The 144,179-nt window shown below is 41.5% G+C and overlaps 5 protein-coding genes and 3 non-coding genes across 24 annotated transcripts in view; 4 read left to right on the forward strand and 4 right to left on the reverse strand.

Annotated features, from left to right (window-relative positions):
* Window positions 1–22,273: 22,273 nt before the first annotated feature.
* TRNAT-GGU (transfer RNA threonine (anticodon GGU)) lies at window positions 22,274–22,349 on the forward strand. The gene has a single exon. It is a non-coding gene; the product is annotated as a tRNA-Thr (tRNA).
* A 6,801-nt stretch (window positions 22,350–29,150) lies between these two features.
* On the reverse strand, window positions 29,151–74,422 carry TMEM65 (transmembrane protein 65). 2 transcript variants are annotated; one of them, XM_066379450.1, is made up of 8 exons: window positions 73,606–74,422; window positions 57,798–57,878; window positions 49,368–49,412; window positions 45,585–45,652; window positions 40,745–40,799; window positions 39,405–39,447; window positions 37,503–37,608; window positions 29,151–32,176 (listed from the first exon to the last, which is right to left on the reverse strand). In XM_066379450.1, the coding sequence occupies exons 1-8, from the start codon at window positions 73,907–73,909 to the stop codon at window positions 32,075–32,077; spliced, it is 804 nt and encodes a 267-aa protein (XP_066235547.1). In that variant the 5' UTR covers window positions 73,910–74,422; the 3' UTR covers window positions 29,151–32,074. The 2 variants fall into 2 exon arrangements, with proteins under 2 accessions (XP_066235547.1, XP_066235548.1); XM_066379451.1 differs by lacking the exon at window positions 57,798–57,878 and having other exon boundaries at window positions 73,606–74,418.
* TRNAA-AGC (transfer RNA alanine (anticodon AGC)) lies at window positions 40,292–40,367 on the forward strand. The gene has a single exon. It is a non-coding gene; the product is annotated as a tRNA-Ala (tRNA).
* Window positions 44,321–44,456, reverse strand: LOC136401843 (U4 spliceosomal RNA). The gene has a single exon (XR_010750775.1). It is a non-coding gene; the product is annotated as a U4 spliceosomal RNA (small nuclear RNA).
* Window positions 74,423–93,836: 19,414 nt separating the features above from the next.
* LOC136401357 (tigger transposable element-derived protein 1-like) lies at window positions 93,837–100,012 on the reverse strand. 5 transcript variants are annotated; one of them, XM_066379458.1, is made up of 2 exons: window positions 98,792–100,012; window positions 93,837–94,043 (listed from the first exon to the last, which is right to left on the reverse strand). In XM_066379458.1, exons 1-2 carry the CDS (start codon window positions 99,722–99,724, stop codon window positions 94,014–94,016), a joined length of 963 nt encoding a protein of 320 aa, XP_066235555.1. In that variant the 5' UTR covers window positions 99,725–100,012; the 3' UTR covers window positions 93,837–94,013. The 5 variants fall into 5 exon arrangements, 3 of the variants coding, with proteins under 3 accessions (XP_066235555.1, XP_066235553.1, XP_066235554.1); XR_010750501.1 differs by lacking the exon at window positions 93,837–94,043 and adding an exon at window positions 97,978–98,113 and having other exon boundaries at window positions 98,543–100,012; XM_066379456.1 differs by lacking the exon at window positions 93,837–94,043 and adding an exon at window positions 97,985–98,113.
* TRMT12 (tRNA methyltransferase 12 homolog) lies at window positions 98,120–102,216 on the forward strand. Its single transcript, XM_066379455.1, has 2 exons — window positions 98,120–98,222; window positions 100,024–102,216. The coding sequence occupies exon 2, from the start codon at window positions 100,263–100,265 to the stop codon at window positions 101,580–101,582; it is 1,320 nt and encodes a 439-aa protein (XP_066235552.1). The 5' UTR covers window positions 98,120–98,222; window positions 100,024–100,262; the 3' UTR covers window positions 101,583–102,216.
* On the forward strand, window positions 101,479–130,378 carry RNF139 (ring finger protein 139). 2 transcript variants are annotated; one of them, XM_066379453.1, is made up of 2 exons: window positions 101,479–101,615; window positions 127,843–130,378. In XM_066379453.1, the coding sequence occupies exons 1-2, from the start codon at window positions 101,612–101,614 to the stop codon at window positions 129,654–129,656; spliced, it is 1,818 nt and encodes a 605-aa protein (XP_066235550.1). In that variant the 5' UTR covers window positions 101,479–101,611; the 3' UTR covers window positions 129,657–130,378. The 2 variants fall into 2 exon arrangements, with proteins under 2 accessions (XP_066235550.1, XP_066235549.1); XM_066379452.1 differs by lacking the exon at window positions 101,479–101,615 and adding an exon at window positions 113,076–113,469.
* A 42-nt stretch (window positions 130,379–130,420) lies between these two features.
* The window catches only part of TATDN1 (TatD DNase domain containing 1), a 39,204-nt gene continuing 25,445 nt past the window's right edge, over window positions 130,421–144,179 (reverse strand). For 9 of the 11 annotated variants that reach the window (XM_066379460.1, XM_066379461.1, XM_066379459.1 and 6 more), the window contains 3 exons: window positions 136,272–136,342; window positions 134,939–135,065; window positions 130,421–130,679 (listed from right to left, as the gene is read on the reverse strand). In XM_066379460.1, coding sequence (XP_066235557.1) covers window positions 130,577–130,679; window positions 134,939–135,065; window positions 136,272–136,342 — 301 coding nt within the window. In that variant the 3' untranslated portion in view covers window positions 130,421–130,576. Of the gene's footprint in view, window positions 130,680–134,938; window positions 135,066–136,271; window positions 136,343–144,179 lie in introns of those variants that run through there. The other 2 variants (XR_010750502.1, XM_066379465.1) reach the window with 2 other exon arrangements.

Here is a 144,179-nt window from a genome sequence, read left to right on the forward strand (position 1 = left end):
AAGGGTGGAGACAGACTCTTCCAGAAAGCCTTGGCCGCCTCACCCAGCAGGAGGGAAGCAACTGCCACCTCCATCTTCCTGCCTGTGCGTGCGCGGTTGCGGTGGGTGATCAGTGACTCATCGCAAAGGGCTCGCCTCTTGATGAGGATAGGACACATCTGCATTAGGCTGATTAAAAAGGGTGTCTTGTCAACTTAACAAGTGTGATAGCCGAGAGCCTGGAGAACAAATGCGGAAAGGGCTTCGGAGTCCAGCGTCCCTGTGTCCTAACCCTGGCCCTGTAACTTACCAGCTCTGTGACCTTGAGTTGCTTAGCTTCTCTGGTTCTGTGACCTTGTCATAAAATGGGGATAGTAATTTTCACTCACAGGGCTATCGCTGAGTGGCAGAAGAGCCAGGCTATGTGACACGCTGTGCGCATGCTGTGCCGGGCTCAGAGGAACTGAACAGACAACGACCATATGTCTCCCTTTCCCTTCCTAAGTGAATCAGTACACCTAAGGCCACGTAGGTGCAGCACACAGTTACTTGCCAACCTTTCCACCCGTGGTGTCCCGGGTGTCTCCAGACTTCCTAGAACTGAACCACAATGGCTTAGAAGACAACAGAACTCTGAGTTTATAAGGTTCACAGTCCTTTTGCCTTCTCTACTCCATTCATTTTGAACGTACTGACTCAGCCATGGAAGGGATGTTTATTACTTTAAAAAATGTAGACCTAGGTATGCTGTCACCAGATGGCAGCAGGGACTTCGCCTAGAGCTATTTAAGTAATTTCCTAAATTTATAACCTTTAAAAAAAAACAAAAACAAGTTACCATGTTTTGTATATATTTTCTTTTTTCTTTTTATTTTTGTTGAACTTATCGGAGTGACATTGGTTAGTAAAATTATATCGGTTTCAGATGTACAATCCACAGTACATCATCTGTATATTGTACTGTGTGTCCACCACCCCAAGTCAGGTCTTTCCATCACCATTTATCCCCTTTACCCTGTGTTTATTTTCATGTCGAAGTTCCCTACTCGGCGGGAACCGTGATCCCCTGATATTTATATGGTCACTGCTTAATTTAGTATTTGTCACACAGGCAGTGCTCGGTAAATCTTTTTTAAGTGAGCTTGGGGTTGAGCTGTTCTTTCTACTTAAAGCATATAATTTTAAAAAATCAAATTCAATATGACTCGCCTCACGATGGTTAACTATGACTCAAGACTAGTGGTGTTATGTTCTTTACTCACCAAACATAAATGATCTGTTCACATGAACAGCTCATTAACAAAAGATGCTCACCAGAGGTCAGAAGATCCCCAATATTTCCAAATTATATTTCATCAATTTTTCTTACACGTTTCAACGTAACCTTTCATGGAGTCTGTCTAATAACAGCAAAAATAACAGTATCACTGTCACCAGGTATTGAGCGCATACTGTGTGCCTGTGTGAAGTGCTTCACGTGGATTACCTGAACTCGTGTTGTAGCTTCAGGATGTGCTCTGATGCCCAGTGGGGCGGCAGCCCAAGGCCTCCCAGCTAGCAAGACAGATTTCAAACCCAGAAGCTTAGACTCCAAATCCAGGACTTTCCCCTGCATGCAAAGACCTTGGGCTTCCCAGGATCTACCCCACAGACCCTGCCTCACACCTCAGTTTTTCCCTTCTGTGACTTTCCGCTTCAGCCAGAGGATCTGTCTAACATACACATTGGGCAGCGTCACAAACTCTGCAGTAGCTTAGAAGACACCTGCTTCCCGGAGGGCTTTTCCTGCCTTCCCTGCACAGCCGATCCTATGACCTTTCAAGACCCAGGTCTCTGTCTCTTCCAGAAAGCCTTCCCTGGTCCCCCTGCCCCCCATCACCACACACAGACACCAGGAGTTTGTCCTTTCTCTAAACCATCACAGCAGGGTTTTCGGCACACACCTCACCCCTGTAATTTCAGCCTTGGGTGCAGAGGCCTCAATCCTGTCTCTGCAGTATGCTGCTCGCCTCAGAGACAGAATCCACACAGGACACATGTAGCACCCAGCACAGTGGAGGGGTGCCATGACCGGAGTGGCTTTGTCTGACAAGTTAAGCCACACAGATTCTCCTCTTTTCCCTCCTGGCTTCTCTCACAGCTCCCCACCCCCACTTAATTGATTTAATGAGACTTTGTAGGACTTGCCAATGAAACACCAAATGGACCCATATGCTGCTTGGAGCTGCCCGATTAATCAAAGGGCTAGAGAAAAACAAAAACGCTGGATAAAATCAAAATAAATAATTGCCAAATAGTCTCCATCTGTGTCTTGTTGTCAACAAACAGAACTCCATCTTCCTGCCTGCTCCGATTACACAATGAGGTTTCAACCAAAAGGCAAGAAGAGTAAGGGAACTGAAAGCTTTCAGGAGATAGGCTGTGCCCCGGAATTTACTTGGGGGAAATTCCATTGGCTCAACTGGCGTGTTTTAGGCACCAGCCTGCTGGACCCCGGAAATGTAATGGCACAGCTTTCTGTCCAAGAGCTGAACACGCGAGCGAGCTCGTGAAGGGAAGGGGGAGAGGGAAGATGAGCAGGTTTGTCTGGGTCATGTGGCCTGGGGAGTTTCTGTCACTGCTTCCAGGCCTGGCAACTTGACCTGTGAGAGGGGGTGATAACCAGGTGGGTGAGGGAGAAGTGAGACATTTACATCGAGGACTGGCTCACGCTACGCACTCAGCATTGTTCACTGCCTTCCACCTCTGCCTGGTTATCACCCACGGGTGTAATTCCTCGCTCAACACAGATGCTAAGGATTAAAAATACAGTTCAGGGAAACAAGTCCATGAATGGTGACCTCGTGTAAAAGCCTTCTGTAAGCAATAATTTATCTTTATATCTCTTGCTGAAATCCATCATTTCCTTCACTATGAGCCTCAGAGGGTGCCCCCTCCCTAGTTAAAATACCTTCAAAAGTACCTAAGATCCAAGTCTTGTTCCCCTGTGTCACTGTAAGAAATGTGTCCAAACTTGTAGGGAATTTTTATAAAAGTTTATTTGAGCCAAACTGATGACATTGCCCAGACAGGAGGTCTCAAGGGCTCCCGAGAGTAGTAGTTTTGCAGTTTCTTTTATACACGTGACACTAAGTGGGGAGCTCAGGGAAGATCACACAGAGGTGGGAGGAAGCAAGGTGCAGGATGGGTAAGAAAATGATGTGCTCTCTTGGGTGCGGTTACGCTTCTCAGGGGCCTGAAAATGAGGCATCCCAAAGGTGTGTTAACCAGATGCACAGAAACAGGGAACAGGGCTCACTTACGGTGAAGATAACTTTTTACGAGGAAAGTTATGGGCCTGAGGCATGGCGACCCACCACAACCTGCCCCGTTAGGAAGCGATGATCAGAGCACTCCGCAAGGTTACTTTTGGGTAGATTTACGACAGAGCTCACTTTTCGTCTACACCTGTGTGTGAAGTGGAAAGGACAGTATTCACCTCACGGGGTCCTTGTGAAGACTAGATGGGACGACTCATGTATTTATTCAATCAGTGTTTGCTGAGTGCCGCTGATGTGGCAGCACTGTTCTAGCTTTTGGGGTTACTGCAGTGAACAAAACAGATGAAAAAAAACAAGAACTCCATCCCTCTAGTGGGCAAGGAAAGGTAACAAATATTGATGTAAAAACAGGGGTGGGCAAAAGTAGATTTACAGTTCTGGGTACATGAAACAGTTTATTCTTGTATTATTACTTATTAATTTTTGTATTATTTGAATTATTATTATTGTTATTATTTCATATTCTTACTTATGATGTATCTTTTAGGTAATGATGGCCGGTAATTTAATCTACTTTTGCCCACCCCTGTCTATAGTGTGTCAGGTGGTGAAATACTTACGAAGCATTTAGTACAAGTCATGCCTTGTAATAAATGCCCAGCATTTATGGTGAGGGATATAATGACAAGGACCAAGAGTACTTCACCAAAAAATGTCATCTTCTTCAAGGTCAGGCTCAAAGGCATGTTGTAGGCGAGATGTTGGGAAGGGTCTCAGTGCCCACAATCACTCAATACAATATCACCCATTTGAAGAAAGGAAGGTCATCCCTGGAGGCATCAGTGCCATGGCCAAGTCAACAGTGTTTTTCCTGTATCCTTGAGACAGGCCCTGGAAACAATTTTCACACTCAGTCACCCCCATCTCTAATGATTTTCTCACTTGACTCAGTGATCCAAATATCCCCAAAGACATTCTCCTATGAAAAATGAAACTATGTTGGCAAGATATATATAGTCTGTGGCCCTTTGCTTCCTGATATACGAAGAAATAAATCAACTTGGGTGTTTGTTCTCTGTCATCGGGACAGGGTTCAATGTTGTAAACACTCAGAGGCTACTGACCGAAACCAGAAGCTCTACCCTTGGAGAAGGTAACTGACTTTAAGTCTGCATCTGAAAATGCCAAGAGCTGCTTAGAATTGGCATAGACATTTTCCAGTTTAAAAAAAAAAAAAAAAGCCTCACCCAGGGAAATAAGGCTGCTTGATTATGAGCCCCTTGGTAAGAGGAAAAGCGTGCTTGGTGTTGAGTTCCAATAGTATGATGGGAAGTATGAGGAAGCGGACATGCTATATTCCTCCTCTCTCCTAGGATAGCTTCCCAGGAACAATAGGTCCCTTCTGGCGATTACACAGCAAATCTCTGGGTTTTCTAGGGCTGAGAACTTTCTTCTTACTCCTTGGAGACCTAACACTGAGTGGAGTGTCAGGTCCATTGTTGATGAGCTGGTGAGTGTTCATTGCCTCTCCTGACCCATCCTACACCCTGTCCCACCCAGCTCTGTTCCCCGTGAGGTTGACCGGTGTGCTGTACATCAACGTGCTCCCCTTGCCCCCTGGGTGAGTTTGGTCAATAGTGATGTTGGGGTATTTATTTCCTAACTCTCTCCTTGTTGGCTGGCTGCGAGCTGATGGTGTCCCAATGAAGCCATTTCTCCTGTTGGGGCATCTTCTTTACATACCTCCCTCTCTCTGGGTTCTAAGAATTGCCTCCCCCCTTGCATTTCAGGCTTAGAAGGAGTAACAGCTTCCGTGAGTACTCAGCCCAAGCCACTGCACTACCTTTTTGTCGGTTTTCTTAAACCCTACCCTAAATTTCAAAAACAGCTCATTTATTGAATGCTCTTCAAATATCCAGTAGGAACTTCCCATTACTTCCCTTCCATGACCTTGACTTACAGAGAACATGATTAATGAATGTTTGCAAAATGAATTAACTGATTAATGGGCTCAAATACAATTATGCTATTTGCATATCTATCTGCCATTATATTCCAGACCAGAGATTCCAAACCCATCGAATAACTAAGTCATCTGGAGAACTTTTAAAAACAAACATTCTCAGGCATATCTCAGAAAAATCTAGAGATCAGGTCTAGGAAATGTCTGTGCATAGCTTTAAAGCTCACTAGGTAAACCTGATGATCAGGAGGGCATGAGTACCTCTGTTCTAAATGGCTCCCTTAGAATCACTAGTCATCACAGCCTAAACAGAGTAAGAAGGAACCAAAAGTCAAATGAGAGCAGCAGAAGGAAAGAGAGAATGAATACTAGCAGGCAGTCCTGAAAAAACAGGTGAGAAGTCCCTCCACCTCCACCCTCGATGACCTTGACTTTCTTCATAATCATTTTCTCACCTGGCTTTGTATGGAGGGAATCTTCCAGACCAGCCTGCACCAGAGGCAGGGGTCTGGAGCCCTGGGAAAGGGATGGGACCCCTCAATGCTTCCTCATCCTACCTTCTACTTCCCTTCTTCAAAGGGGCACAGAACTCCTGTCCCCAAGCACTGGAGACGCCCCACTTCGGGGAGAAGGAGCTCAGGGATGCAGGTTCCCACCCGGCTGGACATGGCCACCAGAGAGCATTTCCTGATACGTAGCTGTGCAAGGAAGGGGCCTCTCTGCTTTGTAAGTTTGACCGCTTTAGATACTTTCCACTCTCTGAGGCTCATCTCCTGAGTCACCTCTCCGTTCTTCCAAGTCAAAGGCTGCCATTCTTGGTCCTTGCTTTTTTTTTTTTTTTTTTTTTTTGGCATTTGAGAAATTTATCATGAATTCCTTTTCTTCTGTATATGAATCTCAACCTCCCCCTGCTCCAACTTTATTGTAAATACGAAAAGGGTAGAATCCCGTTTATGTAGTACTAGCCATGTAGTTTCTTAGTGTTTGTATAGTAATTGTGGCTTGGGTTGTCAGAACACCCAGCTCTACAGGGGCCTATATTAGATTATCATTAACAAGCAGGTGATATGGAAAGTCATGCTGTTTTGGAGTTCTGCAAGGTTCTTATGTCTACCTTAGTAGATCAGAAATACATTGGTGAGGCCCTGGCCGGTTGGCTCAGCGGTAGAGCGTCGGTCTGGCCTCTACCACTGAGGCCAGGTTCGATTCCCGGCCAGGGCACATAGGAGAAGCGCCCATTTGCTTCTCCACCCCCCCCCCCCACCTCCTTCCTCTCTGTCTCTCTCTTCCCCTCCCGCAGCCAAGGCTCCATTGGAGCAAAGATGGCCCGGGCGCTGGGGATGGCTCCTTGGCCTCTGCCCCAGGCGCTAGAGTGGCTCTGGTCACGGCAGAGCAACTCCCCGGAGGGGCAGAGCATCGCCCCCTGGTGGGCAGAGCGTCACCCCTGGTGGGCATGCCGGGTGGATCCCGGTCGGGTGCATGCGGGAGTCTGTCTGACTGTCTCTCCCCGTTTCCAGCTTCAGAAAAAAAAAAAAAAAGAAAGAAAGAAAGAAAGAAATACATTGGTGAAATTTGAATATCTTGTCCTCTTAAAGTCAAGCAATTAAGCAATTGAGGTCAACTGAGTCAAACTGAAAGGACCTTAGGAATCATCCAGGTCAGTGTCCCCATTTTACAGACAAGGTTGTATAGTTTCAACTCAGCCACCCCTCCAGTTAGGATAGGACTGTTACTAAGCTACAAATATAGGGACAGTTCTGGGCTCCCTCTCCTCCCATTTCCCTGACGGGTCAGTCAGTAGACCCCGGGGCACAGCTGGCCAGGGCAGGACACCAGCTTCTCATCAAACCTATGGGATGGTGGCAACTTCCCCCTCCGGGAAAAAGACCAGGCCAGTGTGCTTTCAATTCTTACAGATTTGGATTTTTTTAATCTTCTCTATCCAAATTAGTCATTTTAAGAAAAAGGAAAGGAAACCACTCGTCACTTCTGGGATTAGTCATACACACACGAGTTCAGTGTCAACCCCAATCACAAGCAACACCCAGCGTAAGACTTCTTTCTTTGTAAGATGGATGGGAAGGGGGGGTGCATAAGTGTCCATCCTAGAAGAGTCAGCAGGCAAGCTGTCAGGGAGAGAGGAGTGCTGCCCAACCAGCAAGTCACCTTGAAGCACTGAGTGACTATTCTGCAAGGTTACAACCAATGACAGGCATATGGTAGCTGCCATTCCCTCAGCTTACCTATCCCGCCCCACCTGTCACCACTGTTTGTTCCAAAAAGAGTGGTTGAGGCAACTCGATGAGTAATTGGTCCTATGGATTTTTGTCTAGAATTTTCTGTTTAGAAAAGTTACCCATATAGGGGCGAACCCCTATGACCACTATTTAATCAACCAACTACTGATTGAACTTCACCACACACCAAACACAGGGACTATGGGAAGATATTTTCTAAGACACTTCAGACAGTTGTACAAAGGGGTTGAGTCGGAGAGACACAAATAACATCCTTAAGAACAAACAGATATAATTAGAAGACAGTATTTAATTATTTGCCATTCCAAATCCTGTGATGTCGTCAGTGCCAGACCACATCCATTTGCATGTCCTCATTACTGACAAAACATTCACTGACAATAGATTTGTGTGTCAGAAATTGCCAGACATCCTCCAGAGCCAAAGCGGGGAAATAAAGACTTCACAGAAATCTAAAGAATCCAATTTTGATCAAAGAACAAGGCAATGATTAAATATATAATCACAGGAGCTTTTTTCAATGACAGGCATACCTCGTTTTATTGCCCTTCACAGATACTGTGGGGGTTTTTTGTTGTTGTTGTTTTTACAAATGGAAGGCAAGATCCTCCACCAGCCAAAAGATGAGTTTGCTTTATTGCCTTACTCACTTTATTGCGGTGGTCTGCCACCAAACCTGCGGTGTTTCTGAGGTGTGCCTGTGATGCAGTTCTGATCAACTCTAAAAGAAGAAGTCTCACCCAGTCTGGAGCAATGATAACATCACTAAATCAGGGGCTTTTTTTTTTTTTCAAATATATTTACTAGAAGAGAGAAATACTTGGATTTGTCAGCTCTGGGGTATTTGTTTAAAAAATAATAATAATAAAAGAATCCTACTTTATTACTGAATCAGGATAACTTTTAACCTTAATACATAAGAAGTTCTGTGGAGAACAGGCTTGATGTGTTTGGAAATGTGTTCTTTCTGTGTTTGAAGCGGGGAGGACACTGGTCAAATTGTGCTCCACAAAATCAGGTAATCTTTTCTGAACGTGGCAAAAGGTTTCTTCTCCCGGAAGGCTTCTAGAAATGCCAGCTCCCGTGTGGGTGGAGAGCTTTGGGGACTGGATGAGGTTTCTTTTTTATTTGTTTGTCTATAGAAGATTGCATTTTGAAGGGCCTGAAAATCAAGGTCGAATCTCCCTCGACGAAGGGCAGCCCCCTCCATCTGCACATGCGCAGATGCCTAACTGCCTCCGAAGCCTCCTGCGGGTCTACAGCACTTGCTAGATTTGGGCGGGTACTGGAATCACTACAGGAGCTGTCAAAACTACCAGTGCCCAGCCCGGTGCAATTACACCAGATTCTCTCGTGCGGATCCAGGTACAAGGATTTGTTCAAAGCTTCCCGGGCAATTCCCGTGTGCAACCCAGGTTGAGACCTCAGCAGCGTGTGTTGTTCCCAATGCCCAGGTGGTACCAGGATGTTGGCCCATCAGAACTCAACACCAGCCAGCATCACAGCGTAGCCTGTGGAAGGGGGGGGGCAGCATCCCAGATCTGCGGTTGGACCCCAGCATGTGAATCCTGACTCCTTTACACGTCTAGTTATGGACCCAAAGGCATGGCCTGAATGATGACTATTTCTGTGCCTCCATGTCCTCATCTGTAAAATGGGGATTAATCCTTCTTTGGGGGCCACTGCAAAGATTAAACAAGGTGCTGTATATAAAGCACTTAGCGTACTGTCTGCCATATGCCGAGTGTGCCCTAGTCATGACTTCTGAAAGCTCAGTGTCCCATCCGGAGTAAGAGGTGACAGGTGAACGGTGCTTGGTGATCAGGGAAGTACTAGCTAGAATTTCTCTTTCTTTTCTCTCCAATAATCTTCACACAAGGTGGGGCATGAAAAAAGCTTTTAGACCTGTCTTAGCTGCAGATTGGCCTTTATAGCGACTGCCCCACAGGGCAGAGGGTAGAGTCTCTGGGGATGGAGAAGGAGCAGCTGTCCCTGGAGATGTGCCCTGGGTCCTGGGCTCCTTGGGAGCTTCTGTCAGTCTCCCGAGGTGGGGGCAGGGCAGATGGAGCATCTGACTGGCCCCAAAAGTTCTCTGAACCTGAGGGGCTGTGAGGAAGGGGACAGCCTCTCCATCGTCACACCCCAATATGTGCACAAGTCACCACAAGCCGAGCTGAGATGACAGCAGGGGCAGATACTCACAACCCAGCTTCCTCTCTTCTAAGAACTGCAGGTTCTGAATCACAGTGCAAGCTCTGTAATTCTGATGTTATATTGAGATAAGAAAGGCCACACTACAACAGTAATCCTTAAGTTTAACAGAAGTCACTTCTTTTTGAACAAATATTTCAACTCTAGCTGCCTGCTAATGAACTGTAGGACAGTGGGGGGGGGGGGGGAATGGGTGTTATTGGAAGCGAATCAATTCAGCATCCCTGGTCCCTGGCCAGGTGTCTCAATAGATAGAGCATTGGCCTGGCATATGTATGTCCCAGGTTCGATCCCTGGTCAGGGTACAAATAAGAAGCAACCATCTGCTTCTCTCCTCCTCCCTCACCCCCTTCTCTCCCTCTTCCCCTCTTACAGCCAGTGGCTTGATTGGTTCAAGCTTCGGCCTCAGGTGCTACAAATAGCTTGGCTGATTCGAGTATTGGCCCAAGATGGGGTTGCTGGGTGGATCCCGGTCGGGGTGCATGCGGGAGTCTGCCTCACTATCTCCCCTCCTCTCACTTAAAAAAAGGGGGGGGGGGATTCCTGGCATATGCCAGATGTTAAACTGACGTTTGCAGATGAAAAATAACCTGTTCAAGGTCACTCTGCTAATCAATGCTGGATTCCAGAAATAGGTTCCCTGGGGCTCTCAAACCTGAGTGCTTGTTGTTGACTATATTCCCTGTGCTGTACATCCTGGTGATTAGCGACTATTTCTATAACCGACAATTTGTACTTCTTAATCTCTTTAACCAAAAATACTGTCATAATTCTGTATGGTGCCAGATGGGTACTAGACTATCGGGGTGACCATGTTGTAAGCTATATAAATGCCTCATTACTATGTAGTACACCTGAAATTAATATACTCTAATATTGTATGTCAACTATAACTGAAAAATAAATTTTAAAACTATATTTTTAAAAATATTTAAAAAAATTCCCGAGCACTTTCAGAATTGCTTGGAGGGCTTGCTAAAGAGACCACAGGCCCTCACACCTGCAGAGTTTCTGACCCGGGAAGTCTGAAATGGGGCCCAAGAGTCTGTTAGATATGATCAATGCTGTCGCTGTAAACTGTGTGTTCCCAATGGTGGTCCCCGGATGGACCGGCAGCATCCACACCACCATTGGGAACACACGGTTTACAGCGATAGCATTGATCATGTAAACCTCGGCCATGAGAAAGAGGGGAAGGGAGCCCTTCAGAATAACTCCTACAGGGGTTGTTGGGTTTCCCCTGTTGCCCACACAGCCACGACACAATCATTTGTCAAGAGGATGCAATCTCCAGTGACCTCGCAGAACATCTAAGGACCCAGGCTTGACTAGCTAGCCCCCTGGAGCCGGTGACTGGGGCCCGGGGGGCCTTCCTCATGCCAGGTAAGGGAAAGTCCAGAACACAGAGACAGACTACACCCCTGGAAATGCAGCTGCAACAATCTCCACGACCTCTTCAGGAGACCTTGGCAACCACTGAAGCCTGAAGGCAATTTGTGGCCATTAACAGGAGCTGGGCCTCGGGTGACCTCACAAGGCTCTTTCTCTAATGTTTACCTGGTTTCCTACAACCTCAGCATTAAGGATCAGAGGTGAAAACAAATGGTTTTAAGAAATCATCCCCTGCTGGCAGCCCCATCCAGGTACTGGAAAGGCTTTCTGCAGAATTAGAAGAGTTTCTCGGCTGCCAGCATCCATGAGCTCTGTGATCGCAATCCACAGGCGCAACATAAAACCACAGGCTCATTACCGCAGTGCCACATCCCAATTAAAGCCACACGAGCACACAGCTGCAAAGGATGCGGCAAAATGGAGCTGCCAGCAGAAAGACCAGCTCGATGCATGATCGGCTGAAACGAAACCAGTGCTTTGAAGCTTACGGCTTTGAGAAATACGCCATGGCATCTTTCAGAAGACACAGTGTGAAGTGATTGCCACCTGCCCAATAGCATGAGCTAGACCAAAACGGCAAGAAATGCTGGCCCTGTGAGCTTCTAGTTCATTAGATAATGTTGCAAGGTGTGGATGTTTGGAAAGAAGGCGAGAGTGTGAGCTTCGGAGTCAGCCCCGTGATCCAGTTCCTGCTCTGCCATTTTTAACAGCTGTGACTCTAAGCTGTTGTAGTTGTTTTCTTCATTTAGTTTTCACCATTTGAAACTATATTGTTTTTTGTTGTTGTTGTTCATTTATTACCTATGGAATAAAAAATTATTTGTCAGCCAAATCAAGACATTGCAAAAGTGAAAGAGCATGCTAAAAATCGTAAACAGGTGTTAATGACCGGAGACAAGCAGGGCCTTCTGGTCAACCTGATCACTGGTCCCTTGGACCAGAATGTGCACTCTGCAGAAATAGGTCTGTTTCGTCCATAGTGGGTCCCCAGCACCTACAACAGTACCTCACACACAGTCAGTGCTCAGTAAGGACTGTTGAATGAATGTGAACACTTTCCGACCTCCATTACTTCAGCCATGAAAATGGGTGCTGACAGCCATGAGTGCTGATTGTTATGAGAAACAAATGATATTGCTAATGTGCTCTCAGATCTTCAATAAAATGCTTATTTCCTTTGGTGCTATTTCCATAGAAAAAGTAAAGTTTTAGAACTAAAGAGACCTTCGCCCCTGGAAGTGGAACCCCAGAACTGGAAGTGATGGTCTTTAGTCCAGTGTTTCGCAAACCGGGTCGAAAGTGAGAACCCCAGCTGGGGTTTCAGACCTCTGTCCACAACGGCACTTGGACAGCTGCATGCTCCCAGTAGGAGGCGGCCAGGCTGGGCTGCTCGGGGTCGACTCGGCAGTGGTGTGTGTTGTTGGACACGTCATTGAATCTCATCATGCCTCAGTTCACCCAGGTGTAAAATTGGACCAGTGACCATGTTTACTGGGAAGACCAGTGGTGGCTAGTGAACTCGGACTCGGGTTTCTGGCCCTGAGGGAACCCTGAGGAAGGGAGGGAATTTGTGAGGATTGGCGTAATGAATGTCAGGTTCTTGGCACATAGTATGTGATCAGTAAATAGCAGTTATTGTCACTCCATCGGGTTCTGTGAGTGGCGAATGTCCTGATGTATAAAAATGACCAATTCATGCTAGGCACATACTAAAGGCTCAAAAAATGTTATAGCATATTGGGGAACAGTCTTAGAATAACTGTGAAGAAAGCTTAAAAGTAACACACTCCACCGTGCACTTGACTTAGATTATTCTAATGTCTCTGTTGCTCTCGGACATTACTCTCTGGAATCAGCTTCTCCTACTTAGAAAGAATAGCTGGGCCCCTGGCAGACATGTCTCGAGTGATGGCAATGAGACCTGTTATGAAAGTTCAACTTTTTCATTAGCTATAGAAAACGTGACGCTCCAGGCACGCTTCAAGCCTTATTTTAAATTCCAAATTAGTTGAAAGTTGGAGTACAAACTTGAAAGCGAAGTTCTGTAGCCTCGCTTTCTAGATCATTCTGGTCTTTGTATTATTCCCTGTAGGAGATGTTGCTATCTGGAGCGATGGGCGGGGCGAGAGGGTGGAGGCTTAGTCCCGGCCTCACCATAAGCTAGCTGTGTGGCCTTGGGGTCCTGGTTTCTCACCTGTCAAGTGGGGGTTGGGGGTGGGCTAGAATTGTAAAAGCACCACTTTCCATTTTCCCAAAACTTTGACATGGTTGGATGGCGGGGTGCTATTACTTTCAAAGAAGTCTGAGCGTTAAGTGAGGTGGGATGGGGCTTAAGCTCTGCCCCCCACAGACCCAGGGAAGGGACCCCACTGTCTGCTGCAAGGTCTTTCTTACTGAGAATGGAGCACCCTGAAAACCAGAGGCTGGGGCTGGTAGTTGTGGGGTATGGGAGAGACATGGGGTTGTGGTGGCAGCACGGGCTCCAGGGGGTGACCGACTGGAGCAAATTCTGGAGAGGAAGGTGGGAAAGTGAGTGCAGACTGGCAGTGGTGAGGGGCAGTTGTTGGTGACTTTGAGCCTTTCTGGTGGAGGGATGGGGACGAAAGCCCAACTGGAAGGGGTTTCAACGAGACTGAAACAAGAGGAATTACAATTAATTAGACATACTCTGGAGTTTTGCTGTAGATCTAGAAAACCGCTTTTAGAAATAAAAAAGATGAGATCGGTAATCACTTAGCACAGGGCCCGTCACATTGTAAGTGCTGAAACACATGAGGCAATTACTATTTTTTCCTTTATTTCTTCTTTATTTTCTCATATGATCTTCACTACATTCCTGAGAGGCCCAGAGGTCTTTCTGAAAGTTTGAAATAAGAAAATGGAGGCCAATGAATATGTTGACTTCGCATCTCGCATCTAGTTCATCGGTTTATCCATTCAAACCACACGTCTGCTGAGTGCCTGCTGTGTACTGGGGTGAGCAGGTCACTAAAGAGTGGAGACAAGAGCCAGGTCTCCCTGTTCACAGCTCCATACTCTTTCCTATTTATTAGGGGAAAGTTCTTAAAATGTTTAAACTGATTTCTGCTATCAAATGTGTGAATAGCCCTGACTCCTCAAAGAGCTATCTGTATAGTGACTGGATACATTTATTTGATCTTCTCCATTTCTTTAAATGTGTACTAGCGGCTTCTAGTAGAGCCGGGAAATCACCCTTCCTGCGATACCCCAGAGCCTCTGTGAACTGGGTATCAGTGTCGTAAGGGCTGACTTTTCTCATGGACAACCACCAGCAGCCTCTCCATAGTAGGCTTTTTTGGGCTCTAGAAAGCCATCTAAAGTTGGCCTCCTGGCAGAGGCTCCAGAGAAAGGTTAATGAGTGATCATCCTGGGTTCGTTTAGATACAAGAAAAGGCATTTTTGGGGAACGGGGCGGCAATTCTCAGTTCCTCCGCCATCCATCACTGTCAAGCATGCAGGCTTTAATCAATTGTTTAGCACTGAAAAGGTTGAATGTTCAAGTGCAATCTATCTTTTTTAACTTAATTACAAATGTTCCTGTTTTCAACCTCTCAAATACCCCAATTCCTCCAACCAAGGAAACTGAATGCAGAGTCAGAGAAGAGGTACCTGGTAACCTTCCCATCCCCACCGTGATCGCCAGGATGCTGTCTGCAGGCAGATCCACTTAAACCACTTCCAGGGCAATCCTTGCTTATTGAGCCTAGAGAGCTTCTAGCCCTCTGTGGGATCCATCGTCACCAACAGTCCTTTTCCAACATGGAAGGGAACAGCCAGAGACAGGATAGGTTCCAGTCACCAGGCCCTTCTAGAACTTTCTGCACTAGACCATAGCCCAGTGGTTATATGTGTGGGCTATGGAGTGCGCCAGGCTAGACTGCAAATTCTAGAGCCCACACCTACTTTCAGTTTGACTTTGGATTGGGTCCCAGCGCTCATTAAAAACCTCAAATTGTTGTACAGATTCAAAAAGGTAATATGTATGTGCATAGTTTTATCACTCTTTGCATCACTCAATAAATCAAAATAAGAATTATCCATGACTAACACTGCTTTTACACAGATGACAGGGACCGCAGAGAAGAAGGGTTAATACAACAAAATCAGTTTGAACGTATATCACTGGTTAAACATGTCACCTCAACATAGGTGACGAGGATTTGTATTCAGTACTGCCGTGTATAGTCAGATAATGCCATGTGTGGGCCCCCTGTGACTGGTCCTGTCCTAGAAGGACAGCTCTCTGGGGCCAGCAGCCTCGCAAATTCAATATGGAATGGTCTGTTCTCCTGCTCTTTTCCTTTGTGCATCTTTGGTTTGATGGCCTCAAAGTGGAGGTATCCTTCTGCCTTGCAGTGCTATTTGCAAACTCCTCAGACTCCTGTCCCATCACATCATTCAGACAGCTTTGCCTTAGATCCGAGGGCCCAGACTAGAGGATGGGGAGCTGCAGTTCTTGGCGAGCTTCTGCTGTGTCCCTGGTTAGGTTTCTGTCTGGCATGTAGCCGTCCACCTCCGGTGATCATTCATCCTCAGAGGTCAATCTCCCTCCCCCCTACAATGCTTCAGATGGCTTATGATGTGAGCTGAATCGTGTCCCTCCGCCCCCCAAGTCATATGTTGAAACCCTAACCTCCAAGACCTCAAAATATAACTATATTTTGTAAAGAGGTAATTAAGTTAAAGTGAGGCCATCAGCGTGAGCTCTGATCCAATCTGACTGGTGTCCATATAAGAAGAGAATATCAGAGCCCACGGAGTCACCTGGGACGTGTGCAAACAGAGAAAGGACCATGTGAGGACACAAGGAGCAGATGGAAATTCAGAAGCCGAGGAGAGAGGCCTCAGAAGAAGTCAACCCTACCGACACCTAGATCTCAGACATCTAGCCTTTAGAACGGCAAGAAAACAAGTTTCTGCTGTCTAAGGAACATCGTTATGGCAGACTGTTTCCCAACATCCAGAAACTTCTATAATAACATCAACTCACGAGTTAAGATATACCTTGCTGACTCATTTATATGATGGCTTCGGGAAATTCTATTTCCAGCCAATGGTTTTTATGATGTCACCTGACAGAGAGTAGGAGGGGAGCCATAGGGCTTGAGAGCGTTCTTCCTGAAGAGACTGGCTCCCATCTGGCTTCTTCCCGCAGCCAGGATTCTCCCATTCATTTGTTTCCAGTCACGTCACTGAAACGCTCTTTTCATGAATAAGCACCAAATCGCTCACAAAATGGAATTCGCAGTTTCTGGTCTCAGTTCTGACACTCAGTGGGATGTTTCACATCTGAGGCACTGTGGAGAGCTCCACGATGCAGCCGTGACCTTCAAATGCAAACTACGGATGTGCCAGAGTCCCCCACATGCACGAACATCCTGGGGGCGAGGGGCCTGCATAGGCTACAGTGTGAAGAGCACAGCCTGGCAGAAGCCACGCCTCATACCATTCATCTCCCTCCCAGCCCCAGGCTTGCTGAGTGATTAAAATTCCCTTTACAAATGTGAATGTGCAGACATTTCTAAGTGAACTATTTTCCTCCAAGGAGAAAAAGAGTCAAAGCACCAAGGAAAGAAAGAGGCTCTGGGGAATGTTCAGAGGGTAGGTAGCTCCTGGGATCACACCGTGTCTACTCAGGCCACTGGGAATTAACGCGTGGAGGAAAAAATGAGCTGATGGACAGTCGTCGCCGAGAAGGGAAGGGGGGTGATTCTACGTGAGAGTCTGCTCTTCCTGTATTCCTCATGCTTGAGCGTCACCTTGTAATAATCCCGTCATTTTTTACACTTGACAACTTGGTTCTCCTTGGCTTGCTATCTTTGTTAGGAACCGCTAAGGACACCCATGTTCATGGATTGATTTAGGAACGATTCTCATTCCTTCGAGTCGGTGTGGATGAGCCCTTGCAAGAACGCGCTGCCGAGGGTTCTGGTCAGTGGGGTCTCAGACAGAAGCACCTCCCTCGGGGCTTACAGAGGCTGACACTCAAGTCGGAATGCCTGTTTGTCGAGATGAAAAGTACAACTGTCAACAGAGCCCAGCTGCCCACCTTAGCGCTGCTCAACTGTCTTTCCCTATAAACCAAACACCTGGACGTCCAAATTACAGGCAATGTCTGTCTGTAATGAGTGCAACGCTGAGTCAGGTGGGATGCATGTTCGGTTGCCACATGATAGGACACACCCACCCAAGAATAAGTATGGTGAACCCCTGGGGAAGCAGACCCTCTCCACCACACAGTGTTTGAAAGGCTCAGCCTACGCCTGACTCGTGGAGGGTTTTCTTACTACTCTTCTTCAGCCCGACTCTCACCTTGGTTCACAGGGTCTTTCCCAAACCATAAACTCCACGTGAACAGGTTTCTGCCAAGAGGACGCCAAGGACTCCTGCTTGGTCCCCTTGGGATCAGGTCACTTTGATTAGTTTCCCATCATCCCATACTCCTTGTTTATTCCCACCCTCCATCTGTGGGATCTCCTGGCTTAACTCCCAAACAGAAACTTTTTTCATCTGAGTTCCTAGGGAAACAACAGGTTGTCTGCCCCCTTTTTAGTCTCTCTTTTTTGCTTTTAAAGAGTTATTGAGAATACAGAGAACAAACTGATAGTTTCCAGATGAGGGTAGGAACTGGGTGAAAAAAAAGAAGATTAAGAAGTACAGATTGGTAGCTACAGAATAGTCTCAGGGATGTAAAGGACAGCATAGGGAATAGAGTCAGTAACACTGCAATAATGAGATATGGTGTCAGATTGGTACTAGATTTATTGGGGAGATCACTTCATAAGTTATATGAATGTTTAACCACTGTGCTGTGCACCTGAAACTAAAACAATATTGCATGTCAACTGTAATTAAGAATAAAAATTATTTTGGAACAAAACGAGCTATTGATAGAATAAGACAATGCATCACACCATCATAGGGAAAGGGGGCAGATGTGATCCCCAAGAGAGCTGCTTAGTGATTGTGGCAATCCATACCCTAACCCAACCCCAAACCCCAAATGGGACTCAAAGCGTAAGAATGCCCCAAGGGGGACTGTAGGAGCAACAGGCCCACCATGGACGTGGATCTTCGGAGGAGGGCGATGCTGTCACCCTGTGGCCTGACCAGTGCCACCCTGATGGGGACAGTGACCGACTGCCCCAGCTGACAATGAAGCTCTGAACAGATTGCTCACTGAGAAAGCCTCTGACTTGGAGTTGCAAGGTGCTCAAGGACCCGACAGGTACTCAGCTTTGATGCGAAGCACATTCCAAGGTGGTGAATGTGGTTGGATATACCTGCCTCCTGACCTTGGGAGCAATGATGAGGCCTCCTTGGAAGTGGAGGAGAGAGTGTGAAAGGGAAACAGAACAGTTGGCTTTTCCTTTTTAGTGAGAAAGAATTACAAGGCACTCCTCTCAGGGGACATTTTATTCATACGTGTGTAGGGCCCCAAGGAGGGTGCCAACCGCATCCTGTGTCCTCCAAACTACAAGTCACTCACCACAGACAGCGAGGCAGCTGGAGAGACTGGTCGATGCCCACGTTTCTACATATTTGTCCACAGCCTATATGCTTGAAAAGTGGTCTTTATGGAGAAAGGGATGACTCTCACTTTCAGGAATGAAGGAAAGCTGGAGTCTAAGGGTCTTTCCAATGACCATCTTCAGCAAAAACAGTTGTTTGTGGAGCACCTGTTAACTACTGACCATCAGGCAGGCACTGTGAATGTATTCCCCTACTATCTCTAGAATACCTCTCATAGCTGCTTCTGCCCTAGATGAACAGCCATATCTACTGGTTCACATCTTGTCCATCTTTTCAGTCCTAGATTAACTGATGATACCGCTTCCAGGAAGCAGTCCCTGATTTCCAAGTCAAATAAACCATCACACATGGAAATATGATCATGTCCTTCCCTTACTCAAATCCACTGGGCGATGGTCCGTTGCCTAGAGACAAAATCCTGTCTCTTTAGGGAGAACAAGAAGGTTCTTCATGATTTAACCTTTGTCCCAGTCCTTCCCCAAACTCCGTCACTTGACATCCCAGCCATATGCATCTACTGAGTTTCCTGAACACAGCAAGCTCCCTTCGTGGTTCCCTACTGCGGGGGCTGCACCATCAGTCAGGTAGCTGAATCAACTGGCATTTGAATTTCTGGGATGTGAGGCATGCAAAACCTGGCGCCCAGTTCTAAAAGGGCTTTTTAAAAGGTTCTTTCCTTGAAGCACATCGAGAATTATGCCCACGGTCCTTGAGGGTCTTTGCATCTGCGTCTTGCAAACAGAGCACTCCTGAGGTCCTCAGGATGACCACGGAAGATGTGTTTGTGCCCTCTCCCCAAACTAACCCGTCCTGCCTGCCTGTCAGCACCCTGGCGTCACGGAGGAAGGCATCCCTCCCGTGGGTGGACAGAAACCCAGGGCTCTGCCACTGCTCTGTCCAGGGTACAGGAGAGTGTGGCCCCATGCAGAAACAGTCCTGTCCCAGCCCTGACTTCTTACTTACCAGCTATGGGGCCTTGGACACGTCTCTGAACCCCATTTCTTCATCTGGGGAAGGGAAGTGATAACACCCCAAAATGTTATGGGGAGGACCGCCTGGCACACAGCAGGTGTTCAGTAAATGTTTACTGTTTTTAGAATTTCTGGAAGCAGTAGGCAATTGTTCTTCTGGACCACAACAAGCATTTGGACCAGGTTTTACACACTGACTGAAGAGATCGACCCAATCATCTTGGATGTACCTATAGTTCAACATTAAAGGGTCAAGGTCATGTCCTCCATTCTCATCCTCCCTTCCAGGCCTCCCTGTGGAGACCAGTCAGCAGTCTGGTAAGTCACTTCTCTGGAGGGAAGCATCTCTGTGCTCCGGGAGCATGGTCAAGAATCCGACCTCTGTGACTCTGCCTCTTCAGGACTGACTGTGTGCTGTGCTGGTTATGGGGTGGAAAGATCTAAGAAGGTGGAGGCAGAGGTAACTCACTTGGTTACCTGTTGAGTCGTGTGATCCTGGCTGAGTTGCTTAGGCTCTCTGAACCCCAGACGGCTCTTCTGTAGTACCTGGGTGTCTGCCTCACAGATAAGACAATGAGCGGGAAAGCATTTTGTAAACTCTGAAGTATGGCTCGGGTCTAAGCTTCTTGGGTTTGCTTCTTTTTCTCTAGGCCTGTTTTACTATAGGTTAAAAATCTCTTAGCGCCCTGGCCGGTTGGCTCAGCGGTAGAGCGTCGGCCTAGCGTGCGGAGGACCCGGGTTCGATTCCCGGCCAGGGCACACAGGAGAAGCGCCCATTTGCTTCTCCACCCCTCCGCCGCGCTTTCCTCTCTGTCTCTCTCTTCCCCTCCCGCAGCCAAGGCTCCATTGGAGCAAAGATGGCCCGGGCGCTGGGGATGGCTCTGTGGCCTCTGCCTCAGGCGCTAGAGTGGCTCTGGTCGCAACATGGTGACGCCCAGGATGGGCAGAGCATCGCCCCCTGGTGGGCAGAGCGTCGCCCCTGGTGGGCGTGCCGGGTGGATCCTGGTCGGGCGCATGCAGGAGTCTGTCTGACTGTCTCTCCCTGTTTCCAGCTTCAGAAAAAAAAGAAAAAAAAAATCTCTTAGCCACAATTCCAAAATGCAAAAACATCTGAACAACAATATTTTTTTGTGGCTGCAATACTTGACCTGAAGTAATGTGAGTCTATTTAAAGATTTGATTTATCCCACTTATGCTGAGTATTCAGGTTTTACGACAGATATAATAATGTATTTGGTTTGAGAGTGCTGTTTCAGTTACCTCTGGGGTAAAAAAGTAAAGCAAGAGATATTCTGAATTCCGAAACACATCTGTCCCCGAGTTTTGCTTATGCAGTTACAGGTTTATATTCTAGATGCAGATCCTAAATTGTAATCTGCTGGTTGCCTTCCTGCTGTGAGCATGAGTCTTGAAAAGCGACAAAACGGCCAGCAGAGACGGCAGGTGAATCTTAGCTTCCTAACAGCTAACATGTGGCAACTTCTTTCACTGACTTTGTCATCGGTTCTTACCTCCACCCACAGCAGAGAAAGTATTTGTACAATTGACAACAAAAATCCCTGGCCCGCCAGGTTGACAGCTTGGCCTAAGATCTCACAAGTCCCAGGCAGAGCTGAGAGCACATTCAGGGGCCCGCTGCCGACACAGGGGGTCACATGAAGGCACTGCTTATGCTACTTTCCACCTCCGATCTATATGTTAATATTCACAGAAGCCACCAGCCTCCTCTCAGCCTGAAATATCCCCTCGTGGCTCAGCTACGCCTGTCGGCCAGCTCTCCGTGAAAAGGCTTCACAGGGGTTGAATGGCTCCAAGGTTTTGAGCATCTTCAGGATGGACCGACAGTTATGTGCCTGTCTTGGCATTTGCCACAAAGTTAGAGGAGCAGCAGTCTGTGAAAATGGGGCAGAGCCCAAAAAGTCTGTTTCAAGGCTGCATATGACAGCATGTTAGCCTTTTGGTAGATGTCTTTTAAAAAAACCATGATTTCTGGAGGAAATAAGAATTTCCCTGTGGAAGACAGGCTGTAAACTGACCAAGTCCTTATAGTAGGGCTTAGCCTAAGGCTAAACTCTTCCCCACACCCTTGGCTGCTGCATGGGGGCGGGGGGGTGCACTCTTATGAGGATTCCTGTTTATACCTTAGATATGTGACTTTGTATCAGAAACTTTCTTGTTTTACAAATGGCTTTGTTCTCTGCACTATATTATAAAGCTAGCCGGGGGGGCCCCCTCCCCTGCCCCACCCAGTTCCATTCTTGTATGCCATCAGCCTACAGGAGGCCTCTTGATCCCACCCTTTTTCTCTGTGTTTATTTCCTACTCCCACACCATTCCCACTTGAGACCAGCACAATGACGAGTCGCGCTGGTTCGCAGCATTTTCCAAATGACCCAAAGGAGCATAGGAAAACTGGAGGTCTCTTTCTCTTTTTCCTTTTTACCAGAATCAATCACTAACGTTCCCAGCTTCCCTCTTTTTTCCCATGTACAAGGTCACGAAGAGAGAATTATGCTGGGGGTCAGGAGGCCTGGTGCCTGCGCTCAGGCCTGACACTACCCAGCCCTGTGTGGACTGCAGAGGCGTGCTCTCCGGAGCTGGCCCACAGTGCAGCATGGAAATCAAGCAGATACATGTTTTAATCCTTGTTCTGCCCCTTGGACAAGTTAGTGTATTTAAATTTCGGCCCTGGCCAGTTGGCTCAGTGGTAGAGCGTCGGCCTGGTGTGCGGAAGTCCCGGGTTCGATTCCCGGCCAGGGCACACAGGAGAGGCGCCCATCTTCTTCTCCACCCCTCCCTCTCTCCTTCCTCTCTGTCTCTCTCTTCCCCTCCCGCAGCCGAGGCTCCATTGGAGCAAAGATGGCCCGGGCGCTGGGGATGGCTCCTTGGCCTCTGCCCCAGGCGCTAGAGTGGCTCTGGTCGCAACGGAGCAATGCCCCGGATGGGCAGAGCATCCCCCCCTGGTGGGCGTGCTGGGTGGATCCTGGTTGGGCGCATGCGGGAGTCTGTCTGACTGCCTCCCCGTTTCCAGCTTCAGAAAAATACAAAAAAAAAAAAAAATTTCTCTGCTGCCCCTCCCCCATCTATAACACCTATCTCAAAGATGTTAGAGAGAATTAGAGAACGCAGTGGATGTAAAATACTGAGCACAGCCTCGGAACACCGTAAACGCTAAATAGATGCTGTTTCTGTTGCTGGCTCTATGGATAACCTGGGCCTCCGAACTGAGCAACACGAACGTGTGTAATGAACAGCTCTTGCCTTCAGTGATTATGGATTTATTGCCCAGAATAGGACTGAGGAAACATCGTGCATTTGACAGATAAGCTCATTGCAATTCAATTTCCAAATGCATGACTTCTTCGAGCTTTGGAAAAGCTACTCACAAGCTGCCTTAAAAAAAAAGAAAAAAATCAACCAGCATAGCTTTAACTCGGGCCAGTCACTGACTGCCAGTGGAAAAGGAAGTCAGGGAGAAAGGAAGTAAATAACACTGACAAGTAAGTGCTACGACAGATAGTCTTGCACTTTCAGGAGAGCACACTGTACCCAGGTGTGTCCCCCTGATTTGAGTTCCACCACTGCCCAGAGTGAAGAAGCAAGAGGCTGGAGGAGGCGTGAGGATTTTGTAAAATAGAGTCACCTGACCCAACTGCACCAGGGTTGTTGTTACAATGCCGATTGCCCCAGACCCAAATGAATGAGATTATCTGGGTTTGGGGGTTTGAAAATATGCATCTTCAACAAGTACCCCCGATGCAACCAACACTTTGAAAATCACTGATTCAGGCCGTGTTATATCAGGCAATAAATGCCACGTATTATTCAAGTGCCATCTCAGTAGATTGCTCCTCGTCTCTGGAAGAAACTCATGGTCTAGAAAGGAGCAAAAGACAAGCAAACAGACCATCCTAGGAACTGCGTCACCAAATAACAGGGGAAGACAAAGTGCAGTGGTGCCGCAAGGTGGGGGGGGAGGGGCTTGGGGACTCAGAGGGACAGTGGTGATGGTCTTCCCCAGTGGAAGCTCCGCCTGCACATTTTCCAACTGGACAGAATGGTGGAGTGCGGAGGTTAATGGACGGATGGTGAGAGGGCACACAGAAAAATAACACAAGCAAAGCAGAGAGCTGGGACAGCCCCTGGTACGTCTGAGGGGCTGCAAGGATTCTTTCTATGGCTGAAAGGCAGGGGATAAGTTGGGAAGAATCGTGGAAACATGTCTTTGTAACTGCAAAATTACAAATTATACTTTCCTTCCTCAGAGCAGCAAATTTTCTGGCATTAAAAAGCATACACAAATCTCTAGGCTCTACTCTAACTTTTTCTCCTTTTCCCAATTTTAAAATACACTTGCATCCTACACCAAACCCTAAGCAGATGCTAACTATAGTTGGCTCTTTGAGCCTGCTCCATTCATTCTGCTGAGTCAGCCTTTCCAATTTTGTCTTACACTCAGACTGTGATAGAGTCAATTCAGTCAATTAGCTTTAGTCCAACCCAAGATTTACTTCCCATAAAAATCTCCAGTCTTGCCCTAGCTGGTTGGCTCAGTGGAAGAGCGTCGGCCTGGCGTGTGGAGGTCCCGGGTTCGATTCCCAGCCAGGGCACACAGGAGAAGCGCCCATCTGCTTCTCCACACCTCCCCCTCTCCTTCCTCTCTGTCTCTCTCTTCCCCTCCCGCAGCCAAGGCTCCATTGGAGTAAAGATGGCCCGGGCGCTGGGGATGGCTCCGTGGCCTCTGCCTCAGGCGCTGGAATGGCTGATTGTGGCAGAGCGACCCCCCAAGATGGGCAGAGCATCGCCCCCTGGTGGGCGTGCCAGGTGGATCCTGGTCGGGCGCATGCGGGAGTCTGTCTGACTGCCTCCCCATTTCCAGCTTCAGAAAAATACAAAAAAAAACAAAAAAACAAAAAAAAAACCTCGTCTTATTCTTATGCGGTATTGTTATGCTCTAACTATTTTAGTTATAAGCTCATGAATTGACGTTTCAAGTCGGGCCTATTTCATGTATCTATTGGTATGGAACATACCATCCCAAAACTTCATGGCTTAATAACCTGGGTGTTTGCTCACTGTTCTGGAATCCAGACCAGGCTTAGCTGGACGAGGCTTCTGATTATTCTGACAGTGGTCATTCATTGGCTGAATTCAGCTGCGGGCTAGGTGGGGCCTGGGCCCAGCTTATAGGCTGGGATGCCAGGACTTTTCTCAGGCCTCTTCAGTCCCGTTTGGAAAGTCATTGAATTTGGAGGCTGCAAAAAAATCTTTGAGGCCATTCAGGATAACTTTCTTTGACTCACCTATACTATTTTTTATTGAAAATATTTCTTAAGCTCATGCAGACATTGCCAAATCCTTCATAGTGATTCTCTAGCCCTATCTCCAACCTTGTGAGGCAGGGATTATTATGCTTTCTTTACAGATTAGAAAGTCAAAGCTCAGAGAGGCTACATAACTTGTCCAGTATTACCTAAGCGATAGAGCCAAGATTCAGACTCAGGTCTGCTGGCCTCAAATTCAATGCCCCTTCCATTCATCTATATTCCCACCTGAAAACTGCTCAAAGGTAGGCTCACCATTAGTATGGGAAATACAACCATGATATCGCCCTGGAGGGTCCGGGGTGTGGTCTTCTACAACATTTAAAGTTTTCAAGACCCCAAACTTAGCATTGTGTGTCCTTTATCTATGTCTGTATCCCTAACAAAACTATTTGAAATCACTCATGAATTACTTTTGGAAAAGAATAATATTTTTGAGGGACCCAGATGTCATTATTTTCTACCCTCATCTGTACAGTGGGGCCTCCAGCAGGTGGGCTGTGAAAAGAAAATCAGTCCCCTAGAGTAAAGGTGCTTTGAAACTGCATGGGACTCAGTGCGTGTGGGGCACAACCACGGTCCTAAGCCCCGTTCCTTGCTGGTCTCGGGAGTGTGCAAAGTGGCCCGCCGGCCCGGCACACCCAGAAAGTTCCCTGGGACTGAGCGGTGGAAGCTGCCATCAACATTCCATTTCAAGCTTGTAACCACATCATTTACTGCTGGGCAGAGCCACAGTTTTAAGTTTTCTTCTAACACCTCCTCCTTTCTGATGTTTCCCTTTCCTTTGCTATTACCTAGTCTCCCCGTGGGCTCGGAAGAGAGGACTTCCGTTTGCCCAGGCCCACCCCAACCCGGTGTTCTCGTTCTCCCCTGTGCCCCCACTTCCTAACCATCCCAGCATCTGCAGGCTCTGATCCAGTATCTGCTCTTTTCCCAGCCGTGTTGTATTTTTTAAAAGCCTACTGAAAGAAATAGGCTCCACAGCAGAGAGAGGGCTGTTCTTATTTAAAGCAAAATCCATCCCTGGAACGTTTGGTTTAATTTTCATCAAAGATGTGTATGATGAACAGACATTTCAAAAGTTAACACAAGATAAAATCCACTATAAATGTCCAGAGAGAGCAAGTGGAATGTTCTCTTTCCCATTATTCCTCAGCTCAAAAATATTTGTCAGGTTCCATTTTCTTTCAATTTTTTTTTTCTTTCAAATATTTAACCACCGAATGGAAAACAGAGGGAGTCCTAAAAACTCGCTGCATTACAACCACTGACTGAGCACCTTCCATAAACCCAGCACCTTCTATATTTACCAGGCATTACACGAAAATAATCTCAACTCTTAAAACTTTGTAAGAGATGTCAGTCTCAATTCTATAAATGGGGACAGTCTGGAAGACATTGATCCTCATGGGTAAGTTCGCACAGGAGGAACTGATTGACTTAGAACTGTTGGACTCCAAATGACAAACACTATTAACAGTTTGGGAAAAGCCAAAGCCTTCAGCAGTGAATGGAGGTGTTTCCATGTGACCTGCTGCCAGGTCTGTGTGTGGCCACCACCCCAGCCCCACCCCAGAGGTGCAGAGCTGAAGCCTAACGAGTCCTGATGAGCAAGTAGCTCAATCTATCCATGGATATTTAATGAGTTTACGACCTCTTATCAAGCATTCAGAAGTTCAAAATTGATACTGGTGCTAATATAAAAATAAAACATGAAGAGGGGTACCTGTAATATGGAATTGTTATACACAAGGAAATAGATACAGCCTTTGCCTCAGTGCTGAGATACCACATAAGAAATGTGAAACAATGTGCTAATGGTATCAACAGGGAGTCTCGAGATCATGGAGAACTGAACTCACAAATCAAACTGATTTGATGTTCTGGTATATATCTCATTTATATTTTTCCTAATTGGTATAATTCATTATGTTTATTTAAAAGGTTACTTGTGCCTGACCAGGAAGTGGTGCAGTGAATAGAGCATTGGACTGGGAGGCAAAGGTACCAGGTTTGAAACCCCGAGGTCGCCAGCTTGAGCGCAGGCTCATCCAGCTTGAGCGTGGAATCAGAGACATGACTCCATAGTCACTGGCTTGAGTCCAAGGTCGCTGGCTTGAGCAAGGGGTCACTCTGCTGTAGCTCCCCCCCCCCCCCCCGGTCAAGGCACATAAGAGAAAGCAATCATTGAACAACTAAGGTGCCGCAACAAAGAACTGATGCTTCTCATCTCTCTCCCTTCCTCTCTGTCTGTCCCTATTTGACCCTCTCTCTGACTCTGTCAATAAATAAATAAAAGGTTACTTGCATTAAGTCTTCCTGTAAAAATGAACTAATATGAATATGTCAAAATGACTTTATTGCTCAATAGGTTGAATTACAGTATATAAGAAAAAACGGTAATATAATTCATTGCAAGACCTTCTTAGCACCACTGTGAACCATGTGGGTCACTCAGAATCACAGAATTCTGGAGTTTGCATAATACTCAAAGACTGTCCATCTCTCTGGTACTAGAAGATCAAAAGAAGGAATAGAATCTCATGATTCTGTTGACCCATATCCCTCATAATCTGGTTCATCACCGACACCAAACACAGAATGGCAGCAGTGATTGCAGAAAATACCTTTTCAGCACTGCATTTTGAATGTCTACATTTTGCAAAGACAAAATACAAAGATGAATTTTTAAATTACTTAAACTATTTATTAGCTGCCTGAGTGGGAAGACTATTGCAGGCAGATATAATTATAAAACCTAAATATAGCTGGGATCCAGCCTACAGTTTTCAGCCTGTTTATAAAACATGCCAAATATCAGATGGCATGCAAAGGGGGATGTGTTAATAGCAGATAGCTGAAACACTGGGTGTAATTTCTAGAAAAGACTAAAGGGTTTGACTAAGCTTTTGGCAGAGCTGTTTTACAACATACTATTTCTCTTCAATTCTAACTGCTTGGAAATAGAAATGACTTGAAATAAAGGAGGAAAGTTTATGTAAGTACCTCAAGCATTGTTCTTCTAAAAACATTTGTTTTCTATGCAGGGAATATAAATATGGAAAGCATGGTACCAAACACCAGAATGTTTATATTGTGAATATAAAATCCCTAAGTTATCTACCCCCTCCACTCCATAATGTAATCTTATAAAATTTGAAGGAAAAATAAATGAGTCTTGAATTTGGAATCAGAAAAGTTGTATTTAAAGGTCTCGCTGTTTATACAGCTTTGCAACTTTTCTTGTTTACAAAATTGGGAAATGTATTGCCCTTACCTATTCTGCTATAAAAATGCAATAATTAAGATATTCTGATGGCTCGTTGATAGTTACTATTTGCTTTTGCCTGCTTTGGAGACTGCCTTTAAATGTTTTAGATATATCTTTTCTACCATTTACAATGATGCATTTTCTTTCTATTTCTTTTTATTTTTTAAAATTTAAGTGAGAGGACAGGAGATGGGGAGACAGAATCCCGCATGCGCCCTGACTGGGATCCACCAGGCAACCCCCATCTGGGGCCGATGCTCACAAGCGAGCTATTTTAAGCACCCAGGGCCAATGTGCTTGAACCTATCGAGCCATGGCTGTGGGAGGAGAAGAGAGAGAGAGAGAGAGAGGGAGAGAGAGAGAAAAGGAGGAAGGGGAGGAGAGAAGCAGATGGTCACTTCTCCTTTGTGCCCTGACTGGGAATCAAACCCAGGACTTCCACACACCAGGTTGACACTCTATCACTGAGCCAACCAGCCAGGGTCTATAAGAATGAATTTTCAACGTTCACTTTTTCCCATTTATCTATTACTTCTCTTATCACCCAAGAAAAAAATCAACACTTTTCACACAGTATGCAAGGTCATCATCATCATCATCATCATGTCACTCAGGCTCCATAACCAATTTATTAATACTTCCCAAATAATTGATGATAAAACTGGCTATCTAGTTCCTAAGTCTATACAGCCAAGAAGCAGAAAATGAGAGACAAAGCAGTTGCCAGAAGTGAGAGCGGCCAAAAAGTGGGAGGAAAATGAGAGAAAAGACCAGATTCCCAAGGTACCACTGCTTTACAACACAGTATCTGTGTCCATGAAAATGATGCTTAGTCACTAAGAAAAAGGTGACAGTGCATTTCATACACTCTTTTAAGATGACAGGAAAATATAACTCTAAAATTAGAAAGATTTACTTCAAAATGGTTCAGACTTTTGCTATAAAAAGATAAATTTTCATTACACTCAAAGTTTACCTTCTAGAAACGGAGCAAAGTAAATGAGGTGTTATAATGTAGAAGGCTTGGGTGTCTCTGCCGTAAATGCCCATCGGTGTCATTTATGCCAATCTCTCTAAAGCTTTTTGTGACATCTTCTTAAAAATAAATTATCTCCATATGGGATCATTCTTCTTTCATAATCTGTTGTGTTGTATCAGAAGTGTGGATTTTGGTAAGGTGATAAAAAGTTCCATTTTACTGTCTCGGTAACATTACTGCAACTCTGTAACAAATCTGAGTCTAGTAATCCTATTTCCTTTAGTGACACAATAACTGGGACCTTCTGAGATTAGGAAGAAAATCAAATTTCAAAATCAAAACCACATTCCAAATTTCTTAAAAGATGTTTTTTTGTTGTTGTTCAATTCTTTTGTAAAAACATTGGTCACAATTTAACATACAATGGCAACAAAATGCACCCAATTTACATGCATCAAGAAGTCAATATATCATAATACATGGACAATGTAAATTTTAAACAAACAGTACTAAAAAGAAGCTCACGTTGCATTTAACCATAGTTATAGTGCTCCCAATAAAGAAATAACTATTGTGAAAAAGAATTCCAGTTTCAATCTGAAATAAGGTTCCTTGTGACAAGCAACAAATTAACAGTTACATAAGGTAATTTTTTTCAGAAATCAATTTACCATATTAATGTAGAATAAGATCTTGAAAAAAAGCTGTATCTTAGGTTAAAGGACAAAAGGGTGCCATTTTTTGAAAAGTAATTTCCTCAATGATGCAAATTTTTTATTGTGTCCATAATTTAAAATATTTTTCAAAATGAAGATTTTATGTTACATGATTTCACATCTTAAATAATTCTGTTGAGGTTCAACTAAAGTGAAAGATTCTGTAGGACTGGGTTATTTTCAACGGAAAAACACACAAACAAAAAACAAATAATCACAAGCCCTTTCTAAATTCACAGGCAAGGTTTCTGGATATGGGATTTAATAAGAAAAAAATGTAAGCACCACAATAAATGCTTTTTTCAGAAAACAGAAAAAACTGAAATATACAAGTTAGGGACAAAAGCGCGTAAACATTTACAAAACACTTTTTTGAACAGCACTTGAATACTCTCGTCTGGAATAATAAAAATAATTGTTTTGTGTGTATAGTATTATGTGGAAGATATAAACCACAATTCTGTTTAAGATACCAAATTCTATAATTCTAATCTGATTAAATGAGACTATTGTGTTGACATATAATAATGGTATATAATTATTTTTATAATTATGGTTTATTTCTTTCCTTCAAAAAAAAATCTATAATTAAAGGATAGCATTAAATTATTTTAAAGTGTACTGAGGAGAATTTATGATAAATTACCTTGCAGGAAAATCAGCTCCTCTGAACAAAAGAGCCCAAAGTAAATATATGGAAATATAACTTTTAAATATGGAGCTGTAAATACAGTCATTCTATAAGTTTCCTTCTTTTGCACCTACTTACCAACATAAATAATTTCAGCGGCCAAAACAGTAATTTTAATTTCCGTTTTTCTCCTCCATGTTTAGCCTGTGTAACAAGCCACATGCTAACAAAGTCAAAGGTTCATACAGTTAAAATTCATGACTCCTATTCTGTTACACTTCAGTCAGATATACAAGACTGGAAATATGAAACTTTAACCTAGAACGTAATTTAAATACCACACACACAAAAAGAAAAAAAGACCAAAAAACCCCCCAAAAAAACAAAAACGGGAGAAAGGAGTTCAACTCATGTAACTTTTGATTATTAGACAATGTATAGCAAAAAGCAAAATATTAAATATTTAGTTTTTACCTCAAAAGAAGTTATGCAGAAATAAAATTCACTAACCAAGATACAACATCAGGATTATGAGTGGGTAGTATTCACTCATTCAATTCACAAGAGAAGACACTTTTGGGGGAAAATCTTTTCCAAACAATATAATTTATATCTCATTAACCGTACAAACATCTTTCAACTTCACCACTTATACCATAAACCTTCTTGACAGTTCCAATTTTCTATTTATCTAAAAAAATTTTTTTAATCTCTTAATTTCCAAGTATCATGTCAAACTCCTTAGTTCACTCTAATTCCATAATCACTATTAAAAAGACCCTAAAATAATACTTAATACTTTCTTCCTCTCAGGGTCAAAACCCACCATGTAATTATACAAAATTGAGAAATTAAAAGTAAACAAATAAATTCAAAATAATGCACTTAACATATATGGTTTTATGTAGTGAGGAGACCAAACGATTGCTACGTATGTTTGATGTCTGGCACTTGAGACAGCAAGGTTAGGAAATTAAAATGAATAACAGAAACTTAAAATAGTTCAAGTCTGCATTCGTTTTGGATAGACGTGGGAGTAAAAGAAATGACTAATTACATGACTGTGAACGTTTATGTGGTAACAGTACAAAATTGATGTTTCCAGGAAGAGTAAAAAATCTTCAACTGATATTAAACATCTTAAGTAATTTGGAAAAATCTTAAGGTTGAATTGTAACCACAGGGAACACAACAGCAGAAAATGCTTCCATGCATGTAAGCGTTAAGTAACAAATAAGCAAACCTGAAGTCAGTACAGTACGTCAGTGATTGATACTTAAATGATATTTGGATATATAAAGAAAGAAGAAAAGGTAAAACACTGACTGCCATTGATGAAAATGCTTTTTAACAATTTACATGAAATGATACTAAAACAGTTGTTTTTTTAAAAAGATGTCCTAAGAAAACCAAGCCACAATAAGTTAGTGTTTTCCATAATACATGCTGAATTATTTGATCCCATATCTATACATTGTTACTGTCTTAATTCCTAAATGTTGTGACAGCATATTTAATAATTGAGGTACATTAGTTTACATCTTTTTATAGGTACTCTAAGAGGGTTAATTTTTCTTTTCCAGTTTTTCATCTTCTTCACCTACTCCAAAGAAAATCAAAGGAAACATTCCTAGAATGCAGCCAATAGTCACCCCAACAGCTTTGCCCTAAGGAAACAAAAGAAAACATTTTTGAAAGTTATTTTATCTCTGTAAGAGGAATCCTTTGTTTAAGTATCTATGATAAAAATTACTATGTACTATAAAATTTAACTGTGACTACATATCTTTTTATCATAATAACAAATATAAAAATAAGCTGGCCCTGGCCGGTTGGCTCAGCGGTAGTGTCGGCAGGGCATGTGGAAGATGCAGGTTCGATTCCCAGTCAGAGCACACAAGAGAAAGGACCATCTGCTTCTCCTCCTCCCCATATTTCTCTATCTTCTACCACAGCCATGGCTTCAGAGGTTCGAGCAAAAGTTGACCCCAGGTGCCGAGGATGGCTCCATGGCTTCGGCCTCATTGCCGAGCAATGCAACTGTGGCACAGCCAGGCACAGTATTGTCTGGTAGGCACCTGCTGGGTGGATCCTGATCAGGGCACATGCAGGAGTCTATGCTTCCCCACCTCTCACTTAATTAAAAAAAGCACACACAAACACATACACACACACACACACACACACACACACACACGATTCTAGAACAAAGGATATTTCAAGTTCAAAGCAACCAGGAGTACAACCATTATGGAAGAAAGTATGGTGGTTCCTCAAAAAACTGAAAATAGAACTACCTTATGACCCAGCAATCCCTCTACTGGGTATATATCCCAAAAATTCAGAAACATTGATACGTAAAGACACGTGCAGCCCCATGTTTATTGCAGCATTGTTCACAGTGGCCAGGACATGGAAACAACCAAAAAGCCCATCAATAGATGACTGGATAAAGAAGATGTGGCACATATACACTATGGAATACTACTCAGCCATAAGAAATGATGACATCGGAACATTTACAGCCAAATGGTGGGATCTTGATAACATGATACGAAGCGAAATAAGTAAATCAGAAAAAAACAGGAACTGTATTATTCCATACGTAGGTGGGACATAATAGTGAAACTAAGAGACATTGATAAGAGTGTGGTGGTTACGGGGGGGAGGGGGGAATGGGAGAGGGATAGGGGGTGGGGAGGGGCACAAAGAAAACAAGATAGAAGGTGACAGAGGACAATCTGACTTTGGGTGGTGGGTATGCAACATAATTGAACGACAAGATAACCTGGACTTGTTATCTTTGAATATATGTATCCTGATTTATTGATGTCACCCCATTAAAAAAATAAAATTATATTAAAAAAAAAAAAAAAGCAACCAGGAAATTTTTTTTATCAAATTAACAAAATAACATCAAAGAAATATTCAAGTAGAAAACACATTAAAATTATGTACATATATATATATATATGCACACACACACACACACATATATATATATATATATATTTTTTTTTTTTTTTTTTTTTTTACAGAGACAGAGAGAGGGATAGATAGGCACAGACAAACAGGAGGGGAGAGAGATGAGAAGCATCAATCATCAGTTTTTCGTTGCGACACCTTAGTTGTTCATTGATTGCTTTCTCATATGTGCCTTGACCGCGGGCCTTTAGCAGACTGAGTAACCCCTTGCTTGAGCCAGCGACCTTGGGTCTAAGCTGGTGAGCTTTACTCAAACCAGATGAGCCTGCGCTCAAGCTGGCATCCTCGGGGTCTTGAACCTGGGTCCTCCGCATCCCAGTACGATGCTCTATCCACTGCACCACCGCCTGGTCAGGCTAAAAATTATGTACGTATATTTTAATGTCAGTAGACAGGGGAAAAAATCCTTATTTTGACCTTAGATGATGTTTGTATTTATTTATACACAGTTATAGAGAAGACTATTTTCTACTTTAGATTCCTGACTTCCCTGAGTACATAAAATGCCCTTGCTGTTAGAATGCCTATTACTATCATCCATGAAAACCAAGACGTTTCCCCCACCTTTATGAATGCCAGTCAGTGAGTCCCCACCCAATATCCCAATGGGGCATAAAGTCAACAGGGCAGAGAAGAAGAAAAAAATGGGCTATCCTTTCTGGCTCCCTGATCCAGGCCCCAAAACATATTTTTCCATTTTAAGAGCAGTACTATAGTATATATAATATTATCAAGCCTAATGACATGAGGCCCGATAGTTAACTAAACTGGAGCTAACCGAAGACTTGAGTACATCTGTAATATTATCCTGCAAGAAAATATTTTCAGAGTTTCAAACAACAAAAAAACTAAACATGCCCTGGCCGGTTGGCTCAGCGGTAGAGCGTCGGCCTAGCGTGCGGAGGACCCGGGTTCGATTCCCGGCCAGGGCACATAGGAGAAGCGCCCATTTGCTTCTCCACCCCTCCGCCGCGCTTTCCTCTCTGTCTCTCTCTTCCCCTCCCGCAGCCAAGGCTCCATTGGAGCAAAAGATGGCCCGGGCGCTGGGCATGGCTCTGTGGCCTCTGCCTCAGGCGCTAGAGTGGCTCTGGTCGCAATATGGCGACGCCCAGGATGGGCAGAGCATCGCCCCCTGGGGGGCAGAGCACCGCCCCTGGTGGGCGTGCCGGGTGGATCCCGGTCGGGCGCATGCGGGAGTCTGTCTGACTGTCACTCCCTGTTTCCAGCTTCAGAAAAATGAAAAAGAAAAAAAAAAAAAAAAAAAGAAAAAGAAAACTAAACATGAGGTTTTAAAATACAAGTGTATGTCAGTTAGAAACTGCATGCATGTGTGTATTGGCATACATTCTATTATGGGTGAATTTCAGAGTTAGCTTATAACATAACTAGGTGGCCTGCTCACTAACCTCAACTCTATAGGCTGTTTACAACCAAATATTATGTTACAGAATAGAAGATTTGATCCTAACATAAAACAAGTAGAGTCAACAACTAGGGAATAGAATCCCTATGCTTAGGGGGTTTTAACAAAACACATACACACAAATATATATGTATGGACCTGCTTATAATATAGGAAGAAAACAGAATTATCAATTATGTGAGAAGAGCAGAGCCCAAGAAAATAATCTTCTCTTGATCCCAACTGTAGTGTTAATACATTAAGCCAAATTGCTAGAATGTTATATCCTTATTCCTCAACAAATCTTGACTGATTGATGTTAGCTAGCTAGTCTCATTTCAATTTATCTACATATAGCAGGATATGGCCTGACCAGGTGGTGGTGCAGTGGAGAGAGCGTCAGACTGGGATGTCGAGGACCCAGGTTCAAGACCCTGAGGTTGCTGGCTTAAGCGTGGGCTCATCTGGTTTAAGCAAAAGCTCACCAGCTTGGGCCCAAGGTCGCTGGCTCGAGCAAGGGGTTACTTGGTCTGCTGAAGGCCCGTGTTCAAGGCACATATGGGAGAGCCATCAATGAACAACTAAGGTGTCGCAATGTGCAACAAAAAACTAATGATTGATGCTTCTCATCTCTCCGTTCCTGTCTGTGTGTCTCTGTCTATCCCTCTCTCTGACTCCCTCTCTGTCTCTGTAAAAAAAACAACAAACAAACAAAAAAAACAAATAGCACGATATGGACACACACACACACAATTTTTTATACAGCAATAGATGGTCTAAGGTAGAGCCTGAGAATTTGCACATCTAGAAAATTCCCAGCTAATGGCGATCCTGCTGGTCCTGGCATCACACATAGAGAACCACCGTCCTATACTACCACCTTCTCACGTGGTTTTCCCGACCACGGACCGTTTCAGTGAGGCCGCAGTGATCATCCTATTCACTACTGCAGCCTGTCTCCGTCCCAGCACTCCCGCCCTCTTTCACTCTGCTCGCTTTCCTGCTTGTCTTTAATTCCATAACACTGCGAACTATTTGTCAGGTTTTTATACTGTTCCTCTTCTCTCATGCTGCTAGAAAGTTAAGATTCCCCCCCAAAAAAGGATCTTGTTTTGTTAACCAATACATTCAAAATGCCTAGATCTGTACCTTGCATACAGCAGTAAACAATAAATATCTGCTGAATGAATGGTAACACCCATATCTCTAACTCAGACCTCTCTAACTCTGGACCTTTAATCCCAATGCCTACTAGGTGTCACTACTCAAGAGTCCTACTAACATCTCAAATTCAACGTGTCCAAAACAGTACTCATTCTCTTCCCTTACAACCAGGATCCATCCGGCATGCTCACCAGGGGGCAATGCTCGGCCCCTCTGGGTCATTGCCTCGCTGCAATTGGAGCCATTCTAGCACCTGAGGTGGAAGCCTTGGAGCCATCCTCAGCGCCTGGGCCAACTTTGCTCCAATGGAGCCTTGGCTGCAGGAGGGGAAGAGAGAGACAGAGAGGAAGGAGAGGGGGAGAGGTGGAGAAGCAGATGGGCGTTTCTCCTGTGTGCCCTAGCCAGGAATCAAATCTGGGACTTCCACATGCCGGGCCGATGCTCCACTGCTGAGCCAACGGGCCAGGGCCCTTCCTCCTCTTCTTTTGTTTTTCTTTTTTTTTTAATTTATTCACTTTAGAGAGGAGAAAGAGTGAGAGAAAGGGGAAGAGCAGGAAGCATCAACTCCCATATGTGCCTTGACCAGGCAAGTATAGGGTTTTGAACCAGGGACCTCAGTGTTCCAAGTTGACGCTTTATCCACTGCGCCACCACAGGTTAGGCCCTTCCTCCTCTTCTTGATTTAACTAGTGGCACTGTGGTCCATCCAGTCTCCTTCCTAGTTAAAATACCACTCCATCACCCATTATGAGGTTCAAGCTGTTAGCACAGTTTATACATGGACAGAAAAATGTCTTCCCTGTCTGATCCATCCTTAGTCACCCAATGCTGTTTCCTACCACTGCTTCTGTCCACAACTACTACGTATTATATCCCAGCAATACCTAACTTCTGGTATTCCTGTAACACACCCTGCTTTACCATGCTTTCTACTTGCTAGTCAATGTATTTGGGATTCTCTTGTTCACCTAGTAAATGTCTCACCAATAATAAATATCATCTTACATCTAATAATTACCAAGAAATCTCCTTACCAAAAGAAATTTCTTTGCACAAGTGTTAATTTTCTTACCTGTGCTATTGCTATATCTAGTGTACATATAATTCCATTACTGCATGTTACACTAAATTATAATTTGTTTAAATGTCTGGTTCTCTACCTAAACAACCCACAAAAATAACTGTAGTTTATTATTCATTTTATGTCTAATACATAACTGATACTTCAAGATTAACTGAATCATATAAATAATTTTTTAAAAATCTAGTACATCTACAAAAAAATAAGTCAATAAAATTACTCTTCCTCTCAAAACTTGCAAGGCTTGAACAATTTGTGTTAAAAACTCCACTCAAATCAGTTTTAGTCTCAAACTTCTCAAGGGACTGAACTTGCTCTGGGCTACCCAAAGTCATTGCCATAAACCATATAAAGTACTTACCAAATGTGTACTAACACGCGTTTGCCACATGTCAACTTGCTTTGGTGTGAGATCAGGAATTGACAGGCCTAACCTGGAAGCCAAAGCTTCAACGTAGCCTGCAAGTCTTTAAAAATACATGAGGACAGAATATAAATTGTTCAAGAGACATACAAATGTCCTCAGATAGTAAAGAACTAATCATTACAGAAACAAAATAATTTTATCTTTGTAATTTATTTGGCACTCTAGAAATGGTATAAACATTTTCATTAACTTTCATTTTTTTATTGTGTATAAATATATCCAGTTTAAAACTATGTTTATATTACTATATTTAATATGTAGGTAAATTAATTGACTTAGAGAACTTATTCTCTACCATTACTTTGAAAAGATCAATTCAAGGTATATAAACTTTTTTTACAGCTATTAACAATGTCTGCACTTATTCTAAACTCAAAGTAAAGCACTTTAAAATATTACATAAATAACTGTTATCATAAAGCACAAATTTCCAAAATGTATCAGATATATATAATATGAAAAACAGCCTAGAATTTCCAGGATAATCTCAAGAATTAATTCTAAGTTACCATCACTTATTGGATACAATCTTACTTATGAACTGAAAGAAATAAAAAAAAAGTCAATTAATCTATGTATACCATCAATTTTGAGATAGATCCCAATGTCAGACATGTTAGGTCTAAAAAACTGTGCCTCTAAGAACTGATAAAATGTAGTATTTGGTATTTTTAATGATATTTTTTAAAGGCAGAGAAAAAAATAGTTCTTAAAGTCTCCCAACAAAATCTTTATATCTAACTAAAAATGCCTTATGATGAATCTAAAACTACATGACCTTAAAATCTGTTAGGTCATTTGGTTCTATTAAATATAGAAAGCTATCATAGCAGCTATAATACAATTATTAACCTTAATGTTGGAAACTGGGAAATGGAATGTTTCAGGGGTAGCACCATTACAGATTTATGCTAGAAATTTCAGGAATATAAAATTTTTGCCTTGGCCTCAACTCCAGTGCAAAAATCTAATACCTAGGGTTAGATCACTTATAAAGCTGTCTTTGCCTAGATTACAGGGCTAAGTAGACTTCCATTAGCCCCAAATCCAAATTTCAAAACTTAGCAATCCAATGAACCAAGGAAAGAAGAAACAGAACCAAACTGGGAAAGAGACCGTGTTTATCACCACAATTAATGCCAATGTAGTCTACTTTATACTTTCCAAGCTTCCCCAAGCTCAGGAAGCAGCCTAGTCCAATTGCTACTTGAAGAGAAGTGTAAAAGTAGAGAGAAAACTGGCCTTTTCTACGTAGACGTCCTCAGTTTGTTTCATCATTCCTGCCACATGGAGTAAAAGGGCAAAAACTGGCCAAATGCACGTATGCTTTTGGCCATCACTTCCTTGCAAAGGTCTTTCCTCTAGAAAGTATGCCCAGTCTGTATCCTCACCTCTGAGCCCTATCTCCTATCCTTTGGGCTTAGTGGCAGGAGGGAGGGGTGGGATAATGGTAGTTTCTTAGTTTTAATCCTGTGTCAGCCTTGGAAATGTCTATTAAAATTTTAAAATATAAACTCTTAGTTTTGCTTACATTATGATAGTTTTAAAAAAATTTTTTTGCAAATGTAAGAACTGTTTGAGAAGATTATTAAACACAAATGTCAGGGCCCTGACATATAGAAACATTAATTCTGTATGACTAGGGTGCGACCCAGGCAGCTATATTTGATGCATACAAAAGAGTTAGTATGACTGACTTAGAAATTTTAAATTTAATTCTAAAACATACTAAAAAATAAATGTCTCTTTTAAGTCTTCTCATTTCAAGGAGAATGGAGAAGAGAAAGAGAGGAAGTCAGTACACACAGGCACACATGAACAAATGAATGGACCTACCCAAGTCCAGCTAAGTCTGACACAAGATTTCCCAAAGCAGCAGCTAGAAAAGTGAAAAAAATGGACAAGTGCATTGTTACATGGAAGTCATCAAAATCATTCTAATACATCACTGTGTAATCAATAAAGCACTGGTTTGGAAGCATTACCACATTTCTCAAACTAAAAAAAACCCAATATCCACAGTAACTCATAGGACAGCTCTGAATCTCAAGATTTCATATTCGTCAGCAATTACAGCATTCTACCTCCATGAAGGAATAGTTTTATTTCTGCTGTGGCAGCCAGTTTCCATTTTGATTTTAATATTAAAACATACATATAATATTTAATAGTTGTAACTCTCATATAATACTTGTTAAGGGATATTTGGATATTTGAAAGAGTATTTGAATTTCTCTGAAATTCAAGAAAATCAAGAAGAAATGCCTCTTTCACGAATTCATCTACTTCATATGCTCTAGTATACAACACACAGAGAACTATCCCCAAATGTTACCATCACGAAGAACAGACTGTTAATTGGGAGGAAAGAAGATAGAAACAAACAGGATTTTCCATCCTATATTTTTTTCCTTTATTTTTCTACCCAACTTGAAAAATAAATAACTTAATAGATAAAAAGGGTAGAAAGGTTTCAAGGTAACCAGTAATTAAAAGAAAAACTTTCTAAATGTAGTCAATATAGTAGATTATTGTTACCCACTGACTCACATAAAGTATCTAAAATTTCTTAGGAAAAAAAAAGGGGTACATACACAAAATTAAGAAACAAATAGGATTTAGGAGATAAACTAATAGACATTTCAATGACTAAACTCATTCAAATAAATTATCCTCTTCTAAACCTAACTTACTCAAATGTTTTTTAAATATATAGACAATAGGCCCTGGCCGGTTGGCTCAGCGGTAGAGCGTCCGCCTAGCGTGCGGAGGACCCGGGTTCGATTCCCGGCCAGGGCACACAGGAGAAGCGCCCATTTGCTTCTCCACCCCTCCGCCGCGCCTTCCTCTCTGTCTCTCTCTTCCCCTCCCGCAGCCGAGGCTCCACTGGAGCAAAGATGGCCCGGGCGCTGGGGATGGCTCTGTGGCCTCTGCCTCAGGCGCTAGAGTGGCTCTGGTCGCAACATGGTGACGCCCAGGATGGGCAGAGCATCGCCCCCTGGTGGGCAGAGCGTCGCCCCATGGTGGGCATGCCGGGTGTATCCCGGTCGGGCGCATGCGGGAGTATGTCTGACTGTCTCTCCCTGTTTCCAGCTTCAGAAAAATGAAAAAAAATAATAATAATAAATAAATAAATAAATATATAGACAATAGAATAATAATATATTATTAAATACCTGCCATAGTTGAAATTCCAAAAATAATTCCAATAGACATCTCAATATGGGTTCCCTGAAAATGATTACAAAGAAATTAATTTTAAAATAGTAAAGCTCTAGGGACTAAAAAAAATAGCAAAGCATTAATAAAAAATGATCAAATAGTCAAACATGTTATAGTAGCAAAATCATATATGAAAATAGGCAGAAATATGCACATACAATATAGTAATTCATTTAATTATTAAGTTTATGCATCCATGCAGAAATAGCATCAATTTTTTTTCATTTAAACTAGACTCTCAAAAATATAAAAAACAGTAACATATATACAATTCATGATTAAGAATCTCGGAGGCCCTGGCCAAGGTGACTTAGTGGGTAAAGTGTCATCCTGGCGTGCTGAGGTCACGGGTTTGATCCCCAGTTAGGACATGTACGAGAAGCAATCAATGAGAACACAACTGAATGGAACTAAGTGGAACAACGAATTGATGCTGCTCTCTCTCTCCCCTTCCCCCTTCCTCAAATCAATGATTTATATTTTCTCATCACAAAGAAAGGTGCTTTAAAGCTCTTTGAGCACAAAGACAACAAACTCACCTAAATTTTAAATTGTGAATGCTACATCTATGCTATTGTTATTTATCCTATAAAAGATTAAAAAGACAGACTGCATCAGTTTCTAGGGACCCAAAATATCATAAACTTCAAATGTTATTTTTATAATAAAGCTTAGTTCTTTCGCCATTAAGTACTGAGACTATCTGATTCATCTACAAGTAACAACAGCATTTAATACAACAGAGCTGTATTTCCACAGCATTTATTTATTCAGTTTGAATTTCTATATCTATCCCATTTCTCTGAAGAAAAAAGGCGCTCATATGTTCACTTCTACTTTAAGGAGAAGGAACTGATGTAAAGATTAAACTATTCTAGTGGGTTATTACACAGAGTAAGGAAGAAATCCTACAATCTATTGTGCTAGTCCAGTTCTAACCCCTGGCCAATGCTACCATAAATGGACTTGATTTTCAAGCTCTCTTGAACACTAATGCTTGAAAGTTTTCTAATTCTTAATATTTGTGGAGAAGAAAAAAATGCCCTATCTGTGTGTAGAAATATTGCATTAATCAATTATTTATAAAACTGAAGACGAGCTGAGTTAAGTTTTCTTCCATTTTCTTTCCCTTAGGCCTTTTGGCTCCACCCCTTTAAAATCAATTCTTATAGAGTATGGTCCTAACAGCCTGCACAAAAGTCTCCCGGGCACTTAAAATGACAAGGTTGTAAAGGTACTCAAAGAAAGAAGTTTCTGAAGAAGGAAACAAAAACTTGACAGGGACAAAGAATAAAGATGTGTATCTTTATATATGGATACAAAAACAAAACAAGACTGGAGCTTTAATATAGAAGAGAAGTACCTGACAGAGCGTATGAAAATTAAGTACAGCATCTTTAATGGCAATAATCACTAGTAATGACCCAAGAAGAGTCTTTTGCAATATGTGTATTTAAAAAGTATGTGATTAATCATTTGATTAAATTACAAGAAAATAAAGGTCCTTCTGATAGCATAAAAAGCCTCATATAAAGCTAAAGTCAGTTTGAAGGCAACAGACTATCCATTTCTTTACTTTATTCCATAGTTACATCAAATTTCACCCTAACAGGTGAGTTAGAAATTACAAACAAATTTAATACTAGTTGTCTTCAAGTTATACCTGGTTCAACACCTTAATACAATTAATCTACTCTAGAATTCTAATAGAGTCTATCCTAATAAAACTGAAAGAAAAAGAATCCAAAAATCCATTAAGTTACCAAAAAACAATCACAATAACAAAAATATAATTAAAATACTATGGAACTGGCCTTAGTCGATTGGCTTAGTGGTAGAGCGTTGGCCCAACACGTGGAAGTCCTAGGTTCAATTCTTGGTCAGGGCATACAAGAGAAGTGCCCATCTGCTTCTCCATTCCTCTCCTTCCCGCTCTCTCTCTTTCTCTCTCTCTCTCACTCATCCTCTTTCTCTCTCTCTCCTCTTCTTCCCTCCTCTTCCTCCCTTTCTGCAGCCATGGTTCAATTAGAGCAAGTTGGCCCTAGGCACTGAGGGTGGCTCCATGGCCTTGTCTCAGACTAAAAAAATGACTCCAGTTGCAATGGAGCAAGGGCCCCAGATGGGCAGAGCATCACCCCCTAGTGGGCTTCCAGGTGGATCCCGGTAGGGGCACATGTGGGAGTCTGTCTCTGCCTCCCCTTCTTTCACTAAAACAAACAAACAAACAAACAAACAAACAAACTATCAAACCAAAAGCTTAGTAAGAATAGCAGTCAAGAATAACGGTCAAATCTACTACAAGAAGTTATATGCAAATTTATTTTTATTACTACAAATAGGGTAGTAGCAGCACAGAGAATATGCCTAACCAGAAGAGGAAGATATCAAATGTCTATGTATGACAAAAGAGAAAAGCAGAACTGGCCCTGGCTAGTTGCTCAGTGGATAGAGCATCAGCCTGGCATATATACATCCCACGGCACACCAGAGAAGCAACCATCTGTATCCCTACCCTTCCTCTCCCCCTTCCTCTCATGTAGCCAGTGACTCAACTGGTTCTAGCTTGGCCCTGAGCGCTGAGGACAGCTCCGTTGGAGCACATCAGCCTCAGGTGCTAAATATAGCTCGGTACCCGAGCATTGGCCCCAGATGGGGTTGCTGGGTGGATCCTAGTCAGGGAACATGTGGGAATCTGTCTATCTCTCCTCCTCTCACCTAAAAAGAAAGAAAAAGGAAGAAAGAAAAAAAAAGCAGAATCAAATAACTTACTGTCTTAAAACAGACATAGCTGTCCCACAATGTTAGAAGACAATCAGTATTTTTTTTAAAAAGGTAAACAATTCTGATGATAATAATGATCACATGTTTCCCTTTTCATAAATTCTGTAGTTATTTATGTATTTTAGTCTTGGCAGTGTATTACAAAGCCTCTTTGGAAAATTTCACTGTCCCTGAATTAGTTTGCAATTACTACAGGATAATATTTTTGCCATGCTTATTACTTTTAATCAAGTATTAAAGCCAGTGATTTAAATATTTATTTTAGTATTATGTAAATGATAGCCTGGTGATAGGCCCTGAATTTGGATTTCAATGTAAACTGGAAAAACAAATATTACTAAATTGGAGTCAACCATCTTGGCCGCAAAAAGAGTCTAGTCTCACTTCAACTAATAATGACACATAGGCCTGAGTCACACAGAATAGTGAACAATATTACAATACTTTGATTCTAGAATGTGGGTGTTATGTTTTATTGGTAACTCTATCTAAACACAGATATATGCTACCTTAGATATTTATTTCAAAATGATAAGACCATACTGTGCAGGTCTTATTCAGAATCTAAAAAGCTATCCAGTTTCCTTATTCTGATCTCTCTCCAAAATCCCTGAGCCCCTCTTTATGCAAAATACAGCATCTTAACACTTCCCTCTAGTAAGGTTAATCTTTCAGCATTTGAATATTTAAGGTCTGTGTTATTGAGAAAAAAAAATGATTATTAAGATGGCAGTATGGGGGATAGTAGCTCTCAATAAGACAATCTAGAAAATTGAGTGAATTATGTAAAATTGAGATCAATATTTGCCAGAGACAGACTTTAATTAGCAATAATCGCACATCGGATAAACCTCATTGGCTATGATACTGCCACTGTGCAAAGCTGCCACAGAGACTTTAATTCAGATGATTTATTCAAGAAACACAACAAATCTTAACTATAGCTTATAAATTCACCATCATGAGGTTTTTATTATAATTAGATTTGACTTACATTCACTATTTAAATAGTCTAACCAACTCAGAAGTGTCTAACATTAACAGATATATAAATTGCCAATTTGATTCTTATATACATATTAATAAAATGTTGAAATCAGTCAAAACACTAGCATTTTGAAATTATATTTTAGAGGCTTTTGCAGACTACTCTGCAAAGAAACTATCCAATAATAATCTATACAATATACATTATCCTTTTATTACTATTTTGAAACCAAATATTCTATTTATGTCCATTTGTACTGGTACATACAACCTCCAAAATACTCAAAAGCAAAAAACCAAAACCTTGCATTTCTCATACGTATTTTTCTCACATTCAATAAGAAAAAGAAATGATTACTTTTTTTCAGCAGTCTCCTACACAACAGCTAGAATTTACAGAATTTTATTAAAGTTCGAGTCAATGAAGAGAAGTGGAAAGGGCACTGGGTAGTTTCAAAATAGCTGCATTTTAATCGTGGACTTTTTTCTGACTTTAGCATCTGAACCCAATACTGGCATCTATTAACAAAGATGTCACACAACAGTAAAAAAGGTAACTAAGCCATCCCTGAGACTAAACACTTTTAAAGAGCATCCTCACATTGACCACAGCAAAAGAAAACTTTAACACTAAAAAGAACAAAGACACTTAGCCATCTTCTGGTTAAACGGTTTAAAGATTTTTGCATGGGAAAATTAAACAAGGAACTATCAGATAACATATACGTGATGTGTACTGCTGATACAATTAAGGAACATCAGAAAATTTTACATACTTTTTTCTTTAATAAGAATGTTGCAACTAGAACAGGGTAATATAGACCCAAAAAATGTGCTTATTATTTGTACATGCTTTACCAACTGAGCTATGTTTAATTAACATAAAATATAGTAAAATAAAAAGCTTCATTCATTCTGATGTTAATGCAAACTTTATAGCTACAATATGCAAATTATTAGGAAAATTTAGACCACATAAATTTCTTTTATTAACTCAAAATAGAAGGGGTGAGAGAAAGAACTTACTGCAACAATCATAATTGCATTATCCAAAAAGCCAAACCCTACGAAAGGTATCGCATTGTGGATGAATACTGAAAAACATCAAAAACAGAAAAATATATTTTAAGATTTCTATAATTTTAAAATGACAAAAAAGACCATATGATTAAAGTTTCCTAAATAGATCTGATAAGCTTTGGAATTTGCTTTCCATTCCCCATAGCCAAAAGTCAGCTCCTGCTATAAGTTTGGCTACGTGGTAGAAGCTATACTAAGAAAGAAACAAAATAAAAACATGTAACATGTAAAACAATTGTGTTAGGGCTTTTTGTGTTTTCTAACTGGAAACATACACACAAATTACATACAGTTAACAGCTGAACAAATAAGTAAATACATATTAATGAATACCATGTTTTACCTATTTAATTGATATAGACATCAATCTGTTTCTCTCTTGCACCTAAAGACTGATATCATAAAATTGATTTCTACATTAGAAATTAGAAAAAAAATTCCCTGAATCAAATTTCAGGGAAGCTATTTAGTCATTTTTACTTACTCACTAAATAAATTTTTAAAGAAATGTTAGAAAAATGTGATCATCTCATTTATATTAGATGTGCAAAGTCTTTTTCCTCCTCTCAATGCCAGTATCCCTGAATGCTTTCACAAACTATAAAAAAATATATTTTATTTAAGTCAAAATGTAACTTGGCCTGACTGGTGGTGGTACACAGCAGATAGAGTGTTGACCTAGAATGCTGACGACCCAGGTTCAAAACCCCAAGGTCTCTGGCTAAAGTGCTGACTCACCAGCTTGAGTGTGGAATCATAGACAAGACCCCATTGTCATTGGCTCGAGCCCAAAGGTGGCTGATCTGAAAGCACATGCTTGCTGACTTGAGCCCAAGATTTGAGCCAGAGGACAATGGCTTGGATTGAGCCCCATGGTCAAAGCACATATAAAAAGCAATCACGGAGCAACTAAAGTGACTCAGCTACAAGTTGATGCTTCTCATCTCTCTCCCTTCCTGTCTGTCTGTCTGTCTCACTTAAAAAAGATTTATATATAACTTTGCCTTCTTCTACACAAGGCACACTTTACCTCATCTATCTAGTATATAATCTGAATAACCTGAGATAACAGCAGTCTAACTAAGAACTAATACCTATATGGTTTTTATACATTTAGCCTCATTTTTGCTTCTTCAGCACATTTCAGAATGCCTAGTGCATAAGCAAATGCTCAATAAACATTAGTTAATGAAGTTGAGGACCACTAACCTGGAAAGGAAGAGAATTCCAGATTGAGAGAATTGAAGGCAGACTGTGAAACAGATTAAAAGCTAGGGATAGTTAAAAGACTTTATTCTAATTAATCTATAAAACTGCCAAGGTATAGTCAACATCAGTTCAACTGAGGACTTTTTTTTTAGATAAACATTAAAGCTCTGAGTGCTATATATCATACCAAAAAATTAAAGTCCCTTAAACTAATTGGTTATGTGTTCAGTGTCAGTGACTTTATAGCCTCTTTGTTAGGCAGTAACACCCACAAATAATATAATTAAAAAATAATCCATAAATTATGAAAGTTCAATATTACTGTTTATAATGAGCCAATCCAGGAAGGCTAATAAACAGTTCATAAAAACCTACAAAAAACAAAAAAAATTCTACCCACAACCACTATCAAAGGCTAAAATCAAGGGAAAACAGTATATATCCTAGGTCTTTCAGATTTCTTCTTGTTATCAAGCAAAATAAAGAATATTTTAAATGATAAAAATCAAATAGCAAATGATGAAATAGGATTTTCAATTAAAGAGTCTAGTCTTATTTCTTTGACCTTGTGCCTAAGTCTAGTTGATTTACTACTAGACACTCAAAATTATATATATATATATTATAATAAGCAGCCAAAACACATACACAATCCCAATTTCCACAAGTATAATACCAATTTGATAGGTCAAAAGAGTATAATGAAATTTTCTTTTTAAATTTATTAAGTGAAATGCTTTAAAGTGAAGAAAAAGCTAGTTAAATATATCTCTAGAGAGAAGTCTCCCAAATCATATTCTCAGTTGTCTTTGAAATGTAAATATAGCAAAGTATCTAGAAACATTTGGGATTACTCAACATTCTGGCATCTCTAAAACTGGCCAGTTACGTGCTAAGGCTATTAAACTAAAATTAGATTAACTGTTATTAATAAAAACTTGGTTGATAGAACCAAGGCACATTGCTATCATAATAACTTTGAACTATAAAATACATCAAATGTTTATATTCAGATCTAAATAAATATAACCTATAAATGAAAATTTATTTTCAATCCAAAGGAAAAAATATATCATTTTCAAAAAGTTAAATAAACATATACTAGATACTCCACTGGGCACTTGAGATACAAAGATAAATGTGACTTGGTTACCAGCTCTTGAGATATTTGAGTATGATAATACATCCATATAAATTTCAATATGACCAAAAGCTCTGGCCTGAGCAGCAGAGCACTGGTCCGGGTGTAGAAGTCCCAGATTCAGTTCTGGATCAGGGCACACACAGAAGTAGCAACCATCTGCTTTTTCACCCCTCCCCCTTTCCACTCTCTCTTTCTCCTCCTCCTGCAGCCATGGCTCAAATGGTTTGAGCAATTTGGTCCCGGGCACTAAGGATGGCACCATGGCCTCACTTCAGGTGCTAAAATGGCTTGGTTGCCAAGCAACAGAGCTGCGGGCCCAAATGGGCAGCCATTGGCCCACAGAGGGCTTGCATGGTGGATTCTGGTCGTGGTGCGTGCGGGAGTCTGTCTCTGCCTCCTCGCCTTTCACTTAATAATAATAATAATTTTTTAAAAGGCCAAAAGAAATGATAGTGGTATTATATAGTGCTATGGATATAGGTTGTATGAATATAGACCAGGAGAATCAGGAAAGATTCCCTGAAAAAGAGAAGCCTTAAAGAATTCTTAAACTGCTTAGGTATTTAGGAAAAGTTATTTATTTCTAGCATAAATTATATTCTACCTCTGAGAGAAAAAAAGAACTGAACATTAAGTAGGTATTTAAAAAAACTGTATATTTGCTCTCCAGTATGTAATGATCTTTCAATTCGTAATTTCTTCAATTTCCTTTGGGAAATACTGTTCTATAACTCAGCAGTTATTAGCAAATCACATCTAATATTTAGCTTTAACTTAAAAATCTACTCAAAGTCACTGTACTAATAAATAATTCTCTTCTTCTACTGTCTTTTAATAATAACCTCCCAAACTATTTGACATTACTTCAGTGTTAACCTTTGAATCTTTATTCTTATCATAATAAAGACAGTACACCAGCAGCATCATAAGATTCTTCTTTCTGGTGGATTAAAATGAATTTTACTTTCTTCATTACTACAAACAGTTAGCCAGAAATATTTTCTTTATCACAGAAGAGCTGTACCTAGCCTTGAGCTAGTAATTCTAGTTCAGCAATTGCCAGACTTAAATCCAAACTAAAGAAAATATATCCTTTTTTCTGGGAATTAAAAAAAAAATCCATAAGTATAATTCTGCTTCTAAATGGTAAATATCTGAACAGTAATAGATATAGTTAACAATATTAGAAATGCCAGAATATTGTGATATGTCATTAACAAAGTTTATAAACTTTTTGCTTCGGCTTAATAAATAGGATAACCCACTCTATCTGGAAAGATTTAATTTATTGACTCTTTTGTACTATCAATGAATGATATAGTTATTTCAAGTCCAAAAGACAAAGGCACAATATTTAACAATTATAGATCCATTACCATATCTCAGCTGTCCTGGGGTGGGTGGTGGAGCTTCCAATTTTTCTAAAGGGGAAAAAAAGGTTGTGGGCAAGAATTAGTTACTGTAGCATGATTTCTTTTTTATTACAGTGAAGAAAACACCAGTAGACTTATAAAATGGGAAATTATCGGACTTTATTCCTAAATTATCTTTTGGATAATGGGCCAAAGTTATCCATAGAGAAAATTTAGTTGGTATAGATTAAATACAAGGCTACAAACCAAAACTGAACTTTAGTTACAAGCCTGCCACTGACTCTATAACCCTGAATAAATAATTTGTTTTTGTTTTTTTAAGTCCTTGCAGCTATATAGTAAGCCTGTTTACATTAATTACAGCTTTAAAAACTTCAAAAATATAGTTACCCTTCTTTAAGATGGCAACGCTAGATGACTTAAGAAATGCAAGTACACATAAATATTAATAGTGGCAAAAATAATATTCAAATAGACCTAGATGTCCTTCAAAAATAGAAAACTTCTACTTTTAAAGCAATGTATTATGATTGTGTTCTGTTCCTTAATTAGTCTCCCTTGAAAATATACTAAATATTTTGAGTTTTGAAACCTATACTACTGGATAATATAGAATATTCTATACAGTAAAATGACCTACAACAGTGGGATCTTATTCAATAAGTAAAAATATACTATTTATGCTTGACCAGGCAGTGGCAAAGTGGATAGAGTGTCAGCCTGGGATGCTGAGGACCCAGCCCAGGATGCTGGAAACCCTGAGGTCACTGGCTTGAGCATAGGATCACAGATATGACCCCAAGGTTGCTGGCTTGAGCAAGGGGTTACTGGCTTGGCTGGAGCCCCCACCTCCCTCCAACAGGTACATATGAGAAAGCAATCAATGAACAACTAAGTTGCCAGATGCTTCTCACCTCTCTCCCTTCCTGTCTGTCTGCCCCTATCTGTCCCTCTCTCTGTCACTAATATATACATATACATATATACACACACACACACAAACACACAATTTATAATATGTCATAATAAACACACAGTTTTCCCAAGTATATATAGCAAAGCAAGTAAGAATCTTCAAAGTCATCATTAAATGTAAAAATTAACAATGACTACAAAAAAGCAACCCACCTAATCTTGTAATAATAACTATGTCACCACTGTACAGGTACGAGAATAAGCTATGGGAAAATGGCAGAGAATTCTATCTTCTTCATCCTCATCCAATCCCACAGACTTAATTGATAACCTATGGAGAAGAACCCACACCATGGATTGCTCTGCTCTAAAGATTTAATACCATCAGATTTTCCTAGGAAACATAGAACAGACTAGATACACATTTTCTAAAATACTTATTTATAATCTACAACAACAGAAGAACTAAAAAACTTAGTTTAAAAAATAAAAAGCAAATAAATCTTCATTTATAAGCTATATTTAAAAGGAGACTTAATCATTTGTAAATGTTATTTTATTAGAAAAGCATATAGTATCATATGGCTTTATAACAAGAAATACACTAAAACCTGCAGTTAAATCAATTATTGTATCAATATTATTCAGAAAGTTCTAAGAATTCAAGTTTAAGATTTATCTCTTTTAGCAATGTTAAACCTGACCAGTGGTAGCACAATGGATAAAATATCAAATGCTGAGGTCGCTGGTTTGAAACCCCGGGCTTGCTCGGGCAAGGCACATATGAGAAGCAGCTGCTACAAGTTGATGCTTCCCATTTCTCCCCCCCTTTCTCTTCCTCTCTCCTCTCTGTAAAGTCAAGAAGTAAAATCTTCAATAAAATTAAAAAACATTTTTTTAAAAGAAAGGGGAAATTCATATTAGGAAGAGAAAGACAGAATAATGAGAAACAAAAAAATGTAAGAAAAACAAGCGAGGAAAAAAATGCAGATTTAAAACAAATTTTGGACAATATAGTTTATTTTCCCATAAAAGTTCTACCAGAAATATATGCTCTTCTTAACTTAAAAAAGAGAGGGAGATTTGTTTAAGGGCGCCTCAGAGAAGGTCTTAGAGACTCCCTAGATCTGGGCGAATGAGTTGCTGGGAAATGGTTTTCTTCAGTCCCTCTACTATTTCTTTGTTGATTAACTATATAGTGGTCTAAACTTGCCACCTTTCCATCAGACTCCATTGTGCTCACAGATACCTCCCAATCAACAGTCCAATGCTAAGCACTATGGGAAAGTGAGAGGAATAGAAATGCCCTCCAGCTGTGCCAGAGGTTCCCAGGTTTTGCTGTAGGACACATGTCTAAAGGGGTCTGTATCTGAGGCCATGCTCTAAAAGTTTATTTTAAAATAAAGTAAATTCCTGACCAACTGTTTATCATTATTTAACCTAAAATGGCATCCGGTGAAAGAGGAAATTGGCAAAGTGTAGCCTCTAATAAGCTGAATTCCAGTTATTCAGGATCTCTTTTTCTTTTTCTCATAATAACAGCTTTTTGATTGGTAAGATTAAGGAGCAGCTTTTCCTAGTACATACATTTGGGACAGTAATCATGCCATCTCTGTATGACCATTATAAAGTTCACCTTTGCTTTGATCCTGAAAACACTGTTAGGTTTTACTAAAATGTTTCAGAATACATCATAACTAAAATGTAACATATACTGAAATATTTTTATTCAAATAGAATTTATTAATGCTATAAACACACTAAAATTTACCCTTTATACTAGTGCTGAGAATCAAGTAGAATATTCTTTTAAAGTTGTACCTCTCAGATATATATAACAGGCAAGTTTCAGAACGGACTCCCTGGGAAAGCACCACGGCCGGCAACCTAGCCACGCAATGCTCTGTGCCTGACTGCACTCTTCAGTCGGACGGCTGGCTGCAGTACTAATCCACTGTCAGAATCTCACAGATTAGACAAGCCACATATATACAGACACATGCATACATATCATTCACATATAAATATTTATTTATAATTACCATATTAAAAGGATGAGATAGAGAGTTTGTTTTTTTAACGTAAGAGGAATTTTTAAGTAAAAATTAAAAACTGCATTTAAAATACTAAACTTCTTTGGCTTATCTAAAGTTACGTTATACTTTTCAATTAGAAAGGATCTACATGATCCTTGTAGAAAGTGAATAAAATTCAGAAAAAAATTAAAACTACCTATAACTTCTCAGAAATAAACACTTTGATATATTACCCTTCAATTTTTTTCTAGAGATGTTACTATATTTTCATGTTTTCAGAATGCAGTTAAACTGTCATTAAAACAGAATCCTTGCAAAACATTTCCAAGCCTAAATCAACTGCCAAATTATTTTAGTTGGCAAAAGATTCCAATACAACAAATAGGTAGGGCAGTCTGAGAAGATCATTATGAGATTTAACCTATGTATCTCTCCTCAATTATATTGCCCTGTAGAGTAACTTTTTAAAACAATCTTTAGTCCAATATTAACAAGTCTTTCTTGTTATTTTTTAGGATAAGCTATCTATGCCTGATGTGTTTTTTAAATAAGCTACTCTACTAAGAGATATATCTTAAATTTAAAATCAAAATACTTTGGTAGAAGGAATATAAGTTGAACACCTACAGTATCGACATTTTAGTTTCCATTATAAAACAAAACATAATTACAGTGATGATGCTAGAAATTATAATGAAGTCCTTTGGTATATAGAGCAAGTTCTATTATATTTTATAATAGGGTCTATAATCTGTCATTTTCATTGTTCAACATTCTACTAAACTCAACCATACTTTGTAAGTTATAAATCCACACTTGAAACAAACAAACAAAATCTGAAAAACAAGTCTTGTTTTCTCTTACACTTTCATGACAATAATGATTCTAAATGTGGTAATTTATTTCAGTTTGTTACCATGGACATACACATCAATCTAAGATCACAAATCAAGGGAAAAATTCAAAAGCATTTATAACAGATTTAGTAAGTACAAAGCAACTTCACCCAGAATGACACAGAAGGAACAGTTTAGTGCACACACTGTGCCTTTCATTACAAAAAACTAAATACTCTTTACCCAATTACTTTCTGATTTTGACCACCTAATAATTGCTCCAGGTCCCACTCGAGCTTGTCCCCAATAATGTATAGGAGTAGATGTGGCTACACAAATCACTATTTGGCCTAATAAAAGATTTATAGAAAGGACAGATGAAACTACTATGTGTCAGCAACAATTTGGGGGCTATATTTCTGAACATTATAAATAACTGCTTAGACTTTTAATAGAACCAGAAGATCCAATGGATAAGGTAAAATTTACAATAAATATATAACATTAAAAACTACAAACTTAAAGTGCAAACCATGCTATGTGCAAAATAATTTAAGCAATGCCAAAAAAAAAAAACAAAAAAAAAAACCAAACATGCACCAAAAAGGGTTTATGAAGCTACACAGCAATATTTTTTAAAATAAACAAATTAATAAGGCTAAAAAATATAAAAACTGACATTCAAAAATGAAAATACTCTTTAGAAAACAGCAAGGAACTTAACTTTTTTAATTAGTTCATTTCAATTAATAGGGTTTGTCTTTTAAAATAAAGGCTATAATTATAAAAGGATTTTAAAGTTATTTTTAAAAATATATATGCTTTAGGCCCTGGCCAGTTGGCTCAGCGGTAGAGCATCGGCCTGGCGTGAGGGGGACCCCGGTTCGATTCCCGGCCAGGGCACACAGGAGAGGCGCCCATCTGCTTCTCCACCCCTCCCCCTCTCTCTCTGTCTCTCTCTTCCCCTCCCGCAGCCGAGGCTCCATTGGAGCAAAGATGGCCCGGGCGCTGGGGATGGCTCCTTGGCCTCTGCCCCAGGCGCTAGAGTGGCTCTGGTCACAACAGAGTGACATCCCGGAGGGGCAGAGCGTCGTCCCCTGGTGGGCGTGCCGGGTGGATCCCGGTTGGGAGCATGCGGGAGTCTGTCTGACTGTCTCTCCCCGTTTCCAGCTTCAGAAATTTAAAAAAAAAAAAAAAAAAATCAATAAATAGTTTATATATATATATATATATATATATATATATATATATATATATATATATATATATATATGCGCTTTAGCCCTGGCAAGTGGCACAGTGGATAGGGTATCATCCCAGAGTGCCCAGGTTGCTGGTTTGATCCCAGGATCATGCACTTGATCCCGGAGTCACCAGTGGGAGCCCGAGTCAGGGCACATATGAGAAGCAATCAATGGCACAACTAAGTAGAACAATGAATTGATGCTTCTTTCTTTCTTTTCTTTTCTTTTTCTTTCTTTCTCTTTCTTTCTTCCTCTCTCTCTCTCTCTCTCTCTCTCTCCCTCCCTCCCTCCCTCTCTCTTCCTCCCTTTTCTTCTCTCCCTCTCCCCTTCCTTCAGAGAAAAAAAATTAAAATAGTATTTATATGCTTTAGCCAAGACACCCCAAAAAAGAATGAGTAGCATTTAAAGGTTCCTACACATTATGTAATAAAGAAATTTCTACATAGATCACATAATATTTTTACCCCATTAACCTTCTGTGGTATGTATCATGTGACCTGAGGCTTCATTGCAACCTAGGCTCCTATCCAGCTTACTTAATGGTGAATAACCAGTTCCTGGGCTGAGGCAGACCAGTGGCTTAACAGTTGAGAACACCAGTTGTCCAAGTAGTAATGATGAGGAAGGTGATAGTGCAAAATGAATCTTCATCTTAGGAACCTCATTAATATACTAACCTGTTCATTGTTTACCTCTGACTTAAGAAACAGTAAATACTAGAGGTATAATTTATTTCTCTTATTGTGATCATTTCATGGATTTTTTTTTTTTGGATAATCAAACATACTATTGATTAGTGGTTGCTTACATGTCTAATTTGTGTACTTGGGACAATTATATATACTACTTAAAGAGGCTATATTCCTTCCCTTCTTTTATGCCAAAGGAAGATAAAAAATAGTAATAATTACTATATATAATAATATGTCTTTTTAAAAAAGATTCAGATCTTAAAACAACAGTACAACTTTTAGAAAACTGATCTTGTGCAAAAGAAACAAAAAAATAAAATAAGATCATGTTATTAGGTATAGAGACAATATTATAATGTTAAACTAAGTTGAGAAAATCATTTAACTATGGATTATGTATTATATTTTAGGTGGAAAGCTTAAAGTAAGCTAGGAAAAAATTATAACTCATTCTGGAACATTTTAAGTGATAGATATAACTGTGTGTATGTTTACATAGGTCCCCAGAAGATACTCATTTTAAAATAAAATTGCTTTATACTGGGAATGAATAGAGATTTTTCAGTCAATTCATTACCTTTTTCCCTTTGGATTATTCTCCAAATAAATTATTTTCCATAGGAGGTGAGCTGTGAAAGGGATCCTTAGAGACCATCTGCCAGTGGTTCTCAACATGAGGTGTGGTATGTCACCCTACAAGATGCTTGGAGATGCAGGGATGTTTTTGGGCGTGATAATGATTGAGAAATGCTATGGGCATTAGGAATTCTAAACATCCTACAATGCACAAGAGAGCCCTTTATAATGAGGAATTATCCAGCCCAAATGCCAGTAGTATGCCCACTGAGAAATACTGACTTGATTCTGCACTTTGATGCAGCCACTTAAGCACAGAGATGTTAAGTGACTTACTCAAAGACACAAAGCTGGATCTAAAACTTAGGTTCTCATTCTCTCATTCTATATCTCTTTCAATAATTAAATTCTCAATGGAAAGAGATAGAAGAACCAAGACTCAATTGTATATAAATATGTAAAAGCACTGTCAAACCACTGGGCATGAATCAATATTTGAAATTAAAATAAAACTGCAATTCACTAAAATATTTTAAAAATAAATTAAAAACAAATAAAATTAAAATATAATAAATACAATCTTATTTTGTTCTAAAAAAGAAATAAAACTGCAATTAACTAGAATTTTTAAATTCATCAAAAATAAAAGGAGGAAATCAACTGATTTGTCATGGTTACCAAAGAAAACCTTTTCTCAGAAGATGATCACTGACAGGCGCGTCCTGGCATCAGTTCAGTTACTGCTCAGCAGCTCCTTACCTTCTTGTGATTGTATCTGCCATCACCCTTAGGTAAGTATCATTCCTTTTCCCCTGCATTGTTCTAAAACTGAGGGCTATCTAAACAATCTTCAGAACAATTCAAAATAAAAACTTCACTCTTCAAAAGACCTTTCATTAAATGTTTAACTTCTACATACAAGCTGCAATTAAATTTTTAAAATTACATTAGAACGAGTAAAGTATACGAGGAAAATTTTGCAGACATACTAATATGTTAATATGTCCATGTACATAGTGTGCACACACACACTATATGTCTCTGTAGTTCTCCGAAGTTCTCCCAGTTTGGCTTTTGCTTGACACTATATACATGGGTGGGCAAAAGTAGGTTTATAGTTGTGAGCATGTGAAACAAAATTTATTCCTGAATTATTATTTATTTAACTTGCATGTTTTTTTCCAAACAACTGCAAACCTACTTTTGCTCACCCCTTTATAAACCTACAAAAACTAAGTTATATTTACTCTTTATTCTTCTAAAATTTCAATAGGGCCATAAAACATTTCTGATTCCTTTTCATATACTGTTATACTTCTTAGGCAATCTATATTTAATAGTAATAAAAATAAAATAGGAACAGAGAGATATTTATTTTTATACCTCCTTCCCTCCCTCCTTCATCTCCATCTCTCTTTCTCTCTCTCTCTCTCTCACACACACACACACTCTCTCTCTCAATACAATTCCCCCCTACCACCACCACTACAGCATTCAACATAAATTAGGTAGCAAACTGTATGGAGGCTGAATCTAAAAAAAATTCGTGAATGGCCTTAAAATGAAATTATATAATGCTTTTAAATTATTCAAAGATATATTTTGTAATCTATTTTCCTGAAGCTCAGTTACTTAAATACAGTTTCTCTTTACAGTATTCTGAAGGTTTCCCTGTGTGATCCTTTTTTCCTACTCAATCATCCTAAAGAAATTAATAATCTGTTGCTTTTTTCCCTAATTTTCCTTTTTTTGTTTGTGTGTATGTTTTTCTTTTCCTTTTGTTTTTTTTAAATGCTTCTTATGTGTCCCTTGCCAGGATTATTGCGACAATTTAAAAAATACACTGTTGAAATACAATTAAATATAAGTGATGTGTCTTTTGTTAAGGTCATAAATTTAATCCTTTTGTTAATTAAGCATGCAATTATTATTTCATCATATCCACAAAGTCTAGGATTAGATAGTAAAAAATACTTTGTAGGCAGTCTAAAACAATGATGCAAAAAAAAAAAAAAATCATTATTATAACTAAAGCATGCTATTTCAAACCAGCAAGAAGTTCTGCCAAATAGATGCTTTGCTATTTGCAATAAACATCTAAGGAACAATCAATACTGTTAAGATTGTACTATACCCAAACTATCAGGGGCCTCTGCTGATGGTACCTTCTTCGCTGACTTCACAATGGCAATCTCAGGTTTGGGATATCTGCATGCTAAAAATATTTTAAAATCAAAATGTATTCAAACAATAAAGTAAATTAAATATGTGCAAATAAAAAGTGTATATGAAATTTTGAAGTGAAGCATGCTGGAATATAGGCAGTCCCCACTTTGCACAGTAGTGTGGGGCCATTAAAACGACAATGCAAGCTGAAACTGTGCAAAATCTTAATAACCAATGGAGGAAATTACAATTGTTCTGTGATCTTTTATATTTTTTTCAAACATTAAAAGCTCTCTCATAAGAAAAAAAGGTCTGGCCCTGGCCGATGGCTAAGTGATAGAACGTCGGCCCAGCATATGAATATCACAGGTTCAAATCCTGGACAAGGCACACAAGAGAAGCAACCACCTGCCTCTCCACCTCTGCCCCTCCCCCTTCTCTCTCACTCTCTCTTCTCCTCCCATAGCCATGGCTTGACTGGTTTGAGCGCATCAGGCCCATGAGCTGAGGATGGCTCTGTGGAGCCTTCACCTCAGGCACTAAAAATAGCTGGTGGCAAGCATGGCCCCAGATGGCCAGAGCATCGGCCCCGAGATAGAGGTTACTGGGTGGATCCCAGTCGGGGTGCATGCAGGAGTCTGTCTCTCTATTTCCCCTACTGTCACTTGGAAAAGAAGGGGGGGGAAAAAAGAGGAAAAAACAATAGGTTTGCAACTATGTATGGTGATGGATGTTAACTAGATGTATTGTGGTGATCATTTTGCAATATACACAAATATCAAATCATTATCTTGCACATTTGAAATATAGTGTGTCAATTATACCACAATAAAAAGATTTTTAAATTTTTCTACTGACAGTTACAACTATAAAAGAAAATTTTGAAATAGTATAACTAATGTTTATTCAGTATACCATAATTTAAAATACTAGAAATGCTGATAAAGTTTTATTCTTTGTAAAAAAAACACACGACCAAAAGTAGTTTCAACAGTGTAGTATTCTTCTGCTCATCATATAACACAATATGGAGCAAGCATCACATTTTATCCTTTGTATTTTCAATGTCATAAAATATCTCTGAGAGTTCTTTAGCGTGACGTTTGAACCAGAACCAGAGTCACTTCTTGAACATGCTCATCCTTTTCACCACAACCTCCTCACTTCTGTCTGTAACAGGTTCACCTTCTCCAGGCTCTCCTCGCTGCACTTCTGCAGTCTTCCAAATGGCAGCAGTTCAAGGCAGTGTCAACATTCTCCCATCCTGGAGAACTGGCTCAGCAGAAGAATGCAGCCTCACCCAAAGCCCTGCGCCCCGCCCCAGGCAGTCCACAGCCAATAGCTCATTTTCACAGAGGCAGAAGCCCAGACCTCTCACTCAACTCCGGACAACTCTGAAGGGTCATTCTATCGCTAGAACTTCCACAGGGTCAGGTGAAGTTTCCATTTAGACTGTATCACTTTACTTCTACCTCCCTCTGCCCAAACCTTCCTCTTCCCCTCCTTCCTAAGGTAAGGATTCCAACAGCACTCCCCAATAAATTTCTTACATCCTAAAGGAATTAATAATCTTTGTTGCTTTTTTTGTTTTGTTTTTCTTGTTAAACTTTCTTTGTTTGTGTGGTTTTTTGTTTGTTTGGTTTTGGTTTTGTCCTTGTCACAGAGACGGCTTCCCAAGGAACGTGACAGAAGTAACATATTCTCAATGACTAAGGGGGGCTGGGGGGTACTTACTGCACTATACTTAAAACTCTTCTATAATTTCGAGATTGCTTCAAAACTTAAAAAATATTATAAAGTGGGGAAAACACAATTACAATAAAAAGTTCTCTTTGTATAGCTATAAAATCAGTGTTGACAATTCACATTTTTTATAATGTCTTTAAGAAAGTCCTTTGAGCAGAAAAAAAAAAATGCTCGGATAATGTTTTTCAAACCATAACATCTTTCTCACACACAAATGCAAAGTTTGCCAGCTCACTCAAGGTGCCACATCTTACGTTATCACTTTCACATCTGTTTGCTGTTTCCTTCCACAACTCAAGCATGCCTGAGTTTATCTATGCGACCTCACCTCTTTCCCACCTTAAAACCAAAAACAAAACCATTACTCAGAATATGGTCCCTGGACGTGAAGCATTGAAATCACTAAACTTGTTAGAAATGCAAATCTCAGGTCCCACCTCCAACCTACCGAGAAACAGAATCTGCATCTCAATCAGATCCCGGATGACTGTTCTACTTTGCACTGTGGTGTGTAGATAGCTACAAAGAACACTGTCACCACCCTAACAGTGAAATGAAGTCACATAATCTTCAAACTCATGACTTATTTCGAACTGAACTCATAAGAGAACTGAAGTCACCGAGCACTTCCCTGGCCTAAACGGAAAGAGGCAGGCACCTGCAGGGACAGAGGGGGGATGTCAACACTTGCTTACGTGAGGTCGATGCAAGCAGACACCCTAAGAAGGGTACAGTTAGACCAGTACGGGAGCACGTGCGGCAGAGTGTGGGCTGGCACGACAGTGAGAAGGGGCAAGCATACACATAAACTGGGGCAGTCCGCACTTTCTGGAAGAGCCCTTCACCAGAAATCCCACCAGACACAAAAAAAAAATGGTAAGAGAGGGGATCTTTAAGTGTCTATTTTATTGCAGACCTTCAGTAGTGGAAAAGCGGACGTGCAGAATGGACATGAAACTCTACTTGAATCCTTTTTCAGTCTCTCCTATGAGTCAAAAACCTTCATCTGTGAGAAGGGCAAAAATACTATCAGGTAGTATGACCCACCATCCAGGGAATATCTCAGGTTAGCATTGAAAGTCCCGTATCCCAGGAGAAGAAAAGAGGAGTTGCCAATCATCTTGATTTCTATAAGCTTCTTATCAAAGCAAATGAAAAGATCTTCCCTGCTAAACAGCCTGCATATATTCTTCACAATGCTGCTAAAAGGGGGTGTGATTTGCTCACCTGTAATATTATATTTTTCTCTGATGAACTAGAATTCTACACAGGACTGTCTGTAACAAGAGATGAGTATGCTAATAACAAATATTTAAAATAAGTTCAGATTTCTAACCTAGGAGTAAAGAGCCAATCTCAGTGGTACTCAAGCTACTATAGTAGTACTATCCAAAGTTCCCTTTGAAGAGCTGAATTGCTCTTATTGATACTCCCTCCTTAGCTGACTAAAATCTGGCTTCTTCCCACACAGTTCTTATAAAACTGCTTCTGACAAAGACATCAGTCTCTTTCGTGTTATTAAATCCTATGTGCCTTCTTTTTTTCCTCCCAGTCTTCCCCTTACTATGTAAGGCATCAAATCATTCGCATTCTGTCTTTTCTACTTAGCTTTCGAAATACACTATTATTTTTCCTGTCTTTGTGGACACTCCTCTTCAGTTTCCTTCCAGTTCTGGTTCTTCTTCCTCTTCCCTTCCAAAAAACACTGGTGTTTCTGAGTTCTCTCCTGGATCCTCTTCTCCATCTATATACAACAGCTGACACCCACACTTACCTCTTTAGCCTAAACTTCCTATGAGTTTCAGATTTATGTTATAAGCGCACATGCACACACACACACACACACACACACACACACACACACACACATTACCCAATATCTCCATTCACATTCACAAAGGTATTTTAAACATGGCATGTCCAAACTTGACATTTTAATTTCCACCCCCCACAATCTATTTTTCCCCAGACTTCAACCTTACAGTTAACAGGACCATCTGTTAATCACTAGTGAGAAACCTAAATCCTCATTTTCTATTTTCTTTCCCTTAATAACCTGCCCCTTTGTAACCATTAGCAAGTCCCATCAGTTCACTCTCAAATAAATAATGCCCTGAATCCATCTCCTTTTCTCCACCCCCACGGCCACCCTGTCTAAGCCACCATCATCCCCGGCCGTCTGAGACTACTGGAACAGCTTCCTAAGTGGTCTCCCAGCTTAAGCATGTGCACCGTCAATCAGTTCCATTCGCAGCCCAAGTGCTCTTTAAATCCCATGACTTCACTCCCATGTTTAACCCTCAAGTGGCTTCCCTAAGGATTACCTGGAAAGGCCTTGACCAGTCTGGCTTCTGCCAACCTGCTCATCTCACTCCCCACTCCATAGGTGCTTTCTGTCCCTACACTACGCCAAGTCCACTCCCATCTCAGGTTCTGCTATTTCCTTTTCCTTCTTCTCACAATGCTCTTCCTACAGCTGACTGAACGACTTCAATCCTTTCTTTTCAGCTTAAACATTACCTGTACAAAGGCCTTCCCAGATCACCTAATCTAACCTGTCATTCTGTTTATTCTACAACCACAGTCTACACCTATTTTATTTACTATGTCACTCATATCTTTCCTCTCTAGAAAGTGTAAGCTTCATGAGAGTATCATGGCGATTACCATATTTCCTCATGTATAAGACACTCCATATATAAGACACACCTTAATTTGAGGGCCTGAAATTTGGGGAAAAAAATAAATTACATAATTATTGAACTCAAGTTTTATTCATCATGGAATTCATACAACTCATCACAGTCAAAACTCCCATCCATTAGCTTGTCCTCATCTGTGTCTGATGATGAATCCCAGTCTTCATATATTGCCTTGTCCTAAGTTCCATCTATGGCATTTGAAATGCCACACTTCTTAAATGTAAGTTTAAAAAAAAAAAAATCTACAACCACTGTAAAGACGCACCCAGTTGTTAAGACACCCAAATTTTTCAGAAAAAGATGCATCTTATATGTAAGGGAATACAGTAATTTTCTGATGTACCTCTAGCAGTGACTGTTATGTAGTTTGGGGAGTAACAAATATTTGTTAAGTAAACAAATTTTCAAAGTTTGGAAAGCTTTTCTATGAATTGTAAGTTAGATATTTTTTATAAAGCTCATTCAAAAATTAAAGGTTAGAAATTCATGACAGGAGTCCCAAATACTAGTTTTCTGACCTTTCCAAATTCCTCAAACAATTTATAAACTTTTTTTTTGCACAGTGATTTTACTGATTTCCCTTATTTTCAAAGTAACAATGTCATATTTGCTTTTGTATTGAATGTTGTATGTTGTACAAACATACAAAAAATAGACTAAGATATGTGACTTCCACTGAGCATTTGAAGTGTAACTTATTTCCCCAACATGTATTGAAAGCTCCAGGTATAAATATCAAGGAAAATGTAATAAGAAGAACAGGGATTTTAGAGTTAAACAAAGTCATGTTAAAAACTCTACTCTGCCACCCAGTTGCAGGATCTTGGGAAACTTCTCTAAGCCTCAGTTTCTTAATCTATAGAATAGAGATCATTCCTCCCTTCTCTAAGAGAAATAAAATAATTACATAAAAACTGAGTGTAATATGTTGACACATAGCAATAGTTAATAATTGCTAAGTGATTATAGTGAAGATGGTGTTAGCAGCTGCAGAATGTCTTCTATAAAAAAACGAACCAGGCCCTGGCCAGTTGGCTCAGTGGTGGAGCATCGGCCTGGCGTGCAGGGGTCCCAGGTTCGATTCCCGGCCAGGGCACACAGGAGAAGCGCCCATCTGCTTCTCTACCCCTCCCCCTCTCCTTCCTCTCTGTCTCTCTCTTCCCCTACCACAGCAAGGCTCCACTGGAGCAAAGATGGCCCGGGCGCTGGGGATGGTACCTTGGCCTCTGCCCCAGGCGCTAGAGTGGCTCTGGTTGCGACAGAGCGACACCTTGGAGGGGCAGAGCATCGCCCCCTGGTGGGCAGAGCGTCGCCCCCTGGTGGGTGTGCCAGGTGGATCCTGGTCGGGCGCATGCGGGAGTCTGTCTCTCCCCGTTTCCAGCTTCAGAAAAATACAAAAAAAAAAAAAACCACGAAAAAAAAAACGAACCATTTTACAATAGAAATTCAGAGGTTGTGTTATAAAATCCCAGCTGTATTTTAAAGTACAATTTTTTTAGTAATACAGTGTACTAAATAATCTCTAAAACTCAGAAAGAAAACAGAAAACCTAAACTAAACCAAGTAAGAACATTCTAATAAAAATTTCCCTGAAGCTTTAAGGTCCAAAAATAGTAATACCTCAGTTAATTGGGTGCTTACAACAATGATTCTTCGTACAGCTACCACCCCGATTATTAGCAAAAGTCCTCACAAGATTTTCAATATGAAATCTGAAGAGTTAAAGATCAATAACAATGCGATAGATGCAACTGGCTAGCTGGAAAGACAAAGGGGGGAGGGGTCTATGACCTTGAAATGTGTATCAGGATTAAACCCTATTGAGAAGCATAGGGAGATCAAAACCATAATGATAACGAAAGAAAAAGAAAAAACACTATGGAAGAGTGACAAAGAGCAGACATCAGAAATAATAGCCTGACCAGGCGGTGGCGCAGTGGATAGAGCGACGGACTGGGATGTGGAAGACCAGGTTCAAGACCCTGAGGTCGCCATCTTGGGCGCGGGCTCATCTGGTTGGAGCAAAACTCACCAGCTTGGACCCAAGGTCACTGGCTTGAGCAAGGGGTTACTTGGTCTGCTGCAGCCCCACAGTCAAGGCACATATGAGAAAGCAATCAATGAACAACTAAGGTGTCACAACAAAAAACTAATAATTGATGCTTCTCATCTCTCTGCATTCCTGTCTGTCCCTATCTATCCCTCTCTCTGACTCTCTGTCTCTTTAAAAAAAAAAAAGAAAGAAATAATAACAGAGATGCCAAGAAACAGACCTCCTTACACAGCAGAAAAGAGTTTACCACAACCACAAGGGATGAATGAAAATAAGGTTGAACAGTCTGTGGGCACTGGTGGGTGGGGGAGGGGTATGATAAGCCCAGCACATTTCACTACCACTCCAACAGGATCCAAAAAACCTGCCAACTGAAATGGCACAGTATTCTAGCACGTGGTATGATGACTAGTATGTCTACAAATAGAATTAGCCCCAAAGAAAATTACTGTATTAAAATACAGTATATAAGGGCTCTGTCATCTAATAGAAGCTAAATTGTGCTCATTATTCTTTTACTAAGAAAGAGAAAAATGAGGTATGCTAATGTGCTTCCAACAAAAGCTATCAAAGTCAATGTTTCAGAGTTTAAGAGGAATGATATCTTGTGACCTGCAAAGTCCTTTATCTCTCATTTACCAGATGGTGTGAGGTAACTGAGCTACTATATTTTAACATCCAACTTCTTGTTTTTAATGTGGATGTTTTCATTAACTTTAAGCACACATCAACCTATATGTCAAAGATAAGTGGAGAGTCCAATAAATCTACATACTAATTAATTCAGAATTTAAGAAAAATGCTAATAAAATCTTCATTCAGGGATTTGGTCTCTATCTGTTCCAGTTAGCTTTACACTGACATGCCAAAGAAAACCAAAGTGTGGTTACCCAAACTCAGCACTACTTTTAGAAAAAAATGAAACTATTAATGGTTCAATATCAGGTCATTCCTAGTATTTAAGATCATCAATTATCTTTAATTGCAACTGACCTTCTAGTTGACACTATAAATTGCAGACTTTATATTATTTCGGTTTTCCTATCCACAAATTTGTTTATAAAAATGTCCTTGTCATGATTAATGTAAAAAGGTAGCAGTAAGTGACTACTGAGATGAACACCACCAAATAATTACTGGTGAATTAGACACTATAGCAAGTTTAACTTTTTCCTAAGTGTCTAATATTTAGAATTTAGTCAAGAACTTAGCTGTAAAGAGACATCACAGTCAAGAAAAACAATGGTCACAAAGCTCATTTATTTAATAAAGAGATGAGGAGTTTGATAGGGATGTAAGGAGTTGCTCTTCTGTCCTTACCCAGAGACAAATAAATGTAAAATAAAGCAATGAGCTAAAAGCAAAGAGAATACAGTGATAATAGCAAGTATCAATGTATGATGGAAGAGAAGGTAAGAAAAGGCAGCCCTGGCCAGTTGGCTCAGCGGTAGAGCGTCGGCCTGGCGTGTGGGGGACCTGGGTTCGATTCCTGGCCAGGGCACATAGGAGAAGCGCCCATTTGCTTCTCCACCCCCCCCCTCCTTCCTCTCTGTCTCTCTCTTCCCCTCCCGCAGCCAAGGCTCCATTGGAGCAAAGATGGCCCGGGCGCTGGGGATGGCTCCTTGGCCTCTGCCCCAGGCGCTAGAGTGGCTCTGGTCGCGGCAGAGCAACGCCCCGGAGAGGCAGAGCATCGCCCCTGGTGGGCGTGCCGGGTGGATCCCGGTCGGGCGCATGCGGGAGTCTGTCTGACTGTCTCTCCCCGTTTCCAGCTTCAGGAAAAAAAAAAAAAAAAGAAAAGGCAGAGAACGGAAGAAGAAACAGCCTCAGCATTTCATATAAAGCAATGGCTCTCAACCAAGACAATTTTGCTACCCTCCTCCTCTTCCCCATCCCTTATCTTCTCTACGGCATATCTGGCAATTTCTAGAAACATTTTTGGTTGATAGAATTGGGGATGAGGTTGGTAGGAGGTGCCTCTATCACCTAGCAGGTAGAGGACAGGGATGCCACTAAATATCCCCTGTGGAAGATAGCTCCCACTACAAAGAATTATCCAGCACAAAATGTCAATAGTGCCAATGTTGAGAAATCCTGACATGGAGGAAAAAGTCCCATATAGTTCAATATGTAAAAGTAATCACTGTATTAGCACTCAGCATAAGAACTAATGCTCAATTTCTAAAACAAACTACTGTATAACCTAATATGGTAATGGTATGCATTGACAGAGAAAGATGCAATACAAGATTTGTAACAGAGCCTGACCAGGCGGTGCTGCAGTGGATAGAGCGTCAGACTGGGGTGCGTAGAATCCAAGTTCGAGACCCCAAGGTTGCCGGCTTGAGCGTGAGCTCATCTGGTTTGAGCAAGGCTCACCAGCTTGAGCCCAAGGTCGCTGGCTCGAGCAAGGGGTCCCTCGGTCTGCTGAAGGCCCGTCCGTGGTCAAGGCACATATGAGAAATCAATCAATGAACAACTAAGGAACCACAACGAAGAATTGATGTTTCTCATCTCTCTCCCTTCCTGTCTGTCCCTATCTGTCCCTCTCTCTGACTCTCTCTCTCAACAAAAACAAAACAAAACAAAACAAAACAAAAAAAAGATTTGTAACAGAAATGATTCATTTTTTAAAATGTACTGATAGAAAGGAACAAATGATAACTATTAGGTATGGTAGTAACATGGAATACCTCCTCCTAATTTACCTTCCCTTGAACACAGACTGGCCTCAGTGACTTGCTCAACCAATAACATGCAACAGAAATGACATTCTGGCACTTCCAAAGCTGGGTCATAACAAATTGGGTGGGAGGTTGAATAAAGGCCACCAAATATGTCCACATCCTAATTCTCCAACCTGTAAATATGTTACCTTACATGGCAAAGGAGATTCTGCAGGTGTAATTAAATTAAGGCTTTTGAGAGAGTCCAATTATCCAGGTAGGCCCTAAATATTCTCACAGGGGTCCTCAAAGGTGGCAGCAAAAAAAAACAACAATGAAGGAGATGATGTGACAATTGAAAGCAGAGATTAGAGTGATGTGACCAGGAACTAAGGAATGACAAGAGTTGGAACAGACAAGGAACAGCTTCTTCTGTGGAGCCTCCAGAAGGATAGAATTCTGTTGGCACTATTATTTTAGCCCCTTAAGTTTCATTTTGGAATTCAAACCTCCAGAACACTAAGACAATAAATTTGTGTTGCTTTCAACCACTAAATTTGTGGTAATTTGTTATAGCAGCAATGTAAAACTAATACAAAGCCTAACCTGGCAGTGGCGCAGTAGAGAGAGCATCGGACTGGGACACGGAGGACCCAGGTTCGAAACACTGAGGTTGCCAACTTGAGCGTGGGCTCATCCGACTTGAGCACGAGTTCACCAGCTTGAGCGAGGAGTCGCTGGCTTGAGCGTGGGATTATAGACATGACCCCATGGTCACTGGCTTGAGCTCTAAGGCCACTGGCTTGAACAAGGGGTCACTTGCTCTGCTGTAGCCACCCCACCCCTACCCCCTGGTCAAGGCACACATGAGAAAGCAATCACTGAACAATTAAGGAGCTGCAACGAAGAACTGATGCTTCTCATCTCTCTCCCTTCCTGTCTGTCTGTCCCTATCGGTCCCTCTCTCTGACTTTCTCAGTCAAAAAAATAAATAAATAAAAGGAGTAAAAGGAGCCTGGCCAGGCGGTGGTGCAGTGGATGGCGTGTCGGACTGGGATGCCGAGGACCCTGGTTCGAGACCCCGAGGTCACTGGCTTGAGTGCGGGCTCATCTGGTTTGAGCAAAAAGCTCACCAGCTTGGACCCAAGGTCACTGGCTCGAGCAAGGGGTTACTTGGTCTGCTGAAGGCCCGCGGTCAGGGCACATATGAGAAAGCAATCAACGAACAACTAAGGTGTCGCAATGCGCAACGAAAAACTAATAATTGATGCTTCTCATCTCTCCGTTCCTTTCTGTCCCAGTCTATCCCTCTCTCTGACTCTCTGTCTCTGTCTCTGTAAAAAAAAAAAAAAGGAAAATAAAAATAAAAAACGAATACGGTCTTAAGCTTCTATCTAGCCCTCTTGGAACATTTGCTCTGGGAGTCTTGGTCAATCATCCAGCTATTACAGCATCCTGAGACTGTTGTACTGGGGAGATCACATGCACCTACTCTGGTCAGCCATTCCACTGGAGCTCAGCCTTCCAGCCAGCCATCTCCACCAAAGGGCCAGACATGAATGAAATTCTCTTGGACCCTGTAACCAGCCCATTTTCCAGCTGAAGTTTATAGAGTGACCTTCATAGACACCGCATGAAACAAATGAATCACCTAGCTGAGCCCTGACTATACTCCTCAACCACAAAATCAAGATATAATAGAAATTGTTTTAAATCACACCTAACTCCGGACATCAAGTTTTATGTAAGTGATGATTAAAAACTGTTAAATAGCATATATTCATTGTATAATGGAAAAGAGAAATCTTAGTTGTTATCTGTTATCTACTAACAGTAATCCCTAGTAATAGGGGGTCACTCCAATATACCCAGTAACTGAAGTATTCAGAGTTAAGCTTGTGGGAATATACTGTTATAATTAGGTTCTTTCCATATTGGTAAATAATTGTAGCAAAGCTTCATTTAACTTTTCTCGGCCCAACATATAGAAGCTCTCAGCTTATTAGATATCTCTCACTCCTCCTGACTCAATTCACACTTCAGACCCTCATCTTGGCTCTTGTCCACTGGCTGGATCTGGTTGGGGCTACACTTCCCTTATTCCTTTTCCTGTTTCAACCAAGGCACTGAAATATCTTCATTCACATATCTTAATTGGGAGTAGGAAATGTTTTACCCCACCCTCTTTCTTATTCTCTTTGAGCAAAAGCAAATTTCTCTCCAGTTCATCCCGGAAGTTAGTAGTTTAACAGAGTTGCTACTTTCTCACATAACCCATAACAATAGGCTGAGAAAAACGGAGATACTCTCCTTAACAGTCCAATATCCCTAGCAGATCAGAGCTTCATGAAAAGTCTTGTTTTTAAATATTCTATGTAACCACTTTAATATCAGCTTTTTACCTAATGCTATATGACAAGTTCTCAGAATGAAACTCCTCATCCTACCTTAAATAATTACAAAAGTGAAAAGGTGAGGAACAACCAGACTATAGTTTAGCATTGCACGGTGTGTCTATGTGGATGTAGATGAATGGTAAAAAGCAACCTAAATGTACACAGTTACCACTCACACAGTGAAACAGAAAAATGCAAGCTGATTAAAATCTGACACTGGTAGGAAAACTGCTCTGTGCACCTCAATATATCTACTTGTTACATATAAAAAGAATCTCATTTTAAAAATACCTTCAGTACACATTTAACAAAAATATATCCTAAGCTCCTTTTTTTCAAATCAAATCTTTTATTGTGCGTCCCCAAAAGCCAACTCTTATCTCTCTATGTAATTATCTGATAAACATTAATTACAATACCTTAAATAACTGTGGAAGGCAGACTCTAAGATGTCCCCCAGAGACTTCTTCTACCAGCTGGTTTTAAACCCTGTATAATATCCTCCTATGATGTACCAGGGCAAAAGAGATGGAATATCTGCTCTGAGATTGAGTAATAAAAGGTTGTGGCTTCCAGCTTAGACTCTGTCATCACCTGTTCTGGAGGAAGCCAACTGCCACATCTGGAGAGCACTTAGGCAGCCCTGGGGGAGGCCTGCAAGGCAGGCCAACAGCCATGTGAGCGAGCGTTCTTGGGAATGGGTGCTCCAGCCTCCGTTAAGATTCCAAATGATGCAGCCCCAGCTGAAACTTTGACTACAACTTCACAAAAGACCCTGAGTCAGAACTTCTTACTAAGCTGCTCCAGGATTCCTGATCCTCAGATTCTTGCTCCTTGAGACAATACATGTATGTTTCTTTTAAGCCATTATGTTTCAGGGTAATTTGTAATACAGCAATGTACCTATCACTAATACAATGAGCAATACCATTGCCCACCCTTTAAAAACCAAACTGCTATACATTTGACCCTCAGTATCTGTGGATTCTGCATCTGAGGGTTCAACCAACCACAGATCAAAAACATTCAGAAAAAAAGTTATGTGTTGCTGACATGTACAAAGTAGACAGGCCTAGGATGGGTGCATCTGTACTGAACATGTATAGAGTTTTCTTCTTGTCATTATTCCCTAAACAATACAGTATAACAACTATTTACTCAGCATTTACATTGTATTAGATGTTATAAGTAATCTAGGGAGGATTTAAAGTATACAGGGATGATGTGCAGAGGTCGTATATAAAGTAAGCCATTTTATATAAGGGACTTTGAGTGTCCACAGATTTTGGTATCCAAGTGGGGTCCTAGAACCAGTTTTTATATAGTAAATAAAAATAGAAACTGTAATTGCAAAAAGCTGGAGGCAAATTTGTTTTAATATCCTGGCTAAAATTAAAAGGCAACTATAGTAATAGCTTGCCAGCCCTACTTGTAAAAGCAATATACTAACAATGTATATACTATCAGGAGAATATGAACTGTTTCTGGAAGAAGATCAGGTTGAGTGGGCAAGCTGATAACACATCAACTTTTTTAAAATTAGGGAGGAAATCAGTTTGTTACTTAAAAATCACAATATCCTATGTAGCTATTATAAGACAACCCACAAAGTAGTCCTTATCGATTATAAATTTATTCTAATGCTTTATCTTGTCACAGGCTATATCACATGCTGACTGATAAACACATAAGCAAGATAAGGGCAAAGGTATCAAATTTCAGCAGTAGATTCCACTGACTTATCAAAGCATGTTTGGCTTTTTTCCTTAATGTTTCCACACAAAGTCCCAAACACTTCATTAGATCATACAAGCAACCTTTCCAAGAACACATAAGATTTCCTACAATAAGAATAAGCCCTTTAAACAGAATTTATTTCATTCAAAAAAATGCAGTAAGTACACACATTTAATATATGAGCTGGGTATTTAAAAACATTCAAAAGCAACAAAAGAAAAACATAGGAAATTTTCATTTGAGAAAAGAAATGTTGATTTCAGCAATGGAATGAGCTGTCTTCCTTTGCAACATAAAACCCTCTTTACCTTAAATGATTAATAAATAAGTAATTTATTAGTGATGATGCCAGGTATTTCTATAGTAACTATATGTGTTAATATTGAAAACAACAAGGAACATTAAGACTGTCATAAAAATTAAAGGAGCAGCACTTTGGTTCAAGTGTCATTTGAACCACAGGGCAATAATTTAGTCATCAACACTGGCAAAAATAATTGATTTAAACTCTTAAGTTCTTCAATTTATAAATAGGAGATAAGCATTTGACTGCCACACTGTTTCCTATATCCTTACCTGTTTATCTTGAACAAAGAGGACAAATCACTAACTCCTCTCTCATATAACTTACATACTTATTAAGTATAATTGATGCTAACTGATCTCCATTGACTGAAGTTTACAGGTCCCTTCCAGCATACTTAAAGCCACAATGAATTTAAAAATAGTATCTTCATTGGAAAATGTAGTATCCCTATTGCTATGTGCAATAAGCATGAAGTAAAATTTAACCAGGATGTGCTTTTTCAAGAACTAAATTACATTAATAGGGCCCTCTAATCTTGTAGCAATGGTAATGCAGAATTTCCAAGAAATTATTTAGAAAAGGTCAAATGTGTGTTCTAATAGTCTTGCCCATGGAGAAAGAATCCTAAAACTAATGCATCAGCATATGGGTCTATATTGTTTTTCAAAGAGCCCATTTTCAGACTTGAATATTTTAAAACCACATATTGAGTATAGACATCGCTTACAAAATATGCTAGCATCCGATTATGACTTCATATAACATGATTACACATTTAATAAGTGATTTGATTGCGATGTTACATTTTTCCTCTAAAAGCACTGTGGGTAGACAATGTCTTGAATCATCCAACACTATAAACTACTCCACAATTCCCTGAACTGAGGGGAAAAAAAGTGGTTAAAAAGCACAATTACTAAAAAGTTTCTGAAGAAGTAACACAGATAAGTCATGCTCATATGAGATAGATAAATCTTTCCTCCATTCCTGTGCACAGGCAGAAGAAACACCTTCAAGTGCCTGTGGCAAATCAAATGTCATGTTCCAATTCAATGCGCTGTAAATTTAAGAAATCTATAGAATGCTTAAGTACCTACCAACTTTTTTGGGGGGGAGTAAACTTAATTTTCAAACATATCATAATGTAATCTAAAATAGTAGCAATGTATTTTGTCTGTATTACCATATTTAAATGAAAAATAAATTAAGATTAAATGATTTTATCTTTTGCTCCTTTCACCTTTTCGATATATAAATTTTAAGCTTTTTCAGCTGGACTCAAATTCTGACCTACCAACATTCTGCACTGGTTTTAAAAATATCCTCTTTTAACATGCTGGCTTAAAAATAGCTTTGCTTTTACCGTTCCAGATTACTTTTGAGCAGAAGTCTGCTTTTTCTTGTGGAACCACAGATTCCCAGAAAGAAAGAAAGAAAAAAAAACCTTCTTGTTTACTCCATTCTTTCAAGCTCTGGGGAAACAACAAAAACTGGAGTTTAACTAGCGAAGCACCGAACTTATATGGGCTTGCAAGTGTGTACTGCAGTTGCTGGTTTGATGCATTCTTTCCGTTTCCCAGGGAAATGTTTCCTTTGGCCGCTCAGATTCATACAACTAGACGTGCGTGTGCCAACAAGCTGCCGAGAGCATCTCAGCCTTATGAAGCCACATCCCTTCCTACGGGCACCCATCCATCTTCCTTTCAGAACCATTCAAGAAAGTTTCTTCTTGCCTCGTGGATTTTTAGCACTTTGGAAGGAGGCAAGCATTGCCACCTGCACGGCTTACACGTTCACAAGAAAAACGCATCGAGGACTTAGAGGGCTGGGGAGGCGAGGCACACAGCAAATCAAAACAAAGTCAAGACAGCATCGGTGGGCAATCTGGGCTAAAGCCCGGGCTCCTAAGGCTGGGAGGTCGCGGCCAGGCAGGAGTTGGCCCCGGCTGCCTGGCTCCGTAAGCGCCAGTCCCGCCTGCCCCCCCACCGCCCGGGGACGGTCAGGAGGCGGAAAGTTCCCCCCCTCGGGCGTCCCAGGCGCGGGGCCAGGCGGGCGAGGGGGGTCGGGAGCTGGGGGCGCAGCGGAGGTCCCGGGCCGAGGGCGGCAGGGCTGGCCGGGCAGCGGGGCAGGCAGGGCGCCGGGGCCCCGGGCACGCCCCCGCTCGCCCCTTACCTTGGGCGATGGCGATGGACTCGAAGCGGTGCAGCTCCTTGAGCAGGCAGCTCCTCTCGGTGGAGTGCAGGCTGTAGATGAAGTCGCGCGCGCCCTGCGCCGTGTTCAGCGCCTCCATGGGCTCCTTCTTGGGGTGGGTGCCCAGCCCCCGGGCGCCGCCGGGGGCCCCTCCGGGGAACGCGAGCGCCAGCAGCCCCCGCCCGCAGCAGCACCGGGGCGGCAGGCGGGGCGCGGCGGCGGCGGCCGGGCCCGGCCTCAGGCTGCGCGCGGTCCGGCTCCTCAGCAGCGGCAGCAGCCGGGACATGGCGGGCTGGGGCGCGGGGACCCCCGCGGCGGTCCCGGGGGGCGATCTCTGGCGAGGCGGAGGCTAGAAGGAGCCGGGCTCCGCCGACCCCGCCCCGATGTCCTCCACACGAGCAGCCGAAGCGCCGGGCACCATGCACTCCCCGGGCCCGCACGGCTCCCGCCTCCTCTTCCGTCCCCGTTCCCTTCCGAAAAGCCCGCGGCGGCTCCGGTCCCTCCGATGAGAAAAACTTTATCGGAGGCGATCGGGCCGGGAGAGCTCCTGGAGAGGGCGGGCGGCCGGTGCGGGCGGGCGGGCGGGCGCCTCCCGGCTGGGGAGGAGCGGCGCGGGCGGGCGGGCGGGCGGCTTCGGCGTGGGTTTGTGTCTGTCAGTCGGCCTGTCCGGAGGGATGAGTCAGCCACGCGCCGCCCTCCTCCGGCGCCGCCCTTCTCTCCCGCCGGCTTTCCCACCCTCGAGCCCTCGTTTCCACTCCGAACGCTTCCGCGCCCTCAAAGCGGCCGCGCTCCGTGGCCGCAGCCGCCGCCGCAACCCCTAGCGGCGGTTTGAGGAGTAACAGGGCGGAGCGAAGGGGAGGGGCGGGGCCGCGCAGGCGCAGTCCGCAGGCTTGCGGGCCGCTCTCTCTCCCGTGCCGGGAACGTGCACATGCGTGCTCCGGTGCCGATGCGTGGAGATAGAGGCAGAAAGGGAGCGCAGCCGTTGTGCTGACATCCGTCACTTTTAAGTCCAGCGGGGGAAACGGCGAGGAAGAGCTTTGGACCCCTCGCCCCACCCGGTAGTGAGGCTGTCAACTCGGCCCAACTTAGCGCCCTGCCTAAATCTGGGGCTCTTTCTAAACAGTGCCCCAGCAAGCGGCCCCTTTCTCTCGGGTGCCGGCCAGGCCGCTTCGGGGAGCCGCGCTACCGCCCCGAGCCTCGGAGGTCACAGCTCCCTACTCAGGCTTCCGGCGCTTAAGCAGCCAGGCTACACTCTTTGCCAAGACAGCGCCCACCGTGGCTTCCGACAGACAATTGGGTCTCTGAGACTCCAGTGAGAGGGCGACGCCAGTTCTACCCCTTTCCGAGGAGTTTGAGACTGAGCTCTTAACACTGAGAGCCCCCTTCCTCGTCCTGATGCCAGCAGCTTGCAGATTAATGCTGGAGCGCTGGAGGCAGGAATGTCACAGACCTTTTCCGGGTGTTTGTCAAGGTTTGTTTTCTCTATGCCAGAACAGAAAGAACTCCGCGATGTTGCACTATTTCCAGATGTCTATGTCTAAGGCATCTTTCGAGGCCCAGCTCAGATCCTACTCCAGGCTTTCCTTCCTTTCACTCTCCATCTGAACCTGTCTTAATGACACTTAGGCTACCTGTCTTAGAGAATAGATCCACTTAGAGACTAAACCTGCTCAAGGGTAATCAAAATCTAAATCCTATCCTTATCGGCTGCTGCAGCCAACCCAAGCCCTTCCATGGAATAGGCATGCTATTAACATGTAAGTGTTCATATAAACGTGAATCAAGGGAGGAATGTTGTCACTAAATCCTCCTCCTTTCTCAGTGGTTCTCAAAGTATGATCCCTGGTCAGCAGAGCTTGTTAGTCCTGCAAATCCCTTAGACCTCCTCAATGAGAAACTGGGAGTTGGGCCCAGTTGTCTGTGTTTTAACAGGCCCTTCAGTTCAACAAAAGTTTAAGAATCACTGCTCTAACTTAAAGAAACAGAGAAAGCAATTTTTAAAAAAATCTCAAGGCCTCTAGGGTAGTAATGACAAGAATGCACTCTGTGGAAACTAAGTTCTTTGAGTGTACAGACTTTCTTGTCTTTGAAACCCTCTGCACCCCAGTGTGTGGGAATACTCTGCAGTTACTCCAATCTCCAGTTCTCGGTATTACCAGCACTCTCCCCCCAAGTATCTTACCCCCAAGAAATTCTGGCTCATTGTGCTTAGGGTGGTGTCCTGAGAAGGGAGGTTTGAAAAAGCTCCTAAGAACCCGTTTCCAGCAGTATCTAGGACACCAACTTTGTATGTTGGCTCCAGAAATAGATTGCTGAAAGTGTGATAACTGGATCAACCCTTTCCTAGCTATGTGTTGGCGGTAGATTACTACAGTTGTGGTCACCATGAATCATGCCTCATGGTATCCACTCCCTTGTGTAGACCTGTCGCACGTTGACTGTGGGCTTGGCTGTGTGTCTTGCTTTTAGCCAATTAATGGGACATCACAAACCTGATCTGATAAGTGCTTGCTAGTTGGGGCATGCTGTAATGTGTTTGTTGTATGATTTATGAATATTCTGTTCTGCTATAGAAAATACAGGCAACTATAAGGTACACACGATTTGCTTATGAGGCATGTTACACATAAAAAAATGGATATGTGTTGAACATAGATAATAAAGATGGACAAAATGAAGGTGCTACTTTAGATAGAAAGAGATAGACCAAGTGAACTTTAAATATTAATAAGGCATGGATCATACTACTTCTAGACTGATGACAATGTCATCCCTAAATTGGCCACCTACTAATGACACCCATTATAATAACCCCATTATGGCTTCAAGTAGTCTCTGCATAAGATAAACCCCTACTCAGCCAGCTAATGGCAAGATACAGTTTTAACCAGACATGTTTGTCCCTACAGAAGAGATGCATGTTGGTTCCAGGCTCCTTTGATCTGTTAACTCCTCTCACTCATTCTTCACGCTGGTCCTTAAAACCACACCATCTACAGAGAAGACTGGCATGGCAGAGAGGGTTAGGACCTGTGAACACTGTATAAAACAAAATTTAGGTACTATGGTCCTCGCACTCTGCTTATACCCTATCCTGAGCATGTTTATCTACCCTATCTCTTTCCTGTTACTTCTCACTCTGTTCTAAGTTGGTTGATAAACTGGGTCACTGGTGCTGCCTTTTGATTAAACATGTTATGCCAGACTTAGTGGCTTACAGAGCTAGTTTAGTATGCTCTTGATACTGTGGCTCAAGAATCTGGGAAGGGCTTGCTTGATTAGTATATCCTTGGAACCTATTGTATTATCAGATGTCAAGTGCAGCTGCTGTCATTTGAAGGCTCATCTGGGCTGGACATTCAAGACAGCGTACTCATATGGCTGACAGCTGACATGGGCTGTTAACTGCCTGGAAACTCAGCTGGGGCTCTGAACTAGAGAGCCTTCCTACAATCCCTGCAGCATGGCAGACTTCTCACATGTTATGTGACTTCCCCCAGAGTGAGTGTCTGAAAAGAACCAGACTCATGGCCTTTGCTGACTTGTCCTAAGAAGTCATGCTGCATCTTCCACTGTATTCTACTAGCTACCAGCAAGCCACAAAAGCCAACTCAGATTCAGAAGAAAGGACTATAGACTCCCACCTCTCAATGGGAGCAATACCAAAGAATTTGGGGACATTTTTTAAAGCTGCCACAAAAACAATGTGATTCAGCATCTTAATTTTGTCCTAAAGCCTATCTGTTCCATTATCTGTGGCCTGTCTGGTGGTATACTCAGAGGCTGCAGTTAGTTATATCAAGGTAATTTTCTACATGACATTTGCCCACTTGGACTTTGGCGGCCACATAGGGAAGTTTGGTGTCCTGCTAGAAAGGCCACAGGGATGAGAAGGCAACAGCCAGTTGCCCCAGCTAACTACCAGACACATGCATGAAGCCATCCTGGATTATCCAGTCCCAATCAAGCCCCAGATGATAGTATTGCAAAGTGCTTGAGATCATTAACTCTGGAGCCAGTCTACCTGGGTTTGAGTCCTCACTCTTCCATTGACTAGCTGTATAGCCTTAAGCTAATAACTCAACCTTTCCATGACTGCTCATCTATTTGATGATAATAAGGGCATGCCATTAAGTGTCATCTGCTAAAGGAGGAAAGGACATCTGCACCTAAGTTCCAGCACCTAGAGCATAGTTAGTACTCAATAAATATTAGCTATTATTCTCCAAATTCCCATGGACCTTTCAGACCTCTAGGACTATGTCTTTGGATCCTAGTTTGAGAATTGTCTACCTAGCTCACTGTCATTCAGTGCACATTTAATGTGTACTAGCTGGATCCCCTGTCCATTTCCTTTCTCTGAACATGTGAACACCCTAAATATGAATAAATGGAGAAGATGGGAGAATTTGGAGGTCTGTGCATAGAGCTACGGAGAAGTATAGGGTAAGGCAGGTCTCCATGGGGAAAGAAGAAGCTTCCGAGAAATTCCGGTGGGGCCAAAGAGGCAGGGTCTGCAGACTGGAGAAGGCTACCGAGTGGAAGAGGGAAAGGAGGACCCAGAAAGCAAGCTTATCCTGGGCTTGACCTAGCCTGCTCTTCACTTTTATTTAATTTTACTTATTGATTTTAGAGAGAGAAGAAGAGAGTGAGAGAGACAGAAACATTGATCTGCTCCTGTATGTGCCCTGACCAGCGATGGAAGCAGCAACCTCTGTGTATCAGAATGATGCTCTAACGACCAACCGAACTATTCACCAGGGCATGCTCTTCACTTTTAGAGATGACAAACTTCATACCTCAATTAACAATCACAGTCTCCTCTTCATGAAAAATTGCCACTGAGCCCACAATCCACACAACAGTAGGTTACATTGGGCAGATGTTCTCCACAGCTCCTGGCACCAGAGTTGGCAGGGCACAAGGCTGTTTGCTGTCTGTGCTTTATATGTTATACAGCCAGGCATTGCTGTCCACTTTAAAATTCCTGAAATTATAGCTGTACTTCCTGGGACCTTTCATCATTTCTTTTGCCCACATCTGTGCAGTTCCCTTATTGCACTTCTGTTCCATCAACTGCCTGCCTTAGTGTTCTGGCCCCAGTGGTGAGTCAATTGCTGTTTCACAGTGAAAACCACAGTCTTCCTAGAAAAATTAAAGAAGGCTTAAACAAATGGTGGGAAATATCAATTCAAGCTTGGAAAACTCAATAGTATAACATGTTGATTCTCCCCAAATTAATCTATCAGTTCTGTGCAATCCCAGTCAAAATTTCTGTCCCTGTATGTGTGAGCATGATATTGTCAAACTTATACAAAAATTTATATTAAAATGCAAACGGAGCCCTGGCCGGTTGGTTCAGTGGATAGAGCGTTGGCCTGGCATGTGGGTGTCCCAGGTTCGATCCCTGGTCAGGGCACACATGAGGAGCAGCTATCTGCTTCTCCCCACCCCTGGCCTTTCTCTTTTCCCCCCTCGCTGCCAGTGGCTCGATTGGTTCAAGCATTGGCCCTGGGTGCTGAGGATAGCTTGGTTGGTCTGAGCATTGGACTTAGGCACTGAAGACAGCTCAGTTGATTTGAGCATTGGCCTCAGACAGGGGTTGCCAGGTGGGTTCTGGTCAGGTGCATGCAGGAGTCTGTCTCTCACTTAAAAAAAAAAAATGCAAATAGAGGTATTAGAGCATACCAGAAAAGGCATGGGTCCCCCGAGATGAAATTCTAAAGCTAACACCTAACTTTATCAATTTGTACAAGTTATCATTCCAAGTCTTGGTTTGGGAGTTTGTTTTTTTATAACCGGGGGAGGACAGACAGAGACAGACAGACAGGAAGGGAGAGAGATGAGAAGCATCAACTCATAGGTGCAGCACTTTAGTTGTTCATTGATTGCTTTTTCATGGAGGTTTCTTGTTATTTCTTAAAATATACCCCACAGAATAAGGAGGACAAAATGAAATAATGTATTTAAAACACATGGCACAATACCTACCATGTAGTAGGTGCCCAGCAAATGATAGGTAGTATTAAGAGGCATTGAGATTAAAGAATTAGTGTTAGCAGTAAACAGTATACCTAAAAGTATCAGAGGCTCATATTACTTGAGAGCTGGAAGAAAGAGAATATAACTACATTTCTACTTTCTCAACATTCCTTTCTCAACGTTTCTCAACATATCCACTCCTTACAATCTAGCTGTCCAGTTCCCAAACAAGACTGGGGATATAAATTTGGGAGCCACCAGCATCCAGGATGATTTAAAAATAAAAAAGAACAACTTTCTTCTTTGCACTGTTCTTTGTTGCTTGAATTGTTTATGGTAAGTGTATATGAGTTAAACAAAAGTAGCTTTTACTGAAGACAGGAGCTACAGAACCCATTTGGTATGAAAACTACTTGAGAAATCCTAAATCAGTCCTGAACGGACAATGTTTCTTTTGGATCCTGCATCCCTCTAAGCCAGTCAGTCAGTACTGCCTCTCATCATCAGCTCTGTGCACTCATGTCTGGTGACTTCATCTACATGTTGGAAGGTGCCCAGTGATGAGAAATAGTATCTCATGGCAGCAACATAGAAAACACAAGGGAGGAGCTATTAGTTGGAATTCAAAACTCCTGCTCTCGATTTCGTACACCAGGAGGCTCGTGTTGATCTGTCCATAAACATACCTGTAGGCAGCAAGACTGATTGTCCCACACCCAACGTAAAAGGTGCACACGCACACACAATACCAACACGTAGGCATGCATCAACACACACCTACCTGACTCTTTCAGGGCAATATCCTATAACTTTTCTCCCCTTCTGTGCTTTCCATCATGTTTGAGATTGAGAAGGGAGACTGATTAAGATAAATATAAACAATAGGTCTATAAAATGCCTTCTCTTCAAATTTTAAACTCTGATTTTTAGTGAGGCATTAGATGCCATACATCTATTTTTAAAAAATGACTCTCATTGAGTCCAGCAGAAAAGTCAATGGAAGGATTTTGAGTGTTATTGTTTGTTTTGGAAGAAGAATAAGGAATTGAGTCAGACTTTTCTGAACCTCTTTTCAGAGAGGCTTAGCAAATCATCTCTTAACACAGTTCTGTATTCAACATACACTGCTCACAAAAATTAGGGGGTCAGGGAATGTGCCAATCCTCTGTTACTTGCAGCCTTTTTTCTAGTGCATTTTCACCAATAAAATAAAAGTTGGGTTTGCATCTCATTTGCATAATCTAACAACTTTCTTTGACTTGATGTTTGCTTTTCTGATGTTCTTTTTTATTTTTTATTTTTTTTTTTATTTATTTTTTACAGAGACAGAGAATGAGTTAGAGAGAGGGATAGACAGGGACAGACAGGAACGGAGAGAGATGAGAAGCATCAATCATTAGTTTTTCATTGCACATTGCAACACCTTAGTTGTTCATTGATTGCTTTCTCATATGTGCCCTGACTGCGGGCTTTCAGCAGACCGAGTAACCCCTTGCTGGAGCCAGCAACCTTGGGTTCAAGCTGGTGGGCTTTTTGCTCAAACCAGATGAGCCCGCGCTCAAGCTGGTGACCTCGGGGTCTCGAACCTGGGTCCTCTGCATCCCAGTCCGATGCTCTATCCACTGCGCCACCGCCTGGTCAGGCATGATGTTCTTGTTTAATAAAAAGAAATCAAATGCTTCTTTTTTATCGCTTCATATTCATTTTGAAATATCCCCTAATTTTTGTGAGCAGTATATATTGACACCCTCTCTGCACCAGCCAACAAGTGAGGTACTGGAAGTGTGAAAATAAAAAAGATACTTTGTTGAAGGCCAAATTTTTACTTAAGACAATATTTCAATGCTAGCAGTAACTACTGTTCAGCAGTACCTGAGTCTCAGGCCGGCCGAGATTATTCTTCTCTGTGCCCTTGAACTTAGCGGTGGCTGTGTGATTTGTTTGGCCAGTGAATGGAAACCTGACATATTTCACCTCCAGATGCAGGTACTTCATTGCCTGTGCTCAACTGTGCTCTCTCCCTTCCCGGCATGGTGAAATTCACAGCACGTGTTGAAACGGAAGTGCCACGGAACTGAGGAAGCCAGAGTGGTGAGTCAGTGTAGCAGGAGAGATACCCCAGACCACAGCAGATTTTGCATGGCGGAAAAATAAACTTTTTTTGTGCTAAGTTATTGTAATTTAGGGATTGTTTTTCATTGCAGCGAAATCTGCCATTTTATGACTTGTAAATTTCTACTTGGCTCTGTTTCTTACTAGTAAAAGGTTGAATGCCTTTCTTCACTTCTCTGTTCTTTATGTAAAGGGAGGATTTCTAGCCTCCAGACCTCCTTTCCTGGGTCCTTTCTTCTTTTACTGCACACTTCTCAAAGTGTATGCCAGGGGCGCACTGGTGCACCCTAGAAGATTTCCAGGTGTGCCCTATGGTATTCCAGGGAAATATGTGCCTGTTGGGGACTAAAAAACCAACAGGGTTTTTGGAGTTTAGATTTGGGGGGGACAGAATTGGCTGTAAACTGACAGTCTGCCTAACCCCCCACCTCACTTGCCTGATTAGGTTGCAAAAGGCTGTTAAACTGTGGAGCTGGATTGTTTACACTACCCCCCATGGTCTCTGGAAAGACTGGAGACAAGTTTCTTCTATCCTTTGTTTGGTGTAAAGTTAAGATGATATGTATGGTGGGGGTTTTCTGCACTCAACACAATTAAGAGTAAAAAGAGAGGAATTCTTCAATGTATTGACAAGGAAATGAGAGTTTGCCTTTCAAATATATGCCCAAACATTGAAGAAATCACTAGGACACATCAGGCTCATGTTTCTCATAAACACAAGAATGAAAAAACACATTCGTGCTGGGACCTGCTGAATTTACTAAATCTTACTAAGAATGTATCTATAAATATTTATATAAAAAGATAACTTTTTATCATTTTTCAATTTTCTAACCCCTATTTTTTACAAATTCTAAAAAGCATAACTCAAAAAATATAACATAAAAATGTTTTTAATGTCAGAATAAATATAATTTTGCCATATTTATTTCATTTAATTACCATAAAAGCATGCTTAGACTTTATATTTTTTCTTAATATTTGACTTAATTATTATAACATATTTCTCAGAAATTTGTATATATAGTGTGCCTATAATTATTTGTAGGATTTTAAATGTACCCTGAATTCAAAAAGTTTGAGAACCACTGGCTTAGTCCGTAGATGATGCTGTTTTACAGGTCTCTGTACACTTATGTCTTCATTTACAAATTTCCTAAAGCGAGTCTCATCCACTTGCATGGATTTAAATCACTTCCTTAATGTTTTTGAATCCCAAATCGATGTCTGCGATTCCAAACTTACATAAAACTCTGAAACCAGACAGAGGAGAGAGGGCCCTGTCTCCCTTTTTCCTAATCAAGAAAAAAAAAAAATGCTGGAACCCAAACAACAGGAATTTCTTTTTCCCAGGTCTGGAGTCTAGAAGCCCAAGACAGATTTCAAAGTCTGTTTCATTCTGAGGCCTCTTCTCTCAGCTTGTAGGCAGCTGCCACTTCACTGTGTGCTCACATAACTTCTTTGTGCAAGTGTGGAGAGAAAGAGAAAAAACTGTTTGGTGTCTCTTTTTTTTTTTTTTTTTTTTTTGCATTTTTCCAAAGCTAGAAATGTGGAGGCAGTCAGACAGACTCCTGCATGCACCCGACCGGAATCCACCCGGCATGCCCACCAGGGGGCAATGCTCTGCCCATCCGGGGCGTCGCTCTGCCCCAATCAGAGCCATTCTAGCGCCTGGGGCAAAGGCCACAGAGCCATCCTCAGCGCCCAGGCCATCTTTGCTCCAATGGAGCTTCGGCTGCAGGAGGGGAAGAGAGAGACAGAGAGGAAGGAGAGGGGGAGGGGTGGAGAAGCAGATGGGCGCTTCTCCTGTGTGCCCAGGCCGGGAATCAAACCCGGGACTCCCGCACGCCAGGCTGATGCTCTACCACTGAGCCAACCGGCCAGGGCATGTGTCTCTTCTTATAAGAGCACTAATCTCATCATGAGAGCCTTGCCCTCATGACTTCATCTAAACCAGGGGTCCCCAAACTTTTTACACAGGGGGCCAGTTCACTGTCCCTCAGACCGTTGGAGGGCCAGACTATAAAAAAAACTATGAACAAATCCCTATGCACACTGCACATATCTTATTTTAAAGTAAAAAAAACAAAATGAGAACAAATACAATATTTAAAATAAAGAACAAGTAAATTTAAATCAACAAACTGACCAGTATTTCAATGGGAACTATGCTCCTCTCACTGACCACCAATGAAAGAGGTGCCCCTATCGGAAGTGCGGTGGGGGCCGGATAAATGGCCTCAGGGGGCTGCATGCGGCCCGCGGGCTGTAGTTTGGGGACCCCTGATCTAAACCTAATTATCTTTCCAAACTCCTGTCTTCAGAATCAACACAAAGTGTGTAGGAAAGACAAACATTCAGTCCATAGTATGTGTATGTGTGTGTTTATGTATATAGTGTTACTTTCATAGTAAGTACACCAAGCAGGGTCACAACGGGACACAGATAGTAGTACACTCTAAATGGGATAATTTGAGAGGAGGGACCTTATCTATCAGGACCTTATCTGTCTTGCTCCCTGCTCAAGCCCCACCCTTACCACTGTGCCTGACAAAAGACATAATTACTGCATATATGAATAAATCAAGGACACAAATAATTATAGTGCATAATCTTTTTTCCTTAAAAAGTTGGGTTTACAGTCTATTTGAGGTCCAAGACATACTTACACAGTCATAAAAGATTTAACAACAATAAAAACTGCCAATACAGAAATAAAAGTCTTCGCCCGGAACAAATTTGATGACCATCCCAGAGTGAGAAACTCCTGGGGAACAGTCTTTCCAAGCATATCCTCATTGGGCAGCTGGAATGACTAAGGGTCTCAACAGGCTCATAAGTAGTACAGGTGCTCATGACTTTTGATGACCTTTGCTGGGATGCAAAAGCAAGTTCGGAAAGCTAGACCAGTTCCCATCTCTTCATAACACATGTTCTTCATTCTTGTCCTTCTTGGCTTCCAGATTCCAGTCTCTGAACTGCAGGTTCAGTATGCATGCTCCTGTCTCAACAGTCTTTGGCCATTGTGATCTATTGAAATGGCCCTCTGACTTGGTCCAGCCCTCTGCACAACCATAACTTTCCCCAGAATCCTGGAATAAAAAATTCCCTCCCTCAGTTCTATCTCCCAGATGCCTCCCATTTCCCCTGACATTTCTACCCATCACAGAGGAATTCAGAAAGTTGACATCAAGGTTAACCAAGGCATGGTATAGTAAAAAACAAAACAAGGGATTTGGTGTCAAAAGAAAAGTTTAAATCACAGCCTCACCACTTATTCTTTGTGTGCTCTGAAGCAAGTTTTGGTTTCCTCCTGTTGAGGAAGCAGAGGCAGGCCCCCTCTTCCCTCAGAAGGAAAAAACAAAAAGAATACAAGGGAAAGGAGCCAGCAGGGGTAACCGAGTCAGCCAGTGATAAATTAACTATATCCCATAGTTCTCTAAATGCGTGCTTAGAGTCACTTACAATACAAAGTAAGAATAACAGGATCTGTATGTAATAACTATAACCAGTGATCTGGAAACCCCTTCCCCATTGCTGACCCCACCAAAACTTTCCCTCCCGTCTCCTTGAGTCTTGGAAAACCTTACACAAAGAAATCACATGCCCATTGCTTAGATACTGTAAAGGTATATAACCTGTAAGAAAATCAACTTCAGGGAGCCCATGTTTTGGAGCTACGGTTCTTACATGCTCTGCCAGCTTTAATAAATTTTCCTTCCTTCACTGATTAAGTTATCTGAGTGTCTATCCTCCTTCAGGTCACGTCCTGCTACACAGCTAACCTATAAGTAAAGGCCAAAGTGAGAGGCAACGCAAGTGTTTATTTGAGATCCAGAGAATAGTTCATCAGGCAGAAACCCACATAGAGTTCAGATGAGGAGGTGAAGACTAGTGGGGTTTATAGGAAAGGGCAGGGAATAATTACATCAGTAGGAGAAAGGAATTTATATGGGTATTAATAAGCCAAGAAAGGAATTTCTGTAGATACAGAGAAGCTAACATAGTGATGCTAATTCTTAAGAATGTCTTTAATTTTCAGCCCTAGTTATGATGGTCTACTTTCCTGTCACCTTTGCAAACAGTTGTTTGGAATACAGTGCTGCTTTAGACCCGATCTGAAAATGATTTTGCCCAGTTTTAACTTTCCAAAAGTTTGAGGAGTAAGACATGCAAGGTAGGTCCTCTGGGACAGCAACTTGGATTCCATTTTATTTTTTTATTTTTTTATTTATTTTTTACAGAGACAGAGAGTGAGTCAGAGAGAGGGATAGACAGGGACAGACAGGAATGGAGAGAGATGAGAAGCATCAACCATTAGTTTTTCCTTGCGCATTGCAACACCTTAGTTGTTCATTGATTGCTTTCTCATATATGCCTTGACCGCGGGCCTTCAGCAGATCGAGTAACCCCTTGCTGGAGCCAGCGACCTTGGGTTCAAGCAGGTGGGCTTTTCCTCAAACCAGATGAGCCCGCACTCAAGCTGGCGACCTCGGGGTCTTGAACCTGGGCCCTCTGCATCCCAGTCCGATGCTCTATCCACTGCACCACCGCCTGGTCAGGCTCAGATTCCATTTTAAAGAGGTTCCGTTTGTATTATTTTTTACACTCCCTTCTAAAATCTTGAATATCTACCTACAGGGTAGTTGAGCTTATGAGTAAGGAAAAGTCCTCTTTTCATACCTTTTCACACTTCCTCTTGCAGTGTTTCCCATCTTACTGAACAAGATTATTGTCATTCAGCTGGTCGCTCAAGCCAGAAACCTGGAGGACCTTCTTTACAATTTCTCCAGATCTACTTCCTCCTGCCCCAAAGCCAAAACAAGCCTCATTCAGATCCACTTTCCATTTCACTGACTTTTTTTTTTTTTTGTCTAGACAATCATCTCCCACCTGGAATACAATAGTCTCCTAACATTGGATCTATTATTCTTTACCATGCCACAGTTATTGATAAAATGCAAATTTACTTCCTGAAAACTCACCAATGGCTTCCCATTGCTATTAGGATAGGTACACAGTCTTTGCCAGGACCCACAGGGCCCTGCTTTGCCTGGCCCTGGCTTCCTCTCCAGCTTCACCTCTAAGCTCCTGGCACACTGGTCCTTCTCCTTTTCTGAAACCCTCCAAGGTCCATCATGCACTAGGCACCCTCATCTCATCCTCATTCTGCCTGGAGCCCTCTCCTCTGGCCACCTTTCTGCCCCTTCTACACAGTTCACATCCACCCATCCCGCAGGTCTCGCTGAAACACCATCACTTTCTCAGCCTCCCTCAGTCAAACCAGAGTATATTCCCCCATCAGGTGCCTCTGTCTCCCTCTCTCTCTCTCTCTCTCTCATACACACACACACACACACACACACACACGCACACACACACACACACCTGAAACACCACCACTTTCTCAGCCTCCCTCAGTCAAACCAGAGTATATTCCCCCATCCGGTGCCTCTCTCTCTCTCTCTCTCTCTCTCTCTCTCTCTCTCTCATACATACACACACACGCACACACACACACACACACACCTGAAACACCATCACTTTCTCAGCCTCTCTTCAGTCAAACCAGAGTATATTCCCCCATCAGGTGCCTCTGTCTCCCTCTCTCTCTCTCTCTCTCTCTCTCTCTCTCTCTCTCTCTCTCTCTCTCTCACATACACACACAGACCATCATTACTCTTTTAATTACAAGGTTAGCATCTTATTCCCAGTTATATCTACTCTACCTGAAGGCAAGAACTGTGTTTTACTCCGCTTCGGGTCTCTGGTGCCTATCAGTAGTATATAACAGGTGCACAATAAATGCTTGGCAAATTAATGAATAGTGAGGATAAGTCTAAGCAGATTGTTAATTAGAAAAGGTCTGTAAAGATAGCAAAGTTTCCTTTTGTGTCATAATCACATAGTTAGAACATTAGGAATCTAGCTTTGAACTCCTAGCAACCATCATGCTGGCTACAACAATGGCATATTTGGGTTCCTGACAACTGATGTTAAGCCAAATGTCTGCAAAAACTTCTGACATTTATATTGCCCTTATCTTATCCTATCGGTTTCTTGAAGTGATAAACACAGTGGAAAAGAACACAGGCTTCATGATGATAAGAACATTCTTTATCTCATTCAACACTATATCCCTTTGGATTAGACTGTTAGCGAGAATTATGTGCTCATTGAATGTTTTCCTAATGAATCAATCAGTCAAGTTTAAGAACAGTTCAAACAAAGCACTCCAACTGCCAACAAAAATTCTGAGCATCTCAAACTCAAATTTGCAATGTAAATAATATGTAAATAAGTAGATAACATTTAATTAAAAAAATAAAACACCTCTGTAAGAGCCCTCAGAGAGGAAAATAGGTAAGTCAATTTCCTCATTGATTAAAAAAAATAGACTAAATGAACCCAGAGTTCCCATAAGCTATAAAATTCTGATTCCAGGATTCTATGGGAGGCATTCGGAATAGCAGGTATATGTGCTCACTGACAAGTAATTGGGTTCATAGGACATTGGTGCAATTGACACCCCAAATTAGTATTAACTTTTCCCAGAGCATTAGCAAGGACTTTGCACTAATTAGTTTTCAAGCTTGATGACTGCACATTCCTGCTAATAGATCATCTGGTAGCTTAGGAACAGTTTTTCAAAGAGACTCAAAGAAGGCTCTCAATTCCTACTCATCAGGACCAGCTTACAATGGCAAGGCCAAGTACTGGACTAGAAAGAACTCTGGTTCTGGAGCCAGAATCGGACAAGGGCTACCTCTACCTGCACTATCTGTACGGCCTTAGATACAGCATCTACCGCCTGTGAGATCTGTTTTTCATATGTAAGTAAGTAAAACTATAGCAGGTATTGCTAAAATCCCTCCAAGTTCTGAAGACTCACGATTCTAAGAAACCGTAGAAACTTATAAACACGCGCATGTCATCCTGTGCTTTAAAATTCCCAGGGCTTCATTCACACTATGCTCAGTAGAAAATGCAGACTCCTTATCCTGGTCTACATCTTTTGTATGATCTGATTCCTGCCTACTTCTCCACCTGCTCGCAACACCCACCACGCCCTGCTCTGCGGCTGTCCAGGCACGTTGCTGCCCCAGGATGGAGCATGTGTCACTTTCACCAGCTGGGATATTCTGCCCCCAGGTCTTCACATTGCTAGCTCCTTTCTAAAAGCCCTTGTGATTATGGATTTCTTAATGAATTGCAAGATAAATACCAGTGTGTGAAATGACATTTTCCAGAACTGACCAGTGTTGTTAAATCTTAATTGTAGCTACGGCTAAAAATATCCAAGACCAGTTGCATAAAGAGTCTTTGACCTTGAAATATTTAAATACTGACAGTGTGTTTGGAAACTTCATTCCAGTTTTGACTAGTATTTTCTGAATAGCTTCAGGTAAATAATTTATTGTTTCTGTTTATAGCACTGTTCCCTTCCTTTTGAGTGACCTTTAGTGCATAAGTTCAGGTGTAATTTATAATTGAGAAGGTGGCTAAGACAAGAATAAAGTAATAAGGTATTTCTCCTGAAAGCATGAACAGAAAATATTAGTGTCTTAATGATTACATTGTACCTAATGAACCCTATATTCTGCTGTGTCTGAAGTAGCCTTTTATTGTTGATTTAGTACCTTTGAAATCATTACCTTCTGGGTGTCTGTAGGCTATCAGGAGGGTGTGGCATTGGGTAGGCAGTTTATCTAGGCCTCCAAGGTTAGTGCATTATAAATCAGCAAGTATTTATCCAACTCCTGCTTTTCTAGCAATCCCTTGTAAGCAGTGATCATATATTTTTCAGTCTTTCCATTTGTGGATCATAGATAATCTGAAACATACAAAGATCAGTGCCACATCTTCAAACATTTAAAAGCCAGGTAAGAAAATCTCAAATCACGAACAAATTAGTTTACAAAGGTTTCGCTTTTCTTAACTTAGTTTTCTATAAAAATACGTGTGTGTCTCTTCAGAAATAACTATATGAATAGAAGTTGCTATAATAAAAATAATAATCATAATATAATGTATACTTATAATAAATGTCATATTAAATATATAATATGTTGTTTCCAAGCCAGCCCATAAACTCCAACTGAGCCCATAACAAGGAAAGCATCCAGACTGCTACTTTATTTTGAACATCATTAGATAAATTTGATAATATATGACAAGGCTCTTAAAGATGATCCCAGGCCAGGTTTCCTTCCAAAGCAAACCTCTGAGTCACAGCTACTACCTGAGTCTCGGCAGGAAGCTTGCTGAGACCAGAGTGGGGGATAAGAGGAGAGAGACAGAGCGGCAAGGTATTCTTATGAGGGGCACTCTGGCGGCAGGAAAGGGGACTAACAGACTGTGGTGTGCACTTAACTGACTCCCAGAAAATAATACTAATGACAGTCTCTGCCAAAGTTATTATTTATGATTTATAATGCGTTTTCATGTACGTCAGGCATTTATAACCCAGGGTCTACGGGATGTCTAGTAGATCTGTGGGGAGAGTTCATGAGTGACTGCTCTGAAATTGTAGGGTAAGTCTAGAGTACATGTATATTTTTCTAGAGGATCATTCACAGAGGGCTCTGTGACTCCAGTTAAGAGCCCACAAGACACAGTCTCATTCACCCCCTGCCATAGCCACCTGGTAAGGGGAACAGTGTAAACAGTTACCCCACACCCCGCCCCCAATCAGAAGCCATAGGTAACAGGCAGTGGCCGCACAGAGTCCACTAACCAGCTGTCCAGGTAAGTGGGAGTCAAATGCACAGGAGCGGTCAGCAGACAGCTGGCTGGTGCGGGGATAACTAGTGGAAATGGGGAGTAAGGTAGAGAGAATTCCCACGGGGTGATATTGTAAGAGTGGGAAGAGAGAGGTGAGATCAAGAAGAATCGAAAGAATGAGAGAAACCTTAAAAATGGCAAGGCTTCCATTTTTATCTAAGGGACAAAAGGAAATGCCTGTAAGTGGCACAGGCTTGTCCTCAAGGAGCTCAAACCCTTGTTGGGGCTCGAGGATATTAAAGTTGGGATAAACACAGAAAACTGTAGGTTGACTAGAGGTTAGTGCTGTTTTATGGATCTGACCGTATCCCACAGTAATGATCTCAGTGTACACAGTAGGGGCTCAATACACATTCTGTTTGTATATCACGTTGAGGATAAAAATAGAACTAGTGATTGGTGTGTGCAAAATCTTTAAACACACACACACACACACACACACACACACACACACACACACACACCCCAGATGGGAGGAAGAGGAAAAAGAAGCCTGAAAGGACATCCTGAAAAAGGTGAATACAAAGCTGAATTCACATTTTCCAGCAAAACATAAGAGCTTGCTGGTGAAGGTGCTGGCAGCGGGTCAGCTCAGCCTTTTCTTAAACTAGACTATTAAAACTTTTTCACAGATGCTGTTCTTTGCCTATGTCTCTTTTCTGTCTTCCGTCTAACTGCTCTCCAGAACCTCTATGTTGATTCCAGGGGCCTTTTTCCTACTGTCTAAGCAGCAATTTCAGCCTTTTCATCTCATGATACACATAAACTAATTAAAATTCTGAGGCACACCAAAATATACATTTCTTGCTGATCTGACAAAAAAAAGGGGGGGGGGGTATAATTTTGATTCATTTACACCAAACAGCTATTGTTATGTTGGCTGTTGTCATTTTTTTTTTTTATTTGATAATCTAAGGGAAAAGAGGTGAATGCTCTTGACTAAATAGTCAGTATTGCATGCTAAAAAATTCTTGCGGCTCACTGGTTGAAAATCACTGGCCTAAAGGAATGTCACTTAATGGGTGATGTTTGCATAGTGTCACTATGTGTCTTCCATTATCCCCATAATCAAAATGTGAAACCAACTGAAAAGCAAAACCAATCCATTTCTCAGCCTCCCTAACAGTCATGGGTGATGTGGGGCCCTTTTCTGTTTGGGCAGTGGGCAGAAGTCCTGGGGCAGGCCCTTCTTGTTTGCTTTGTTCTTCCCTAGTCCTACGGCCTATCAGGCTCACCGATGTGTAGTGGCCACCCTGCATCTACAGGGATGAAAGGGTCATTTCAGGCTGACAAGGGGCCTGTTACTGAGCATTTCCCTGAACAGCTACACCAGTCCTGGGTTTTCATATTAAAAAGGTATACCTCCTACCCATTGTTGAGCTGCTGTTTGTTGGGGTTTCTCTCACTTGCTTCCCAACACACGCACACATCTGAATTAGTTATGTCAGTAAGGGCTGTCTAATATAAATAAATGAAGTAAGGTCGATGGGGAACCGTAGGGCCTTCGATTTGCCCTGGACTTCCTTCCAAGGCAAAGAACTTTCCATTGAAGGTTCCACTAGTTTGGCGCTGGTTATTGCCGCCATCTAGTGGCAATGTTTTAGAACTAAAATACTTTCTGGCTAGGAACTGCTTTTCCTGCAGTTCTTTCCTTCCATCTTTCCTTGATTCATCCACTCGTGGGTTCGTTCTGCTGTGTGTGATGATTCCTCCTACATACAATAAGGAGATACAATAATTAGGGGGAATCCAGCTCCTTTCCCCTTGAAACCTGCACAGTTGGGGAGAAACAGTCATTATTCAAATTTTAAAAAAATGAAAAACCACGACAGGAAAGGGATATAAGAGAAGAACATGGTGCTGTGAGAATCAAGGACAGGGAAATGGGGAAATGGGTGGGAGGTTTGAGAAGCTTTCCTGAGGATGTGCTGACTGACCCGAGAGCTGAGGAATAACCAGTTGGGAAGGGGGGGTCCTGGGCAGTGAGAGCGGCCCCAAAAGTGAGCTGCCGTCAGGGGAGGGAGAGTGTGTGTGCACACGGGAGTAAGAGAGGGCTATGTGTGCAGAGTAGTACTTGATACTAGGCATTCTAGTTTCTGAACTGAGACTATGCTTGTGAATTATTGTGACCATAGATTACTTAACCTTGAGACTGGGCTGCAGAGGGATCAGCTAACAGGTATCCATGGAGCACTCAATCCAACAACAGTGGAGTGCACATTCTTCTCAAGCACACACGGAATGTTCTCCATGGCAGACCGAATGGTCAGCCGTAAAACAAGCCTCAATAAATCTAAAAGGATTGAAGTCAAAATATATTCTCTGACCACAGAGGAAGGAAGTTAGGAATCAATTACAAGGAAATTTTGGAAATTCCAAGTATGTAGAAATTAAACAACACACTCCTAAGTAACCCAGGCTGTCTGTATGCCTGAGCAGGGGGAGGGCTGCCCAGGGGCGGTGGGCGAAACAAGGTGCTTTCTGGTCACAGCCATGCGTTCTGAGACACATTTTACTATTTCCACTTAAGACACTACAAATCAATAAGTAAAAACACAAGTATCACCAAATAAAAATAATGTCATATTGGGATTTTACAGTAGAACATAAAAAATTCAGTAATACTACCTTATATTTTCATATATTTTATTAAAATTTGCTATTTTTAACTTTTTATACATTTAAATATTACAAAGCCTCAAGTTCTACGTATCATAATATGAATTATTCAAAGCCAATGTGTAACAATGGAATTTTCAATTATGGTATAATATGCTTTTTTTTTTTTTTTTTTTTTTTTATACAGAGACAGAGTCAGACAGAGGGATAGACAGACAGGAATGGAGAGAGATGAGAAGCATCAATTATCAGTTTTTCGTTGCAACACCTTAGTTGTTCATTGATTGCTTTCTCATATGTGCCTTGACCATGGGCTTCAGCAGACCGAGTAACCCCTTGCTCGAGCCAGCGACCTTGGGTCCAAGCTGGTGAGCTTTGCTCAAACCAGATGAGCCCGCACTCAAGCTGATGACCTCGGGGTCTCGAACCTGGGTCCTCCACATCCCAGTCCGACGCTCTATCCACTGTGCCACTGCCTGGTCAGGGGTATAATATGCTTTACTGTAGCTTTTATATAATAAAACAAAGCTTATAAAATTATTTACTCTCTTGATTATAATTCAAATACACTGACACAAAGTAAAGGGAGTCAAATAGTAATATGTTATCAATGAAGTAAAGGCAGAAGTCTACTCGGGAAGCTGTAAGAAAAGTTGGCATTGTCACTGGGCCAGAAAGGGATTCCCTGGGAACCATGCAACAGGTCCAGTCCATTAAAAGTGGAGATGGCTTTGTTGTGAGCAATGAGGACAAAGGAGAGGCATAAGGAAGAGTCCCAGGCTTCTGACAACAGCATCTAGGAGACTGGCAGGGGTATTTCACAAGATAAAGAGTAGGGAGACTACAGGCTGAGTACATCTTGGAAATATTGAGGTTGAGGTGCCTGAAGAGCATCAATTATTCTTGCAAGGTGTCAGACTGACCTTGGAATAGAGAAAGAAAGAAAAAAGACTCTGTTAAGGTAAGACTTCTCCCATTTCCCACTAAAGAGTTTCCATTTGATTGGGACCCAGATAATAACTTCCTCATGGCACCATAAATTTTCTAAAGATTTTTTTTTAACATAAAAATAACATCTGTTCATTGCATGCAATTTGTCACTAGAGAAAAAAAAAGTACAAAAGAAAATAAAATCACTGTCACTGCTCAAATTTTAGAGCTTACCTTGATAAACTTGTTTAAATACATAAATAAAAGATATGCCACCATCTAAGGCAGGGGTAGTCAACCTTTTTATACCTACCGCCCACTTTTGTATCTCTGTTAGTAGTAAAATTTTCTAACTGCCCACCAGTTCCACAGTAATGGTGATTTATAAAGTAGGGAAGTAACTTTACTTTATAAAATTTATAAAGCAGATTTACAGCAAGTTAAAGCATATAATAATAATTACTTACCAAGTACTTTATGTCAAATTTTCGCTAAGTTTGGCAGAATAAATCTTTATAAAACAATTTGCTATAGTTAAATCTATCTTTTTATTTATATTTTGGTTGCTCTGCTACTGCCCACCATGAAAGCTGGAACACTCACTAGTGGACGGTGGGGACCAGGTTGACTACCAATGATCTAAGGCATAATTGTATATTTTTCAATTTAGAACTGCATAAAGAATAACATCCCAAGTCACAAAAATTTCTTACAATCATCATAATAATTGTGTATTTCCATCTAAAGAATGTATCAATTCATTTAACCTTTCATGTATAGGTTTAAGTAAAAATGCAAGACTATTTTAGTTTCTCAATCTTAGTCTGAATTTCTGATCATTTCTGCATTCATGGAATAGGTATTCTTTGAATAGGTAGTATGAGCATGTTTGAGTCTCTTGGTTCTCAAAGTTGTCAATCTTGTAACAGCTATAGTATTTGTAAAGCAGTGACTTATGACCAGGAACTATACAAGATCCTGGGGATATGGCAGTAGACAGAAAAAGAACATTCCCTGTCTGTAAGAAGAGTATTTGCTACTTGGGGAAACAGAAATTTAAGAATGAAAAAATAAGTAGCAAAGAAGAGCTAAAGAAGAAATTAACAGTGGCAAATAGACATAACAGTGGGAGGAAGAGAGTGACACTTTCAGAGACAGTGTGAAATGAAGGCCCCACAAGAAGATGACCTTAAGACGAATCCCCAACCACTGCATCATCTAGGGGGAAGGCATTTCAGACAAAGGGGACAAGTACAAAGGGAAAATCCTAAGAAAAGACTTGGCCTGTTTTAGAAAGTGAAAGACTGGTGTCCCTAGAGTGTGTTTAGCGTGGTGAACAGTTCCATCTCAAGATGAGATTGAGGAGACAGATCATGCCTAGTCTGGTGGGCTGAGGCAAGGGACTTATTCTTTGAACAAGGGTAGACAGAAATTGTTTTTCAGTAGGGAGGGATAGGATAAGAAACTATGTTTTGAAAACTCTTGTCCTGGTTGCTATGTGGAGAATGAAAAAAAGAGTCCTAATCGAAAGACCAATGAGAAGGCAGCTGCTGTAATCTATGTGCCAGAGGGTGGCTAAGGAGACCAAGAGGGGTACACTAATCTGGTACACAGTGGTCCCTCGTCTATCACGGGGGTTAGGTTCCAGAACCCCCCGCGATGGGCGAAAATCCGCGAAGTAGCGACCTTATATTTGTTTTATTATTTATATATTTTAAGGCTTTATTTTGATTTAATATTCTTTTAATATATTTTAATTAATATTTTTATATTGTTTTCAATTTTTTAGGCTAGAAAATGCTTATTTTATCACAAAATAATTAAAATAATAAATATATAAAAATGCTTATATACTGCAAAATCCCGCAATATAGTGAAAAATTCACAATACAAAACTAGATATATACAATTTAAAATTCTGCAATACAGTGGGACCGTGAAAAGAGAACCACAAAATGGCAAGGGATGACAGTATACTTAGGAGTATATGGAGGGTGTAAGCACACAGCAGCTAACTATAAAATAGTTATAGGAAGTTGAGGAAAGGGGGCAGGAAGGTAACTAAAGATATTTTCTAAACTGTGTGCATGAAATGGGTGGATACTGGACAGTAGGGTCTTATTTATGATATAGATGGAGCAGTGGTAAAAAGAAATCTATTTTAGACATATTCAATATGAGTTACTTATTAGACACCAAGTTGAGCTATCAAAGACACAAATGGTACTGGAGTTGGGAATGGGAGATATGGAGTGGTGGGAAATAAAAACTTGGCAGTATCAGTACGAACGAAGAAAGGAAGAGGTTGTTACAGATGGCAAGCATGTTTATATACTGATGGAAATAACACAGGAGAGACAGAGAGTGAGAGAAAAAAATGAAAAGCACAGGACACAGAGAGGGTTACTAAAAATCTGAAGTCTTGACAGAACTCTGAGACACAGTATGGGGCGTGCTTCAGAGGTATTCCAGCTGAAGTGTGTGGAAGTTGGGAAATTTATATACCAACTCACATCCCTCACCAGTTGAGGGATGCTGAGGCAGGAGGGGATGGGCATAAATTCCCTAACATTTCTGATCTGCCCTCGACTTCTGGCTAAAATAATTTTGGTGAGTAGAGAAAGCCATCAGGCAGACTCCTAAATGCTAGTAGTTAGAAGCCACTGAGTTAGCATATACAGGAATGGTGGGTCCCAAGGGCTTATGTAAGGTAGACCAACTTTTTTACAATGAAAAAGAGGACAAAAATAAATTGAAAAAACAATATCGTAAATAAAAACATTTTATTCATTGCAACAATACACAATATGATAAATGCATAATAAAAACATTTATAATATTTTACATTGTAATTATGCTTACATGCCTATTATTATTATTATTATTATTTTTTGTATTTTTCCGAAGTTGGAAACGGGGAGGCAGTCAGACAGACTCCTGCATGCACCCGACCGGGATTCACCCAGCATGCCCACCAGGGGGCGATGCTCTGCCCATCTTGGGCCGTCGCTCTGCCGCAACCAGAGCCATTCTAGCGCCTGAGGCAGAGGCCACAGAGCCATCCTCAGCGCCCGGGCAAACTTTGCTCCAATGGAGCCTTGGCTGCGGGAGGGGAAGAGAGAGACAGAGAGGAAGGAGAGGGGGAGGGGTGGAGAAGCAGATGGGCGCTTCTCCTGTGTGCCCTGGCCCGGGAATCAAACCCGGGACTCCTGCACGCCAGGCCAACGCTCTACCACTGAGCCAACCGGCCAGGGCCATGTCTATTAATTTTTAATAATTGTACGAAAAAAGTACTCATTTAGATACAAATACATCACATCACACGCAATGGATTGACTCTGCATTGATTGAATATGAACATTTACAGATTAGTCTTCCAATATCAAAAAGCATATGTAGGAGGACATTTTTTGAGGGAGAATGGAACTTACAAAAGAAGGACTGTCCTCCCTAAAGGAGGACGATTGGTCACCTTAGCAGGCTACCAAGACAGCCTTCTACTCTGTCTTGGTTGATGTTTTCTCCATTTCTGAGTCTTTAACATAAAGAAAAAACTGAAAACAAGAACAATTCTGATTGATAATGAATAGATGTGAAGAGACAAGAAAGTGTTTTAGCCATGGCTTGTGCCTCCCATACAGAGAGACCTGAATTGGGGACTTCAATTGTTAACCTCTCTGGGTCTTAATTACCTAATTTGTAGAATGCTGGGAGGTAAGTAAAAAGGATAGGGCTTCTTTACAATTCTTATTTTCAATTATCTGAATTTATCATAGAGGATTCCCCTTTGTCTTCATTAGCTGTATCAAAACATTTCAACTGTTACATTGTATTTCTTTTGAGTGTCTACTGGTCAGGGTTCAAAGCATTTGTATTTCCCTAACCACTGTAGCAATCATCTGAGGATGTTGATTCCCATTTTATGGGTGAAGATTCTGGTTCTGAGAGGTGATATGATTTACCCAAACTCAGATCCTTCTGACTTCCAAACACTCGTTTCTTTTACTGCAGGACAGTGAGACGGTGCCGACTCTTCACTCAGCAAATAGTGTGGCTGCTGAAGCTGCCGGGAGAGAGAAGCATCAGGCTACATACAGGAAGTCTTTCTCCAGATTCGGCCCATCGTGCCAGGTCCACGTGCCTCTTTGGATTCCTGAGCAGCACTGAAGAAAGTATGTAAGGGTTCTGCAGGATAGTTACTCATTTAAAGTTTTTAAGCCCACACAATTACTTATGATTACAGTGGTACCTTGAGATACAAATTTAATTCCTTCTGAAACTGAGCTCATAAGTCAGTCAACTCATATATCAAACAGATTTCTCCCATTTAAAATAACTGAAATAGATTTAATCCTTCCAGCCCTGTGAAACATCCCCAAACCATCCTAAATTATGAAAAAAGACGTTAATTAAGAAACACACGTGTACTTTACCAATGCATAACAATATATGAAATAAAAGAAAAAAGTGTTATTTAGTACTGTATTCTTACCTTGGAGACATACAAGTGCGGCTAACGGAGGTGAATGGCGGAGGAGGGAGGGAGGAAGGGATGCAGGCACTGTAGACACGTAAACTAAAACTGCACTTTCTTAACACTACACATAAACTAAAACTGCATTTTCTTTATTTTAAACAAAACCACAAAAACTTAATTGTAAAAAAAATGCACTTTCTTAACTTTAAATTTAACCTAAGCTTAACATTAAGTATTTTTCATTTAATCATCACCTGTTTTTACCTTTTTGGCTGCACTTTCGGCACTTTCACTTGCAGGACTTTTGAATAAAGATCTATCCAAAGAGGTTTGCTGTTGCCTGCCTTTTAAAATGTTACGGAAATGTGACAAACAAGTGTCATTAAAAAGTGCTGAAGCACGACCAGTTGAAACTTTTGCTGGGTGTTTCTTTTCAATGAAACTTGAAAGCTTCTCCCACATTGCCAGCATGTCTTTAATTTCAGTTGTAGAAATCACTTCCTCCGACTCTACCTCCTCCTCACTACATGGGTCTTTTATGGGTTTATGGCCTGGCGGCTTCTCCTCCTCTGCGGTGATAAAAGTCCTCCGGGGCATTTTTTTCCAAAACAATCCTGTTCCATCACAGTTGAACACTTCTTGGGGAATGTAGCCTTCCTTTGTGATAAGCGCAGCAAAATGTGTGATGTACTCCTCAGCTGCCTTAACGTCAGCACTCGCAGTTTCACCATGTCTCACCACTGAGTGGATGCCAGATCTCTTCTTGAAATTTTCAAACCAGCCGTGACTTGCCTTAAACGTATCTTTTGCTGTCTCTTTTGAGGTTGATGGTTCTTTCTTCTTCAAGTCGCTGTAAATAATACGTGCCTTTTCGCATATTACAGTCTCTGTCACTGTATCTCCTGCCAGCTCTTTCTCTTTCACCCACACCAGCAGAAGCTTCTCCATTTCTTCGTGGATATTTGTCCTTAATTGGGACAGAATTGTAGTTCCTTTCGCTGGATTTGCGCTTTTGATAGCATCCTTTTGTTTAAGGATGGTACAAATTGTAGATGCATTGCGGTCGTACAGCCTTGCAAGTTCAATCACTCGTACACCACGCTCATGTTTTTCTATTATCTCTCGCTTTACTTCTATCGACATCATTCTCTTCTTCTTCTCACTACTGTCCTTTACACTCACTTTCTTTGGCCCCATGATAGCACACAAAAAAAAGTTAGTAAAAAATGCAAAAATGATGCAAGAACGAGTACAGCGCACGAGATTCTACTTGATTCTGCGGGTAACACGTGAGAACAAGATGTGCTAGTTTTGTGCTGCTGATTCTGGACCCCTGCGCCAACTAGTGGCAGCTTCTGACTCAGGACTGGTATCTCGGAATTCCTCTCGGATCTCAAACAAAAATACATACCGAGTCGCAGCTCATATCTTAAAAAATTCCTATGTTGGTCTGTTAGTATCTCAAGGTACCTACCACTGTATTAATTTCCTCTTAGGGCGTAGCAAGGGAGGTCACCCACAAGAAAGATGGCAGCTAAGGCTTCACCACTGCAACCGTCAACAGGTGCATCAATCTGTTTAGTTCCGGCCTGTCAGTTTGACGTCACTTCCCCCCTCCCAGCACCCGGCGCGCGTCCCTTCCCGCCTCCGCGGGGATGAAGGCGGAGAGGTGAGTGGACGCTCAGCAGTGGGAGAGTCTCTCGGAGGGAATCCAAGAGAATGTGGGACCAGCAACATGGAAAGAGAAGGCGGGGAGCCCGCAGCCGTTGTGGCGGTTGTGACTGAGCGTCGGTTTACCCAGCGATACAGGGACTATCTCGACAAGGAGAAACTCCTGGACAGACGGTACCGCGTGGAAAAGATGCCCGAGGGCACCGTGGCGCTGCCCGTGCTGGGGGCGGTGCTCCCTGAGCAGCACCTGCGGGAGCTGAGGGACCGCGTGGCTCCAGGCAGCACTTGCAGGCTAACGCGGCTCCTGGATCCTGTGCCTTCAAAGAAGGCCCTGGGTCGTTCACCAGCCCAGAGGCTGTGTCTCGAGGTGAGTCGCTGGGTAGAGGGCCGGGGAGTAACATGGTCAGCTGAATTGGAGGCTGATTTGCCCCGATCTTGGCAACGACACGGTAACCTCTTGTTGCTGAGTGAGGTCTGTTTCCAAGACAAGCAGTGGAAAAATCTGGAACCAGAACTCTGGGAGATTGTTGCCTCGGCACTTGGCGTCCAGCGTTTGGCCAAACGAGGGCGGGTATCACCGGATGGCACTCGAACTCCAGCAGTGACTCTGCTACTGGGCGACGATGGCTGGGTCGAGCATGTGGATAACGGGATCCGTTATAAGTTCGACATAACCCAGTGCATGTTCTCCTTTGGAAACATTACTGAGAAGCTTCGAGTGGCGTCGCTGCCCTATGCAGGACAAGTGCTGGTGGATCTGTATGCAGGAATTGGTTATTTTACATTGCCCTTCCTAGTTCATGCTGGTGCTGCTTTCGTCCATGCTTGTGAGTGGAACCGCCATGCTGTAGTTGCTCTGAGAAGTAACCTTGAGATCAATGGAGTAGCTGATCGGTGCCAAATACACTTTGGGGATAACAGAAAATTGAAGCTCTCAAATATTGCAGACCGGGTGAACCTGGGGCTGATTCCCAGCTCTGAAGAAGGCTGGCCCATTGCCTGCCAAGTGCTACGAAAGGATGCTGGGGGCATTTTGCATATCCACCAAAATGTGGAATCTTTCCCGGGGAGGTATCTCCAGCCTCCTGGAAGCAGTGAAACAGAGAAGGAGCGCTGGCCTTATCCTCAGCAAATTATCACCAACCAATGGGAGAATGGAACTACCAGTGACTCTAGGAGAAAAGTGCTCTCGGCAACCATCAAGCCAGAGTGGCACAGGTGGGCAGAATCTGCAGAAACTCGAATTGTCACTCTTCTTCAGCAGCTGCATGGGAAACGGTGGAAGACACACATCTTGCACATCCAACCAGTGAAATCCTATGCTCCCCACGTGGATCACATAGTCCTGGATCTGGAATGCCGCCCTTGTCCTCTGATTGTCTAGAGAAGGTGGATCCTGAGACATGAGGATCTATGTGTGAGTGACCCTGAATGCAGCAGCGCAGGCCGGGTTCTCACCTCTCTTGTCTCTGGGTAATCTGTTTTAATATTTTGTGGCCCTAAAAGCTAGACCAGTCTAAATCACTTCGTTTGTCTTCCATTGATCACATTGAGAGTGATCACATTGAGAGTGATCATTGGGAGCAGTGTGATGCACTGAAATAAGGCCCATCTGTGCAATCATGAATTCTGAATTCTGACCTCAGTTCTGTCTGACCTTGGGAACATGGTCTCAGTATTCTTTTGGCTTTGGATTTCCTTATTTGCAAAATGAGGGTTGCTTTGAACTGTCTCACATGGCTTTTACTTAATAAGCAGTTGTACATAAGGCATTGGATATTTCAGTGAAAAGAAATGCTCTTTCCAAAATCACTCTGGAGTGTGGCCGGGATGGGAACAGACCAGTGAGAAGGTTTCTGTGGTTGTCCAGGCATGAGGTGATGGTGGCTTGGACCAGGGTGGTGACAGTGGGATGTGGATAGATTTGAGAAATTAAAGCAGTGGGAGTAAGCAATGGAGTCCATATCGAGGCATTAAAATGGTGCTGCTTTGTTACCACTGACAAAATAGGGAGGGAAGAGGGCAAAAATTACTCCAGGGTATCAACTGTTCCTCAGGTGGGCATTCCTAAATGAGTGTGTGGGCAGGTGTGAATTCTTAAGTATTGAGTGTGTTGTGTTAGAAAAAGGGATAAATGACTGCTTTAAATCATAGCAAAACTAGATTTTCTGTCTTAAGCTTGTGCAATAGCTGTCAAATGCTAGCCATTTTTAAAGTTCAAATTAAAACCTCCAAATTTTGCCTGATCAGTGGTGGCACAGTGGATAAAGCCTCAATGTGGAACGCTGAGGTCACTGGTTCAACAGCCTGTGCTTGCCCAGTCAAGGCACATACAGGAGTTGAGGCTTCCTACTTCTCCCCCCTTCTCTCACTCTCTCTCAAGAGCATAAATGAAGTAGCATAAAAAAAAAAAATAAAAACCCTCCAAAGTTTAAAGGCCTCAGACTCCCTTTTCATGTTCCTTCCCTAGCAACAACATCAGGACCAACATACAGAGCACCTCACCTTATTTTATGGCTGTTTGCCATCACCATTGTTTACCCATGGCATGACTAATTGTAGAGAACTGCGTTGCTTACCTTTGGAATGACTAATTGTGGAGAATCACTGCTCATAGGTGTGTTTCAGTGCACTTTGAAGCCACCTGGGCTTGTGTACCTGATAAGGAAATACAGAGCAGTGTGTGGCTTTATCACACTGGATTGTTATTGTACGTAGCATTTGACTGGCTGGGGTTGGGCTGGGCTGCTTGTTCTTGCAACAGTGGCGGTAAGGACTGGATTGATGGTGTTTGTGTTATTCCACAGATATTAAGTGTCTACTATGTATAGTACATGAGCCTCACGAAATATATTCATTAGGCACAGTTCCTGCCTGAGGAGCTCACACCCTAACAGCTGAAACAACACGAATACTCAAAGAATTGGAATACAATGAAATAAGCGCCATGGAGTGATAGGTTGTAGGAGAGCAAAGATGGGGAAGGAAAGTTCTGAGAAATTAATGGAGAAGTCTTTAGAGAGGTAGTGTTTAGATTGGCTTTTAAAATCTGGGTAAAATTTTAGTAAGTGGAGTCAGGGTGGAAACAGTTGCTAGTGGAGAATAAGAGGTGCAGAAATTTTAACAATCATGGAGCGGTGCCATTAGATCAATTTGGAACAAAGGAAGTGATGAGAGATGTGTTGAAGGTGGGGGGCTGTTAGGATTTATAACAAAGAACAAGCGTTTTATACAGAATAACCCCCCCAGGAAGTATACTGCTTACAAAAATTAGGGGATATTTGAAAATGAATATGAAGTGATAAAAAAGCATTTGATTGGTTTTTTTTTCTTTTGTATTTTTCTGAAGTGAGAAGCAGGGAGGCAGAGAGACAGACTTCTGCATGCACCCAACCGAGATCCACCCGGCATGCCCACCAGGGGGCAAAGTTCTGCCCATCTCGGGTGGTGCTCCTTTGCGGCCGGAGCCATTCTAGCGCCTGAGGCAGAGGCCATGGAGCCATCCTCAGCGCCCGGGTCAACTTTGCTCCAATGGAGCCTTGGCTGCGGAAGGGAAAGAGAGAGACATAGAGAAAGGAGAGGGGAAGGGTGGAGAAGCAGATGGGTGCTTCTCCTGTGTGCCCTGGCTGAGAATCGAACCCAGGATTTCCACATGCTGGGCCGATGTCCTACCACTTAGCTAACCAGCCAGGGCTTGATTTTTTTTTTATATTAAACAAGAACATCAGAAAAGCAAATGACAAGTCAAAGAAAGTTGTTCAATTATGCAAATTAGATGCAAAACCAACTTTTAATTCATTGGTGAAAATGCACTATACAAAAAGCTGAAAGTCCTGGAGTATCTGCATGTTCCCTGATCCCCTAATTTTTGTGAGCAGTGTATTAACTATCATGTGATCCCACCACAAAAATAGCCTGACTTTGTTTGCCTTAATCATCTCCTCTGGTACCTGAGTTTGCTCTTACATAGTACCTGTGGCTTTCTTACCTCAAACTAAAGATGGCAGACTGGGGCTTGCGGCAGTGTTGGGATGGGGGGTAGGGGACAAACAGTGAGGAAGATGAGTCAGAGAGCCATATGTCTGGGGGCTAAGGTGTTACCTTCCTGCAATAAGCTATGGAGAGGCAGCACCGAATGAATTCATTCAGCCTGATGTATATATCAGGCCCTGGGTGTTCAGTGGTGAATGATTGGCGTGAACTCTGAAATTTTTAGGGTCCAGTGGTCTGCTTGAATGCCAAGATACCTTCTTCACAGTAAGGAACAATAACAATTTTTTGCATGTTACCCACTGATTTTGTCAATATTATTCTGCCACCTAGAAAACACACTAAGCTCTGTAGGCTGTGTGGAAATTCAGAATTTGGGAATACTGCTCTGACTCACACTGGGTGACTGACACAAGGTTGCCAGTTTTCAGTGGGATTCAGAGCATGTAAAGCTCTGTGGCAGGTACAGGCTACAGTGTAACTAGTCATGTTGCATGGGCTATTTATTCCAGGAGATTCTTTGGGACAGTAGTATCTGATAAGCAGAGCAGCCATCGGAGTTAATGACAAGCTCTGTAGGGGAATCACAAGGTAGACACCTAGGGTTCTGTAGCAAGGCTAAGCCATCTGCAGCATAGGACTCTGTCATTCAGAAATGGCTTCTTGCATGTTAATGGGCCTTGGTAGAAACAGAGCATCTCAGGAGACATCAAATGACCCTGTATCCAGAGTTGCCTGTCATGGGCAGGGTTTACCAGACCCACCAAGTCAATCCATCATAAGATGGAAGTAGCACATCTGGAATTGATGACAAGCAGGGCCAGAGTAAACAAATAGGTGTACCAGCAGGTGAACCAGACTTCCTAGTCATACTTATAGTTCTTGCACCAATGTATATTCCTCAGCTCACAATTATGGCTGTCACCCAGCCTTTTATGTCTAAGAGAGGACAAAAAAGCCAGAGCTCAATTCACTGATTTTCTTGGGATATGAGTTCTAAACAAAAATAATCTGCTGCTGCCCTACAGCCATACTCAGGAATGGTCATAAACGACAGCAGTGAGGGGAATCTTCCCCCAAGGCAGAATTTGGGGTAATATTCCTGGTCATCCACTTTGTGCAGAAAGAGAAGTGACCTGAAGTAAGACTATACCTTTATGGCAGGTGGCAAATAGGTTGACTAGTTCATCAGCAGCCTGGAGTGGGAAAGATTGGGGGATCAGGGACAAGGAAGTCTGGGGTGGAAAGTTTTGTGGGATTGGGCATATGTGTAAAGAACTTTGTATTGTGTAACAATGCCTACCAGAGATCATCTACCATGGAAGAGGCACTCAGTATCCACATAAACAAAAGTCTTGGCCAGTTAACTTCAGCAACTGTAATCATCAGCTACCCCAGTAATGTCATAATGGGCTCATGAATAAAGTAGTCATGTTGCAGAGATGCAGATTAGCAAGAGGCCAACAGCATAGCTTCCACACATCAAGTAGCCACTCCCTAAGGTTCAACACTGAGCCCTTGATTCAACACCATCTCTTAAGGAAAACAAGCAGCTGCTTGGTAGCAAGTTAATTACATTGGACTTCTATGCTAGAAGGACAGTGATTCACCTTGACTAGACTCTTCCCATCTCCAGGTATGAATTTACCTTTCCTGCCCACAGGATGATGGCCAGCATTACTATCCAAGGGTTTACAAGTGTTTCATCCATTAACAAGTATCCTACGTAATACTGCTTTTGACACCAGGGAACCACTTTACAGACAAGTGGATGTTTCACTGGGCACATGAACATGGGACTTACTTGTGTGATCACATACACACAACCTAAACAATGTTGGTCTGATGGAGTGATAGAAAAACCTTTTGAAATTGATAATACCCCCCCACCCACTGTCCCAAGACAAAAGATACGCTCTAACAGCCATTACACAGTGTTGTTCCCTTATAAATAGAACAGGTCTGTGAATGAAAGGGTAGAAATCGAATTGCCATTCTATTGGGCTAAGTAATGCCCCCAAATATGTCCACATCCTAATATCCAGGACCTGTGACTATATTTTCTTACATAGTAAAAGGACTTTGCAGGTGTGATTAAGTTAAGGATCCCAAGATGGGGGCATTATTCTATTATATATTATAATAACGTTTGGGCCCAATAAAATCTAGAAGCCCTTATAAGAGGGAGGCGAGACCAAGTTGTAGGACATGTGATAACTGAAGAAGGAGGATGGAGTGATGCAAGGAAGGGGCCACAAGCCCAGGAATATAGGCAGCCCCTGGAACCTGAAAAAGGCAAGGAAATGAATTCTCCCCTAAAGACCCAACATGGTCTTCCTGACACCTTGATTTTGGACTTCCGACTTCTGTAATTTGTGTTGTTCTAAACCACTGTTTGAGGTAATTTGTTGTAGCAGCAGTAGGAAATTCCGTAACACACCGATTTATTGTCCCCACTGACCGACATGTGGAATTTGTGCTTCCCATCCCCCAATTTTGTGAGTCCAGAGGCCTGGCTCTTAATGGGAACTCTTTCATCAGGAGACACAATATTAGACCCTTTACACTTGAACCTACTGAGGTTCCGCAGTCATTTCAGGCTCCTCGTACGGAGACTAGCGGGCAAGGAAGAGTTACCATCCTGGTGAGGTCATGACATCTGATCACCAGGAGGAAGTAGGGAAGTTACCCAAGGGCAGGAAGAAATATATTTCACACTCAGTGCATCCTTAGAGTTGCTCTTCATATGTCCTCGCTCAATCTCAGCAGTAAAATGGGGTGCCTTCCAAAATGGAAGAACTTTTGAAAACTGGCCCCTTGATAAAAGCAATGGCAAAAAGTATCAAAATCAAAATTTTCAGAACTTTGGAAAGTAACTAAAGGCTGACAACAAGTTAAGGAGCATTCATTCAAGATAAACAGCTAAATCTTGATTAAAAAGGGAAGCTCTGGCAGTCTTAACTTGTTCTGTCCTCACCCCCTGCCCCACCTCTAAACAATGTTAAACTGTTCCAAGCTTTTAGAAAGAATGCGTCCAGTGTTTCACCATTCAGTGATAATGCTGTCCTTTACTAGGCAGTATCCATAGAGTGAGTCCTGTTACATTGCTGGGTTTTTTAGTCATCCTTTTCCCACTGTCCTGTCACTTTTATCATAAACTAGATGATCATGAATGTATGGGGCTGTTTGTAGACTTTCTCTTCTGTTCCACAGGTAAGTTTTTCTATTCATGCACCAATATTATTTTGCCTGAATTATCACTTTAAAATAGGTCCTGGTACCTGATACTGTAAGTCCTTTGACTTTGTTCATTGAGATTGCATTAGTTATTCTTGACCTTTTGCATTTTCTTATGAAGTTAAAACCAGCTTGTCAATTTTTGGAAAAAAGAACCTGCTGAGATTTTTTTTTGTTGGGATTACATTGAATTTATAGGGTAAAACTGACACTGTTACAATATTGAATCTACCATCACAAAGCTTTTATCTACTCAGATGGGGGTAGCTATGAAATGAGAGGTAATCTGAGTAAGAACTGAAATGAGAAGTGATTATCAGAAGCTGGGACTATAGCAGGGGTCTCAAACTCGCGGCCCGCCCACCAATTTTGTGCGGCCCACAGACTGGCCCGCAGACTAATCCACGAAGTTTGATTAGTCTGCGGGCCGCACAAAATTGGTGGGCGGGTCGCATGCAGCCCGCGGGCCGCGAGTTTGAGACCCCTGGACTATAGGATACCATCTAAGGTTCTATACATCCAGTCTGTCAGGGGAATGCTATACTATCTTCTCTGTGCTCCCTGCCTTGACAGATGCTTTTAACAGTATTCCTTATACCAGGGGTCCCCAAACTATGGCCCGCGGGCTGCATGCGGCCCCGAGGCCATTCATCTGTCCCCTGCTGCACTTCCGGAAGGGGCACCTCTTTCATTGGTGGTGAGAGGAGCATATTGACCATCTCATTAGCCAAAAGCAGGCCCATAGTTCCCATTGAAATACTGGTCAGTTTGTTGATTTAAATTTACTTGTTCTTTATTTTAAATATTCTATTTGTTCCCATTTTTTTTGCTTTAAAATAAGATATATGCAGTGTGCATAGGGATTTTTTAATAGTTTTTTTCATAGTCTGGCCCTCCAACGGTCTGAGGGACAGTGAACTGGCCCCCTGTGTAAAAAGTTTGGGGACCCCTGCCTTATACTCTTCCTCTTAGCAGTATCTCAACCCTCAGATTATTCTTGACTAGGGGTCCCCAAACTTTTTACACAAGGGGCCAATTCACTGTCCCTCAGACCGTTGGAGGGCTGCCACATACAGTGCTCCTCTCATTGACCACCAATGAAAGAGGTGCCCCTTCCAGAAGTGCAGCGGGGGGGCCGGATAAATGGCCTCAGGGGGCCATAGTTTGAGGATGCCTGTTCTTGACCTTCACCCTGGATGATTAACATATTTGAGCCTGTCATATACATATTTATATTCTAATATAAATTAAGTACCACTGAATAATCATCATATATAACAACCCAAACTGATAAACAGTATTTTCACAGTACTCCTGAGCCGTGAATGGAGCCATTGCTAAGTGCTTTGTAAGGGTCGCATTATTTCTCCTAATTTGTGTAACAAGCATGAGAAATTACTTGCAGAGGATCAGATCTTAACCTCTGGAATCAGACAAATATGAGTTAGAAACCTGTCTTTGCCACTATTTTGTCTTTGTGCTTGGACAAGATTGTTGAGGATTAAATTGGATAATGCATGTCACGTACTTCGTATTATATTAAACATTTTTCCTTTTTCCCAGATGAGGGTACTGAAGACTAGAGATTTAAGTAATTTGTCTGGAGACAGAGAGCTAGTAAGAAGTGGAAGTGGACAAGCATACTGCCGAGCATATAGAGAGTGCTGGAAATGTCTGCTGAATGAATGAGTGAATCCAAGTCAGGTCGTGGAAATTCAACATTGACTCCCAATGCCACTATATTCTCTGTTATTTCCTTTAACTAAACACAATAGACTATTCCTGTTTATTTGGGACTCACAAAACCACAAAATACAAACAGCTGATTTTTAAAAAAAAATATATTTATTTTACTGATTTTAGAAAGGAACGGGGAGAGAGAGAGAGAGAGGGAGAGAGAGAGAGAGAGGAACATCGATGTGTTCCTGTATGTGCCCTGACCAGGGATTGAATGGCAAACTGTACTTCAGGACGACGCTCTAACCATCTGAGCTATCCAGCCAGGGCTCAAATAGCTGAAGTTTGATGGGCATATCTGAAATTTAATGAAGAGAAAAACTAAAGTAATTTAGGATCAGAGGTTACATTTTAAGTAATTCCCGAGGTCTGAGATAAAGTTAAGGTATGTATTTGTCCCTTTGGGGGCTAATATTGCCTACCCTTCCTACTGGCATTCCCAAATTCCATTTGGAGGAAACACATAGTACTCTGGTGGGGAGGGGTGGGATGGGTAATTCTAAGAGCCTGTTTCCTACTGCGTCCTCCTCCCAAGGAAACTGTACTTGCCCTCGCCTACAGCGAGGGTACAGGCATATTGTCCAGTAAGCTTAACCAATTGTATGGTCACTCTTGGAACTTGAAATCCTGAGGAATAATGATAGCCCAGAATCAATTTCTGTTGCTTGAAACCAAGGAACAAAGATTTGACTGATGAAAATGTTGACCGAAATTTCAACTTAGTTTTTACACATTCTATTATCTAAAGGCTTTTAGAGCCACTAAAAGGTATTTGAATTGTTAAAGCCAAATTAACAGATTGTTACTCGGTTTTTGTTTTTTCAGATTATTTTTGACCATGGGTAATTTATAAAGTTTGTACACACATACACACACACACACACACACACATACACCCTACTGTTCTAGGTAGACTCAATATAAATATATGTGTGCAACATTCAAATCAATGTAGAAAGCAAAAGATTGGATTTAGTGAATTGTAGTTATTTCTTTGGAAATTTATCTTTATTTTAAAAATTCCTAAGCATCTAAAAACTACTTCATTGATATAAATCTAGTTTTAAAGCAGTTTTTTAAAGTACTTGCCAGGATCTCATTCAAACCTTCATTTTACTGGTGGGAAAAGTGAGACAGAGTTTAAAGAGACTTGCTTTAATCAAGTGTGAGGAAGAATGACTATGCCACCACTCCTGAAAGTTCCTGACCTAAGATGGAATTTAGTTTGAATTAGAAATTCTTATACAAATAAAATTTGTGCATCAAAAATGGGAAACATTAATAAGAATGTAAGCATTTGCTAATATTTAGAAGCTTTTTATTTAATATTTACTTTTTAAAATAAAAATTGGAGGATAGCCCATGTACTATTTTATTTTCCATTTTGCATGACCACAATATATGGTACCTTCTGTCTATCACACTCCTCTTTTAGATTAGTCCTTGTGGACTCCTTTCTCTATAATAGCTTCACTCTTTTTTCCTTTAAATGGCAATTAGGGCAGAATAACAGGTAGGTTCAGTAGCTAATTTACATCTCTGAGGCTTCTATGTAAGTCCTCATAGTCCTCTCTTACCAAGTTTCTTTCCTTTGGGAATAGGGTCAATACCAGATGGTTATTCCCCAGCAGGAAAATTAACCCAGCAGAGGTAAACAGGATAAAAAAATGGTGATCATGCCTGACCAGGCGGTGGCACAGTGGATAGAGTGTTGGACTGGGATGCGGAAGACCCAGGTTCGAGACCCCAAGGTCGCCAGCTTGAGCGAGTGCTCCTCTGGTTTGAGCAAAAGCTCACCAGCTTGAGCCCAAGGTCGCTGGCCCAAAGCAAGGGGTTACTCGGTCTGCTGAAGGCCCGCGGTCAAGGCACGTATGAGAAAGCAATCAATGAACAATTAAGGTGTTGCAACGCACAATGAAAAACAATTGATTGATGCTTCTCATCTCTCTCCGTTCCTGTCTATCCTTCTCTCTGACTCTCTGTATAAAAAAAAAGGGTGATGATAATGCAGAAAACAGGCAAAGAGGATCTTGGATTAGGATACTGCAGATTTGGCTGTGGGTGGAAAGAGCGAGGATCAAAGATGCCTTGATTCTAAAATCCCGGGTTTGATTCTTAAGTAGGGATGGCTGTATTGGCCACCTAACTTTGATCATGATAAGTTATCTAAGTCTCAGTTTCCTTCTTTCTAAAACAGTTAATAATACCTATCAAAATAAGGCTGATATAAAGATTTAAGTGAATATAAAATTTTACCTGGAGTTTAATAATCCTCTGCCCTTCTGGAGAATTCTTAACTGAGAGGATAATCACCCATTTAGAGCCTTGATATAAAGTACATTGGAGAGTGCAGTTTGGGCTAGGAACTGAAGTGAGCCAGGTTCTTGCTTACTACTGTATTTTATCCCCTTTAATCAGATGGCTGGGTCTACAGATGGACTGTGACCTTACACTCTGACTTGGTAGTGAAGGAAGAGAAAAATAGGATGGCCAGATTAATATATTACATGGATAGGCGGGGCGGGACTTTCCTTTATGTTCTGTGGCTGAACCCCTGATATTAAACTAAAAAAAGAGACCAACAAGAGCAAACTCATGAGGTGCACAGACGCCTGGAATAAACTCATTGATGAGTAACTCAAAGGGGGTGGCTACAACTCGGTGTTTACATAGTATTTTTTTAAAGCAATAAATTTGTAGAGATGTGACAAGACAAAGGAAAAGAGGTTTAGGCTTCTAGGAGGTGGCAACTTGGGGAATGTAAATAATATGGGGAAAACTAGTGGAAGATGATTAATAAGGTTAATCTAAGAGCCCCCTTCTAGGTAAGGGACAAGGAGATATCTTTACAAATGGACATTTAAGTCCCTACTTTTTAGGCAAATGTGTTTGGCGGGTGTGTGTGTGTGTGTGGCGGTGGAGGCAGAGAGCTTTTTTGTGTGTATGGGGGGTACGGGGGGTTCAGCTGTTTCCCAAGAGGCTTAAACTCAATCGTATGTCAAAGTGGCATACTTTGGCATGGCATGTTCTGATCCCCAAGAAAAACAAACATTGGAAAAAGTAGTATGGCTTCTTCTGTCGGGGAGGGAAGAAGGGGGCTGCCTGGGTAAGCTTACCTCAAAAAAAGACTAGCAGTCTAAAACAGAGGCCTGCGTCCTTGTCCTAAGTCACAGAGACCCTTGATATCAGTAAAATGTGGCCGATGGGTGTCCTCAGTTATGTCCAATTTGGGAGGAGGTGGTTAGGACGATGTGCAAATCGATGAGGGATGTTTTTCTTTGTAGTGCCTAGGGTACTAGCCGAGCCGCGAAGGGCGGCTGCTCCTTAAAACGCACGCAGCTCCGCCTCCAGTAGCCTTTCGGGTCTTTTCCCTGGAATGTCGGCCGTCCTTCAGACCTGGCCTCCAGGTGCGGAGGGGTGGGTCTGGCGAGCGGCGCCCTTTGGCTTTCCACCTCCCAAGCATCTTTGAACCATGTTTACGGGATGTTTAATGGGCTCTAATAAAACAATTCCCGCCCACAGAAGCAGGGACTCCCTTGCTGAGCCCACGCCCTGTAGGCCAAGCGGCCACGCGGAGGCTAGAGGGCGCGGCTAGCGCAGAGCGCCTGCGCCACGGGGTGGCGCCAAAGCCGCGAAAGCAGTGTGAGTCGCGGAAGAGAGCGGAAACCACGGCAACGTTTTGAGACGTCAGCTACGCCGTACGTGATGACGACATGGGGAGCGCCCCTAGCGCCGGATTATGACGTGAAGTAGCGCGGTCTACGCGGTCTCGCGTGACCGCGGTCGCAGCCTTTCAGCCTCGCAACAGCAGAAACGGCAGAGGCCAGCGGGCGAGGTCAAGATGGTGGCTCCGCGGGCGGGGGAGGCGGGGGAGGGAGGAGGAGCCAGACCTTAGCCAGCTGAAAACACCGACACCCAGAGGCCTCCCGGGGGCCGCCGCGGCTTCCTCAGCAGCCGCCGCCGCCGCCTGCTCCAGCTCGAGGGACGCGAGCGGGCGGCGGGGCGGGCCCTGAGCGACAGGAGAGGAGGGAGGGCGGAGCCGCCAGCCCCCGCCCCTGGCCGCCGTCGCGGGCCCAGCCCCGCGCGGCCCTGCCCGGCCTGCCCAGCCCCGGTGTGGCAGCGGCTCATGGCGGCGGTGGGCCCCCCGCAGCAGCAGGTGCGGATGGCCCATCAGCAGGTCTGGGCGGCGCTCGAAGTGGCGCTCCGGGTGCCCTGCCTCTACATCATCGACGCCATCTTCAACTCCTACTACGATGCCAGCCAAAGCCGATTCTGCATCGGGCTCCAGATCTTCCTACGGCTCTTCGGTAAGGGGGCGTGGGGGCGGCCCCGCGGCCGAGACGTGCAGCGGAGAGCGGGCAGCCGCGCGCAGCCCGGGGGTCGTGTGTGTGTCCGAGTGGGGGAGACACGCGAGACTGTAAGAGCAAGCGTGTCAGCGGTGTGTGTGCGTGAGAACCGGGCCCGGCGCCCGGGGGCGTCCTTGCAGGCCTGGTTGGGAGTGACCCTAGGGTCGGAGCTGGCCGCAGAGCAGAGCGGGCTCCGGGCGGGCGGCCCCCACCTGAGCGAGGGCGGGAGAAGGCCTGGATGTCGGAGCCTGGGGCTCTGCCTGCTGTTTCTCGTGGGGGACGGGCGCTGGCGACGGCTTCCTATGCGACAGCCTCGGACGAACGGCACCCCTGCTTGCCCCTGCCTCGCTGTTTGTGACCTTGGATTTGGGCTGAGCCTGGGACTCAGTTTCCTTTCCAAAACGAAGAGGACTGGATGTGGTCGCTTTTCATGCACGGGGTCCACATGATGGCGAAGTGTCAGCGGAAAATGACACCCGAACGAAAGAGGCAGGGTTTCGAATGTCAGACCTTGAAATCATTACCAAAAATCCTCATGAAGAGGGCGATTATTTAGAACGAGTCCTAAAATTTTCCATGAAATGAAGTGGAGGTATTTAAAGAAAAAACGTGGCTAGAAAGTGCTGAGGCTTGCCCACAAGAGACTTCTGAAAATCAGTGTTCTCGTTGCCCATGAATCGAGTGTTGAAAAGCATCTTGTTTCGCTCCCCGTTTTTATTTGCATCTCCAGAGAAGCGTTTATGCGTAAAGGAATTTTTCAAGTAATTGAAACTTGGCAAATTTTGTTGATGGGGTAATTCTTGATAAGTTTTTAGTAGGCCAGAGCTTTGAAGTATTGATTGCTGAGGGCCAGCTGATAGTGAGATCTTAAAACCTTCCTGAATTATGAGCCATTTGTTACTTCTTTATTCTGACAAAAGAGAGTGATAATGTTGCGTTTTGTTTTTAGCAATAAATAATGCTTGACATTGGTTTGGTACTTTTTTTGCAAAGCATTTTCATTGCTATTATTTAACCTAATATCTAACCTTCAGAAATCCCTCAGAGGTGGGCGGTGGTGTTCTCATTTTACAAACGAGGAAATTGAGGGTCATAGAGATTGTGGTTTGCTTTTGATACAGAGCAGATATAGTAAGTGGTTGCCAGAGCCTAGGCTTAAAAGTCTTCTGACATCAGTGGTGGTTCACTTTCTCCTAGTACAGCTGCAGCCCAGATACAGAGGAGTCTAGTACTGTCACATGCCAGATCTTAAAGCGAACAGATGTGAACATGCTGTTCTTTAGCACAATACCTATCAGTCACCCACCAGCTGCTTAACATCAGCCATTCCTCCTCAACCACTGCAAAAGTGTAGTGCCCTCATCTGTGGCAGAAACTGAGTGGTGTGATTTTGTCATATATACAAATATCAAACACTGAAACGAAAGTTATATGTTGTACATCTGAAACTAAGGTAAATACTTTGTCATTAATACTTCAGTTAAAAAAGCATTAGCTAGCTTTAATGTTTCATACTTAACATGTCTAATTCTGACAGTCATGGGTAAAGTGAGCTTAGTTAATGTTAAGATAAAATTAACAAGAAAGGGGGATCGTTGGGCAGGTATTTTATTCCTGCTGTTAGAAGTTGCTCAACACGATCGTAAATTAACACGGAGTTACTTATCTCAGTATAGTAAGGTGGGCCCTGTTGAGCCTGACAATTAGCCCTATCCTCACCCCACCACATACACACGGAAAAAGAAAAAGAGAGCAGAAGACAACAGAGTTCTAGGACACTTTATCAGATTTGGGGTAACAGGATAACCAAGTGCCGCTTTGGAGACTAAAGAACCACGTGTTACATGGAATTGATGGTGGGACGGTGGCTATCCCCACTTCTGCTGAGAAGAGTCCACAGTGGAGAAGACAAAAATGGAACACTGAGAGGATTAACATGTTCATTGTGCAGATAGTGTAGCTTCTGCCTTGATTCTTCTTACGGCAGGTGACTGCAGAGGCTTTGAGAGCCCCTTTGGGACCAGGTGCAGGTGCTTCCAATGCAGTGCTTCAGTGGAGCTTCAGGCTAGAGGCTTTAAGGAAATGAGTACTTTCCTTAATTAAATACTTCGTGGTTTAAAAACATTGAACAAGGAACAACGTAATCTGTTTTCCTTTTGACTTTGTCCACACTTACTTTTGTAGTAAATCGAAGAAGTTTGTATTTGACAAATTAGAAGAAGGAGACCGCAGGCAGGTTACTTGTGTTATACCTCCTTTTTCTTTTTTTCACTTTTTTTTTTTTTTTTTTTTGTATTTTTCTGAAGCTGGAAATGGGGAGAGACAGTCAGACAGACTCCCGCATGCGCCCGACTGGGATCCACCCAGCACGGCCACCAGGGGCTACACTCTGCCCACCAGGGGGCGATGCTCTGCCCCTCTGGGGCTTCGCTCTGTTACGATCAGAGCCACTCTAGCGCCTGGGGCAGAGGCCAAGGAGCCATCCCCAGCGCCTGGGCCATCTTTGCTTCAATGGAGCCTCGGCTGCAGGAGCGGAAGAGAGAGAGAGAGAGAGGAAGGAGAGGGGGAGGGGTGGAGAAGCAAATGGGCGCTTCTCCTATGTGCCCTGGCCGGGAATCGAACCCGGGACCTCTGCACGCCAGGCCGACGCTCTACCATCGAGCCAACCGGCCAGGGCCTCCTTTTTCTTATCTGTACCTTTTTTAAAAAAAAAGATGGACAGGCCCTGGCCGGTTGGCTCAGCGGTGGAGCGTCGGCCTGGCGTGCGGGGGACCCGGGTTCGATTCCCGGCCAGGGCACATGGGAGAGGCGCCCATTTGCTTCTCCATCCCCCCTCCTCCTTCCTCTCTGTCTCTCTCTTCCGCTCCCGCAGTCAGGGCTCCATTGGAGGGGAGATGGCCCGGGCGCTGGGGATGGCTCCTTGGCCTCTGCCCCAGGCGCTGGAGTGGCTCTGGTCGCGGTGGAGCGACGCTCCCTGGTGGGCGTGCCAGATGGATCCCAGTCGGACGCATGCGGGAGTCTGTCTGGCTGTCTCTCCCCGTTTCCAGCTTCAGAGGAATACAGAAGAAAAAAAAAGATGGACAATAGTGGTCTCTCTCTTTCAGGGTGTTAAGGACAATAAATGAGATAGGATGTAAACCCTTAGAACAGTACTGGGGATCTACAGTTAAACCACACTCTGTTACAGATAATTTGGTCTTGTGAAGGCATCAGTGAAATGTTGATGCTATTTGACAATTTTTTTTTTTTGTATTTTTCTGAAGTTGGAAACGGGGAGGCTGTCAGACAGACTCCTGCATGCGCCCGACCAGGATCCACTCGGCATGCCCACCAGGGGGCGATGCTCTGCCCATCTGGGGTGTTGCTCTGTTGCAACCAGAGCCATTCTAGCACCTGAGGCAGAAGGCATGGAGCCATCCTCAGCGCCCGGGCCAGCTTTGCTCCAATGGAGTCTTGGCTGTGGGAGGGGAAGAGAGAGACAGAGAGGAAGGAGAGGGGGAGGGGTGGAGAAGCAGATGGGCGCTTCTCCTGTGTGCCCTGGCCGGGAATCAAACCTGGGACTCCTGCACCTATTTGAAAAGTTTGATCTTAGAATATTGTCTGGGTCAGACTTTATGAGAAATACAAAATATTTTCCACATTGCTTGCTTGGCTGTTTCTTACTTTGTGCCAGTGTAATTATACTAATTTTTCATATTAGTGATAAAATTATTTTAAAAAAACTGGTTTTTGTGCTGAAAAAAGTTCATCCTAAAAAAAGCAGATGTCTTAAGTATTTAGGGCTCATTTAATGAGGCATCATCTGTTTTTGAAAGTGACAGGTGTGTAAAAGATACCAAAGGAAAGTTAAAATTAATGGTTCTACCTGGTTTTTTTTTATTGTAGACCTTTTAAAATAACTTATGTACTGCTGTATATAAATCTCAAAATTTGGCAGTCTGGCATTTTTCTTTAAAATTAAATTATAAAAATGGAAATCTATTTTCTAAGGAAAAAATGTTAACAATTTTATTGGTAGTATCTGAAGAATTTATTTCCCTCCTACAATAAAGTGTTACAGCTGTACTTTCATTTGGTACCAAACTAACATGACAATTTCAGCAGATTAGAAAATAAAGCATCTCACTTTAGAGATTGAGATAAAATCATACCACAATATATAGAATATTTGAGAATGTTAAGCTATTCTTAGGAGATGTTAAATGCTAAAGGAAATGCAACCCAGTACAGCATAATGCTGAATTAGTAACTCTAAATCCAAGGCAGAAAATGCAAGCAGAGGAGTAATAGTATTACTCATTTAATGATAACTCACTGAAGTGGAAAGATCTTTCTAAACATAAAGGAAAATCCAGAACTTAAAAGGGAAATTTTAGTAAATAAAAACTTTTAAGATAAAACTTAAAAAAAAATTCTATAAAATGGCACACTGAGGGAAAAATATCTGCATCATATGAGATTGAAGTTCTTGTAAAAGTTTTGCTCTATCAATAAAAGCTTATATTCCTAGAGGAATATAGGCCCAGATAATTACAATAAATGATGTGCATATGGTCAGTAAGCAAAAGAAAAATTACTTCATTTATAGTTTATTAAATACAGAACAAAACACTAGGTTAGTGAAAAGTTCACAGTTTGATTAGAAATTAGTTTGGTAAAACTATGGGGAATTTTGGTAGGCTGTCAGCTTCTATGTAAAGCCATCTGGCTCTACCAACTGAAATTTGTCGTTTTTTAGACACACAATTTTTTTTCTAAGAATTTGACCAAAGAAATAATTGTATAAAAACTATGGTCAAGGCCTGACCAAGTGGTGTTGCAGTGGATAGAGCATTGACATGGGACACTGAGGATCTAGGTTTTGAAACCCTGAGATCCTTGGCTTGAGTGCAGGCTCATCTGGCTTGAATGTGGGCTCACCAGCTTGAGCATGGGGTCACTGGCTTGAACATGGGATCCTAGACATAACCCCATGGTTGTTGGCTTGAGCCCAAAGACTGTTGACTTAAGCCCAAGGTCGCTGGTTTGAGCAAGGGGTCATTGGCTCAGCTGGAGGCCCCCAGTCAAGGCACATATGGAAAGCAACCAATGAACAACTAAAGTGCCGCGCATATGAGTTGATGTTTCTCATCTCTCTCCTGGCTGTCTCTGTCTCTTTTTTTAAAAAGAAAAAATAAACTATGGGAGAGGATATTTATTGCAACATTGTTGGTAATAACAAAAAAACAAATTGTTAATCTAAATGTCTGTTGAAAGGGAATCTGTTGTATTAGGTTTACACATACAATAAAGTTTTTGAAAAGAATGAGCTATAGTTATTTTTGGTGCAAAAAACAAAGTGAAATAGGAGTAATTATGATTGCAAAGGGCAGACTAGGTATTCTAAGTTGTGACACTATTGACGTTTTGAACAACATCATTCTTTGTTGGTGGGTCTGTAGAGCTGTTCTGTGAATTGTAGGGTTTTTAACAGCATCCTTGTTCTTGACCCAGTAGATATCAGTGGCACTGACCTTTCCCCAGTTGAGATTGCCAGAGATGTCTCTAGATATTGCCAGATGACTCCTGTGGGTAGACGGGGAATAAGATCCTGACTGAGAACCACTGAAATAGACAAATAGATCCATAGCACAGAATATTAAGGCCAGAACTAGCCACTTATATATAGAAACTTGACGTACTTCAGGGGTAAGGTTAAAGTGCACTGAGGTAAACTATTCAATTTGTGATCATTTAGTTATCCATATGGAAAAATTTTACTGGATCATTACCTCATGTCAATATATAAATAGTTCTAAGTGGATTAATACCTAGATGTGAAGAGCAGAACTTTAAAATTTTTAGAAGAAAATACAGGAGAACATTTTTTTTCTTTTTTAAATCAGAGTAAGGGGAATAAGGGGAAAATTATTTTACAATATATAAAAGCAAATGTGTAATATGGATAAATTCAGCGATATTAAAACTAAAAACCTCTATGAATCAAAAGGGAGCATCAGAAAAGGGAAAGACCAGCCACTCACCTGGAGCAGATGTTTGCATTACAAATAACTGACAAAGAATTTGTAGTCAGAATATGTTTTAAATGTTTACAATTCATTAAAGAAAACCAACACTGTGGATAAATGAACAAAAATAAACTGGCAATTCACAGAGAAAGAAACATGGTCGGTAATTGGAAGATGCCTTCTTTGATAACTGGTCAGAAGTGCAAGTTTTTAAAAGGTAAAAAAGCATCAAGAAAAATTACTATTAAGATCCTCTTTGGCCCTGATGAGTTGGCTCAGCTGGTAGAGCATCAGCCTACATGTGGAAGTCCTGGGTTCGATTCCTGGTCAGGGCAGACAGGAGAAGCAACCATTTGCTTCTCCACACTTCCCTTTTCTCTCTCTCTCTCTCTCTCTCCCTCCCATCCACAACCATGGTTCGAGTGGTTCAAACAATTTGGCCGCAGGTGCTGAGGACGGCTCCATGGCCTTGCCTCAGGCACTAAAATAGCTGGGTTGACTAGTCATGGAGCAGCCCCAGATGGGCAGAGCATCGCGCTGTAGGGGGCTTGCCAGGTGGATCCTAGTTGGGGTGCATGCAGGAGTCTGTCTCTGTCCCCCTGCATCCCGCCTCTAAAAAAAAAATAATAATAATACAGTGGTATCTTGAGATACGAGCAGAAAAACATACAATTTTTTTTTAAGATACGAACTGCAACTCAGTCTGTATTTTTGTTCAAGATCAGAGCGAAATTCTGAGATAGGAGTCATGATCCAAGAAGCTGCCACTAGTTGGTGCATTGGTGCAAGGGTCCAGTATCAGCAGCACAACACCAGCATCTCGTTCTTTCTCACGTGTTACCCACGGAATCAAGTCGAATCTCGTGCGCTGTACTCGTTCTTGCATCATTTTTGCATTTTTTACTAACTTTTTTTGTGTGCTATCATGGGGCCGAAGAAAGTGAGTGTAAAAGACAGTGGGAAGAAGAAGAAGAGAATGATGTCGATATAAGTAAAGCAAGAAATAATAGAAAAACATGAGCGTGGTGTATGAGTGATTGAACTGGCAAGACTGTACGACCACAATACATCTACAATTTGTACCATCCTTAAACAAAAGAATGCCATCAAAAGCACAAATCCAGCGAAAGGAACTACAATTCTGTCCCAATTAAGGACAAATATCCATGAAGAAATGGAGAAGCTTCTGCTGGCGTGGGTGAAAGAGAAAGAGCTGGCAGGAGATACAGTGACGGAGACTGTAATATGCGAAAAGGCACATATTATTTACAGCGACTTAAAGAAAAAAGAACCATCAACCTCAAAAGAGACAGCAAAAGATACGTCGTTTAAGGCAAATCATGGCTGGTTTGAAAATTTCCAGAAGAGATCTGGCATCCACTGGGTGGTGAGGCATGGTGAAGCTGCGAGTGCTGACGTTAAGGCACGTATTGCTGCGCTTATCGCAAAGGAAGGCTACATCCCCAACAAGTGTTCAACTGTGATGAAACAGTATTGTTTTGGAAAAAAATGCCCAGAAGACTTTCAGTACCGCAGAGGAGAAGAAGCTGCCAGGTCATAAACCCGAGAAGGATCGTCTGACCCTTGCATTGTGTGCAAATGCTAGCGATGACTGGAAAAGTAAAACCATTCCAAAAATATCATGAAAAGTATCATTTCAAAAATCCTCGAGTCTTTAAGACTCACAAGGTTCTTAAAGAAAAACTGCAGGTTATGTGGCGCGCCAATGCTAGGGCATGGGTTATGCGGCAGTTTTTTATTGAATGGGTAAATCTCGTCTTTGGTCCTGCAGTGAAGAAATATCTTCAAGAAAATAAACTCCTGATGAAAGCATTACTAATCCTTGAAAATGCTCCAGCCCACTCACCTGGTCTTGAAGATGACATTCTTGATGAGTTCAAATTCATGAATGTCCTCTACCTCCCACCCAACATGACTTCAGTCTTTCAACCTATGGATCAGCAGGTCATTTCCAATTTTAAAAAGCTTTACACAAAGTACTTGTTCCGCCACTGCTTTGAGGTGACTGAGAATACAGTTCTAACCCTTCGAGAGTTTTGGAAAGATCACTACAACATTGTGATATGTTTATTATGCATTATTGACTTGGCATGGCAAGAGGTTACAAGAACCTTGAACTCGGCATGGAAAAAGTTATGGCCTGATGTTGTTGCAGACAAGGACTTTGAAGGATTTGAACCAGAGACTGTGACCAAGGTCGAAGCGTTGGAGGAGATTGTGTCCCTCGGAAAGTTGATGGGTCTGGAGGTAGATGAGGGTGACGTAAACGGGCTCATGAGTTCGAGGAACATGAGGAGGAACTCTCAACTGAGGAGTTGAAGGAGCTACAGATGATGTAACATATGGAGCTTCTGCAAGAGATTAGTAGTGAGGAGGAGGTAGAATTGGAGAAAGTGATTTCTACAAGTGAAATTAAAGACATGCTGGCAATGTGGGAGAAGCTTTCAAGTTTCATTGAAAAGAAACACCCAGCAAAAGTTTCAACTGGTCGTGCTTCAGCACTTTTTAATGAGACTTGTTTGTCACATTTCCGTAACATTTGAAAAGGCAGGCAACAGCAAACCTCTTTGGATAGATCTTTGTTCAAAAGTCCTGCAGGTGAAAGTGCCAAAAGTGCAGCCAAAAAGGTGATGATTAAATGAAAAATACGTAATGTTAAGCTTAGGTTAAGTTTAAAGTTAAGAAAGTGCATTTTTTTACAATTAAGTTTTTGTAGTTTCATTTTAAGTAAAGAAAGTGCAGTTTTAGTTTTGTTTAAAATAAAGAAAATGCAGTTTTAGTTTACATGCAGTGTTACGAAAGTGCAGTTTTAGTTTACGTGTCTACAGTGCCTGCATCCCTTCCTTCCTCCCTCCTCCTCCGCCATTCACCTCCGTTAGCCGCACTCGTCTGTCTCCAAGGTAAGAATACAGTACTAAATAACACTTTTTTCTTTTATTTCATATATTTTGTTATGCATTGGTAAAATATACATGTGTGTTTCTTAACTAAAAACGTCTTTTTTCATAATTTAGGATGGTTTGGGAATGTTTCATAAGGCTGGAATGGATTAAATCTATTTTAGTTATTTTAAATGGAAGAAATTTGTTTGATATACGAGTTGACTGACTTACGAACTTGGTTACAGAGCGAATTAAACTCATATCTCATGGTACCACTGTAACTGAATAAAAAGCAAGGAGTGTGTTTGTGAATGTGTTTGTTTATGTAAAGCTTGGTTTATTCATTTAATACTCATGGGGTTTGACTGTAAAAATCATGTCCACATATTTTTTTAAAATAAAAACGTTTAAAATCTTAGTTTAAAAGTGAAATTTGCCTGACCAGGTGATGGCGCAGTGGATAGAGTGTCAACCTGGGACACTGAGGACCCAGGTTCAAAACCCCAGGTGGCTGGCTTGAGCGCAGGCTCATCAGCTTGAGCATGGGGGTCACAGACATGACTCCATGGTTGTGGGCTTAAACCCAAAGGTCAATGGCTTGAGCAAGGGGTCACTGACTCAGGCAGTGCCCCACACATATATGAGAAAGCAATCAATGAACAACTAAGGTTTGCAATTGCAAGTTGATGCTTCTCATCTCTTTTCCTTCCTTTCTCTCCTGTCTCTGTCTCAAAAAAAATTTTTTTTAAAGGTAGCTGGTGAGTTGTAAATGTTATGTCCTATTTCCTTCTAATTTTTAGTCCTAAATTTTCAGAAAAGGTTATGGTATGAAGGGACTTTTCACATAAGAGTTAAACACTTTATTGTGTAACGTGGAATTTTTTTTTGCTTGTTCTTCTTATCTGCTTTTTTTTTTTTTTTTTTTTTTTTTTGGTATCCAAATTGTAAAGGCCCAGAACTCTTTGTGATTTGAGTTCATATATAGTAGCTTCTAAACCACTGTATTGATTTTGATGCCTGCTCCTTTTTTTACCTGCCTGGTCGGCAAACAGCGGCTTATGAGCCACATGTGGCTCTTCCACAAAATACCACATGCGGGTGCTACCTTGATAGGAAATGTACCTATCTATTTAGTTTAAGTTTAAAAAATTTGTCTCTCAAAAGAAATTTCAATCATTGTACTATTGATATTTGGCTCTGTTGACTAATGAGTTTGCTGACCACTGTCCTACCTCAAGAACTTTGGTGAAGCTCTCTCTGATCACTGGATAATTGGGTTCCTGAGTTGTGATTTCAGTTAATTTAATTCTCCAGTGTACCAAGATGGTTTTTCTTTAAAAAGCATCCTTGATATATAGCCTTGATTACTTATGCAGGTCACTCTTAAATGCTAATAAGAAACATTATTCCTGGGCTTAATTTTCTTAAGTCTACAGGGTAAATATAAATAACAAGAGTTTTATATCTGAAGCTGTGAAAATGCAACAAAACTTTGATATAACTGACAACAGCCCCTAAAGGCCTGGAGAGGGAATGTTGAGACTTGTTACTTGGAAAGCTGACTTTTTTTCTTCTGTAAAATGAAAGCATATTCTTCCTGTGTTCCATACATAGGACCATGAATATAAAAGACAAATTTAAGAACACCATGTACATGTAAACTTTGGGTAAGAATTAAACAATTTTATACTATTGAAATGTTTGGGCGTTATTGTATCTTAGGGGTCTGATTTTAGTCGGGAAAGAGTAGTATCAGGTTGTTACTTGCTCGGGCACACCTGACCTTTGTGATTGCAGTGCGCTACATTGTTTACTGTGCCCTCCTGCCTTTTTTCCCCTTGGTACTTCTGTGTAAAGCAAATGGCACTTTCTCTGCAGACATATTTCTAAAACCCAAATCGTTCTTTCACTTGTGTATAAAATAAGTTTCTGGAGGAAAGCTATTAGAATAAGAAGGACAAGTTATAAATTACAGCAAAGTTCATGAATATTCACAGCATTAATTTACTACTTTGTAAATAGCAAGTTGACAGAAATAAATTACAGTCCCTACTGGAATTTCTCCCTTTTAATTGGCATACACTAGAATTGAAGTTATTTTAGTTTTATTTTAACTCACCTTAGGAGATCAGTTTAATTTAAGTTTAGCTCAGGAAAAATACTGACTTTTGTTTTTCTATATAGAGAAAGGAAGATTAAGAGGGATGAATATACAGTGACAGAAAATGATTTGACTTTGGGTGATGGGCACACATGCAATAAATTTTAAAATAAAAAAAGAAAAAATGTAAGATTACATATATATAGTGACTGAGTTCATTCCATTTCCTCTTCTATGGAAAAGATTTCTAATCCTGTTCAAAAATCCATTTTCTATTGAAAGGGCAGCCTATACCCAGCTCTCAGTTCTTTGGAGATAGTGGCCCACTTGCTCTGGAAATCAGTCAGGTGGTTTTTATACAGAAATTTACGTATTTTCTAGGTGATTATGGCTTCTGTTCTCCTTTTCACAAATGACACAGTAGCACAGGATAAATTTTAAGTTCATGGGCAGTCATTTAGAGGAACCACTACTGCTTTTATATGCAGTGGATTCTGAAATGCCTCCACCATAATATGCAGTCTTTCTTGATTACATGCTGAAATAAGGTGAATGGATGGATATTTAATTTGGGGTTGGTCACTTTTTCTATACTCCAAGCCCTGGTTTCTTAGCTCTGTCTTACCTTTTCGTCAATTTCAGTTTCCAAGTGGGCTATATTTTGTAGTTACCTTTAAAAATGTAATCTAGAATTCAACAGAAACATTTAGTTCCCCAATGAATACTAATTGTATTTGTTTTCTACAACATATTTCGGGATCCATAGATATGCAAGGTAAGGTCCTTGCTTTACTATCAAGGATATTGTCTTAACGGTATATGATATCTACTCAGATAATTACAAACTACAGTGTCAGGTAGTGTATGAGTATTAGGCATTTCACAAAGTTCAGTAGGTGTGCTGAAGGAACAGTCCCTATCAGAGACAGCAGCTCTATAAGATGGATAGGATTTGTACAGTGAGGGACTTGGGAAGTTGGTTGGGGCTATCATGCCACGCAGAGAAAACTGTAAACACAGCTACAGTTATGGCACTGAACGAGGTGTGTTTGAGAAAGAGTCTGGAGCTTTGGTGGATTTCTTGACAGGAGTATTACTCTGCAGTGGTCGGCAAACTCATTAGTCAACAGAGCCAAGTATCAACAGTACAACGATTGAAATTTCTTTTGAGAGCCAAATTTTTTAAACTTAAACTATATAGGTAGGTACATTCCTTATCGCGGTAGCGCCCACACATGGTATTTTGTGGAAGAGCCACACTCGAGGGGCCAAAGAGCCGCTACTTCCCGACCACTGCTCTAAGGCCAGTTGGATCCTTAATGGCTCTGGCTAGGACAAGAAATACAGATTTCAGGTAATAGCAATTCCAGAGCTGCTGCAATATTTTGAGCAGAGAAATGAAGAAAGGCTATTGGTGATTGCTTGTAGATGGGTTTGGACAAGATAAGTTTTAATTGACAGACTAATAAATAGGTTGGTGTCACTGAGAAAGGGAGATAGTAGGTATTCGTACAATTTGTTGGCTAACTGGCAAGTTTGAGGGTGCAGGGCTAGAAGGTACCATTAAGAGAGTAATCATGGGACTTCTTTTGGAAATCACAAGGAAGAGCCATTTGAGGTGAGTTGGGTTTTAGAAATTTTGAGTGTTGCAGTTGTAATGAGGAGGTGGTGCTAGGTGGATATTTGGATGTCGTTTCTATAGTTGAAACCTTGGATGATGTTAACTAATATATCGTTAATCTTACTTTAAAAATTTGCCTGAGCATCCTGACCAGGAGGTGGCACAGTGATAGAGCATCGTACTGGGATGTGGAAGACCCAGGTTCGAGACCCCAAGGTCGCCAGCTTGAGTGCGGGCTCATCTGGTTTGAGCAAAAGCTCACCGGCTTGAGCCCAAGGTAGCTGGCTCGAGCAAGGGGTTACTCGGTCTGCTGAAGGCCCGCGGTCAAGGCATATATGAGATAGCAATCAATGAACAACTAAGGTGTTGCAACGCGCAACGAAAAAGTAATGATTGATGCTTCTCATCTCTCCGTTCCTGTCTGTCTGTCCCTGTCTATTCTTCTGTAAAAAAAAAAAAAAAAAAAATTTGCCTGAGCACAAAGAAAAATGGTGCTAGATACACATCAGACCATTAAGTATGGGGTGGGGAAGGGGAGGACTTATTACCATTTTTAGTTTGGGTTTTCTGAATGTGATTTTTGTAATTTAAAGAATAAAAAGGGTTGATTATTTAAAGAAAAAAAAAACAGTAATGTATAGGAAAAAGGGAACGTGGAGGACATTTCTGAAATTTTCAAGGAAGTATGCAGAGGAAAAAACAAAACAATTGGGACCCTGGGAAGAATGCTCATATTTAAGGAGCAGGAAAAATAAGAGCCAGCAGTTCAGTTTGAGAAAAAGGAGGAATTATAAAACTTAAACCATGGGCCCTGGCCGGTTGGCCGGTTGGCTCAGCGGTAGAGCATCGGCCTAGCGTGCGGAGGACCTGGGTTCGATTCCCGGCCAGGGTACACCGGAGAAGCGCCCATTTGCTTCTCCACCCCTCCGCCGCGCTTTCCTCTCTGTCTCTCTCTTCCCCTCCCGCAGCCAAGGCTCCATTGGAGCAAAGATGGCCCGGGCGCTGGGCATGGCTCTGTGGCCTCTGCCTCAGGCGCTAGAGTGGCTCTGGTCGCAACATGGCGACGCCCAGGATGGGCAGAGCGTCGCCCCTGGTGGGCGTGCCGGGTGGATCCCGGTCGGGCGCATGCGGGAGTCTGTCTGACTGTCTCTCCCTGTTTCCAGCTTCAGAAAAAAAAAAAAAAAAAATGAAAAAAAAAATAATAAAATAAAAAAAACTTAAACCAGATTTCCTAAAGAACATTTAAGAAAAAGAATTCTAAGGTTATATAATAGGGACAAATGTTTTCTTTGTTGGTTTTAATTGTTTTTGTAATAGAATTACTTGAAATATTTTTAATGATTATAAAACTTAAAAGCACACAGTTTTAAAAGATTTTTAAATGTGTTACAATGTATGAATCTCTACAAACCCATCTTGAAGGTAATTTAGTAATTTGGTTCCTGGATATATGGTACTACTTGAATTACTTTGGAAATTAGAATTCTAGTAAGATTTTAAAAAATAGTATGTTTTGTCGTTCCTCTTGAACTGACTTCACGAAACATATTTTGGACTTTAAGCCTAAATTGTTTTGAGGCTAAATGTTCATAATTTTGAAAATGTTCACATTTCCTAATTAAAGGAAGACTATAACTGTTAGTGGGAAGACATTTTTTAAAATGTTTCAAATGACCTTTCAATTTTTTCCTTTCTTTTCAGGTATATTTGTATCCAGTATTGTTCTGATATTGTCGCAGCGATCACTTTTCAAGTTTTACATGTACAGCGCAGCGTTCCTCTTAGCTGCAACGTCAGTGTTGGTAAATTATTATGCTGCTTTGCACATTGACTTCTACGGTGCCTACAACACATCCGCTTTTGGAATTGAGCTGCTCCCGTGGAAAGGGCCCTCCCTCTGGATGGCACTGATTGTTCTACAGCTAACGTTTGGAATTGGATACATCACACTACTACAAATTCATTCCATCTATTCACAATTAATTATTTTGGATCTCTTGCTTCCTGTAATAGGCTTAATAACAGAGCTACCATCACACATCCGAGAAACTTTAGTTTTTACTTCTTCCTTGATTCTTATATTAAACACAGTGCTTGTCTTGGCAGTGAAACTTAAGTGGTTTTATTATTCCACACGGTATGTTTATTTTTTAGTGAGGCACATGTATCGAATCTATGGATTACAGTTATTAATGGAGGACACATGGAAGAGGATTCGTTTCCCAGATATACTGAGAGTCTTTTGGCTAACAAGAATTACAGCTCAGGCTACAGTGTTAATGTACATTTTAAGGATGGCAAATGAAACTGATTCCTTCTTTATTTCTTGGGATGATTTCTGGGACCTCATTTGCAATCTGATAATTAGTGGATGTGATTCTACACTAACTGTACTGGGCATGAGCGCTGTGATTTCCTCAGTAGCGCATTATCTGGGCCTTGGAATACTGGCCTTTATTGGATCAACTGAAGATGACGACAGGCGGCTTGGTTTTGTAGCACCTGTTTTATTTTTTATCTTGGCTCTTCAGACTGGTTTAAGTGGGCTAAGACCAGAAGAGAGACTTATTCGCTTAAGTAGAAACATGTGCCTTTTATTAACTGCAGTCCTGCATTTCATCCATGGGATGACAGACCCTGTGTTAATGTCTCTCAGTGCCTCCCACGTGTCATCTTTTCGCAGACATTTTCCTGTGCTCTTTGTCTCTGCTTGTCTGTTCATTCTTCCCGTTTTACTCAGTTATGTTCTTTGGCATCACTATGCACTCAACACGTGGTTGTTTGCAGTTACAGCCTTTTGTGTGGAACTCTGCTTAAAAGTAATTGTTTCTCTCACTGTTTATACCTTGTTCATGATTGATGGCTACTATAACGTCCTCTGGGAAAAGCTTGATGATTATGTCTACTATGTTCGTTCAACAGGCAATATTATTGAATTTATATTTGGAGTAGTAATGTTTGGAAATGGGGCTTATACTATGATGTTTGAGTCGGGAAGTAAAATTCGGGCTTGTATGATGTGTCTACATGCGTATTTTAACATCTATTTACAAGCAAAAAATGGCTGGAAGACATTCATGAATCGTAGGACTGCGGTTAAGAAAATTAATTCACTTCCTGAAATAAAAGGGAGCCGCTTACAAGAAATAGATGATGTCTGTGCAATCTGCTATCATGAGTTTACAACATCTGCTCGTCTCACACCATGTAATCATTATTTCCATGCACTTTGCCTTCGGAAATGGCTGTACATTCAAGATACTTGCCCAATGTGCCATCAAAAAGTATACATCGAAGATGATATCAAGGATAATTCAAATGCCTCTAACAACAATGGCTTTATTGCACCCAATGAGAACCCAGAGGAAGCTGTAAGAGAGGCAGCTGCGGAGTCGGACGGGGAATTGAATGAAGACGACAGTACAGACTGTGATGATGATGTCCAGAGAGAAAGAAACGGAGTGATTCAGCACACAGATACAGCAGCTGAAGAATTTAATGAGGACACTGATTAAAATGGCATTTACTAATCATTGAGGTTATTTGTTTAAAATTCAGTTCATCCAAAATGGAATTACTATGCTTCACTTCAGTGTGTAACAAAGCACAAAAACAGTATCAATGTTGAATCTGTGAATGGTTTTCCGTTTACTGTGATGTGCTACTGTAAATATACCTCTTTAATTACTTCTGGTCTCTTTGGTGACCTATTTAAATTTGTGTACATTATTGTACATAGAATAAAATGTTTTCACGTTTTTATGAAATAATTTGAACAAACAGCTTTTTCATGTAATGATAATACGGTGCGCCACTGTGCCAAAGACCCCTCAATGAAAGTGTACGGTGCATCCACCTGGCCCTAGTCTTTCTCGAAGACGGGTGGGAGAACAGCAGTGCAAATCGGAGAAAACCACTTTAAATCAAGGAAACCGTGTAACTTGGACCAGAGGATAAAGGGTATGTGTGGAATATTTTCTAAGCTAAGGAAAAAGGCTACCAGAAGGGACTGAGACTTTTTGAAATTTCAGAGTAGCACTATAGTTGAGCTAAGTTCAAAAGTCAAGATTCGGAGACTGTGTGAGTTGAGAGGCATATACAACTTGTATATGGTATAAACCAGAAGGTTTTTAATTTCAATGAAAAAATTAGTGTAGTGTATTTGTTAGCCATTCTGTGTTTGCTGCATTGACATCAAATTGTCCTTTTGGAATTTTTAAAAGATTATAAAATGAAATACTTTGTGGTTTTAATTCTTTTAAACTGTGACATTAAAAAATCCTGACTTTATGGATAAAAACAAGGGGGATGGTGCACAGTGATATATAATACAATATTTCTCTTTTTAGACAACTTCCAGAGAATTCCTTTATTGAAACTTGTAAGTTTTACCATGAAATTTTACATACATGATGGAAAACGGAAGACATACCAATTACTTGTCAGGAAAAAATACTTTAATGGTATTGTTATATAGCATGTTGGCTAATTCTTGTGGGTCCTCCTCTCTCACTGCTGACATTATCTCCAGTATTTGACTAAAACAAAACAAAAACAGATGGTTTAAGTTCCAAGTACATACTCTGTTTGAAAGGTCTTTACCTTTTTCTATGTAAAGTATGAGACGGGTTAGCACCTTTAACAGGTTTAAGCAGGCATTCAAGTTTTCAGCACTGTCAGAAGTTCAACTGCTAGGATATTTACAATAGAGTAATCAGAGACAGATTTCCCGGGTAGTCTTGCATAAAACTTGAGCCAAAACAAAGTTTCAAATAAATTATAAAACCATCCTATATTACGTGTGCCACAATGAGGATTAACCCAGTGGAAATGAGTCCTTTTAAACTGTGGGTCATTATATAATTCATTACTGGGTCATGATGAACTTTTAAAAAATTGAAAGTTAGAAAAGGACAAGTGGCCCTGGCCGGTTGGCTCAGTGGTAGAGCATCGTCCTGGCGTGCGGAAGTCCCGGGTTCGATTCCTGGCCAGGGCACACAGGAGAAGCACCCTCTCCCCCTCTCCTTCCTCTCTGTCTCTCTCTTCCCCTCCTGCAGCCAAGGCTCCATTGGAGCAAAGTTGGCCTGGGCGCTGAGGATGGCTGGAGCAAAGTTGGCCCCGGGTGCTGAGGATGGCTGGAGCAAAGTTGGCCCGGGGCGCTTAGGATGGCTGGAGCAAAGCTGGCCCGGGCGATGAGGATGGTTCTGTGGCCTCTGCCTCGGGCACTAGAGTGGCTCTGGTTGCAACAGAGCGACACCCCAGATGGGCAGAGATTTGCCCCCTGGTGGGCGTGCCGGGTGGATCCCGGTCGGGCGCATGCGGGAGTCTGTCTGACTGCCTCCCCATTTCCAACTTCAGAAAAATACAAAAAAAAAAAAAAAAAAAGTAAAGGACAAGTACCCTGCGTGTAGGTAAGTTCCGTTTCATTTCTGTTTGGGTTTTATTTGTGTGTGTAACGCATCAGTGGAAGTCACACTGTGGAGACAGCAGGAAATTTCAGCATGCTCACTAGCACAATGACATGGAATACTTAGAAGTCATTTACTTGGAACAGTGTTTGTTTTAGGGGGCAGGGAAGGTGGCACTTTCCTTCCCTGGACTTGTGCCCCTGTAATAGACTAGCCGTGTTAATCTTCCTGTTTCTCTGCCTAGAATAATGATAATTCTCAATAAGGTTTTCTAGCAATCATATATAAGTAGAATATTTTTATATATGACAGAAATATCTAAAGTCAAACATTTCAATAACCTTTGTCTTAAGTTTTTTGTCCCTATTATCAGTTTCTTAAATATATAAAACACCTAAAGGTATTAGGGACAGAGGTTAAAGATTAACTGGAACTATTTTCTATAAAAGTAACAAAAGGCTTGCTACATACTAAACAAACAGACTATACTAAATTTTTGTTGTCTGACAAAGTATGCTAAAAGAAAATGTTAACATTTAAATTGACACTAAAAAGACATTTTTCCTTGTAAACTACAGAATTTCCCTCTTAGCTATACTACTTGGAATTGGAATCACAACTTATATGCATAATACAGTGCAAAGTCAGTGACTCCTGATACCACCCCCTTCCAGTCCTTTCTCCACAGATACCAGTCACAGCTAAAAAAAAACAAGCCCTGCCATTTTCCTGCTTAAGATCCTTTGGGTCCCAATAAAATCTAAACTACTTGGGTTGGCATACAAGAGCCCTCACAGTCTGGCCTCTTTCCACCCTCCCAGACTTATCGCTTCCTCACGCACCCTACTTTCCACCACACTAAAAGCACTGTTCCCTGGAGTGGCCGAGGCCTTCCGCAGCCTGCCTGCCTTGGCTCAGCGCGTTGTCTGGCCTGGCGTAACTCCCAGTTAGTAAACAGTTGAAATGTCACCTTAGTTCTCTTATTCCCTCAAGGCAGGCAGTTGCTATGGCCTTTGGTCCCCGTCACATAGTCCTACCTCTATAACAGCAGTACCATCTGGAGTTAATACTTTTATGTGCCTGTTTATTCCAGAGGGAAGAGATCCTTGTCCAACTAATGTCCTATCCAAAGCGCCTGGCACAGCGTGCCTGCTCATCGGTGGATGGGTGAGGGCCGGGACTGTTGATTCTTCTGTGTGTAGCCTCAGTAAAATGACCTACAGCAAGAGCTCCAAATGTGTTTCAAGGAAATTATTTAGAAGGAAGATCTCTATACAAATAATTAAAACTGTTAATGGATGGAGTTCAATGAAAACGACTCTAGGAATTTTAACTTGCTGTTTAGTAATCAGACTTATAGCATGTGTGTTTTTGAAATGCGGTTTAAACTTTTTCACTTGCAAAGGTTGATTTTCCCAAGCTCTACCTACTGAGAATTGGTATTCATAATTGTAGCTGGTGCTCAAATATTCTTAGTTCTTAACTGTAGTCATTTAGAAACACCTTAAATTTTGTCTTGCAAATGTGTAGCTAAGGTCAATAGCTATTCTCAGCTTGAAGGCTGTGTAGAAAATGGACATGGACACCTGTTGGCATCTACTTGTCTAAACTGGCTGCTGGAAAAATCCCAGTTTCTTGTCTAGCATCCTCTTAAATCTCCAAAGAATTATTCAGAAACATTGCATCCTGATTGCAGTCGCAAGTATGTACATTTTATTTATTTATTTATTTTGTATTTTTCTGAAGCTGGAAACGGGGAGGCAGTCAGACTCCCGCATTGTGTCTGACCGGGATCCACCCGGCACGCCCACCAGGGGGCGATGCTCTGCCCATCCGGGGCGTCACTCTGTTGCGACCAGAGCCACTTTAGCGCCTGGGGCAGAGGCCAAGGAGCCATCCCCAGAGCCCGGGCCATCTTTTGCTCCAATGGAGCCTTGGCTGTGGGAGGGGAAGAGAGAGACAGAGAGGAAGGAGAGGGGGAGGGGTGGAGAAGTAGATGGGCGCTTCTCCTGTGTGCCCTGGCCGGGAATCGAACCCGGGACTTCTGCACGCCAGGCCGACGCTCTACCACTGAGCCAACCAGCCAGGGCCAAGTATGTACATTTTATAAAAATTACAAGTGACTCCTTAACTAAGCAGAATCTCATATTTCTCACCCATGGGTTTTTTAAACATTGAGTTTTAAAATCTTGGCCAACACCAGCATGTTTTACTAATAAAGGGAAAAATCTCTCCAATGTTTTAATAGAATAATTCACTTTTCTGCCTGAATTTAGATCTGGCTTGATATTCTTATGTGTTAAAAACTACTAAAAAAATGGTGCATATGGAAGAAATTACTACAGTTTAAAAGTATTAATTTTTATGAATGTTATAAATATACCCAATTGCCTAAACTGGTCAAGTCTAGCTAGATTTAAATTATGTGCTTGTGCAAACAAAAGAAATCAGTGATGTCCCCATTGAAATGATATAACTAACTTCTCCTGGAAGTTGAAATATGCTCTCTAGCTCCTTGACAGTTTTAGATGAATAACAGAACCCCTCATTTCACATGTGCTATACATTATAATAAAAAACAGTTCTGAATTATTTTAGGGAATAAAGTTCTACCCTCTTTTTTTGGTTGGGAAAAAGAAATGCTCTCACATGTTATTAGGTTTATTCAGGTTGCCAATCATTTACCTTGTAGATACCATTAAAAACTGCTAAGATTGCATTTTTATAACCATCAACAGGGATGCTGCACTGAGAACAGAACGTAAACCAGGGAAGGCGTTTCTATACATGGGAAGCATTAAGATCTTTCCCCTCTCTTACAAAATGACAAATGACCAAAATCACCTGAAGTTCTCACTGCAACAACAAAAACACTTGAGTTAGAGAGGGTATGAAAAGAGCTGAAATACAGTGATTTGGGTGCACGTTCCTCTAAATCAGGGATGGGGAACCTATGGCTCACGAGCCAGATGTGGCTCTTTTGATGGCTGTATCTGGCTCGCAGACAAATCTTTAATAAAAATAATAACGTTAAAAATATAAAACATTCTCATGTATTACAATCCATTCATTTCCTCCGCTCATGTTCATGGTTCCGGGTGGCTGGAGCCAATCACAGCTGTCCTCTGGGACAACACCAAATTTTTATTGGATAATACATAGCGTACACGGGTCGTTGTATGGCTCTCATGGAATTACATATGTAGTGTTCATGGCTCTCTCAGCCAAAAAGGTTCCAACCCCTGCTCTAAATCACTGCCTTAAAATGGTGGTGTTTGATCTGAACTGTCAGACTTCACACAACTTTATGTCCCATGAGTTCATTTGGTAAGTGGCATTTGGTGGTTGATTTTATAATGTTTTTAAAAACCATGAAAACACATACTTACACTATATGGCAGGGTTCATTTCTGTCTTTCAAACAATGCCCATTTTCCCATTTCTTTCTGGTAGGAAATGAAGTTTTTATGTATTTTGAGCCAGCATGTGTACTTTTGACTCCACACCAAGGTGCATCTAGAGTTAGCAAACAGAAACCTCTTCAGAAGTTTAACTTTTTGAATTATTTTTTAAATGAACATTACTAAACTAATATAACTAATATATAACCTCTAAAATATAAGCCGTGACTCAGCTTCAAACATGGCAAAACAACCAACAGAAAAGAGTTCTAAGAAAAGCACAAGGTAAAATCTTGAACTGTACAAAATCTTAAATTCTAAGACTCATTTTTATCCCTTCTGCCCTACAAACATTACTACTGATGTATGAGATGCTTTAAAAAAAGACCTAAAGCTAGCCCTGGCTGGGTAGCTCAGGTAATGGCATCGTCCCAATACACCAAGGCTGTGGGTTCAATCCCCAGTCAAGACACATAACAATCAACCAAGAAATGCATAAATAAGGAGAACAACAAATCTTTCTTTCTCGCACTTTCTCTCTCCCCACCGTCTGTCTGTCTCTCCCTTCCTCTCTCTACAAAATCAATAAATTTAAAAGAGACCTAAAGCTAAAAGAAATACAATTGTAACATGAAAACATTTAGGTTAAAGTTCTACATTGCCTCTGCTGAATATAACACACTGGCTTTGAATACTGGGGTTATTCACTAACCTATTTTCTTAATTAAGAATTATAATAGTTTATACATTTTATAGGCATTGTACTTTTAATAAGCTCATTTAATTTTCATTTCATTATTCTCAAAGGAAATAAACCTGATTTCTTCAGAATGGCTCAGCCTTGATTTTTACCAAAGAAGTCCACATGTAGGAGACCCTTGAGTTCCAGGGTACAAATAAAACTTTAAGCTTTTAACCTTTATTTTCAGACATAACAGATGAATATTAAAAATTCTTAGACTAAACAAATTTGATTTAAATTTCTGCACTTTAAGAAGTATTAGATTTATATCATTACAAAGACAACTTGCATTGTTTTTGAAGCCCTGAGGTAATATGCTTAAAGAATCCTTGTTTAATAAACTATTCATAATTACAACCTTAGTTACTGACATTCCCTTTTAAGTACTTAGGCTTAATCAAACTTTTAAAATTGAAAAAAGCACTTGAAAAAATATTTTTCCATCAACTGACAACCCAAAAGGTTTTCTAAAAAGTGTAACTGCTGAGGCCGAGTATGCTGTTTTAAAATAAAACATCTGTTCAGTTTAGCTCTAATATTCATATTAAACCATGCCAAAAAAAATTCTAAAAAACTTACCAGTCTCAATCATTAATTTTTCACTAGGTATTGACTTCAAAACTTCCAAATTAGCCTCAGTTTTCAGTGAGCTTAAAAAGACAATGTATAAAAATTAAAAGGTGCATTTAATGAAGAATAATTTTTTTCATACTGTAAACTTGTCTAAAATAGATCACAAAAAGTAACGCAAAATCCCGAAACAAACTTTAGTTTCTACAGAGTATACTACAGAGACAGTATACCACTGATTTGCACATTCCTATTGTTAGAAAACGGAACCACCAAAGCTGCAAGTCTTTTAAACAAAGGGCTACTAGCCCTTGCTAGCAAGAAAAAGACCAGGTGCTAGTGTATGAAATCTAAGCCACCAGGAACAGTGCCATGTGGAAGATGCGACTTGTCAGCCATCCTGGAGTTGTTGAGCATTTTAAACATCAAGTTGGGGGGTCAGGTGTAAGTTGTTTTGAAAGAAATCACACTGTGAATGGGGGCCTGCTCCGGGATAGGCTGAGTCCACTAGGAAGATGTGTCAGCAGCAAAGTTCTAGCAGAGGCTTGTGGGTTCTATGGCGCCTGTCTAGTCTCTCTTTTTGGATAATCCTGGAAATAGCCACCAGGCATTTAATCCAAAATTCCATCAGACAACCTACAGCAGGGATAGTCAATCTTTTTAAACCTACCTCCCGCCCACTTTTGTATCTCTGTTAGTAAAATGTTCTAACTGCCCACCAGTTCCACAGTAATGGTGATTTATAAAGTAGGGAAGTAACTTTACTTTATAAAATTTATAAAGCAGAGTTATCGCCAAGTTAAAGCATATAATAATAATTACTTACCAAGTACTTTATGTCGGATTTTTCCTGTTTGGCAGACTAAATCTTTATAAAACAACTTACTATAGTTAAATCTATCTTTTTATTTATACTTTGGTTGCTCCGCTACTGCCCACCATGAAAGCTGGAACTCCCACTAGTGGGCGGCAGGGACCAGGTTGACTACCACTGACCTGCAGGAATGTGAGCAGTCCTGTTAGCTGGCCCTGCAGTGAACTGATGGACCCTCTCCTGTCTCTTCCACCCTCTGATCTGCTGTACTTGAGTTTAGGACATCGCAGTTTTCTCCTTGTCACAACCCTAATCTATTCCAACCAGATCCTGTCTTTGGTAGGGATGCAATAACTTGCTATGATTCTAAGTAAAACTTAACTTTTTAAAAGAATTCACTTCTGAGCAATTTATGTAACTTGGAGTGAGTTTAAGCTTTCTTTTCTAGTTTCATCTGTCTTCCAGAAATCTACAGACCATTTCTCCATTAGCAAAACTCCGTTTTCATAGGTTTTCCTTTTTGAGTATCTATAATTTTATTTTAGTAGGATTTTAGGAGTAGAAGTGAAATGTTTGTCTAGCTTGCCATTAAGTACCAGCCTTTTACTTAATGTTCTCTAGGAAAAAAAAAATTCTTATTTCCAGCCATCTTACTACTTGGTCGATTTAAATATTTTCTAAAATATACTACTGTTTGGTACTGTGGGGAAGCTGCGTTTGCCACCCCAAAATATGCCCTCTGGATATTTGAAGCTGGTTATTTTTAAGGAAAACAGGAAAAACTCTGACCTTGAGATTGAGGGAGCTATTATCATAAATACCTAGTTTAATCTGAACTAAGTGTGACAGAGAGGAACCTACGAGCAAGGCCTATCTGATCAGTTCTCTCTGCCCCAGAGTTAAAGATGGCCCAGCAAACGTGTTTACTAAACAGGTGCTTTTCATCTCCACGGGAACTGCCTTCCTCCCCCTTTGAAGTCTCAAACTGGACCTGCTCCTTTTCTTCAGCTCAAGGTAGCAATTAGACCAGGGGTCTCAAACTCGCGGGCCGCATGCGGCCCGCGGGCCGCGAGTTTGAGACCCCTGAATTAGACTATCTTCAACATCTCATTTGTCCTCTGGTCTCTCATTCCTGTAGAACTGCCATATATATCTACGTAATGTTTGAACGTTTCCTGCTGTTAATCAGTCTCTTGTTAATTTGATTATACAGTCCAGGCAGAAGAACTTACAGGGCAGAAGGAAAATTAATTTTTCTTCTCCCACAGTTTGGATACTAAATTTTAAACTTTTCATCAAATTAACAATTTGCATATATTTGATCTCATGAAGTCAAGTCTGACTCTTTTCCACATTGTACTCTATGTTTGTAAAACTAGATCTAAATATAGAAGTAAATACTACCAGAGAAAATGTTTTTAATCAAAGCCATATCCCATTTAAGGAAGAACAATTATGACTCTGTAGCAAAGTTTAAAACATGCCCAATTTCTTACGTGTATGTTATAATTTAATCATCAAACCAAAGATTTAAGTCATAAATAATATAAATTACCAAACAGCAAAGACTCAGATTAAGACTACAATAAATTAAATTTCAAAATACAACAGAAATACTAACTTTGATTGTATAAATGATCAATCCATTAATTCTGTTAATGTAGGTGGGGAAAAAGTAAATAACTTTAAAAAACAAATTTTAGCCTGATCAGTGGTGCAATGGATAGAGCATGGACTCAGAACACTGAGGTTCCCTGTTTGAAACCCCTAGGTCAGGGGTCCCCAAACTTTTTACACAGGGGGCCAGTTCACTGTCCCTCAGACCACTGGAGGGCCAGACTATAAAAAAAAACTATGAACAAATCCCTATGCACACTGCACATATCTTGTTTCCGTTTTTTTACTTTAAAATAAATAAATATTTAAAATAAAGAACAAGTAAATTTAAATCAACAAACTGACCAGTATTTCAATGGGAATTATGCTCCTCTCACTGACCACCAATGAAAGAGGTGCCCCTTCCGGAAGTGTGGCGGGGGCCAGATAAATGGCCTCGGGGCCGCAGTTTGGGGACCCCCTAGGTCACCAGCTTGAAGCCCACGGTGGCTGGCTTGAGGACCACCTCCCCTCGCCCAGTCAAGGCCACATAGGAGAAGCAATCAATGAACAACTAAAGTGAAGCAACTATGATGATGATTCATATTTCTCTCCTCTCCTGTCTCCCTCTCTCTCTTAAAAAAAAAAAAAAACCCTCAAAAAACTCCTTAGAGAGATGAGAAAATATTGCAGAAGAAATATCAGATGGAAGTCGTTTTTTTCTTTAGAGCCACTATCTAGGCAAAGCTTCAAGAGGGAAGAGTAGAATAAATTCATTTTCGAACATGTGCCATCCAATATGTGGGATCTAAAAAGTAGTCCTGTCACAGGAGAGAGACTCGTCCAAACAAGCAGAACCACGGAGGGCTGGAAGGAATGGAACTATCAGATGACCTAGCAGATTTCCTCATGTGGAAAGTCAGATACAGGCATTTACAGAGCTGTTGGGAAGTGGGAGAGGGCTTCAAGTTTTGAAGAAAGCCAAGTAAATACAAGAATGAGGAGAGATACTTCAAGAGAATCAAAAAGTGCTACATCATATGGTTCAGCAGGCAATATACCGACGTAATAAGGAAAACATTGAATGTGCACAAAACCAAAAATTCTGAAACCAGTACACTGAGAGGCCCATGGAACATAATACAGGTGGGGAGACAGTATGGGTTATGAACGTAAATGCTCAGACTCCTCCATGAGAACAGATACCGAGAATGAATGAACAGCAGCAATGCATGCTATTTAGAAATAAGGAGATAAACAGGATGTGGTTGCCACTGGAAAAGCTGACTTAGGGGTAGAGGACATGCTGGAGAGACTTTGTTTAAAGCCTCTTAGTACTACTGGACATTTTTATTCCATATTGTATGTATTCCTTTGCATATGAATTTACAAATTAATCAAATAATATAAGACACGAAAGACACATCTAGAACGTTTAAGGGAGTCTGAACTATAGACAAGTAATTTCATGATCCTATTTCCTAAGATGTTAGTAAAAAATAACATCAGAAAAATAATTTTAAGGCAATGGCACACTAATGAGGGAAAGCAATCTGATACTATTTTGCAATTGACTTAGTGAGCTACGCTGATGTCCTGTAAAAAGACTGGTGGAGGCTCACCAGGTTTGGAAGAAAACCAGCCTGAAGTTTGGTACAATAGCAGAATGGTCACCGAACAAGGAGCCAGAGGACACAGGCCCTCACACTTTGAGTTACTTTATACCTGTTTCTTAGCTTCTCTAAGCCTCAGTTACTTGGCTTACAGACGTACAAAAGATGATTATGTCATAGTACGACCTTTCCCCATGGTCAGACATCATTGTGCCCACCCCCGCTCACTGCTGTGAACAGTATGCTGGTTTTATTTATTTATTTATTTAATTTTTCTGAAGTTGGAAACGGGGAGGCAGTCAGACAGACTCCCGCATGCGCCCAACCAGGATCCACCCGGCACGCCCACCAGGGGGCGATGCTCTGCCCATCTGGGGTGTTGCTCTGCCGCAATCAGAGCCATTCTAGCGCCTGAGGCAGAGGCCACAGAGCCATCCTCAGCGCCCGGGCAAACCTTGCTCCAATGGAGCCTTGGCTACAGGAAGGGAAGAGAGAGACAGAGAGGAAGGAGAGGGGGAGAAAGGGAGAGGTGGAGAAGTAGACGGGCGCTTCTCCTGTGTGCCCTGGCCGGGAATCGAACCCGGGACTCCTGCACGCCAGGCTGATGCTCTACCACTGAGCCAACAGGCCAGGGCCATGAACAGTATGTTTTTTTTTTTAATAAATTTTTATTAATGTTAATGGGATGACATTAATAAATCAGGGTACATATATTCAAAGAAAACATGTCTAGGTTATCTTCTCATTAAATTATGTTGCATACCCCTCGCCCAGAGTCAGATTGTCCTCTGTCACCCTCTATCTAGTTTTCTCTGTGCCCCTCCCCCTCCCCCTTCCCCTCTCCCTCCCTCCCTCCTGCATCCTCCCTCCCCCCACCTCTGGTAACCACCACACTCTTGTCCATGTCTCTTAGTCTTGTTTTTATGTTCCACCAATGTATGGAATCATGTAATTCTTGTTTTTTTCTGATTTACTTATTTCACTCCGTATAATGTTATCAAGATCCCACCATTTTGCTATAAATGATCTAATGTCATCATTTCTTATGGCTGAGTAGTATTCCATAGTGTATATGTGCCACATCTTCTTTATCCAATCTTCTATTGTAGGGCTTTTTGGTTGTTTCCATGTCTTGGCCACTGTGAACAGTGCTGCTATGAACATGGGGCTACATGTGTCTTTACGTATCAATGATTCTGAGGTTTTGGGGTATATACCCAGTAGAGGGATTGCTGGGTCATAAGGTAGTTCTATTTGCAGTTTTTTGAGGAACCACCATACTTTCCTCCATAGTGGTTGTACTACTTTACATTCCCACCAACAGTGTATGAGGGTTCCTTTTTCTCCACAGCCTCTCCAACATTTGTTATTACCCGTCTTGTTGATAATAGCTAATCTAACAGGGGTGAGGTGGTATCTCATTGTAGTCTTGATCTGCATTTCTCTAATAACTAATGAAGCTGAGCATCTTTTCATATATCTGTTGGCCATTTGTATTTCTTCCTGGGAGAAGTGTCTGTTCATGTCCTCTTCCCATTTTTTTATTGGATTGTTTGTTTGTTGTTGAGTTTTATGAGTTCTTTGTATATTTTGGATATTAGGCCCTTATCTGAGCTGTCGTTTGAAAATATCAGTTCCCATTTAGTTGGCTGTCTGTTTATTTTGATATCAGTTTCTCTTGCTGAGCAAAAACTTTTAATTCTGATGTAGTCCCATTCATTTATCTTTGCCTTCACTTCTCTTGCCATTGGAGTCAAGTTCATAAAATGTTCTTTAAAACCCAGATCCATGAGTTTAGTACCTATGTCTTCTTCTATGTACTTTATTGTTTCAGATCTTATATTTAGGTCTTTGATCCATTTTGAATTAATTTTAGTACACGGGGACAGGTTGTAGTCGAGTTTCATTCTTTTGCATGTGGCTTTCCAGTTCTCCCAACACCATTTGTTGAAGAGGCTTTCTTTTCTCCATTTTGTGTTGTTGGCCCCTTTATCAAAGATTATTTGACTATATATATGTGGTTTTATTTCTGGGCTTTCTATTCTGTTCCATTGGTCTGAGTGTCTATTTTTCTGCCAATACCATGCAGTTTTGATTATTGTGGCCCTATAATATAGTTTAAAGTCAGGTATTGTAATGCCCCCAGCTTCATTCTTTTTCCTTAGGATTGCTTTGGCTATTCGGGGTTTTTTATAGTTCCATATAAATCTGATGATTTTTTGTTCCATTTCTTTAAAAAATGTCATAGGAATTTTGATGGGAATTGCATTAAATTTATATATTACTTTGGGTAATATGGCCATTTTAATTATATTTATTCTTCCTATCCAAGAACAAGGAATATTTTTCCATCTCATTGTCTTTTTCTATTTCTCTTAGCAATGCCTTGTAGTTTTCTTTATATAGGTCCTTTACATTCTTTGTTACGTTTATTCCTAGGTATTTTATTATTTTTGTTGCAATCGTGAAGGGGATTATTTTTTTGAGTTCATTTTCTAATATTTCATTGTTGGCATATAGAAAGGCTATGGACTTCTGTATGTTAATTTTGTATCCTGCGACCTTACTGTATTGGTTTATTGTTTCTAGTAATCTTTTTGTGGAGTCCTTTGGGTTTTCGATGTATAGGATCATATCATCAGCAAAAAGTGATACCTTTACTTCTTCTTTTCCGATATGGATGCCTTTTATTTCTTTGTCTTGTCTGATTGCTCTGGCCAGAACTTCTAGCACCACGTTAAATAAGAGTGGAGAGAGTGGACACCCCTGTCGTGTTCCTGATTTAAGGTGGAAAGTCCTCAGTTTTACGCCATTAGTATGATGTTGGCTGATGGTTTATCATATATGGCCTTTATTATGTTGAGATATTTTCCTTCTATACCCATTTTGTTGAGAGTCTTAAACATAAAATTGTGTTGTATTTTATCGAAAGCCTTTTCTGCATCTATTGATAAGATCATGTGGTTTTTGTTCTTTGTTTTGTTGATATGGTGTATTACGTTAACTGTTTTACGTATGTTGAACCATCCTTGAGATTCCGGGATGAATCCCACTTGATCATGATGTATTATTTTTTTAATATGTTGTTGTATTCGATTTGCCAGTATTTTGTTTAGTATTTTAGCATCTGTATTCATTAGAGATATTGGTCTATAGTTTTCTTTCTTTGTGCCCTCCTTGCCAGGTTTTGGTATGAGGGTTATGTTGGCCTCATAAAATGTGTTTGGAAGTATTGCTTCTTCTTCAATTTTTTGGAAGGCTTTGAGTAGAATAGGAACCAAGTCTTCTTTGAATGTTTGATAGAATTCACTAGTATAACCGTCTGGGCCTGGACTTTTATTTTTGGGGAGGTTTTTAATAGTTTTTTCTATTTCCTCCCTGCTGATTGGTCTGTTTAGGCTTTCTGCTTCTTCATGACTCAGTCTAGGAAGGTTGTATTGTTCTAGGAATTTATCCATTTCTTCTAGATTGTTGTATTTGGTGGCATATAGTTTTTCATAGTATTCTACAATAATTCTTTGCATATCTATGACGTCTGTGGTGATCTCTCCTTTTTCATTTTGGATTTTATTTATTTGAGTCCTGTGTCTTTTTTCCTTGGTGAGTCTTGCCAAGGGTTTGTCGATTTTGTTGATCTTTTCAAAGAACCAGCTCCTTGTTTTATTGATTTTTTCTATAGTTTTTCTGTTCTCTATTTCGTTTATTTCTGCTCTGATTTTTATTATCTCCTTTCTTTGGCTGGTTTTGGGTTGTCTTTGTTCTTCTTTTTCTAGTTCCTTAAGGTGTGAAGTTAAGTGGTTTACTTCGGCTCTCTCTTGCTTGTTCATATAGGCCTGAAGTGATATGAACTTTCCTCTTATTACTGCTTTTGCTGCATCCCAGAGATTCTGATAT

The sequence above is a fragment of the Saccopteryx leptura genome, chromosome 3 (assembly GCF_036850995.1).
Source record: "Saccopteryx leptura isolate mSacLep1 chromosome 3, mSacLep1_pri_phased_curated, whole genome shotgun sequence".
In the NCBI taxonomy this organism is placed as follows: domain Eukaryota; kingdom Metazoa; phylum Chordata; class Mammalia; order Chiroptera; family Emballonuridae; genus Saccopteryx; species Saccopteryx leptura.

Coding starts and splice junctions, on each gene's coding strand:
- LOC136401357 (XM_066379456.1), bottom strand. CDS start 99,724: ATGGGGCCAAAGAAAGTGAGTGTAAAGGACAGTAGTGAGAAGAAGAAG. Junction 98,114..98,791: donor CCGAAAGTGCAGCCAAAAAG/GTAAAAACAGGT, acceptor CTCTCCCGGCAG/CTTCAGCAGCCACACTATTT.
- RNF139 (XM_066379452.1), top strand. CDS start 113,289: ATGGCGGCGGTGGGCCCCCCGCAGCAGCAGGTGCGGATGGCCCATCAG. Junction 113,470..127,842: donor GATCTTCCTACGGCTCTTCG/GTAAGGGGGCGT, acceptor CTTTCTTTTCAG/GTATATTTGTATCCAGTATT.
- TMEM65 (XM_066379450.1), bottom strand. CDS start 73,909: ATGTCCCGGCTGCTGCCGCTGCTGAGGAGCCGGACCGCGCGCAGCCTG. Junction 49,413..57,797: donor AGAGGCCCCTGATAGTTTGG/GTATAGTACAAT, acceptor TTTCCCCTTTAG/AAAAATTGGAAGCTCCACCA. Junction 37,609..39,404: donor TCAGACTTAGCTGGACTTGG/GTAGGTCCATTC, acceptor GTATTTTTAAAG/ACTTGCAGGCTACGTTGAAG.
- TRMT12 (XM_066379455.1), top strand. CDS start 100,263: ATGGAAAGAGAAGGCGGGGAGCCCGCAGCCGTTGTGGCGGTTGTGACT.